The 144,179-nt window shown below is 42.2% G+C and overlaps 2 protein-coding genes across 5 annotated transcripts; one reads left to right on the top strand and one right to left on the bottom strand.

Moving 5' to 3' along the window:
* The first annotated feature begins 26,709 nt into the window (after window positions 1–26,709).
* On the top strand, window positions 26,710–61,670 carry ATP1B4 (ATPase Na+/K+ transporting family member beta 4). The gene is made up of 8 exons (XM_074277085.1): window positions 26,710–26,838; window positions 37,204–37,366; window positions 46,130–46,258; window positions 46,546–46,650; window positions 51,491–51,687; window positions 57,754–57,810; window positions 59,407–59,502; window positions 61,285–61,670. Exons 1-8 carry the CDS (start codon window positions 26,776–26,778, stop codon window positions 61,444–61,446), a joined length of 972 nt encoding a protein of 323 aa, XP_074133186.1. The 5' UTR covers window positions 26,710–26,775; the 3' UTR covers window positions 61,447–61,670.
* Window positions 61,671–82,739: 21,069 nt separating this feature from the next.
* On the bottom strand, window positions 82,740–115,167 carry LAMP2 (lysosomal associated membrane protein 2). Of its 4 annotated transcripts, XM_074278025.1 has the most exons (10): window positions 114,958–115,145; window positions 110,289–110,407; window positions 109,198–109,411; window positions 106,622–106,783; window positions 105,375–105,562; window positions 103,789–103,911; window positions 100,713–100,776; window positions 99,631–99,795; window positions 92,661–92,707; window positions 89,978–90,100 (listed from the first exon to the last, which is right to left on the bottom strand). In XM_074278025.1, exons 1-9 carry the CDS (start codon window positions 115,031–115,033, stop codon window positions 92,667–92,669), a joined length of 1,152 nt encoding a protein of 383 aa, XP_074134126.1. In that variant the 5' UTR covers window positions 115,034–115,145; the 3' UTR covers window positions 89,978–90,100; window positions 92,661–92,666. The 4 variants fall into 4 exon arrangements, with proteins under 4 accessions (XP_074134123.1, XP_074134124.1, XP_074134126.1 ...); XM_074278022.1 differs by lacking the exons at window positions 89,978–90,100; window positions 92,661–92,707 and adding an exon at window positions 82,740–85,388; XM_074278023.1 differs by lacking the exon at window positions 92,661–92,707 and having other exon boundaries at window positions 89,549–90,100; window positions 114,958–115,167.
* Window positions 115,168–144,179: the final 29,012 nt, after the last annotated feature.

Genomic DNA, 144,179 nt, shown 5'->3' with positions numbered 1-144,179 from the left:
ATTTTACACTGAGGCCCAAGGAGGGGAAAGGGACTTGCCCAGGACCACACAGCTAGTATTTGAGAAGATTTGAGTCCAGGTACCCCGGACTTCTAGGCCAGGGTTTCTCTGTCCTGTGTACCCCCTCTTGGCTTTGCAAAGGTAAGACATAAGTTGGTTTTGCCAAAATACTGTCTCCCCTATTTTACTGTTCTCTCTTTATTATGAGAGGGGACAAGATAAGGAGGGGTGATGCTATGTTGCACAAGTGAGTTGGGTGTAAGTGAGGAAGGATTGAGCAAAGTCACCTGCCTCACTTTCCCCTCAGGGAAGTCCCAGGACCAGACATAGATCAGGACAATCAGAGATGGCCCTCATATCTTCTTTTTTGTCTGTATAAAAATATTTATTATTATTATTATTATTTATATTATTATTTCATAAAAGGAGAAACTGAGGAACAGGGAGGCAAATTCTACATAATTATACAAACATGCACATATTCCTATTTCTAAGTGGGATCGACCTGTGAGACAACACAACGTCCTGATGAAAGCTGGCTTTGGAAACAGGAAGAGTTGCCCTGATTCTGACACATGCTGCCCGGATGACCCTGGGCAAAGCAAACAAAACTTTCCATCTTCTAGCCACCTCTCCAAGTCTATAGTTTACAGAGAAAGTCTTGATTTGCATAATTAAAGAGCTTTCCCCTCAATTTGTAACTTTGTAGAACGTTTAAATCAGAGATCCAATCTTCAACTTAGAAAAGAGCTAATCCAATTCCAATTGATCAATGATGGACAGAATCAGCTACACCCAGAGAAGGAACACTGGGAAATGAGTGTAAACTGTGAGCATTGTTTTTGCTTTGTTTTGTTTTTCTCCCCAGGTTATTTTTACCTTCTGAATCCAATTTTTCCTTTGCAACAACAACAATTCGGTTCTGCACATATATATTGTACCTAGGATATACTATAACATATTTAATATGTTTGGGAATGGCTGCCATCTAGGGGAGGGGGTGGAGGGAAGGAAGGGAAAAACTTGGAACAGAAGGGAGTACAAGGGATAATGTAAAAAATTACCTATGCATATGTACTGTCAAAAATGTTATAATTATAAAATTAATAAAAAAATTTAAAAAATAAATAAATAAGTAAATAAATCAGAGATCCAGATGCCGTCTTGTTATTTTTGCTGTTATTGAATCGTACCCCCATATATGTCATCCATTTTGCGCCCAAGGATTGAGAAACTGAGGCATTAAAAGGGGGTAGATCACTTGCTCAAAAGCATAAGACGAAGAAGTTCAGGGGACAGGTACTGTTCTTAGATCTTTTGGAACCAAATCCAGGAGGGAGGATAATGGTGATAATGCTAACAATATCAAGATTACCCCCCCATGTTTCCCCCCCTCCAATTCCCAATCCTATTGGTTTAAGGAATCAAAATGCTTTCCTTAGAACCCTCTTGGGAGGTAAGTAATTGTTGCAAATATTGGCCTTCCCATTATACAGACGAAGAAACCGATGTTCATTTTATATGAATGCGACTTAGTTACTAATGCAGTTAATTGCCTTGTCTACAGCAATTCTACCACTTGGACCAGAATCCAAAATGAAACCAAAGCTAGAGCCTTCCCTACCTGTCTCTGTCTCTGTCTCTGTGTGTCTCTGTTTCTCTCTGTCTCTCCCTCCCTCTGTTTCTTTCTCATTCTCTCCCTCCATCTCTCTCCTTCCCTCCCTCCTTCTGTCTTTCTCCCTTCCTCCCTTATTTTCTCTCCCTCCCTCCCTGTCTCTCTCTCTGTCTCCCTGTCTGTCTGTCTCTCTCTGTCTCTGCAGCTGAGGTTTAGTGACTTGCTTACTATCACATATGTAGCGAAGTATCTCAGGTCTGATTTGAATTCGGGTCCTCCTGATTTCAGGAGTTCCTATCCACTATACCATGTACTTACCCCTGGCCTCTTCTTCTAAACTTACCTTCCATTTACTTTGTGTGCATCTCGTATCTCTAGATGTTTTCATATTATCTCCTCTATCACACTGTGAGCACATGGAAAGCCTTTATTTTAATCTTCAACACTTACTTGGCACAATGCCTAGTACACAGTAGGTGCATAACAAATGCTTATTACTTAACCAATAACATACCAAGTCACTTCTCCAAGAAAGTCTTCATTCTAAACTTATCATAACGCCCAGCACTTAAATACTCATTGACCACCACAACAGATTGCTGAGGATATAAATGTCATTTTCTTGAAATGCAACCATAACCAGAAACCCTGTACTATACAATTTGCCTCTGTGAACAGCCCTCCCTCCTCTTAGCTTTATATTTAGGGAGCCTCAGAGTTAAGGGCCTTCCTAATCTGGCCAATGAGGGTGAGCCTCAGAGACAGGTACTTCATTATCTGTCCAATGGGGATAAGCGGCAGAGCTAGGTTCCTCCATATTTGACCAAAACTTCACTAATCTAGCCAATGAGAATGAGCCTCAGAGTTAGGGCCTTCCTTAACCTGCCAAAGGAAATGAGTGACAGAGTCAAGTCTTTCCTTATGTGACCTATGGGGATGAGCAAAAAAGCCAGGCCCTTCCTTTTTTGAACAATAAGAAAGAGCATCTGAGTTAGGTCCTTCCTAATCTGGCCAACTGGGATGAGTGTTGAAGTCATCTCCTAATGAGGTCAATAGGAATGGTTGACAGAGCTATGTTATCTGGTCAATAGAAACGTGCTGGGTTGAGGAACAGAATAAGGTCCTTCCTTATATGGCCAATGGGGGTCCTCATTAGAGCCAGATCCTTCCTTATCTGTAAAATGGGGATGAGTGTCACAGTCAGGGCCTTCATTATATGGCCAATCAGGATGAGTTGTAGAGCTAAGAGCTTCCCCTAATCTGGACAATGGGAATGAATGTCAAAACTAGGCCTTTACTACTTTGGCCAGTGGGGAGGAACATCAGAGCCAGGTCCTTGCTAATTGAGCCAATCAAGATGAAGGTCAGAATCAGATCCTGTATAAAGTGGCCAATGGCAATGAACATCAGGACAAGAGGTTTGATTTTTTTTTTTTTTTTAAATCTGGCCAATGGGAATGAATGTCAGAGTCAGGTCTTTCCTAATGTGGCCAATGGGGATGTATGAAAGAGCCAGGTCCTTCCTTATCTGGGCAATTGGGTTAAACATCAAAATCAGGTGCTTCCTTATATAGCCAATGGGCTTCCTCATTAGAACAGGTGGGTCCTTCATTATTTATCCAATGGAGATGAGTGTCAGAGTCTGATCCTTCCTATATAGCCAATACAGATGAGTTTTAGAACTGGGGCCTTCCTAATCTGACCAATGGGGGTGAATGTCAAAACAAGGCCTTTACTAATTTGGCCAATGTGGATGAGCAATGGAGCTAGTCTTTCCTAGTTTGACCAATGGGGATGAACTTCATAGTCAGATCCTTCCTAATCTGATTAATGGGAATGAATGTCAGAGTCAGGTCCTTTCTAATCAGACCAATGGGGATGAACTTCATAATAAGGTCCTTTTTAATCTGGCCAATGTTAATGAATGTCAGAGTGAGGTCCTCCCTACTATGGCCAATGGGAATGAATGTCAGAGTCAGGTCCTTTCTAATGTGGCTGATGGGAATGAATGTCAGAATCAGGTCTTTTTTATCTGTCCATTGGGAATGAGCAATGGACGCAGGTCCTTCCTAATCTGTGCAATGGGAATAAAAGTAAAAGTCATGTCCTTCATGACCTGTCAAATGGGGATGAATGTTAGAGTCAGGACCTTTCTAATGTGGCCAAGGGGAATGAACATCAGAACCAAGTCCTTTTTTGTCTGATCAATGGGAATGAGGGATGGAGCAAGGTCTTTCCTAATCTGACCAATGGGGATGAACTTCATAGTCAGGTTCTTTTGATTCTGACCAAGGGGAATAAATGTCAGAGTCCGGTCTTTCTACTACTGTGGCCAATGGAAAAGAACATTAGAACCAGTTTTTTTTTTTTTTTTGTTGTTGTTGTTTGTTTTTTTAAAATCTGGCCAATGGTGATTAGGGGAAACTGAGACCCAGGCAGGGAAAATGACTTGCTCAGAGTCATACAGCTGTGATAACTGGGCAAGATTTGAACATAATCTCACATTATGGCATACTACTTCTCTGTCTAATAGCTCCAGTGAGCAGGTTCCCTGGGTCCCCCATGGGGCTGTGTGTGTAGACAATGTGGGAATCTTGGTATCGCTTTGAGGCCTGAAAAATGTCTATACCTGAAGCTGTCCCTAGGCCAGCAGCAAGCCAAGCCTCATCCCCAGAGCCCGGAGCACCTATGTGGCCACAAGAGAACTGGCTAATGGGGGAAAGCTGGAAATTGGAACCCATTCTATGGCTCTGCTCAGCTCATGCTCGCTCTTTACACAAAAGGAACAGATACTTCCTGTTCTGGAAAGTTCTGGAAAGAACTTGGACAATTTCCAATTCCAAGCAGTTTTCCCCAGCCTTCTGGGCTGTGTGTGAGGCGTTCTGGAAGGCATCCTATCCTTGTAGGTAGTAGAGAACTGAATTCAAATCCTGCCACTAAAATTTACTAACTGTGTGACCAAGGGCAAGACACATCTCCTGTGGGCCTTGATCTTCTCATCTGTTAAAGGGGGATAATAATGTCTATGGTGACTCAACAGATATACAATGTGCCAGGCACTTTGCTAAGGGCTGAGGATACAGAGAAAAAGAAAAAGAAAGAAACATGCCTTGTCCTAAGGAGCTTACAATCCAGTGGCAGAGACAGGATGGTTCCAGGCCAAAAAGCCGGGGAGGGGAAGCATGAGCTGAGCAGAGCCATAGAGTGGGTTCCAATTTCCAGCTTTCCCCCATTAGCCACTTCTCTTGTGGCCACGTAGGTGCTCCGGGCTCTGGGGATGAGGCCTGGCTTGCTGCTGGCCTAGGGACAGTTTCAGGTGTAGGCCTTAGGGCGTGATGGAGAAGTCCAGCAAAATCCAGCTAAGGGCCCCTGCTGGGAAATGAGAACAATCCATCTCATTGTCATGGGGACCAAATTAAACTTTACAGCAATACATAATTGTCAGCTTTTTAAAAACTCAAAATCCACATGGATTTTGCGTTTAATTGGCTCCTGATAGAGGCAGGCCCCTCCATCTCAGTTTCCTCCTCTGTCTAATGAGGGGTTCCCCCTCCTCCTCCAGCTCCATCCTTCTCTGTTGACAATCAGCAGCTCCCTTGATGAATGATCCTTCAGGCCGATGGAGGCTGCTGTCAAAAAAATGAAAATGCCTTATAAATCACAGGCTCAGACATCTCCAGCTAGTAGGAACATTGGGAAGGATTTGGCCCAACCCTTCATTTTTCATCTGGGCTAACTGAGGCCCAGGGAGATGAAGTTAGGCCCAAGGGCACCTGGAAGACAGGACGGGACAGAAAATCAGAGGCCTAGATTTAGTCCAACTTGTTCATTTTGCAAAAGGGGGAAACTGAGGTCCACCGAAGTAGCCGGGGGTTAAATTTGAATACATGTTTTCCTGCCTCCAAGTCCCGTGCTCTTCCCTATCTGTTACTGGAGAAGTAGAAGGGGCTGGCTGAAGACTGAAGGCCCTTGTTAAGGGCTCAACAGCTAGCACTGAATCTTTCTGCACTTAGGTGACCTCCAGATAGCAAACACAGTCTGTTCCTAGGGCCAGCTCTTGCCCCCTGACATGAGTTAAGAGTCTGGTGTTACAAGGGTGGCTAGATGGTGTAATGGGTTGCTCAAGAGGCAGGAGGACCTGATTTCAAATTCCTCTTAGCTGTGTGATCCTGGGTAAGTCACTTACTACCAATTGCCTCACCAAAAAAAAAAAAAAAAAAAAAGAACCTGGCAAGGTATCAGTGACATATTGAGACTCGAGGAGGCCTTTTTTTTTTGTAGATATCCAACCACTATCTACACCAAAAACTGCAATGAAAGGTACCAGTTTACTAAACCCCAAACTGACAACTTTTCAGACTCAGTGAAATTATTCAAATTGTAATCCAACCCACAGATTTTATTTTTCATTATCTAAAAAATGGTGTGTCAGTGGAAGAAGACATTGCCTGAGTATTTGTTCCCCAACATCAGCTTGAGTATTTTCAAAGAGCTGAGGTTCTTTATTACACTTATTCACTGTCCTTCCCATACAAAGGAGTTTTCCAAACGGTAAGGTTCACTTTGGGGGGGGGGTAAGCAATAAAAAAGTGACTGGCCATTCCTGAACACTCTTTGTGCATAAATGTATCAGTTTGAAATATGAAAACAATGTTCAAATCAAATAAAGCAAAGAAAGGCCAAGGTGCTGAATTCATTGCAAGGGTGTGGGCTAAGCAGAAGGTATAAGGTAAAGGCCCAGGGCAGCCTGCAGGGGCCCTGAAGGTGGTAGGGAGTCTGTCCCGTAAGTTCCTCCCACCTCTTTTTGGGTCTCTCTCCATGGTTCCCTCCCTAGGCCCTTATAAGGCCTTCTCCAGGTCTCAGCTACAGAGGGAAAGTCCCCCTTTGTGGGGGGCACCTATGGTTGGCTGAGATTGTTACATGGATCTGCTGCCCCCACAGTGCTTCAGGGCCCCAGTCTGTGCCACTTCAGTGCACTAGTGGAGGCTCCCTTGGAGTTAAACACTGGTGGGCTGCTGGTCTCTCTGCTACCAGACCCGGTCTAGGACTTCCTTCTCTATGCACAAATGAAAGATGCTCTGGGCTGGGCCAGAGGGCAAGATGGCCTGGGATGCCAGATGGTGACATCTTGACTTAAGCCAGATACTTGAGGATCAGGACAACAGTCTCACTCCTTTCCCCCACTTCTAGATGCAGGTACCTAGCAAGTCCCTGAACAGAAGAATAGAGATAAGGATGACGCCCACTGTGGGCCATCTTCTCCCCCCCCCCCCCCCACTTTCTTGGAAGATAAAATGGTGGTTTGGAGTCAGAGAATCTGGGTTCAAATTCCGACTCCAACACTTATTACCCATGTGACCTTGGGCCTAACCTCATCTCCCTGGACCTCCGTTTACCTCAGCTGAAAAATGAAGGGTTGGGCCAAATCCTTCCCAATGTTCCTACTAGCTGGAGATGTCTGAGCCTGTGATTTATAAGGCATTTTCATTTTTTTGACAGCAGCCTCCATCGGCCTGAAGGATCATTCATCAAGGGAGCTGCTGATTGTCAACAGAGAAGGATGGAGCTGGAGGAGGAGGGGGGACCCCTCATTAGACAGAGGAGGAAACTGAGATGGAGGGCTTTGCCTCTATCAGGCTGTTGGACTTTATCAGAAGCCAATTAAACACAAAATCCAGGTGGATTTTCCTTCAGAAGAAAAGCTGACATTTTTATGTTGCCGTAAGGTTTACAGATGAATGTGTTTGGTCCCCAAAAAGTCCTGTGAGATAGGCTATATCGCAGACATTATTATACTAGTTTTCCCTGCCTCTTCCAGCTCTGGATCTCTTGGTTTATGATCCTCTGTGTGATCTTGGGCAAGTCCCTTATATTTTCTATCTATCAGTTTTTTTCCCATAAAAAATAAGAAACTCAGACTAGATAGCTCTAAAGTTCCTTCTGGTTCTAGAGCTTGGATGCTACATGCCTAGGAAAGTGCTGAAAATGACATTATTTTTATGCCCTCTAGAAACATCAGGACTATGTCACTTAGAGGGATGCTACTTGACAAACTAAATCACATCCATAGAGTTGAAGGGTTCCCGGCCCAATGGGGGGAATTTGGGGGCAGATTTCAGAGAGTCTGAGAAATTAGATGATATTTTGGTCTTCATTGACTTCTTAATGAAATATAGCATTTTCTCCCATTACTGAACAATATTTAATGCTGAGTTGACTTGCATCCAAAAGCAAAATGGGGTCCCCGACACCTGAAAGTTCAAGTCCCAACCCCATGGCCTAGACAATCTCTCCACAAGTGAAATCCCCAAACCTAAAAGAAGCAGCAGCTAAATGGGAGGCTGGCTTCCAGCTTCAACTTGGAGAATCAGATGAAGGACTTAGGATCAATCAATTAATTGTCCTGCATTTATTAAGCACTGACTGTCTGTCATAAACTGTGTTGAGCTCTAAGAATACAAACACAAGATGATATTTGAAAAGGAGGCAACATGAACACAAACAGGCAACACATATACAGAAATATATGTATATATATTTGCACAAATGCACACACACACACAAATGAATGCATGCAAGTACACTCAGAAAAAAGAAAACAAAATAAATCCAAGTCAGTCAGGCAGACAAGACACTAAGCAGTTCAGAGATAAGGAAAGAGTTCTTAGGAAGGTGATACTTCTTTGTTGTTGTCCATCTTTCCCTCTTGAAGAGGACCAATGACGTCAGAAGGGTGATATCTTGACTTGCAAATGACTTGGATTTAAGTGAGGCAGGCTGTGCAAAATTATCAGCTTCACTCTCTTCTCCAGTCATCTGAGACCAGTGGTAAGACATAAGTCAAGATGACTGGCAATGGCCCAGAATGCAGTGGCAGACTTTGGCCTTTTTTAAGGTAAGATCTTTCCCTGGTCTCAGTTTGAGCCAACACCCACTCAGGAATTAAGGCTAGGAGAAACTGGAACCTAAGTGGCTGCCCATCAATTGGAGAATGGTTGGGTAAATTATGGTATATGAATGTTATGGAATATTATTGTTCTGTAAGAAATGATCAGCAGGAGGATTTCAGAAAGGCCTGGAGAGACTCACATGAACTGATGCTGAGGGAAATGAGCAGGACCAGGAGATAGATCATTATACACTTCAACAACAGTACTGTATGATGATCAATTCTGATGGACGAGGCCCTCTCCAACAATGAGATGAACCAAATCCGTTCCAATAGAGCAGTAATGAACTGAACCAGCTGCACCCAGCGAAAGAACTCTGGGAGATGACTATGAACCCCTACATAGAATCCCCAATCCCTCTATTTTTGTCTGCTTACATTTTGGATTTCCTTCATAGGCTAATTGTATACTATTTCAAAGTCCGATTCTTCTTGTGCAGCAAAATAACTGTTTGGACATGTGTACATATATTGTATTTAACTTATACTTTAACATATTTAACATGTATTGGTCAACTTGCCATCTGGGAGGAGGGAGGAGGGGAAAATTGGCACAAAAGGTTTGGCAATTGTCAATGCTGAAAAATTACCCATGCCTATATCTGGTAAATAAAAAGCCATAATAAAAAAAAAGGAATTAAAGCTAGGTAAGAACTGAGGTAAAGATGGCTTCACAAAAGAATCATTGGGGAAGAGGAAGACCCTCAGTTTCTAGACAGGTTGGTGCTTGAGCTGCATCTTGAAGGAAAAGAAGGATTATATAAGGTAGAAATGAGGAGAGAGAGCATTCCAGGGATGAGGAACAGCCAGAACCAAAACATGGACATGGGAAATGGAAGAATAGGATGTGGGGTGGGGGGAAGGAGGAGGAAATTTGGAGCACGAGGTTTTGCAAGGATCAATGTTGAAAAATTATCCATGCATATGTTTTGAAAATTAAAAAGCTTCAATAAAAAAATAAACCTTCTAAGGGTTGTATGAACAACAACAACAAAAAGAATAGTATGTGAGGAACAGAAAGAAAACCAGTTTGGCTAGAATAACTAATAAGTGTTAGAAGTGGAATGATATAGGAGCTTAAATTTAGCACTGAGACCAACTAGTCTGATTCCCTTATTTCACAGAAGATGAAACTCACATTCCACTAGGGGAAGGGACTGGCCCAAGATCACCAGGTAGAAAGTAGCAGAGCTGGGGACTGAAATCCATGTTCTCAGAATGGCAAGCCACTTTTCCCCCACAGCCTGCTGACTCTGAACTCAAGAGTGGTTTTGTACTTATCCAAAGTAACAAGAAAGCCCAGAATCCCACAAAACAATTGCCGTTTTACTTTGCGGTATGCACAATGAACCTGTCTTCAAGGCCACTAGAATGAAAAGAATCACAACTTAAGAACTTTCATCATTGCCCAGAAAGAAGAAAGAGAGACACTGTGGTGTGAAAGTGCAGAAAGAAACAAGACAAGAGTTAACAGTTTCAACTAACATATAGATTTCTTCAAAACAGTTTGGAAAAATCAAGTTGTACATAAATGAATTGTGTAGTTTCACATTTAATTCTCTTTTCCTATTTGGAAAGTTTCTTTGGATGGTCATTAAATTCAAAATGAAAAAAAAATTAAAATTCTGTTAAGAACTTGACCGGTTTTTAACAAAGGGCTGTCACACACATATGTCCTGACTCAAATCAGATTGGAAGAGTTTAACAAAATAATAAAAATAGAATAAAACAGATAATGTAAATATATGCTTTTCTAAGTCAATACGCGTCTTATGGGTATCCTTACATATGGTTTAGTGGCCGCTGTTTCTATGTGATTTTGACACTGCTGGACTAAAGTCAAACCTCAATGAATGAATGAATGAATGAATGAATATTTCTTAAGAACATATTGAGTGTCCCCTGTTTCTATGTGATTTTGACACTGCTGGACTAAAGTCAAACCTCAATGAATGAATGAATAAACATTTCTTAAGTACATACTCTGGGCCAAGCAAGCACCATACACATAGGTATATGTGACTTGATCTTTGGGGATTCCAGTGCCAAAATGATGGTGGGCGAAAAGTGAAAAAGACACTGGGAAAAATCTTATTTTGGAGTTAAGGAACAAGATTGGCCAAAGGCTTGAAGAGTCCTACATGACATAAATACATATATTCTTCAGGAAGGGAGTTATAAGGTGCTGTGTTTGACTTCGTCTTAAGCAACAGGAAATGAATGGTCAGTGGCGTCAGAATCGTTTCGAGAGCCGGCTGTCCCTGAGCAATAAGATCGGGTATAGAAGCAAAGGTCAAAATGAAATCAGAATAAAGGCTGAAGATGAGAGAAGGCTGTGTGTACTTAAGATGGTGCCAACCTGGCCTATTCAAACAGCTTGTCGGCTTATCTCAGATGAGATGAAATCTCTCTGAGAACAACTGACACAGGGACAGAAGGGACGGGGTTAGACAACGGTTCATCCGAAAAAAGATGTGAGTGTTTGCATGGATTAGATTTCATTAGCTTACTAGAAGTCAATGGCATAACATGGCAACTGAGAAAGCTAATGAGAATCGTAGGCCCCATTAAGGGACACCTAGCTGCCAAGAATAAGAAGGTGATATTCCCACTGTACTCTGCTCTGGTTAGATCTCATTTGAAGTATTTTGTTCAGTTCTGAGTATCACATTTCGATAAGTTGGGGAGGATCCAAAAGATGGCAACTGGGATGGAGAAGGGTCTCGAATTCACGTCATCCGGGGATTAGTTAATGGACCTGAGGGGGATCTAGTCTGGAGGAAAAAGATGATTATCATCATCAACTATCTGAAAGATTGTTACATGGAAGAGGGAGTAGATTGATTCCGTTTGACCCCCGAAGGCCAAACTAGGAGCAAGGAGCAAAAGGAACAAAAAGGCAAGTTGAGGCATGATAGCAGAGAAAACTTCCTAAATGATTAGAGCTGTCCCAAAGCGGAAAGGGCCACTCTAGGAGCTAGTGATTGTCACCTCCTTGGAGGTCTTTAAGTAAAGGTTGGATGAGGCTTTGTCAGGTACATTATAAATAAAATTATTTTCCAAATATGGTTTAGACCATTTCCAATAGACTTGGGATGGAGAGAGCCTTCTGCATCCAGAGAAAGGACTAGTAGATAATCTTCCTGGCTGGGAACCAAGAATTCTGCTCTTTGCACCATTAACCTGATGCTAGACTGTGTGTGGAGAGCTCCGTTGTTTTCTGGGCTGGGCAGGGATCATTGCAGAGGCTGCCAAGGGGGCCCTCGGCTCCCGGATGCTTAGTAGCTTAATCTGCACACTCTCCCTCCCCAGAGTGCCCTCATGGAGTCCGGGGGCCCTGGGAGAATCCTGGATGGGGGTGGACAGACCTCCCGGACCCTCCACAAAGCCAGCGGCGAGGATCCCCGCCTTGTGTTTTTTTTTTTTTTTTAACTTGTGGCCAAAGGCCTGGGTTTCAATAGATGCTTAAATGCCCTCCTTGAGGGCAGATGCATTTTTAGCTTTGCAGCCCCAGTGCCTGGCACAGGCTGGTGCACTTAATAAATGCCTTTTGATTGATTGATTGTGGGCTTTTTACAAATGGCTCCCTTTGAGTCATACTCCCACCCAGGGCTTCGGAACTTGGCTTGTTTTGTCCACGACCAGGGTTTTCCCAGGGAGCCTCGGAACCCAGCTCATGTCTATCTCATCTTCAGAAATGGTACAATCAGCACGTAGAGTTGAAAGGGGCTTTGGAAGGCCATCTCGGTCACCCCCCCCTTTTATAAATTTTATAAATAAGGAAACTGAGACCTAGAGAGCTTAAGTGACTTGTCCAAAATAAATATGTTTGTAAAGGGCCCTCAACTCCCATGCAAGCATTCAGGCTAACAATGCATCAGATACAGAGTAGGCTTTATTTTACCTGACTCCCCCTCCCCCCCAAGAAAATGATAATACAAAATGCTAATAATTGATATTTATGTAGTGCCTTACATACATGATCTTATTTGCTTCTCACAATTCCGTGAGGTGTTACTACAGGTTTTATTATGATTGATCAGCTAGAGGGCCCGAGGCTCAAAGGTAAGGGACTTGTCCACAGTTACGTGGCTATTAAATGTCAAAGGCAGGATTCAAACGCAGGTTTCCTGATCCGAGTCCAGCACTCTATTTACTGGGCTACCTCTCAGGACAGCAAGAACCTGAACAAGCAAAATAATTCTCTCTCTCTCTCTCTCTCTCTCTCTCTCTCTCTCTCTCTCTCTCTCTCTCTCTCTCTCTCTCTCTCTCTCTCTCTCTCTCTCTCTCCCCAATGGGCATACAGCTTCCTCAGATCAGAGACTCTGTGTGCAAGAGAGAAAGAGACAGAGGCAGAGACAGAGAGAGAGACACACACAGAGAGACAGAGACAGAGACAGAGAGAGAGAGAGACAGAGAGAGAAAGACAGAGACAGAGACAGAGACAGAGAGAGAGAGAGACAGAGAGAGACAGAGAGAGAAACAGATAATTGGAGTCAGAAACAGAGACAGAAACACAGAGAGAGGCAGAGATAGACAAAATAGAGACAGAAAAAGAAACAGAGAGAGACAGAGACAGGGACAGAGACACAGAAAGAGACAAGACAGACACAGGGAGAGAGAGAGAGACAGAGAAGGAAAGAGGGACAGAGAGAGACAGAAAGAGAGACAGAATAAGAGAGAGAGAGAGAGAGACAGAGAGCTGAGAGTGCACTCACAGGAAGGGCTGGGTAAGGGGAGCTGCCAGGTGGCTGCTGCTGCTGCTGTTGTGGCCTTTCCCTGCCCCTTGTATAGGGCCCCCAGAGTTAGGCTTCACTCCCAGCGCCAGCAATCGAACCCCCGATGGAGAGGACCTTTTTCCCAGCCCCCACCCCGGCAGCTGTCTGTAGCTGTCATCCCCCCAGATTCAGTTTCCTCCTGGAAACCATGGATGTGCCCTGAACGGGTGAGCCAGCCTGGGCCAGTCCACATGTGCTCTAGGGCTGCACGGCCATGATCTTCCTGTGTGCAGACCAGGGCACCAGACAGGTGCAAGAGATTGAGGACCTAAGGAAAGCGGGCCTCACATGGAGCCCAAGAATCCCAGAAATCAATCAGCAGCTCCCCTAAGCTGGCTGGCCAGGGATGGGCCAAAGCCTAATGGCTGAAACTTTGGGATGATTCCCAGGATCCTCTGTCCAGTTCATGAAGGTTACCTTCAAGGCCATTTTGCTTGGGAACTGGATAAAGGCAGGGCCAGCCAGACCTATCTGAACCCCGCCTCTCTTCCCCCAAACACTTGGTGCTGTGCCCTGAAGGCCTCTGACAATTCTTGAAGGCCAGTTAGTTTGCTTCCTCTATTTTAGGACCCTAGATTTCTGGGTAGTGCAGTGTAATCATGGGTAGAGTACTAGCCTTGAAGTCGGGGTGACTTGTATTGGAATCCTGCTTCTGACACTATGTGATCCTCCCTTACAAGAGCCTCAGTTGCCTGGCTGAGAGCAGGAGGAGGCCCAGTTGGTAAGCTTGGGCAGCCACAGGCCAGAACGGAGATGTTGAGCGTGCTGAGGGCAAAGACGATCCTTGCTGCCTTCACTCGGTCAATAATCATCTCTGGTTAGGAGCAAAGATACCAAAAAGGTGCCTTCAACAAGTTCTAAGGGCCCCTGTGCCCCTTTTGAGTCCATAATTAGGATGCTCCTTTCCATTAAGCCATTATTGCCGTGAAGTTCCAGTTGAAACGAGAATAATAGTAATAATGATTCAGGGATGACTGGGTGATGTCATAATGCACAGAGTGCCGGGCGCAAAGTCTAGAAGATTCATCTTCCTAAGTTCAAAACTGACTTCAGTCACTTCCTAGCCGTGTGACCTTGGGCGAGTCATTTAACCCTGCTTGCCTCAGTTTCCTCATCTGTAAAATGAGACGGAGAAGGAAACGGCCAAACCCTCTAAGATCTCTGCCAGGAGAACCCCAAATGGGGTCAGGAAGAGCTGGTCACGACTAAAGATGAATGAACAAAAGCAATAATTCCTATTTACATGGTCCTTCCCATCCATCATCTCACTTGGCCCAACCGACAGCTCCGGGAGGTAGGCAGGCCGGGCCGCGTGACCTCCATTTCACAGATGAGGAAATGGAGTCTGGGTAATTGTTTTCTCTCCAGCTGTCCCCGTCCCCCAGAGTTTGTGCAGAGATGGATGGCTCCAGCCCCGGCTGGAAGAGAGCAGCATACAGATTGCGTTCTTGCGGTCTGCGGCCTCCTGGCCGGCCTCGGCTGCTCTGAGACACCGAGTCCCAGGCCTTACCCAGGATTACACCGGCACGGCGTACCGCCATAAATAATGTAAGCCGATGCCCTCTCCTTAGAGCCTAATGCAATTGAGAATGCTGTGTATAGTGGACTACCACTTAATTGGAAAGATGTACTGGGCCATTGGGGATGCTACAGTACATTTAGTACATTCATTCTAACTCCCTTCCAGAGCCCAGGAAGCGCACTGCGAACACTGAGGCGAAGAGAAGCCTTTCCCCTGGGCCCCGAAGGACAAGACATTCGGTGTGTCATCCTGGCTCTTCGATCGGGGCCCCGGCAAAGGGGTGAGGGGCTTGCACTGACTTAATAGAGCTGCACTGGAAGGTTTTGATTTAATCAGGGTGGGTGCTCCCTCTGCCAATACAGATCCCCGCTTTATGGGTAAGGAAACTGAGGCTCAGAGAGGTGAAACAGAAGGTCCTAGGATCCTAGTTCTAGAGATAGAAGGGACCTGAGAGGTCATTGAGTCCAACTTCCCTTCGTTTTACAGACGAGGAAACTGAGGCTCAGAGGGGGAAGTGACTTGGCCAAGGCCACCTAGCTGGTAAATACTAGAGCTGGTCTTGGAGTCAGGAGGACCCAAGTTCAAATCTGATCTCAGAAACTTGACACATAGCTGTGTGAGAGCAAGGAGCCCCGCTGAGAGGAAGAGGAGACCCAGGTGGAAAGGCTCAGTCAAGTTACTTAACCCCAGTCGCCTCATCAGAAAAAAAATCCTAGAGCTGGGAGTTGAACTCAGGTCTCAGCTTCCAATCCAGTTACGGGAACCATTATCAGGGGGAATAGTAAAGATAGGAATGGGTCAGTACCCTGGCTAAGGGAGAACACAGAGTCAATATCAATCAATCAATCAACAAGCATTTATTAAATGCCTACTATGTGCCAGCTGCAACTAAGAGTTGTCATGGGTTGCCATATTGGGGGCAATGCGTGGTGAGGGAAGGAGAATGGGAGGAGTGATTAATGAGGAGGAAGAGGAGAAGCTGCTGCCTTGCCAGGCTGGTAAGTATCAGATAATCTTGAGTGAGAATCAGCTGTCTACAGAGGGAACCTCTTAGATAGAAATGAATCCCCCAGAGCTCAAGTGCTAGAGTGCCCCCTTCAGGATGCTAAATCCTGGAAAGCTGGGACCCAGGAGCCCCCTGGGTGTTTCTCTTCTCCCTTCACATGTCTGGGGCCGCAGTTCTACTTCACATCTAGTGAGAATGGCTTTTGGTTGCAGGTCTAGAGTGTAACCCTGCCCCATCACCCTAGGATCTATCAAATGGACCAGGATGAACAGCATATTGTCCAGAGCAAAAACTTCCTAAACTGTAGGTTGTGACCTCCTGGGGTCATGTAACTGAATGTGGGGGTCACAAAACATTTAGCAACAGTAAAAGGTTTCCAAATGTTCTGCATCCTGAAGGATCAAAAATATTCCACTGAGATTTAATTTCTTTCTTTCTTCCTTTTTTTTTTCTGAAGCAATTGGGATTAAGTGACTTGCCCAGGGTCACACAGCTAGGAAGTGTTAAGTGTCTGAGACCAGATTTGAACTCAAGTCCTCCTGAATTCAAGGCTGGTGCTCTACCCCTCAAGATTTAATTCTTTATGTAGAAATAAACAAGCACATCTACCTAACTGGTATGTCTTTACTTACTTTGTCTTTCATAAATGATAAAGTTATATGTTTTTTAAAGAATTGTTTTAAAATAAATTGCTTTTCGATTTATTATCAGCAAATATTTGATTTGTACAGCCATTTTATAATATACCCAGAGTCACATAAAAAATTGCTCAGGAGAAAAGGGGTTGCAAGTTAAGAAGCCTAACTAGAGCAGGGGCTTCTCCCCAGTTTGGTATGCTGGGCTCCCTTGGGCAACAAAGAATTATAAGGAAGCAAAAATATGAATACAGTCATGTCTGAAAATGTCTGCCTCATTTCTGCTCAGCAGCAAGCTCTTGAGGTCAGTTTAGTCACTTTTTTTTTAATAGTACGAAATTGTTTTCCAGAACGATTGAATCGATTCACAGCTCCACTGACAATGTACCTGTCTTCCTACAACCCCTCCAACATTGATTATTCCCATCCTTTGTCATTTTTGTCAGTTTACTGAATGTGAAGTGAAATCTTAATGTTTTTTATTTCTAGTTCTTATAATTCCTCATGATAAATAGTTTGTAGTTCTTTTTAGAGCTCTTTGTTCATATCCTTTGACTACTTCTGCATTAGAGAAATACATGTCTTTTGATTTCTTATCTTTATGTTATTTCCCTGTTCCTAATTCCCTTTCATCTGAGCTATTTGATGTCTCCCCAGACATCTTTCTCTTCTTATGTTAGCTTCATTGCTTTTGTTCATGCAAAAACACAATCTAATTGAAATCATATTGCATTTTTAATGCACCCTGTTTGGTTGGAAATACTCCCTGTAGTCATAGTTATGAAAAGTATTACCTTCCATTTTCCTCTTTTTATATTCAACTTATATATCCATTTGGAACTTATTGTGATATATGGGATTATATCCTAGACTAAACCTATTCTTTGCCAAAAAATAGATAGCACTTTGTGAATCAGTCCAGTCATTTGGGAAAGGAATACGGAACCAGGCCCCAAAAGTTACTAATCTGTGTTTTGACACAAAGATAGTACTACTAGGCCCATATCCCAAAGATCAAATATGGAGGAAAAGGACCCGTATGTAGAAAAGTACTTTTTTTTTTTTTTGTGGTGACAAAGAACTGGAAACTAAGGGAGTGCTCATCAATTAAAGAATGGCTGAACAAACTATGGTTTATAACCATGACCGAATGCTACAGTGTTATTAGAAATGATAGTAGTTACAGTAAAACTTGCTCGAACTGATGTGGACTCAAGTTAGCAGAACCAGGAAAACAATTCATACAATAGCAAAAACATTGTAAAAATAAGCAACTTGGAAAGACTTAAGTATGACCTTGGATCATTGAAATGATTAAGAAGGATTCCAGAGGACCCATTTCCCAGCTAGACTCAGACTGAAGAATGAGGTATATGTTTTTAGGAGCCTGGCCAATGAGGGGAATTAGCTTTGTTTGACTAAGAAAAACAAAAATGGCTGACACTTGGCACTTAAAAATGTAAAAAGGGCTGTGTGTACTTTCTCTGACATATAGAGGAAATGTAGTAGTGTCCCCATTTTGCAGATGAAGAAACTGAGACCCATGTAACACGATCCGCATCAGCCACCAACCTGGCATAGGAGGGTTCGTGCAAGTCTTCTCAAATTTCTCTGTTATCATCTCTAATAGCACCATTTTGTTCTCTTACATTTATAAGCCATAATTTGTTCAGCCATTCTTTAATTGATGGCAGGACATAGAGGTCTTCTGACCTCCAATCTCCAGCTTTTCCCTTTTTAGTCTATGTTGCTTCTCTACAAAGCCATTGTACTAATGCTTCCCTCCTGGGGACTGTCCAGGCCCAGTTAGGCCAAGAATGAACCAGTTTCTTGCCTGTGTCTGCCCCTGGGCTCCTCACGGTTAAGGAAGGCCGGGGAGAGCGCTTTTAGGTTTTTAAAATCCAGTTTTACTCGGATCTTTCATTTTCATATCATAATCTTTTCTGGATATATTCTTCCCCTCGTGAGCCTTCCCTTGTGACAACAACAACACAGCGTTAAGTAAAACCGGTCTACGTAATAATTTCATCTGATTATGAGTGTTAAATTCTACAACCACGGTCCCCAGAGTCTCTTAAGAAATGAGGGACACACATTTCAGGAGGAGAGAATTCTGAGGGGGCAATCAGAGGCAGAACTGAACCCCCCCGCCCCCTATACTATAGAGCCTCTGGGAAAGACTGAGCTAATAAAGCACCTAATAAAACAATTTTTAATTTCTAATGAGTTTAAGTATACACAAATATAGGGCCCCTAGGTGGCGCTGCAGTGGATAGAGCGTCTGGCCTGGAATCAGGAAGGCTCTAGAGTTCAAATCTGGTCTCTGTGTGACCCTGAGCAAATCCTGAGCAAAAAATTTGCCCCCATTTCCTCATCTGTGAAATGAACCGAAGAAGGAAACTTTAGTATCTTTGCCAAAAAAAACCCAAATGGTGTCACCGAGAGTCGGCCATGACTGAAAAATGGCTGACAACAAAGTGGAAAGAGTGGAGAAGGAATCCAAGTGAGCCTTAGCTCTCTTCCTCCCCTCTAGCAAAAGTCTCAGAGCCTCCCTACCCCAAGCAAGGGGTTCACTCCCCTTCTTCTTTCCCTGGCTCTCTCGCCTCAGTGCCCTAAACAGGGGTGGAATCGTCCACATTTCTTCGGGGCCAGACATAGAAATACCTCTAGGCTCCATTTTGTTTAAGACAAGAGTTAGAGAAGGCAGAAAGAAATTGTTTTAAAAGGCTACATGGTTTGGGGCTGCAAGTGGGAAATGGGGGGAGGCAGGGATCAAACAGGATGGAAATTGAGCACAGGAAATTTAAAAAAAAGGGATAATAGAGTTGAAGTTGGCAAGAAGTTCAGGGGTCATTGAGTTCAGCCCCCTGAGTTTACAGATGAGGAAACTGAGGCTTGGCGAAGGGACATCTGGAAAATGTCACAGACAGCATCCGAACTGAAGTCTTCCTGATGGTCGGCCCAGGACCCAAGCCACTGTGCACTGCGTAAGGTGACCCTCGAGAATTGGGATTCACTAGCTACCTGACCAAAGGCACCAATGCCAGGCCCCTATTGGACAGGGAGAGGGTCACCGTCAACCTCCCGGCCTCTTCTCCCAAAGGAGCAAGGGCCTTCCCTGGGCAGGCCGGGGATGGTACATTAATCTCGTGAAGGGCTTCCCTCTGCAAGGACACAGCAGTCTGGACGCTGGCCCGCTGGCGAGAGAATCGAGCTGCCACAGTTGCCGGGTAGAAGCAGAGTGAGGTCCTCTGCTGCAGACCTCCTCTGCTGCCAAAGCCCTGCCAAGTCCCGTCATATCGGAAAGGCTTCAGAAGCAGGCTCAGCCGGGGGCCTTTGTGTGGGGCTCAGCCTGGCTCAGGTGCTTAATGAACCCTGCCCTGAGATGGGCCACAGGGGCTGCCCTCGTTGTCAGCAGAGGGGGCACCCAGGTTGCCCAACGCCATCAAGTGGCATTCATTGTCTACTTGGGGGAGTGTCAGACAATCATAATTCTGGAGGCTAGAGGACATGGCAAAGGCTGTCAGATCCAATACCAGCATTTTACAGAGGAGGAAACTGAGGCCCAGGGAAAGGCAGTGATGTGTCCAAGGTTACCCAGAGGATTTTGGATCTTGATCTGGAAGGAGCTTCAGAGGCCATTTGGTAGAACTCTCAGATTTTATAAAAAAGGCTCAGGGGACCTCCCTCCCTTTTCCCTCTCCTTCCCTTTTCTTCTCCCTTCTCTGTCTCTGTCTCTCTCTATCTCCCTGTCTGTCTCTCCTTTCTGTCTCTGTCTCTGTGAGTATCTGTCTCTTTGTCTCTGTGTCTCTCCTCTGTCTCTCCCTGTCTCTGTTTCTGTTTCTTCCTCTCTCTCCCTCCCCTTTCATCTCTGTCTCTCTCAGTGTATCTCTCTCTCTCTCTCTCTCTCTCTCTCTCTCTCTCTCTCTCTCTCTCTCTCTCTCTCTCTCTCTCTCTCTCTCCTTCCCTTCACCTCTTCTTCGTTTGTCTCTCTTTTCCTCTGCTCCCTTCTTTTCTCTTCTCCTTTCTCTTTTCTCTCCCTCTCCATATTTCTCATCTCTTCTCTAGATCCAGTCCCCAAGAGTTGGTTTTCTGTAGTTTACCCAAGGAAAAAAACCAGTAAGAGAAACTTCAAGAATTGGGCTACAAGGAATGAAAAGCAGGTCTCAGAGAATTCCCTCTAACCCATCAGGGCGGCTTCCACACTAGCTGGTCCCTCCACTTCCCTTCCAACTCCCTCTGGCTGATTCGAGGGCCAATATCATTCTTTCTCCAGCCTGGAGATGGGTATTTAAGGAAAAAACACAAGTCATGATTAGGACTCCAATTCTGGCAGGAAAACATCTTACCGGGACCTCTGGATTTGAAAGCCCTCTATAAGAGTAATTTGGAATTAAGCTCAAAGAGCTATCAAACTGTGCATCCCCTTTGACCCAGCAGTGTTGCTACTGGGTTTGTATCCCAAAGAGATCTTAAAGAAGGGAAAGGGACCCACATGTGCAATAATGTTTGTGGCAGCCCTCTTTGTGGTGGCCAGAAACTGGAAACTGAGTGGATGCCCATCAGTTGGGGAATGGCTGAATAAATTGTGGTATATGAATGTTATGGAACGTTATTATTCTGTAAGAAATGACCAGCAGGATGAATATAGAAAGGATTGGAGAGATGTACATGAACTGAAGCTGAGTGAAATGAGCAGAACTCGGAGATCGTTATACAGTTCAACAACAATACTGTATGAGGATGGATTCTGATGGACGTGGCCCCTTAAACAATGTGATAAACCAAATCAGTTTTAATTGTTCAGTGATGAAGAGAGCCATCTACACCCAGAGAGAGGACTATGGGAACTGAGTGTGGACCACACTATAGCATTTTCACTCTCTGTTGTTGTTTGCTTGCATTTTGTTTTCTTTCCCAGTTTTTTTTTCCTTCTTGATCCGAATTTTCTTGTGCAGCAAGATAACACTATAAATATGTATACATATATTGGATCTAACATATATTTCAACATATTTAACATGTATTGGATTACCTGCCATCTTGGGGAGGGGGTGGGGGGAAGGAGGGGAAAAGTTGGAACAGAAGGTTTTGTAATTGTCAGTGCTGAAAAATTACCATGAATATGTTTTGTAGGTAAAAAGCCTTAATAAAAAATGAGAAAAAAAATATGAACTTGTGGAGAACAGTGACTAGGTTTCCACCTTTCTTTGTGTTCCCAGGGCTTAGCACAGCACCTGGCACACCGCAAGGATTCAATAAATACTTGCTGACTGGCTTGGCTGGCGAGAGGCTGGCTACCTTTCTCCTGACATTTCAAGAATACCAATGGAGTACTTACAGACTCTCCTTGCCACCCACCCCCGGCTCTCTCCACATGAGCAGTCCATCTTTTTCAGTCAGATATTCCTCCGATAACATCCTTTTCTTCTTTGAAGTTCCTTATTTATAATGTGAAGCAGCCTGCTCTCGGGCACCCTGGGTCCTTCTTTTGTCCTCTGAGGAAAACTAATTTTCAGTTCTTTGGAGATTGTTCTGTTCCCTATCTTAGAACTCTATCACAACACTGGGAGAATACTGATGTTCAAAAGGCCTTCATTTCTAGAGGAAGTCTGGGGTTATTAAAGAAACATTGCTAGTCTGCTGTGCACTTCTGCCGCTTTAGCTCTAACTCTGGGGCCATTTGTGCTGGGCCCACTCTATTAATCAGTGAGTGATTATATAGGTACGTTATATATATACATACATATATATATATTCATATCTGTGCACGTATATAGTGAATGTATGTGTATCTATATACATAAATTTTTATGCATGTATATAGTGAACACATATACATATCTGTGTGTGTATATAGTGAAGTGTGTTGTATATATATATAATATATATATATACACAAACATATGTATCTGTGTATGTATATAGTGAATGTGTGTGTTTATATATACATATATATATACATTTGTATGTATATATAGTGAATGTGCATATATACATATCTGTGTGTATATAGTGAATGTGTGTGTTTATATATACATATTTGTATTTATATATAGTGAATATGCATATATATATATATATATATACAGAGATACATATCTCCATATCTCTGTATATAGTGAATGTGTTCATATATATACATATAGATCTGTGTGTATATAGTAAATGTGTGCATAGATACATTCACACATACATGGATACATATCTGTATGTATATATAGTGAATGTGCATGGGTATAGATACGTAGCTGTGGATTTCTCATGTATATATAGTGAATGTATGTGTATCTATATATACATATATTCGTATCTGTGTGTATAGTGAGTGTGTGTGTATACACATACTTAAATTCATTCATACAGACACATACACATAGAGAGATATACAAACACACACACACATACACACACACACACACACACACACACACCCCTATATTCACAAAACCAATCCAAACAATTCCTGCCTTCAAGGAGCTTATGTTCTAGTAGTCTAAATGTAACTGTCAACTAGGTGAAGGGGAGAGGGGAGGAGAGATGGCAGAGAAAATACTTGGAGTGTGGTAGTTTGATAATGTTCTAGAAGTTGTGTGATAGCCAAGTTCAAAGTAAAATAAAGATAACTGTATCAGATCTTAGGGTTCCAGGAGTAGAATTTGACAGGGCGTGGGGTAGAGAGTTTACGATATCTATTTAATTTAGGCTGAGTTAAGAAGTATAATACCCAGCAAAATCACACTGTACTCTGTACTAGTCAGATTCCATCTGGAGTATCAGGGTTAGTTCTGAGAGACATAACAGCATCTGGCTGCTCAACATCACCCCCCCAGCCATCCTCTCAACAGCTACCCCACTGAGGCTCTGAGGCCTTCTGGCTGGAGAAGCTGTCCCACCCCATTCTTCCATCCATTCCTCCATGCAGCCATCAGAGGAATTTTTCTAAAGTCCACATCACGTCTCCCACTTACTCAACAAACACCGGTGGCTCCCTACAGCCTGCAGGATCAAATACAAAATGCTCCGTTGGTCATTCAAAGCCCTCCATAAGTTGTGAACTGATACACCCATTCTGTGGAACAATTTGATTTTTCCTAGATTTTTAAATTTTATTTTATTAATTTTATAACTATACATTTTCTTGAGAGTATATATGCATGAGTAATTTTTTTATAACATTATCCCTTGTATTCATTTTTCCAAATTATCCCCTTCCTCCCTCTACTCCCTCCCTTAGATGACAGGCAATCCCATACATTTTACATATGTTACAGTATAACCTAGATACAATATATGTGTGTAAATCCACTTTTCTTGTTGCACGTTAAGTATTAGATTCCGAAGGTATAAGTAACCTGGGTAGATAGACAGGAGTGCTAATATTTTACATTCAATTCTGTGGAACAATTTGAAACGATGCCCAAAAGGATTATAAAACAGCACATCCTTTGATCCAGCAGTCTCACTACTAGATCTGTATCCCAAAGACAATATAAAAGAGGGGGGAAAAAGGAGTCCCACGTGCAAAAATGTTTGTTTTTGTGTGGTGGTTGGAACCGGCAACTGAATGGATTGGTCGGGAAGTGGCTGAATAAGTGATATAAATATAATGGAATATTATTGTTCTATAAGAAATGATGAGCAGGCTGATTTCAGAAAAGGCTGAAAACATTTACATGAACAGATGCTGAGTGAAGCGAGCAGAACCAGGAAAACACTGTATGCAGCAGCAACGAGATTGTGTGATGATCCACCATGATAGAGTTGGTTCTCAGCAATTCAGTGATCCGAGGCAAACCTAATACATGTTGAATGGAAAACGCCATCCGCATCCAGAGACCTGTGGAGACTGAATGTGGATCCTATTTTCTGTCATCTTTTAAAAACCATTTCTCGTGGTTTTCCCCTTTTGTTCAGCTTTTTCTCTCCCAATTTGACTCATGGAAATATGGAAAAAAATTGAATGTACTTGTATAACTTAAAAATAATAATATAATAAAATAAAAACAAAGCCCTCCATGCCCTCACCCAGCCCCCTTCTACATTATAATATTCTTATATGTTACTCCCAGTCTTCCATCCAGTGAGACTGCCCCGGCATTCCATCCATCTCTGTGCTCTAGGCATTTTCTCTAGCTGTCTCCCAGGCCGGGAACCCTCTCCCTCCTCCACTTTTGCTGCCTTTCCTGCTTTCCTTTAAGTCTCCATTAAAATGCTACCATCTCATGGAAGCTTTGTCCAACCCCTCTCAATTCTAGTGCCCTCCCTCTCTTAATTATTTTCTAGTTATCAGTGGACAGCTCATTTTGTCTATATGAATATATCTGCATATTGTCTCTCCCTTTGGATGGTAAGTTCCTTAAGGCCAGAGATTGCCTCTTTCTGTCTCTTTGGCAGGGCGCCAGAAGCTCAGCACATAGTAGGTGCTTCATCACTGTTGAGTGACTGAATGATTGTCCGGAATGGAAGATTCAGAGGGAAAAATGGGTTCAATTTTGGGAGCAAACTGCAATCTCAGGACTAGAGGTGAAGCTTTTCCGCTTCAGGATCTTGGAGGAACCTGGTGTAGCCAGGCAGCCGGGCAAAGAACAATGAACGAAGACTTTCATTGGTGCAGTGAGACGGGGAGCCACTCAATGCCCGCTGGGAGCAGGTAGTCTTCCTCTCTCAGATCTCCCCCCCCCCAACACTAACTGCTAACTGCTTGGGGGAAAGTGCTTTGGAGATTTGAAATCTATGTGGAAATGAAGCTTTTATTGTTCTCCTGTGGCCCAGCTGGGCCCGGGCCTTGATTTCCTTCGGGATTGGGGCCCTGACGTGACTAGGAGGAGAATGGGATTTATTTCAGTTTCTCAGGATGCAAAGTCATTGAAATCTGAGACACTTTTTAGCTACCCAAGGACCGGATTAGCAGGAGATAGAGAGCATGGGGGTCCCCAACTGGAATTGCTAGTTTCCAAATGCTGCCTCTGACAGGATCGTGGACAAGGCCTCAGTTTCCCTCTGCTGCAAAAGGAGGGGGCTGAGGGGCAAGTAGGTGGCGCAGTGGATAGAGCACCAGCCCTGAATTCAGGAGGACCCAAGTTCAAATCTGGTCTCAGACACTTCACACTTCTGTGTGACCCTGGGTAAGTCTCTTAACCCCAGCCTGAGGGGGGGGGAAAAAAAGGAGGGGACTGGGCTAGCTAGCCTCTGGCCTTCCCCCTCCCCCCCAGCTCTAGATTTCTGAGCCCATGGGCGACTTTGAGCAAGCTGAGACCCTTCCCAGCTCCCCTGGGAAATAAGGGGGTGGGGTCTGTTGCTGCCTCCCAGCTCTGGCCCCCTGAGCGGGGCGGCTCTCCTCCAGCAGCCTGTTCCCCTCAGCCCTAACGTGACCGGAATCCCAGTTTCCAAGGCGCTGCAGCCACCTGGCAACAGGGTCACGTGCTGTGCTCGCTCCAGGCCTGGGGTAAATGGGTCCCCAGCGGGCCCAGCGCTGGCTGCTGTTCTTGGCCGTTCCCCCGGTTTCTCTGTCCCGGATCCCACACAGGCTGTGGGAGATATATATGTCTGGGAAACTGACACTGCAGCAGTCCCAGCTTGTTCCCCGCCTCGGTGCGAAGGCGATAAATATAGACTCTGCGGCCGCTGCGGAGAGCTGGCCAGGATTGGGGTGGGGTGGGGGAGGGGAGGAGGGGGGCACTGATGGGGACAGGCTGCCTTAGAGCTGCGACCCCTGGGGCCCTTCTTCTTCTTGCCACGAAGGCACGTTCAAACACTTTGTGGTGGGATGGATGGGGAGGGGCCCCCCAATCCCCCTTAGAAATGTTCCGAGGTTGGGGGGGGCAGAGAGAATCCAGCCTGATAGATGATAGCAGCCCTGTGAGCAAAGCAGGTTATTCTTGGCCACCCCCACCCCCCCCAAGCGCTCCCCCAGCTCTCCCCCCTCCCCTTCTTCCTCAAGAGATGCAAAATCTAAAGATCCCCCTGGATCCAGTGGATTCCAGGAGGCAGGAATTGAGGGAGGGGGCTCCCCTGGCTCCCGTGGCCTGGAAGTTCCCTGCCTCTGTCTAAGTGCTGAGCTTGCTTTTCTCCCGAGGGCTTTCCCCCAGCACAGAGGGGGCCCAGTCAGGTAGCAAGGGAAATGTCAGCTTATTTCTGGGGAGGGCTCTTGCCAAGAGGGCTGGGCGCCACGGGGTGCCCGGTGTCTGCCGCAGCCAGTGCCGCCAGTCACCACCCAGCCTTCCGACGGCTCGCCCTCCCGGCCGGCCCCGCTTTCTCCCACCAAGCCATGGAAAGGAACTCCAAGCCTGCGGGGGCTGAGGACGTTGCTCTGAATCTGCCCACCAAGCCAGTGAGTCCCAGGGGGAGCTGGGAGCGATGTCCTGCTTGGACCTGGGGGAAGTGGGCTCTGGAGGGGTGGGGTGATGGAGAGTCCATTTCACGATCAACAGTGATCAAGCTCCTGTCTCTGGCCCCTCTCACCAGCCCCCAAATCACCACCGAGGGGCCTTGCTGCCAAGCTTGGGGGTGGGCGGGGGTAGGGCTGGCAATTAGTTCTTTCTTAGACTGGGGAGAAGTTAGGCCAGAGGCTGGTCAGATCACCTGAATCCAGGGCTACAGAAGAAAACAATGAGCAAACTCTACATTTGCCCAGAACTCACCCAAGGGGGGACCCCCTTTCCCCACCTGCTGCTCTCCTTATTCCCAAACTAATAATTTATAAAGTGGGGGAGGGCGCCAACATGTGTGTCCAGCTCCATGGGAAGTGCTCCCTCATGACGACGTTCTATACTCTTATAATAATTTCATCAAATGCATTGGAGGGGCTCAATTGATCATGGTTCCTTTAATCAATATCCCTGCCATACTCTCTCCTCCCTCGGTTAAAATCCCAGAAAATGAAACCGGAATGGGTTGGACACATTTATCCCCATTCCCAGTTCTGGATAGTTCTCCAGAGATCTGAAGAGGTTCAAATGGCACTTCTGATATTTGGGCTTTGGGGTCTAGAACCAAAATGGATGCTTCTACAGCTGAATCCCCATTCAGATTGGAGGGGGAAAGAGAAGGCAACGAAGGGGCCTCTTGGGTCAGCTTTGCTATTCCAGGAGCCCATGAGTCGACTGGCCTCGGCATGGTTAAATACGACCAATCCTAAGTTGTTGAATAACTTTTTTTTGTCAGTTATTCAGATTGATTATCACATTTTCAAATAACAAGAAGTTAGGAAAGACAATGACTATACTGTATGACAGTGCCGGCTATCCACCGAAATCTCGACTGGCTAGAGATTGTGTAATAAAATGAAATCGCTGGAGATAAATGTAAAGTTTTAAAATTTGGACTAAAAAAAAAAATCAACTTCCCAAATATAAGATGAGGGAGGGGTGGCCGAAAAGCAGTTCATCTGAAAACAATCTGGGGGATCTTAGTGGATCACAAACTCCATAAGAACCAAAAGTACGATGTGACAGCCAGGGAAACTAATCTTAGATTGTGTTAAGAGGCATAGTATCTGATACAGAGGAGGAGCTTGTCCTGTTGGATTTGTCCGGTGAGACTCGATCTGAAGAGCTGGATTTAGTTCTGGACATTGGGGCTTAAGAAGGACATGGATGAGCTAGAGAAAAGATCACTGTGGCAACTTTTCTTTGATAAGTCAGTCAAGGAAAATTTAAGGGCCTACCCTCTGTCAGGTACTATGCTAAGTACTCTGGAGACAAAAAGGCAAAAGACCATCCAGTTCCTGCTCTAAGAGATTTACTGTCTAATAGGATGAAAATAACCAGGTACCAAGATATATACAGGATAAGCAGGAGATAATCGACAGAGAAGGCAGCGGAATTAAGAGGAGATGGAAAAGGCTTCCTATAGAAGGTGGAACTTTAGCTGGAACTTGAAGGGAGCCAGGAGGGGGAGATGGGGTGGAAGAATGTTCTGGGCAAGAAGGAAAGCCAGTAAAAATTCCCAGACTCAAAAAATGGAGCGTTCTTTTCAATGTACTCAGGCCTGGGGATTAAAGGGAAATTTTGCACCAACATCTAAGCAGGGCAGTCTCTGGAACAGGGCAAAAAAGACCCCAATTCCCTAATCTCCATGTATAATCTGTGAAAGGCTTCCCTTCCAATGAGTTCATTCTTCCCACTCCAACCCCTGCCCCCACGTCATGGTCACAAATTCTAGAGCACAGAACCGTGCAAAACATGGCAGTGTGCTCAGTTTACACATCCAGCTTGTTCAGAAAAGTCATGCTAAGAAATGAATCCTCTTTCACGGCACTGGAGAATTTGCTCTTTAGAGGAGCCCTGTGGAAGATGGTTCTATTAAATAAAATATTCTTCCATAAAGCACATAAACACTCCCTCCTTCATCTTTAGCAGCCCATTGACAAGTATTTCTGGGCCTTCTCTATGCAGGGGATTAAGTTAGCACTGGAGGAAATCATTATTTGGGGAAGCTGGGTTTGCTTAAGCACCAGCCCATCTAGATGTGACATGGACTCTATCTCCCAGACACTACAGGCAAGGGTGGTGGGACTACCCTGTGATGCTCACTTCAATATGATTGAAGACAGTACACAGTGGATAGTACATAGCAGATCCCCATAAGCGTGGGGACGCTGACCAGTGACACAAAGGGTCAACCCTCCCTTAATCAAGACAGTTTTAAAAAAAATTAATTAAATTAATTTTTACAAAAATTTTATGCATGGGCAATTTTTCAGCATCGACAATTGCAAAACCTTCTGTTCCAATTTTTCCCCTCCTTTCCCCTCCCCCAGATGGTAGGTTGACCAATACATGTTAAATATGCTAAAGTATAAGTTAAATACAATATATATATATATATATATATATATATATATATATATATATATATATACATATATATATATATATACACACACCCACACACATGTCCAAACAGTCGTTTTGCTGTACAAAAAGAATCGGACTTTGAAATAATGTACAATTAGCCTGTGAAGGAAATCCGAAATGCAGGCGGACAAAAATAGAGGGATTGGGAATTCTATGTAGTGGTTCATAGTCATCTCCCAGAGTTCTTTCGCTGGGTGCAGCTGGTTCAGTTCATTACTGCTCTGTTGGAGATGATTTGGTTCCTCTCATTGTTTAAGGGGGCCACGTCCATCAGAATACATCCTCATACAGTATTGCTGTTGAAATATACAAGGATCTCCTGGTCCTGCTCATTTCCCTCAGCATCAGTTCCTGTAAGTCTCTCCAGGCCTTTCTGAAGTCATCCTGCTGGTCATTTCTTACAGAGCAATAATATTTCATAATATTCATATACCACAATTTATTCAGCCATGCTCCAATTGATGGGCGTTCATTCAGTTTCCAGTTTCTGGCCACTACAAAGAGGGCTGCCACCAACATTCTAATCAAGACAGTTTTGTAGGAAAACAGAAGGCAGGCGCCAACTCTTCTCAAGTAAGCTACTCCATCAGTCAATAAATAAGCATTTATTAAGCACCCACGTTCCAGGCCTTGTGCTAGGTGAAGAGCTTTAAATGGGGGATCATTTGCTGGATAACTCCAACCACCACTCTGTCTGACCATTCATCGCTCTCATGTATGCTATTTTCCCCTATTAAAATGCAAGCTTTTTGAAGGCCAGAGCTATCTTTCTTCCTTCTACTTGAAACCCCCGCACTTAGTATAATGTACGCCACATAATAAGTGCTTAACAAAGCCTTTTCATTCATTCATTCACAACAATCCCACAATTCTCTAGCAGGACCATTTCAAGTTGGGTAGAACCATCCAGAGCTGGGACTGGCAGAGCCTGCAAGAGCCCAGGGTGCTCTTTGTTTCACAATGAACCATTGGATACTGACCATCCCGCACGCGTAGCCATGAGTGACACAGTTTACTCCACTGTCAGCAAGTACAGTCAGTTCCACAGAGATTTTTGAGTTTTTAAGTATCTTCTCTGATAAAGAGGAAACAGTCTGACCTTTCAAGTGAGGCTCCCTCTACCTTCAAGTTAGAAAGAGCCCAATGGGATTGATAATGTTTGAGCCACACTTTCCATTCGTAATTCTAGTCCCCTGAGGAGGACAGATAAATATCATAGTGCCATTTGGCAGATGAGGAAACTGAGGCCCCCAAAAGAAATTTGTCTAAGATCTTACAGCCGACGAGTTGCAGAGTCCGGCCTTGAGTCCACCTGACCCTTAAGTCCATTCAGTCCCCTCCCGGTGGAATTCCCAAGGGAATCAATTTTCAGTTATGATCTCTAGTGAAACCAGTTCTGAGAGTCAACTGATGTTCCATGAGAGGGAGTGGCTCACAACTGGGAATAGGACTGCCTCCCTCCCCACCCCCACCCCCAGCAAGCTTCCAACCTAAAGAGAAGATGACTGTAGGATAAGAGTACAATTGGCCTAAAGTAGGGGAGAATGGAGGTGGTGGGAGTGGGCAAGGACCAGGGAAAAGGAAGGCTGCCTGTAAATAAAGGGATGGGTTAGGGTCCTGCCCTCTGCAAGGATTAGGGCTGAGAGGTCTCTAAGGGCCCTTGGAGACCTTCCAACAATTCAGAAGACTTGTGAGTCCCTCACTGTGGAGGCTTCAGCCATCAAAGTGGCTGTTCTTGGATAGAGGAGGCGCTGAGGAAATGTGAAGGAAGGAAAGAAGGAAGGAAGGAAGGAAGGAAGGAAGGAAGGAAGGAAGGAAGGAAGGAAGGAAGGAAGGAAGGAAGGAAGGAAGGAAGGAAGGAAGAAAAAGAGATAAAGGAGAGGAAGAAAGGGAGGAAAGAAGAGGAGGGAGGAAGGAAGAGAGGGGAAGAGAGGGAGAAAAAGGGAGAGGGAGAAGGGGAGAAAAGGAAGGGAAGAAGAAGGGAAGGGAGGGAGAAAGGAAAAGAGGAAGGGAGGAAGTGAGAGGGAAGAGGGAGGAAGGAGGAAAAGAGTAAAAGACAGAGAGAAGAAGCTGTTAGAGAAGAAAGGAGGGAAATGGGGTGGGAAGGAAGAAGCTGTATTTATGTGACAGCATCAGAGCCCCTCTCAGCCAGTCCAGCATCACTGCAGTGGCCCCTCAGAGGCCTCTCTTGCCTTCTGGCTTTTCAGTCATTGCTCCAGGGCCATGGATCCCTGTGCCCCCCCCCAGTCCCCAGAGTCAGGCTTCAGAGCTGAGCTCCTCCCCTCCACCACCCAGCCCCCTGCTGAGCCAAGAGGCCTTGCTGCTGGCTCAGGGTTCCCTCTGTTTCTCCGGGCATTGCTGCAAGACCAGTGGCCTCGCAGCCGGGTGCAGCAATGCAGTTGCTGTTGAGACCCAGCCAGCAGGGAGAGAGAAGGGAACCCGATCTCGTCTGCTGCCGAAGCAAGGAGGTCTTAGCAGATCCCCAGGGAGCAGAGAGCAAGCCACAAGGCCGACGGGCCCGAGGAGGGGCCCGGTGCCGCGGGGCTGGTGGCTGGGTTATTAACATGAGTGTTATTATTTTCATTATTATCATCACTGCTGGTGTCTCAGTGAGGAGAGAACTCTGTTCCTTCAATCAAGGAGAATAATGGAGCTCTTCCATGGGCCAGCCCCGTGGGAGAGCCAGAGCCGCAGACGGACACGTCTCAGCCGAGCTCTACCGCTCTTTGCTTGCAGTCTAGCTGGGGAGCCAAGCCAGTTGTGCACACACTTGGTCCATGGCATAGTGCACATTGAGGTGGTCCCGAATTCTGTCTGGACCCACCCCACAAAGCAGCAAGATGGGGCGGAAGAGTTTATAGGACAGGACCTAAAGCATTCTGGGGGAGGCCAGGGCAGCCAGAAAGTTTAGGAAGAGAAAGATCCCTAGCTGGGCCTCGGAATTGGGCCCAGATTCTGGCAAGAAGGATAGGAGAGGGCATTCCAGACTGGGGACCACAGCTAAACAAAGGCACAAAGCCTCTTGAGGGGATGCTGAACATCTGGCCTAATTCGAGGGGAGGGTTGTTTGGGTGTAATAATGGGAGATAAAAACACCCAAAGGGGAAGTTTAGGGTCAGCCAATTTGGAGCCTTGAATGTCAGGATCAGAACATTTCACTTTATCCTTTGGGCTAGGTATTCCTAACTTTTGTAATTGAATCCTTTAACTTCTGGGAGGCCTCCTCATCTTTGGGGGAATCCTCAACCCCCTCATGGAATCAGGTAAAGCCCGTGGAGCCTTCCTTCTTAGAATCACATTTTTTTTTTAACTTAGTAGTATTTTATTTTTTCAAATTACATGTAAAGGTATTTTTCGACACTCCCTTTTGTACGATTTTGTGTTCCAAATTAGTTTTTCTTTTTCCCTTTCTTCCCTCCTCCTTCTCCAAGATAGCAAACAATGTGATATAGGTTGTATGCGTACAATCATTTTAAACCTATTTCCATATGAGTCATGCTATGAAAGAAAAGGGGAAAACCACGAGAAAGAAAAAACAAATCGGAGAAAATCCTCTGCTTTGATCACATTCGGTCTCTATAGTTCCTTCTCTGGATGTGGATGGCACTTTCCATCCCAAGTCTACTGGCATTGCCTTGAATCATCTCATTATTGAAAAGAGCCAAGTCCATCACATGATCTTTTAAAAAAATAATTATAACTTTTTATCAACAGTACATATGCATGAGTAATTTTTTTTTACAACATTATCCCTTGCACTCCCTTCTGTTCCGACTTTTCCCTTCCCTCCCTCCACCCCCTCCCCTAGATGGCAGGCAGTCTTACACATGTTAACTATGTTATAGTGTATCCTAGATACAATATGTCCATCACACAATCTTGCTGTTACTGTGACAATGTTCTCCCGGTTCTGCTCACTTCACTCAGCATCGGTTCTTCTAAGTCTTTCCAGGCTTTTCTGAAATCATTCTGCTCATCATTTCTTCTAGAACAATAATATCCCATTACATTTATATATCATAACTTATTTGGTCATTTCCCAATGAATAGACAGAGTCGGATAGAACCTATTGGCTCTGAGTAGGTATCCACTTAATTTTAGAATCACATTTTTAAATATATAAAATATGGAGGATGTGATTACAAAGGAAACCAATCATATCAGATTGTCCAATCAGTAATGTCCTATTCTTCATGACACCATCTGGGGTTTTCTTGGCAAAGATACTGGAGTGATTTGTTATTTCTTTCCCCAGTGCATTTTACAGCTGAGGTAACTGAGGCAAACAGGATGAAGTGACTTGCCCAGGGTCACACAGCTAGAAAGTGTCTGAGGCTGGATTTGAATTCTGGTCTTCCTGGCTCCAACCCTTTGTTCTAGCCACTACAGCACCTCCTCGCTGCTGTCAATTATAGCAGAATAAAACTCATACATTTAGAGTTGAAAGTATAAACAGACTATAATTTAGAGCTAGAAGGAAATGTCAAGGTCATCTAGTCCCGACTCTTGAGCTAGAAGGCCCGTAGAGACCATACAACCCAGCTCTCTCGTTTTCCAGCAGAGGAAACCAAGGGCCAAAGAATGGAGGTTATTTATCCAAGGTCACAAAGGGATAACGAATCCAGAGCGGGAAGGTTCTAGAGGCCCTGGAATCCAAGCCACTCCTTTTACAGATGGGACAACTGAAGCTGATATGCGATAATGCATTAAGGTCATGAGGACCAGATCTTCTGAGTGGGGAAGGGGTGCGGAGAACGTCATGAAACCATCTCTTCGGAAGATCAATTTCGCAGTTTAGCATGGGAAGGATTGGAGAGGAGAGAAACAGAGGCGGGGAGGACAGTCAGCACTTATGATGATATTACAGGCAAGAGGTAGCATGGGCCTGGACCAGGCTGGTAGCTGTTAGTGGAGAAGGGGGACAAATACAGGAAATAACCCAGAAGGTACAAGGTTTGGCAAATGTTGGACATGGGGGCGAGTTTCCATTTAGTGCTCCATTAAAAAGGACTTGGTGGTGAGAAGGGTTGAGCTGAAGTCTCAGATAGAGCCTGGGTGGCCTGAGAGGCTAGTGGGAGCAGGCGCTAATAAGAAAGAGGAAGGAGAGCCAGTTTAGAGGTAAGGAAAAGGGGTCTGCTATAAATGTGCTGAGATGGAGACCGTTCTAGTCATCGGGATTCTGCCTTTTGGGGCAAGCCCAGGAACCAGACTGGGTTTTTTCTTTATTGCTTCAGTCAGCAAGGTCAGCTCTTGCTTAATTGCCCTGGTAGGAATCCAGAACAGTGGTCTGGAGAACTCCAAAGAGTGGATTATTCAAAAAACCATTTGAACTTGGCTTTGGGAAACCTACCCAGAGCCTGCTCATCTTTCCAGGGCTGGCTTGAGACCCTTCCCCTCCATAAAGTCTCCCTTGACTGTTCCAGCCCTTCCCTGAAATCTTGCAAAAGTCAGTCATTTGAAACAGCGAGCTAACGTTTCTTGGCTAATGCATCTGAACAGATCCCTTCACTTCTTTGGGATTCGGTTTCCTCAGCTATAAAATAAATGGGCTAGACTAGATGATTCCTTTGGTTCCTTCCAAGTCTATCTATATTGAGGAAGCTCTATGATATTGGGCAGGTCCCCTCTCCCCTCCCTGGGCCTCAATTTCCTCCTTTATCAAATGAGGGAATTAGACTAGATCTAGGTCTCTGAGGTCCTTTCGAGGTTCTAGATCTGGCATCCTAATTATTTCCTGACCATTTTCAGACTAGGGAGGTCTAGAAGGATCATAGAATTCTAGTGGTAGAAGGAATCGAGGAGACAAATTCTCCCAAGAAGGTGGATCCATGACACCCAGGGAAGTGGAGGGATTTACCAAGTCCTCCACAGCAGATTAAAGGAGGCCTCAAAGCCAGGCCTCCACCTCCTAGTTAGTGCAGAGATTGTGCTATTTCTGGTGGTAGGTACTATCTCTTGTGAGTTGATTGAAAAGCCTCAAGAAAACTTACTGCCTGCCATGTTTCCAATAGGAACATAATAGCAATTGGTTTGCTGTGAAGTCCTTCCAGTTGTGTCTGACTCTCTGTGATCCCTTTTGGGGTTTTCTTGGCAGAAGTACCAGAGTACTTGCCTATTCCTTCTTCAACTCATTTTATAGTTGAGGAAACTGAGGCAAACAGGGTGAAGTGACTTGTGTAGGGTTTCATAGCTAGTAAGTGTCTGAGGACAGATTTGAACTCAGATCTTCCTGATTCCAAGCTCAATACTTTATCCATTATACCACATCTGCCTAAGTTCAAATCCAGCCTCACACATTTACTAGCTGTATAACTCTGGACAAGGCACTTCACTCTCAAAATGAACTGGAGAAGGAAATAGCAAACTACTCCAATATATTTGCCAAGAAAACCCCAAATGGGGTCACCAAGAGGCGGATACAACTGAAAAACAACTGAACAAAAAAAGACACCCAAAAGAATGAATCTCTAACAGTGAAACTTCAGGCAGCAAAAATGTGACCTAATCAAACTTGCCCCAGTGATAGCACTATTAGGCAGATATCCCCAAAGAGATTAAAAAAAAGAATAAAAGGACTCATATAGATATAAATATAGATATAGATATGGATATGGATATAGATATAGATATATAGATATAAAATATTTTAAGCAGTTATTTTTTGTGGCAAAACTGGAAATTAAAGGGCGTGCCCAATTTGTGGAATGGTTGAATGAGTCATATGTGAATATAAATGGAAAACTATTGGTTTAGGAGAAACCCAGGAAGATTTGAATGAACCGATGCAGAGCAAAGTAAACAGAACCACAAGAACAATTTATCCAATAATATCGGAAAGACAAAAGCTTAGGGGGTGCCCAAGTTGTGGAATGGTTGACCAAGTCATATATAAATGGAAAACTGGAAATTAAAGGGCGTGCCCAATTTATGGAATGGTTGAATGAGTCATATGTGAATATAAATGGAAAACTATTGGTTTAGAAGAAACCCGGGAAGATTTGAAAGAACCGATGCAGAGCAAAGTAAACAGAACCACAAGAAGAATTTATCCAATAATAATATCGGAAAGACAATCAGCTTCAGAAACACTGATTATCACAATGCACAACCACCATTCCAGAAGGCCCATGGTGAAACATCTTGCCCATCTACTGATGGTGCAGTGATGGACACAATGCAGAGTTGTCAATGTGGCGATTTGTTTTGCAGATACAGATTTGCAATAGGAATCTTGTTTTTCTTTTTTTTTTTCTTTTTTTCCCCCCAACTGGAGGCATAAGTGGGAGGGAAAGAAAATAGATTTTTGGTCATCAAAAACATTTTGATTAGGTGCACTAAAAATAAGGGAAAATGGGGATATACTTCATCAATATATCAAAGCTCCAACTCTGACTGAACCCCTACTATTTTGAGAGTCTTCCCCTCTCAAGGCCTGCATTGGGTTGGCCCATTCTTTAGTCTAATTCATGAGACCCAAGGACTCAAGAGTTAAGTAGAACCAGGTCTAGCAGGAATAAATGTTGACACCAGTAGGCCTGGGAGTGGGGTAGAAATAGATGAGGTTGGAAACAGAGTTGGCTCCTCAATGAAAAGATTCCTGAATTTAAGTCAGAGGGGATAGTATGTGTGTTAGCCCCTCTCCAAAAACCCAAAACAACCCAGAAAGAGAGAAATCCTGCCTCTGGTAACACAGGGTTGGATTATGGGAAAATGGAACTTTGAAACGCAGCCAACTCTTGAGTGGTTTTCCATTTATTTTTGGCCAGTGGGATGGGCTGTTGGAAAGTTTTTTTTTTCTTTTTCCAAAAAAGGGGGTTGTGTTTTGTCTTTGTTCCAGGAGAATGAGAATGAAGGGAACCAGCTTCACTCAGAGGACCGGGACGAGGTGGAGGCCCAGGCCACTGCGCAGTGGAATTTGGCAGCCAAAATGCAGCAAGTGAAAAATTACCTGTGGGACCCCGAGAAGAGGGAGTTTTTGGGCCGGTCAGGCCAGAGCTGGAGTAAGTGGGAATCGTCTGCTTTGCTTTATGTCTTTGCACCCCTGCCGCTGGTTTGTGATCCCGGGATAGATGACTTGAATGTTTCCCGAGTAGAACCCGGGAGCCCCCCCTGGAAATGGCCGTGGGGACAAGGTCACCCCACTGGCGCTCCTCCGAGGGAATGGTGGTGGAAATGGCAGGGCCGTTGGCTTGTCTGCTGGGGCTTGGAAAACTTTTGATCATGAAGAAATCTGGGATAATCAAAGACTCTAGTCTTGGTAGTTAAAGTTGGAGGAGATCTGGCAAGGTCATTTAGTTCAACTACTTCATTTAAAGGAGGAGGAAACAGACCCAGAGAGAAAAGAGTTAATAGGATCTTAGCTCTGGAGCCTGGAAGAGGCTTCTGAGGTTACCTAGGCCAACCTTCTCACTTTACAGAGGAGGAAACTGAGGCCCAGGGAGGGAAGTGATTGTCCAAGGTCATACCTGGGATTCTAGATCTAGAGCCTGAGGGACCTCGGAAGCCAGCTAGCCTGATGCTCTCATTTACCAAAGAGGAAACTGGGACCCAGGGAGGCGAGGGGACTTGCCAGAGGCCCCAAAAGTGTTAAGTTGCTGAGCCAGAATTTGTACCTTTGACTCCCAATCCAGTGCTCTTTCCATTGTACCACGCTGGTTATAGAGCTAGTCAATCATAAGACCTGAATCCAAATCCAGGTCCTATAAAGAACTTGAAGGAATCTTCAAGGTCATCGAGCCCAATCCTCTCATTTTAAGAGGAGCGGTGGTGGGAAACTGAGGCTAAGGGGTCCTTAAGATCTCATAGGTAGAAAATGGCAGAGATGGGCAAGGTCTTCTAGCATCAGATTATTTTGTTCTACCATACCCTCTACCGTGTCTTGACCCCACCTGGACTTCTTTCCTGAAGAAAATCTGAATTCACAAAACTTTTCAATTGAACCCAACCATTTCAAGCCCCTACTACATAGAATGCGCTGGGCTAAGCCACCGGAGAGACGGACAAAAAGCAAAATGGTCACTACCCGCAAGCAATTTACACTCTTCTGGGGAATATGAGGGAGAAGTGAAATACAGGTGAGGTGATACACAGAGGCCTGAAATAGTAAGAACTGGAGAAAGGGCGAGGAAACAGGTGTGGCTTTCAGTAGGAGGCGCCATCCTGGTCGAGGCTAAAATGACAGTCAAGTTCTAGACCAGTGGAGTTCAGCAGGGATGAGTTCTAGATCAAGGAGATGGGCATTCTGAGTTCAAAAAACACTGTGTATTGGCCAGAAGGTAGAGTACGCAAAGGGAAAAGAAACGCTTAAGGAGGCTGGACACAGGAGGCTGGCAACTAGATGGCAGAGGGCCTTCAGACCACGCTGAGTTTGTATTTTCTCCTGTAGGGAACTAAGGAGCCAGAGGGAAAGGTCTTCCCAAACTGTTTCTGGTGGCTGCCTTAAGGCTGGATTAGGAAGGAGACTCAGTCTTCAACAAAAAAAAAAAAAAAAAAGAGATCCTCCACTGGGTTCCTTTAAAGCACCAGCTCCCCTAGGGCAGGAAAGTGTTTGTTTGCACATGATTGACTTTCTGACAGGTGAACTGGGGATAAAAACAGAGAAAATGACAGCTAGCCAGGCAAGAGGCCCCTGGCACCTGAAGGGCCCGCAGAAGGGGCAAGATAAATTAAGCATCCTGGGGAAAAACAGCCACCGTTTTAAGACAACAGCAAGACAGCAATTAGGTTTGTGAGACAACGGGAGGGCAGGAATTAAGTTTATGAAACCTAATTTGCACATTTTGTGCAAAGGATGACCCAACTTTAAATCAAACCACATGAAATAGAACTGAGTTTTGTAGCTAGATATCTCCTTTCTATGGAAGCTAGCCAGGAGGACTAGAACCTATGGGTTCCGGATGGGCAAGGCTGCTTATTCATCCTGGTGATCATTTAGCATGTTTGCCGTAACTTCTGGGTAGTTGGAGCAAATATGAGTAAGGCTGACCCCTGGGAGAGAAAGGTCTGGGCTCCAGTCCTGTCTCTGACTTGTACCGACTGTATGGCCATGGTCAAGTCATTTAACCTCTTAGTAGCCGCCAGACAATTCTCTAAAACGAGTTGTACAATGGGTGCTGACCTGCATAGGTGAAAATTTGGGAGTTCTCACGTCAATGAATCAGCCAAATTTGTACCCTCTCGTCTTATTCTTAACACAGACCCCTTACAAATCTATCCCCTTAAGAGAACAGAATTATTCCCATTCCCCTAAGAGAATAGAATTATTCCCATTCCCATAAGAGAATAGAATTATTCCCATTCTCTTAAGAGAATAGAATTATTCCCATTCACTAAGAGAATAGAATTATTCCCATTTCCCTAAGAGAATAGAATTATTCCCATTCCCCTAAGAGAATAGAATTATCCCCATTCTCTTAAGAGAATAGAATTATTCCCATTCACTAAGAGAATAGAATTATTCCCATTTCCCTAAGAGAATAGAATTATTCCCATTCCCCTAAGAGAATAGAATTATTCCCATTCACTAAGAGAATAGAATTATTCCCATTTCCCTAAGAGAATAGAATTATTCCCATTCACTAAGAGAATAGAATTATTCCCATTCCCCTAAGAGAATAGAATTATCCCCATTCTCTTAAGAGAATAGAATTATTCCCATTCACTAAGAGAACAGAATTATTCCCATTCCCCTAAGAGAATAGAATTATTCCCATTCCCCTAAGAGAATAGAATTATCCCCATTCTCTTAAGAGAATAGAATTATTCCCATTCCCTAAGAGAATAGAATTATTCCCATTCCCCTAAGAGAATAGAATTATTCCCATTCCCTAAGAGAATAGAATTATTCCCATTTCCCTAAGAGAATAGAATTATTCCCATTCCCCTAAGAGAATAGAATTATCCCCATTCTCTTAAGAGAATAGAATTATTCCCATTCCCTAAGAGAATAGAATTATTCCCATTTCCCTAAGAGAATAGAATTATTCCCATTCCCCTAAGAGAACAGAATGATTCCTCTCTCTTCACCTGCCAGTAGAAAAGCATCCAGCAGCCTGGGCTTGTTTGTTTGCTCCCCACGACACCCAAGGGGAGATCTGTCGAGCATTCCCCCAGAAGCGTGGGCCATTTGGCTCTGGGCCTTCTGGCAGCCGGTAGATGAACTCGCCTCGGAGAGAGCGACTTTAGGACCGAAGAGGAGGCAGGCGGAGATAGGTACTACCCCATCCTGAGTCTCAGAGGAGCTGATCTGGAAGCTCCCGGGTAGGGGAGAAGCAGAGGCAGAGCAATGACATTCTGGAGGTGGTGGGGCAGGGAGAAAGAGCAAGAGCTCTGGAGTTGGAGGCAGGACCTGAACCCAGCTCTCTGTGCCTCAAAGACCGGGTCTCCATGTCTTCTCTAGTCTGTTCCTATGACCTCATGCTACTGGTAACTTCCCCTGGGATGTGAGAGGAGAGATCACCCTCCTAAGAAAGAGGAGCCAGGAGGTGAGTGGCTGATGTCAGTCAGGATCCTACGGAGGTTGTGGTCAGCGTGGACTCGGCCACAGGCTCCACAAGGACAGGAGGGATCACGGATGTCCAGGAGTTGAGGCCGGAGTTAAGGGTAGACTAGTTATGGTGGACAGGCTCACTTCCCATGGCCAAACACCAAGCTCCGTGGCTTCTACTTGTCTATCTCTCCTATCTGGCCCCTCCTCTCGCTTTTTTGTCTCCTTCCCTAGTTGAGAACCTTATGCCCACCCTCCGGCCTCCACTCTCTCTCCCTCCTCCACTCTCTCTCCCTCCTAGCTGTCCTTCTAAATAATCTGATCGCCACTGATCTGCTCAAAATTCCTCAGCTGCTCCCCATTGCCTCTATGGTCCCATCTCCTTTCTGGCTTTCTGGTCTGACTCCAGCCTACTTCTCCAGCTGACAGCCAATGTAGACTCCTTGTTCCCTGTGGGCACCTCACGCTCCTGCCTCTGTTCATGCTGTGAACAAAGGACCTTCCTTTCCTCTTTTTGCTCCCTTGAGTTCCTGCCCATTTCAATTCTCCCCTTTAAAGTCCAAGTGAGATGTATACCCCGATTCCTTGCCACCTCCCCGGTAATGACCTTCCCCTTCCTCCTTGAACCTCACATAGCCCTCTGTGTCATCCTTATGCCTTGCCCTGTAATAATCCCTGTTTGTGTCGTTCAAAATGCACTTATTTAATAAACATTTATTAAGTGCTTACTGTATGCTAAGCACAGGAGATCTGAAGGCAAAAGCTTCTAGGAAGGAGCACTGAAGTTGAGCCTCAGAGATAAAGAGGGGAAGGCATAGGAGACAAAGGCCCAGAAAGCTGGGTACCGTATACCAAGAATGGTGAGAAGGCCGGTTTGGTGGGATCACGAACATGCCCATGAAAGGAAGTATTGTGTGGTGGGCCTGGGAAAGCAGGCTGGGGCGGATTGTGAAGGGTTAAAGCCAAACCAATGCCGAGGAGTTAGCAGTGGATCCTAGAGGCCACAGGGAGCCCCTGAAGCTTCTTGGGGAGAGTGTGACAAGATCAGACTACAGTTTGATGGCTCTGTAGAGAACAGAATGGAGTGATGAGAGATGAGGCAGGGAGACAGTTAGAAGGCTGCCAGGGTAGCCTGGGTGAGAGGGGAGGCGAGTGAGCCGCATGGTGGCTGTGTAAGTGGATGGCCAAGGGCAGGGATGGGGTGGAGAGACGGTGAGGAGGAGAACTGGCCAGATTTGTCGGATGGGAGAGGCGTGGGCTGCAACTCTGACCCATCCAAACTCCGTCTCTGTGCACAGTAGGCACATTAGAAATCTTAGGAAGCTGAGAGTGGAGCTGAAGGGATGCTGGCACTGAGGCCTGGGCCAAAGAACAGGACAGGTCCTTGATTGAACAAGAAGATGTCCCCTTCCTGCTCTGGGCCTGTCTGGAAATGTGGATCCTTTGCCAGGGATTGGGCAGTGGCAGGAGAGGGGTCAGGGGATGGGCAGTGGGTACAATGTGGGGCAGGAGATGAGCAGTGGGTAGGATATGGACCAGAGGCTGGGCAACGGCTAAAACGGGGCCAGCAGCTGGGCAGTGGGGAGGATGGGGGGCAGGGGACAGCACGGAACTGAGGATACCTTTGCCAGGGGATGGGCAGTGGGTACAATGGGGGGGCACGGTACGGCATGGAAATACGAATGTCTTTGCCAGGGGACAGGAAACAGCACGGAAATGCGGTTGCCTTTGCTAAGGGACAGGCAGGAGCTGGGTTGAGAGCCAGGGGACAGGAGTGGTCATGATGGCGAGGGGGGGGGCAGTGCGGCATTCTGTCCCTGCCAGATGATGGTATTCATCTTGAGCCACCGTCTTCTGGGAAGCCTGGCTGAGCCGAGGCCTCCCCTCACCCCAGGAGAGAAGGAGGCTGACCCAGAGGAATGATATAAACAGTGACTCACCCTGCTTAGCTTCATCCCCAGCCTCGGAAGCCTTTCCCAGAAGGACTGCAGATACACAGAGGGAGGCTGGGCGGGGGGGGGGAACAGCCCTCTGATGGGAGCCGGGAGCCGGAGGGACTGCACTGCCCTCCCTCTTCCTGCCCCCCACGGCCACCCCTCAGGTGGGTCTTCCGCCACCTCATCCCCCCCGGCATCCCGCTCTGGATCCGGCATCCTGGCGTCCCGTCTCTCCGTCCTGAGAGCTGACGGAGGAGTGTGGTGGGCGGCCCCCAAGCTAGGAGCATGTCCCAGTGCAGGTAAATAAAGGGCAGGACACCTTTAAAGAATTCAACTATTAAAAATAATAAAAAGAATTCAACTACTGTCAGCATAAGCACTGGAGCCTGCAATGGTTTGTCATCTGAACTCCAGTGGAGACGTTCTTGGCTACGAGGAAAAGAAATAGGAAGTTTGCATAGGGGACTGGGAAGAGCCCATGGGAGCCATGGCCACTATGCGGCCCTGAACGAAAGGGAGGGTGCCATGATGTAGCAGGAAGATGACCTGGTTTCCAACACTGCTTCTGACACTTACTACCCATGTGGCCTTGGATGAGCTATTTTGTTACTGATGGACTGAATGACTGACTTCCGCTCCCTGGGCCTCAGTTTCCCTCTCTGTAAAATGAGGAGGTTGGATTAGATAGCTTCTGAATCTCCTTTCAGCTTGGGATCTAGGATCATCATCTCTGATCCTTCGGGAAGGTAAAGGAGCAGGGAAAGCCGGCCTCCTCTAGCGCACTCCTGTACTGAGGCTTGGCTCTGCTTTTCAGTGGTTTGGGAGGAGGGTCTTTGGGACCGGAGGAGGGAAGAAGAGAACCCAGGTTCAGTAATCTCTCTCCTCCAGACAGTCCGAGGGAGCCTTCAGAGGGCTTAGGAGCACCAAGCTTTTATGGAGAGCCTACTGTGTGTCAGGATATAGAGACAATCCCTACTTCGAGTCCTCTGAGAGTGAAAGAACAGGAGTTCTCCAGAAACAACAGAGCTTCCCATCATTCCTTGCACCCTGAGCACAAGCTTTTCCATGGAGTCCCTGAGCAGCTAACTGCCCCTCACTCTTTTCTAGGGGCACACCCTATCACAGGACAGGGCAGCCAGGCCCAGGAGGCAGCTGGCTCTCCTTCTGTCAGGGACTCACCTGAATACAATCCCAGTCCAAGCATGGCTTTTATTTCTGTCTCGGGCTCCCTTTCCTACTCCAGCTCACTTGGTGACTCCATCAGCTCCCACGGGTTCAATTATCATCTCTCTGCAAATGACTCCCAGCATAATTTATGCAGCTTAGTCTGTCTCCTGAGCCCTAGGCCCCCATCACCAGCTGCCTAGAAGCAGTTCCAACTGGATAGCTCACAGAGATCTCTAACTCAACATGTCCAAAGCAGAACTCGGTCCCTTTCCCCCCAAGCCCTCCCCTTTCCCAAAGCTTTCGCCATGTTTCCAGGCACTCGAGCTCAAAACTTTGGATCCATCCCTAGCTCTTCCCAGGCCCTCGGCCCATGTGTCCAACCTCTTGCTAGGTCTTGTTGCTTAGGCCTCCACCACATCTGGAATATCTGTCTTTCCCTTCGCTCCCAGAGCCACCGCCTGAGTTCAAGCCCTCATCTCCTCTTGCCTGGACTCTTGCAATAGTGTCCTAGCTCTGATCCCATGAGGCCGCCATTCTCTTTCCTCTCTGGTCCGTCCCATCCACAGATGCTCAAGTGATATGCCCAGGTCTGTCCAGGGCACCGGCCTACTCAAAAACGTTATCTTCCTAGTCCTGCCAAGATTAAACACAAACTTCTCTGGCATTTAAAGTTCTCCACAGAGCACAGCGTCGTCTTTTCACCCTTTTTGTTGTTGCTTGCTTACTTTTTTTCCTTTCTAATTTTTTTCCTTTTTGATCTGATTTTTCTTGTACAGCAAGATAATTGTGGAAATATGTGTAGAAGAATTGTTCAACATGTTCAACATATTGGATTACTTGCTATCTAGAGGACAGGGTATGGGGAAGGGAGGGAGAAAAATTTGGAACACAAGGTTTTGCAAGGGGGAATGTTGAAAACTATCTTTGCATGGATTTGCAAAATAAAAAGCTATTATCAAAGAAAGAAAGAACAGAAGGAAGGAAGGAAAGAAGGAAGGAAGGAAGAGAGGGAGGGAGGGAAGAAAGGAGGAAAGGAGGGAGGGAGGCAGGGAGGGAGGGAGGGAGGGAGAGAGAGAGAGAGAGAGAGAGAGAGAGAGAGAGAGAGAGAGAGAGAGAGAGAGAGAGGAGAGAGAGAGAGAGAGAGAGAGAAGGAAGGAAGGAAGGAAGGAAGGAAGGAAGGAAGGAAGGAAGGAAGGAAGGAAGGAAGGAAGGAAGGAAGGAAGGAAGGAAGGAAGGAAGGAAGGAGGAAGGAGGGAAGGAAGGAAGGAAGGAAGGAAGGAAAGGGAAAGAAAAAGAAAAAAGAAAGAAAGAAAGAAAAAGAAGGAAGGAAAGAAAAGGGGAGGGGGGAGGAAGGAATAAAAGAAATAAAAAGCTATTATTTTTTAAAAAAAGAAAAAATAATTAAATGTTCACCACAGCTGACAGGAAACAGTCTGTCAAGAACACCTGGATTCAAACCCCACATCAGATGCTTAAAGTTGTATGACATTGAACAAGTCACTAAAATCGTCCTGGGCCTCAGTTATCTGTGAAATGATGGGGTGAATGTTCCTTCTCGCTCTAAATCTTGGTTCCAACGGCCCTACCTTCCTAGGCTTGTTTGCCCAGTTTGCCTTCATGCAGACCCCAGGCCAGCCACACTGGCTTCTTTGCTGTGTCTGAGTGTGGGTCTCTTGTCCCCATGCCTCTGCCAGGCTATCCCTCCTCCCCTCCAGAATCCATTCAGAGTCCAGCTCAAGCAGCCCCTCCTCCGTGAAGCCCACCCTGATCTGTCCCTCTGCCCTGCTTGAGTTTGTCCTGTTTCCCCTTGAAATCAGGGCTTGCTTCATTTGTATCCCTAGCACTGAGCACGGAGCTTGGCACGGAACAGGCACTTCAGAAAAGTGTTTTGCTTGAGTCATTGACTGATTGCAGAGGGAAAGGACGAAGGTGACCTTCAGTGAGGGCCCTGTTCCTGAATGGTCACAGATTACAAATGAATGGGATCTGCCAGAATGAGGTCTAAGCAGCCACTGGGGCGGGGGGAGGCAGAGTGGAGGGGGTCCATGAGTCCCCTCATCCCACAGTCCTAAGTGAACAGGGAAGGAGGCTCTTTTGATTTGGAAGCCTCGGGCTCAGGAGATGGAAATCTGGGGGAGGCCCTGACCTGCTTTTTCTTGTGGCTTCTCCCATAGGTCTGATTTTGGTCTTCTACCTTATCTTCTATGTCTTCCTGGCCGGGATGTTCGCTCTGTGCATGTACACCATGATGCTGACCATCAGTCCTTATATCCCAACCTACAGGGATCGAGTGAGTCCCCCTGGTGAGTGAGTCCCCAAGACCGATGCCAAGGCCATCCTGCGCCACTGTCTCAGGGCTGTCTGCGCCACTTGGCCAGCCTCGCTCGCTACCGGCTCTTCCCGGCAATGACTTAAGGATGCAATTATTAAGAGGGAATGTAAAATGGAACTTGGCAAATGGTGGTCCATTTCATTTTGATTGCCGGGGGCGGGGGAGGAAATGTTTTCATGGGAATTAAGATTCATCTTCAAAGGGGATGGGACCAAGCTTGGGCGAATCTAACCGAGGTTCATTTCCCCTGCTTGCCAGGAGTTATGATCAGGCCCTACACATACAGCTTTGTCTTCAACTTCAATGCATCTGAACGGAGCACATGGGTCTCTTATGTGGATAGTCTGCATCACTTCCTTCAGGGTAAGTCCATCCTCCAGAAGGGGAACATGGGAAAATTAAGGTATTTCTGAAAGTGGGAGCTCCTAGGGGAGATGCCCGGGTAGGTAGAGGGTTATCCTCTGAGGTCCCTTCCAGCTTATACCAAGTCTAGTTAGAAGAGATGGCAAGGCAACATTAATCATTTTTTTTTCCTGAGGCAATTGGGGTTAAATGACTTGCCTGACGTCACCCAACAAGGAAGTGTTAAGTGTCTGAGGCCAGATTTGAACTCGGGTCCTCCTGACTTCAGGGCTGGTGCTCTATCCATTGTACTACCCAGCTGCCCTAGGCAGCATTAATAATCATAAATATTTAGGATTTCATTTGAGTTTTGCAACAATCCAATGAGACTGGTTATATTCTCAAGGTCCCATTGGGCCTACTAATATTCCCTGTGGTACTTTACATCATGACCCACCTCTGCCTGACCTTACTGTGTACCTCTTATCCATGTTTTCCCAAAAGTTCACTCACCACACTGGGTCACCCAACATGGCGGAGGCCTTCCTCGATGTCTCCTGAGGATACCGATGAGCCATCTGAGCCATTAATAGTTGGCCATCTCTCACGTGTGACCGGAACGTCTTCATTTTTGTTCATCTATTTTCTTGCCAACATTCTTCACTCATGTTTTTATTTCCCAAAGTAGAACAGTGAGAAGAACCCTGGCACTGGAGGCAGAGGATCTGGGTTCAAGTCATATTGCTAATGCTTACTGCCTGGCAGACCTTGGAAAAGTCCCTTCCTTTCTCTGGGCCTCAATTTCCTTATCTGGAAAATGAGAATTTTGGATTAGATGGCTTTTAAGATCCTCTTTAGCTCTAGGCCTAGACCTGACCCCATATGTGACCTCAGCAGGGTCCTCAGTTTCCTTATCTGGAAAATGAGGCCATTGGATTGGATGACCTCTAAGGTCCCTGCCAACTCTATGCCCATGAGCCTCTCCTTCACCTTCTGAGTGATATGAATTTTCAATTTTGGGGGGCCCATTGTTTCATGTTTCACAGACATGCAACACCCAATAGGAAACTGGGATGAAAAGCTGGGCTTTGGTTTCTGGCATTATTATCCCATTTTAAAAATTAAGAAACCGAGACCAAGAAGGCAAAGTGAAATATCCATGATTACATGGCTAGTATCAGCAGTGGGATTTGAATCCAGGACTCTCCTGAGCAGTGTTTTGTTTTGTTTTGTTTTGTTTTACTGACACATTTTTGGGGGAAAAAAAGAGAGATCACTTCTCAGAGCTAGAGATTTCCCATGGAGAGAGACAATGTCTACTTCTTGGCATATCTGAGACCCCTGGCACAGGACTGGTGGAGCCCCTGATTTCAGCATTTTGCCCCTAAAAGTGCCAGCTGAAATTAGGCTTAGGATCATTGATTCCATCTCTCTGGCTTCTAGATGATCGACCATCAGTATTTCAGTTAAGCAAATAATGCAGTGGTACTACAGAGTCATCAATTTTCTTAATAGAGGGAGCTGGGTGGCTCAATGGAGGGAGCACTGAGCCTGGGTCTAAATCCTGCCTCAGACACTACTGACCATGGGCACGTTACTTAAATTCTGTCTCAGTTTCCTCATCTGAAAAATAGAGAGAGTAATAGCATTCAACTCCCAGAGTTGTGATGATCAAAGGAGATATTATTTGTCAAAAGTTTAGTAACATGTCTGGCACATAGTAGGTGCTTAATTAAATGCTGATTTCCTTCCTTCTTAACAAAAAAGTTCAGAGAACTATAGATCTTCAAAGCTGGGAAATCCCTGAGTACCACCCAGAAACTAAGATCTTTTCACCCCATTTCCCTATGGGGTCCCCAAGAAATTAAACAAGAGATGAAACAGTGGTCCCCAAGAAATTAAACAAGAAATGAAACAGTGGTCCCCAAGAAATTAAACAAGAAATGAAACAGTGGTCCCCAAGAAATTAAACAAGAGATGAAACAGTGGTCCCCAAGAAATTAAACAAAAGATGAAACAGTGGTCCCCAAGAAATTAAACAAGAGATGAAACAGTGGTCCCTAAGAAATTAAAAACTTGTACCACACAGAGGGTGAAGGAGAGCTGGCAGGGGCCTCCGAGGTCATTTAGTCCAACTCCCTCAAAGAGGAACCTTGGGGATGTTCCAATGACAGAAGATGCTGGGCTGCTCCAGGGGCAATACCATTTTTCATCCTTGTCATCATCACTATTATTCAATTTCAGCCACTGGCCAATCAGATAATAAGCCTGAGAGCTGAAATCAAAGAGGGAAAGGCAGTCAAATGAGTTTAATTGTCTTAAGAGGCACTGTGGTAGAAAAAGCACAGCGCTGGACTGAGCCAGGTCTAAGACTTGGCTTTGCGTGACCTTTGTGTACCCAAGGTCATAGGTTGCACTTGGGCAAGTTTCAGAGCCCGAACTCCTTTCTGAGTTTGATTTCTGAGTCTATACTATGAGAAACTCAGAGTAGAAGCAGCAAAGAACAATGGAAATACGTTGGCTAGGTTGACAGAGGCCTTGGGTTCAAATCCTGATATTTATTACTTGTGCATTTAATCACTCCACTCCTTTCCTCAGTTGTAAAATGACTAAAAATCCACAAAAAGTGGACTAAATGGCCTCTTCCACCTTGAGATGTGTGTCACATATAATGATTTAAGTACTGCATGTTGAGTCAAAAAGACTCATGTCTCCAACATTTAATAACCGTGGACAAGACACGTCTCTTCTCTGCCTCAGTTTCCTCAGCTGTAAAAGGAGTTCTTCTAGCTTGAGATTCATGACCCTATGTTCCTAAGTTACTAACCTCCCTGGGGCCTCAGTTTCTTCCTCTATAAAATAAGAGGATTGGACTAGATTGTCTTTGAGGACCTTCCCAGCTCTAGAGTCTAGGTCCTCTAACTTGATACTCTTTCCAACTCTAATATTTTATGAATTTCTTCCCTTTTTTTAAAAAAATTTCTTTGAAAAACTGTAAGCCGCAAGACAACTGTTTAGGAGAGGGGATTGCTAAAAGGAGCAGGTCTCAGAAACAGAAATATCTTGTAAGCAGAGGATCAGTTTCATTCCCATGAGGCCCTGGGGTTTTGCAATAAGGGTCAGACCCATGTCACAGTATTTTTAGTGGAAATACCTCAAGAGGAACAATAAGTATGTGACTTCAGCTTCTATTTCAAAAATTATTTATGTGAACACAGTTGTTTTTCTAAAAAAGACGGAGAAAAAAGCACCCTCGAACTGAATGTATCTTTGTTGTATTTTTTAAGCGCAGCTATAAACAGAAGCCAATTTCCATTTTCTGAAGGGGCCCTGTTAATCTCAAATCCAACAAGTAAATGAGCTAGCTCCAGAGGCAGGGCAGCCAGTCGTCAGCTTCAGTTCTGATCTAGTAGCAGCATGCGTCCTGACCAGAAGCGTGAAGGGCCTGACACTAACATGGAGGTGCTGAGCTGGTGATTGTCCGAGTGATGCTCAACATCTGGAGCAGTGATGCTGAAAAGGGGACCCGAGGGGCTGCTGATGCTCAGATATATAGCCGAGGGGTGTCTCCCATGTCGGGGAACCCGGTAACGGGCTCTGTTTTTTAGCTCCTACTCTGGATGTTGCAGATCCAGCCACCCTCCAGAGCAAGAGAAAGGCAATCTTAAGAGTCTTAGTCTGCTTATATTTAAAATGGAGGAGCAGGATCCTAGTAACACTAGTAACTATTATGAAGATGAACCCAATGGAGCTAAAAATATTAGGGTACATTGTAAAATGCCAATGGGAGAGGGAAAGCCATTTTGACCTAGGGATGACTGAAGTTCCAGTCCCATCTCTGACAAATACTGGACAAGTCCCTTAACTCTCAGTAGCCTAGGAATATCTCTAAGATAATAACTTACAGAGATGTCTGTCTGCCCTGGTAAAGGGCGTTTCCTCATTGGAAACCGATGAAATCAGGGCTGGTCTTATCCTGTTACTGTTGTTATTATCACCTTGACATAGTAGATAGTCAAACTCAAAATTAAGACCTGAATTCAGTCTCACCTCTCACAGATCCTGGTTATGTCTCTCTGGGCAGATCATTTAACCTCCCAGTACCCCAAGCAGCTCTCTCCTACTATAAATTGAAGAGAAGCTGGCTGTCTATATTGGCACAGGCAGTTTCTTCACCTGGGAGCTCCTCCCAGCCGTAAAATCACAGATCCAGTTCAGACAAACTCACACATATCGGTTCCGGATGGGGGTGGCAATAGGTTACCTCTTTATCCCCTATTGATATCTGAATTCTATTTATCATAGTCTCTATTATGTTATATAATTACATATTGATTTATACATCATAAATAAATACATAATCTACAATTATATATAACATACATATTATACATTGAATGCCGGTATTATTGTACTGTCATCTCACCTGCCTAGTCATGATTAATTTCTGTTTTCAAAAACCATTGATTGAACATCTGCTGTGTGAATCACCCCCTGGAAGCAGGATTACGCCAACCCTCTGGCCTGGGGGAGTGTTGAAGACGGCCGGGGTCATAGGCTCCCAGGTCTCGAGGTGGAAGGGGATGCAGAGGTCAGCTAGACAGGGACTCACAGTATCTCAGATGTGATTTGACCCCAAGATGTGCCAGTCCAGAGCTAACACTCTTTGCACCACATGGCACTACCTGTTGATTGATTGACTGATTGGGGGCGGTGATGGGAATCAGGAGAGGGAGTCGTTGGAGGGCGTTGAATGCATGACTGATGCTCACATAGTCCAAGATGGAAGGCTGCTTGAAAGGAGCCTGGAGGGAGGCCTTCCCATGGCGCCAGCCTCAATTTATCCTCCCTCTGACTACAGTGTACAATGACAGCATTCAAGATGAAAAAAATGTGAACTGCACTCCCGGGCAGTATTTTATCCAGGAGGGAGCAGAGGACAAAGAGAAGAAAGCCTGTCAGTTCAAACGCTCGTTTCTGGGGAACTGCTCGGGCCTCGATGATCCAACATTTGGCTATTCCACCGGGCAGCCTTGTGTCCTTTTGAAGATGAACCGGGTAAGCTCCACTTACAGCATGGTTCTTGCTGCTCACAGAGAAGCCCACTCCAGAGTCATCAGTGAAAAAAAGGGATCATCAAAGAAATGAGCATTATTATGATTAATCATAATAAATTACAGCATCAGTAAAGTAGCAGGATACAAAACGAATAGCAGGAAAAAAATGAGAAATTCTACACAAAATACGTTAAATATCTTGAGTTAACCTAGCAAGATATTATTTATAGATTAATTAATCTATAAATCTAATTTATAGATTAATTAATCTACAAATCTAATTTATAGATTAATTAATCTATAAATCTAATTTATAGATTAATCTATAAATCTAATTTATAGATTAATCTATAAATCTAATTTATAGATTATTATTTATAGATTTATACCGGGGGTCTCAAAAGTCTTAGTGCTATGTTGAACATATATTGCATTATTAGCCATCGGGAAGGAGGGAGCGGGGGGAGTGAGGGAAAAAAATTGGAACGTAAGGTTTTTCAAGGGTGAATGTTGAAAATTATCCACGCATATGTTTTGAAAATAAAAAGCTTTACTAAAAATATAATACTGGAAAAAAAAGTCTTAGTGCTGCTTGAAGCTATAGAGCTCTAATAGTGTTAAGTTATTTAACTTCACTAAGACTTTTGAGATGGCCTGTATAAAACTATAAAACATTCTTTACGGAAACAAAGACACATAACTGGGGCAGAAGTGTTCATGGTTGGAACATGTTAACTTATAGAAGAAAATGATAAAATTACCCAAAGTAATTTGCAGATTTATCACTCTGCCAATAAAGTTACTGAGGGAATGCTTTAAAGAACTAGAAATGGGAATTTTATTAGTTTGGAGGAATAAGAGGCTAGAATTTCAAGGGAAAATGAAAAAAAAAGTAAGATTTATAAAGGAAGTACTAGTTCAAAAATAGAAAAAAAATGGAACATACACCATTGAAAATGGTAGTACTGGGTTTCATAAATCCAAGAACGTAAATGACTCTTTACTTGAGAAGAAATGTTGGGAAAACTAGAAAGCACTTTGGCAGCCATTGGGTTTGTTGATTTTTACACTTTTATTTTTATTTACTTGTTAATTTGAACTTGAGAATAATAGACAAAAATGAGCATTTCCACGAACAGAATAGAAAGAGAAAGTTAAGCCATAAAATCGTGAATCCCTATTACATACAGCTTACATATTTAAAAAAGAATATAATAAATTCAACGTATAAGTTTTACTGCTATCCTGCTTGCCTCCTTTCTCTCTCTCTCTGAGACCCCTCAAACCTCCTTCTATTCTCTTCTGTGCTTCTTCTCCTTAAATACTACAAAGATTCCTTTTTCTTTCTTATATAGTTAAAAATTCTCCCCAATCTCCTCCAAATTAAAAAAAAAACTCATTAGTAACAAATAGGTATGGCCAAAACAAATCCTCACATTAACCATGTTTGAAAAGAGCTTTGAATTTTTCTGGCACTCATTGGGTAACATGTTTCATCATTGATCCTTAGAAGTGGTGGGGTTTTTTCAGCCATTTTTTAGTCATGTCATGACCCTTTTGGGGGGGTTTCTTGGCAAAGCTACTGGATTGGTTTGTCATTTCCTTCTCCAGCTCATTTTACAGATGAAGAAACTGAGGTAAGTAGAGTTAAGTGACTTGCACAGGGTCATACAATAATGTGTTGGTCATCAGTAATTGAGTTTAGACCGACACCTTATATCATACACAGCAATAAGTTTCCAATAAATATAGAACTGATTATGAAAGGTATCTAAACAAAATTAGATGAGAATGAAAGGAGTGCTTTCCATAATAATGGCTAGGGGGAAATTTCTTAACTAGATAAGGGATAGAGATGACCATAAAATACAAATTAGAAAACTGATTACATACCCCCCCCCAAAAAAAAAGCTTTTGCATGAACAAATAAGTATAGAAAGAATAATAAAAGAAATGGGAGGGAAACTTCACCAAATATCATTGATAAAAATATATCTGAGTTACATAGCTATATAAAAATATAACAGACCAAAAGTCATTCCCTGATGAAAAATTTTAAAGGCTATCCACAAATAATTCTCAAGAGAACTACAAATTATCAATAACCACATGAAAACAGGCTCCTAATTGTTAATGATAGGAGAAATATAAATCAAGATGACAATGAAAGTTTATCTCATACCTTGCAAATTGGCAAAAAAAAATGGGAACAATATATTTTGGAGGAACTATGGGGAGGCAAACATGTTAATAAACTGTTGTGGAGCTGACATTTGGTCAAACTCTTCCAGATAACAACAAAATAAGGGATTCAAATGTCTATACCCCTTGACCCAGCAATTCCCCTACTGAGTATACTCCCCAAGGAGGTCAAAGACATAAAGAAAGACAACATATGTACATAAAAATATTTATAGCAGCTTCTCCTTTTTTATATATTGTAAATATTCTCTATTTTATTTTAAAAATCATAATTATTATGCTGATGACTTTATTCTTTTTTAAATTCAATGGTATTTTCTTTTTCTGATTACATGTAAAGATAAGTTTTTAACATTAATTTTTGTAAGATTTTGACTTCCAGATTTTTTTCTCCCTCCCTCTCCCCTTCCCAAGCCAGCAATTAACCTATAGAAGCACTTTTTATGGCAACAAAGACCTGAAAGCGAAGGAGGTGGCCGGCCATTGAGGAAAGAGCTGAAGGAATTACTGTATCTGAATGTAGTGGAATATTATTTTTCCAGTAAAAATATTTGTTTAAATTGATGCAGAGTATAATAGGCAGAAATGGAGAATGATTTACAAAATGACTTCAATCGATGCAGATGAAAAGGACACTCAAAGGAATCTTCAGACATCAGAGAGATACAATGGAAGATTCCCGGAATGAAATGTTATAATGCATTGTCAGACACAATTACTCAATGGTGCAGTTTTGTTTACTTGAGGGAGTGTTTGATTTCAGGGGATGGGGAAGGGGAGGCAGTGAATTTCCAAAAATGACTGTAATGTAAAAAAAAGGAAGACACCAATAATGCTTTAAAAGGACAGGTATGGGCTTTATAAATCACTGCCAATGTTGTCCTTTAAAAGAAAACACCAAGTTTTGGTGCTGCTCAAAGTGGTCTTCGTTCAAATAGTTGTAGTCTTTGCAAATAGAGTGTTCCCAAAATCTCTCTACAGTTTCAAGTTATTAAAACATAAAATGGCGCTGAAACTTTTGGGATTGTTCTTTGGGTTTTCCTTTGTCTACTTTGTAAGACTTCATATAATTCTTTTCCTTCTACTAAAATAAGTCAACGATTTCATCAATTTAATTGGACTGATCTCCAAAGATACAGATTACAGTACCCTTTCTGTCCTGTACCACTCTTCTCAGTCTTCCCAAAAGCATATAAACATCCCACCCAACATATATATGATTATGCTCATAAAGGAGGCACATGGTAAAGGGAAAGGAGTATTGACTCTGAAGTCAAGAAAACATTTGATCCCATCTCTGATGCTTACTTGCTTTGGTGACCATGGGTTTTCCCTCCCTTTGCCTCCGTTTTTTCATCCGTAAAATGAAAGGGTTGGATTAGATAGCCTCCAAGAGCCCTTTTGGTTCTACAGCCTCTAATATATACGAATCAGAATTTGTTTGGCCACTCCCCAGTCACCAGGTAGCTCATTTGTTTCCAAATGCTTTGCTCAAGGAGGTTACCGATAACAAGAAAAGACCAATCTGTGCTATAAATATTTTTGCGGCAAGAAGCTGTTTCATTAATCACTCCACAAGCCTACTATGGGGCGGGCACTGTGCTAAGTGCTGGAGATACATGGGAGGATGATACTTGTAAGTCATGAGAACCAGGAAAGAGAAGTATCATGAAAACCTAAAGGAGAGTATGAAGGTCATCAACAGCGTCAAAGAGAGCTCAAGAAGGATGAAGGCCATTAAACTTGGCAGTTAAGAGATCACTGGTAACATTGGAGAGAGTAGTTTTGGCGGAATGATGAAATCGGAAACCCTGCTGCTGAATTAGTGAGAGGAGAGGAAGTCGAGGAACAAGTTGGATCTGGCCTTCTAAAAGAGTTTTAGGGATATGGTATGAAAACTCATGGGGATGGACAGAACAAGTAAGAATAGAAGATACCTGGCTGTGCTTGTGGGCAATGGAAGCAGCCAGGAGACATGAGATCATGGGTAATCTGCTAGAGAGGACAGGATGGAATGGAGTCACTTGTGTATGGAGAAGGACTTGCCTTGGCCAAGAGAAAGGCCATGTGAGACAGGAGTGAAGGAGGAGGTAATGGCAGAAGGCATCTGAATGGTGGGAGAGGAGGGAACCCTCCGAGAACATCCTCAATTCTTTCATGATATAGGAGGCAAGCTTCTCCACCGAGAGGTTGAAGAGAGGAAGGTTTGGGTAGCAAATTGTTTAGGGAGGTATTAAAAAAAAAAAGATTGCCTTGCTGCGATGAGGGTCTAGTTGAGATTATAAATCTGTAGGGAGTACACCCAGCACGGTTTCATGGTTTTCTCCCGGCGGTGAAGGCAGAAGATGATGGGAGTAATCCAAAAGTGGAGAAATCTTGGTGATAAGATGAAAGGGCAAGAGGCTTTCATGTTGTCCATAACCTCCTCAAAACATAAACTCATAAGTGGGACTCCTAGGTCAAAAGATAAGAACAAGTGCACGATAACTTGTCTTCCACCATTCCAAAATGTTTGCCAAAATAGCCATACCAACTGACAGCTCCACTAGCAGTGAATCAGTGCGCCTTTTTCCCTGTTTGATCATCAACCTAGAATCTGTCCATGTGTTACTCTTTTTATGTATTTGACGGGTAGAAATGATAACTCATAGTACTAGGAAAGCCAAAAAAGGGTGTCAGGGAGTACCGGAAGCAGAGTGAGGTAATAAACGGGTCTGCCAATGATCTGCCCAGGAGGGAGCTAGCTGACCAACTCAGGATCATAAAGACAATAGTTTGCAGACAGGTTTTGAACTTGTGTCTTTCTGATTCCAGGTCCAAGACACTTCTACCACATGCTGCCCGTGTGGATCACGAGAATAGTGGCTAGAACAGCAGCTGGCATTAATGTAACTCTATTTGGTTCTCATGCATGAAGTAACATCATTGTTCCCATTTCACAGATGAGAACCCTGAGCCCCAGAGAGATGAAGTAACTTGCCCAGTCACAAGGCTAGAAAGTGACAGAATACTTTAGTCTCCAGTCTACAGAGCTTCCTATTCTACCCCAGCTGCTGGATGATAAAAATGTACCAGGACAGATGGGGGGCAATGTGAAGGTTAACCTCTCTTTTAACCATTCCCCCCAAAGTTCTTTAACCCCAAGTATTCCTGCTATTGGTCGGCTTCATGTACGATCATTAGGAAGGGGAGAACAGGGAGCAGGAAAACAGGCAGAGAGTTCACAGCAGTTTCCACTCCTAGAAACATCACCATGGTGACACTGATAGAGCCACTTAAGCTAAAGGAGAAAATAATTTTCCCCAAGTACCCTCCTTCCTTCTCTTTTTGTTTCCCTTCCTCCCTGCCTTTCTTCGTTCCCTTTTCATCTCTTTCTTCCTTTCTCTTCCTCTTCTTCTCTCCCTACCTCCTTCCTTCCTTTCCTTTTCTTTCTTTCTTTTCCTTCTTCTCCCTTCCTTTATTTTATCTCCCTTTCTTTCTTACTTTCTTCCTTGTTCTTCTCTTTTCTTCTTTTTATTTTCTGTTTTCCTCTCTCCTTTTCTGCCTTCCTTTCTTCCTCCCTCCCTCCCTTCCTCTTTCCCTTCCTTCCTTCCTTTCCTTCCTTCTTCCCTTCCTCCCTTCCTTCCTTCAGATATACTTTGGATGGAGGATCTCTCCTCAGTTCTTAGCTTGTTCTATGTATATTATAGTTAATTATGTGCCTGTCTTGAGACAAAAATTCCTTGAGGACAGGGACTATAGTTTATTTAATCTTCATATCTATCCCAACACCAATGATCTTATATACAGTAGGTGCTCAATAAATGCCCATGAAATTGAAATCCATTAAACTAAAGCTGGTTGTTGTTGTTTTCCCTTTAAATAGATTGTAGGCTTTCATCCTGGCAATGGAGAACCTGTGAAGGTCAACTGCCATGTTCAGGTAATGTTTCTGTTTGATTCAACTTTGGTCCCAGAAAGCTTTGTGGGAAAGAAAGGTCACCCTCATATATTACTGCAGACCTCAGTCATGGTGTGTCCCCATTAGCAGTCCCTAGACTCAACACTTTAGGGCTTAAAATATAACAAGAAACTCACAAATGCGGGCTGGGGATGGGGGTGGTAAATGCCACTGAGACATGGGATACACTCTGGAACAAAATGAAGGAAATTAAATCTGTTTTAGAATGATTAGTTATTGGCCACATTAAACATTTGGAATATACCATCGTTTCACAGTTAGCATTTTAGAAAGAGAAGCACAACATGATATGGTGGATAGACAGCTGGCTTTGTAGCCAGGAGGACCATGGATACCCACTGGCTGGAGGATCGCAGACATGCCCCTTAACCTCAGTACTCCAGGCAACTGAGATTGAACAACTACTGATTAGGGATCCGTCTGCATTAGTAGGGTGAGTTCCCTTGCCAGGAACTCACTCTACTGGGGTCCTCCAACTTTTTGCACCCTTCAAAATTCTTGAGGATCTTTCCCCGGAGTTTTGTTTATGTGTATTCTAGTTATCAATATTTATGGTATTCAAAATTAAAATGTCTTAGTATGATTATGAAAATGGTTTTGATCTTGTAAACCTTGTGAGTCTCCAAGATCCTCAGAGGTCCCTGGACCACAGTTAGAGGCCCACTCCACTCTGCCATTTTGTTGAAAAGGGTTCACATTTGGCAAGGAATTGTCAATGAAGGGGATACTCAGTAAGGGAAGAGTGACTGAACAAATTTTGGTAAATAATTGTGGTGGGATACCATCGCGCTGTAAGAAATGATGAAAGGGGCGGTTTCAGAGAATCCTGAGAAGATTTATACGGACTGATACAAAGTGAAGTGAGCAGAACTGGGAGAACTATAAAAATATGATAATAGCATTATTATTATCATGACAAACAACTTTGAAAGACTCAAGGACTCAGAGCAAAACGATGACCCAATATGACTCCAAAGGACTTATGATCTAAAATGTTATCCCCCTCCAAAAAGAGAACTGATGGATTCAGAGCGCAGAGCAAAGTATATTTTTCCCTTTTTAAATGTTTTCTTGTTTTTTTGGGGGGAGAACATGGCTGATATAGACATGTTTTACATGAATTCATACATATCATGAATAGCATATTTCTTACCTTTCAATGAAGAAGAAAAGGATGAAGGAAGAGAGGATTTGGTAGTAAAAATAAAAAATAAAAATTTGAAGAAAAAAAGGGAGGCTCATAGAACAAAAGAAATAGATAGGGCAATAGACTTGGAACCAAGAACACCTGGGTTTAAATCCTTTCTAGGGCACTAACTTCACAGGAAAATAACTGGCCTCCATTTCCTCATCTGAGATCCCTTCTAGCTCTAGTTGATCTAGGATCCTTTGGGAGAACTTGGGCAAATAGATTCCCCTCTCCATAACTCAAGTTTCCTCAGCTATAAAATGAAGGTACTGGACTAGATAGCCCTCTGAGGTCCCTCCAACTTTAGGGCTGGGAGCCTCTTAGCCACCATTCATAAGCCAGGGTCCTTCTTGTTTTCCTCTCTCCAGAAAGGCAACAAGAGTGATCTCAAATCCATGGACTTCTATCCAGAGACTGGCACGTTTGACTTGAGTTACTACCCCTACTATGGCAAGCTCACTCACGTAAGTACCAGTACCAGCACTCGTCCTTGAGAAGCTAACTGCCCAAAGAGCCAGGCTCTTATCACTGATGTCTCTGGGGAAAGCAGAAGGGTCCCATAACCCGGGACCCCCACTGAGAGCCTTTTTCCTTATTTCTCTTCCTCCACCCCATCTTTTTTAGTTTTTAAAAATATGATCAATGGGGGCAGCTAGGTAGAACAGTGGATAGAGCGCCAGCCCTGAAGTCAGGAGGACTAGAGTTCAAATCTGGTCCAGACACTTAACGCTGCCTAGCTGTGTGACCCTGGACAAGTCACTTAACCCCAATTGCCTTTGCAGAAAACAAAACAAACTATGATCATTGGAGGATTTTGTTTTGCTTAACTATGTTTTGTAACAAGGGTTTTGCTTTTCTTTTTTTCTTACTTGGAGGGAGGGTAGAGATCAGAGAGTAAAAAAAGGGGATCTTTCTTGCCCAGGAAGGGGCAGGGAGGATGAGGGAGACATGGGTGTGTTTGTTGGCAAGAATAGAAGATATGGACTGAAGATCAGAACCAGGATTCTTAGTAACACGGTAAGACTGGGTAGAACCCTCTCAGGAAGAAAAAAATTGAGGTCCCGAAAGAATCTTGTATGGCCCTGCTTTGATAGATGGGAAACCAATCGAGTCAAGAAGCATCTACTCAGCGCTTACCATTTGCAGAAAAAAAGTTTGTAGTCCATTGGGGATTCAGCATGTACATGGGTGAATGTAGACGGGCCCAATGCACAGCAAGGAAAGATGGTCAGGTAGTTAAAGGTGCTTTAGGGGAGGAGGGCAATAGCAGTTGGGGACAGGAGAGGAGAAGGAGTTTGATAGAGGTAGTGTTTGAGCCTTCTGGTCATAGAGGCAGGGAGGAAGGCTTGGATAACCGTTATATGAATCAATCAAGATTCATTTATTTAGTGCCTACTATGGGCTCAGGCAAGAGCAGCTAGATGGAGCACCAGGCTGGGAATCTTCCTGAGTTCAAATCCAACCTCAGACATGTACTAACTGCATGACTGTGGGTAAGTCATTTACCCTGATCTGCCTCAGTTTCCTCATCTGCAAAGTGAATTGGAGAAGGAGATGGCCAACCACCCCAGTATCTCTGCCGAGAAAATCTCAGATGCTGAACAACAACCGGATGCCATGTGCCAAGCACCATGTCACGCAGGAGGACAGTAGGCAGCTGAGGGCAGGGGGAGGACCACGGAGGAGCAGAATGAGGTTTCTGGATCTTAAGAGAGAATCCAGGACTGGGAGGTTCCCTCAGGCTTGGTCATACCAAGGCCCAGTTTGAGAGACTGTGATGCTATACTTTCATTCCTTGGGTTTCAGTTAGAAGAAAGACAGGGCAGAAAAGGAGTAAAGTGAGGGAAGTTGTACCAGAGGCCTCAGATCTCTTTTAGCTGTAGATCTAGGGCCCCGCCTTAGACAAGTTCCTCCCTTGCCCTGGCCTCAGTTTCCTCCTGTATAAAATAAAGGGGCTGGACTAGATGGCCTCTGAGGGCCCTTCACACTTTGCAGCTAGGATGGATACTATGGTATTATTTCCCTGCCTCAGTAAGTGGAGCCTTTAGATTGTTGTCCAGTGCTCCCTTAGGCCTATTTTGCCCATCCAGATTGTTGTCTGGTGCTCCCTTAGTCCAATTTTGCCCATCTTTCGGGCCCTCGCCGATCCCCACCTGGGCGGGTGCCGGGGACTGGGCCGAGTGCACCATTAGCCTGCTGCTCCCCCTTCTTTCGAATTCACTCTTAAATTCTCCTCCTGCCTGCAGGTCAACTACACGTCCCCGCTGGTGGCTGTGCACTTTACTGAAGTTAAGAAGAATCGGGCCGTGGGTGTCGAATGCCAGCTGAAGGGCAAAAACATCCAGAACAACATCACCAACGACCGGTTCGTGGGCCGGGTGCTCTTCACGCTGAATATCGGCGGGTAGCTCCTCGGGCTTGGCTTCCCGCCCCCTGCTGCCGTCCCCGGGACGGTTCTCTCACATGTCACTCATAGCCACCCACCTCTCTCTCTGAAGCTAGGAGGACACGGTCACGTATCATTTAGGACAACAAATGCTACCCTTAGGTTTGGAAAGGTCACTCTGGTGACCCCTGAATGGACTTCCATTTCCCTTCTTCCACTTAATAAAGCAAGAACCACTTGTGCTAATAGTGATCACACCATAGCGTCATCACCAGCCTGTGTCAAACCCAGGGTCCCCTTGGAGAAAGCTTTCTCTCTTAACTCTGAAACCATGAGGAGGTAGCCTGGGAAGCGGGAACAGGCCGGATCTGTAATCCGAGGCTGTCTCTGTCACTCAGAGCCCCAGGGAGGGCCCAGGGAGGAGGGGGGTCATTGGAGCTGCTAGAAAAGAGGCAGCGTGCCATGGAGCTTGGAAGCTCTGGAGTTGAATCCTACCTCAAACACTTCTATCAGCTGAGTGACCCTGAGCAAGTCCTTTTCCCTGCCCGCACCTCTGTTTCCTTTTCTGTAAAACGAGAGAGTTGAACTAGAGGGCTTCTGAGGAATTTTCAAGCTCTAGAGCTTTCAGCCCACATCATTGAGCCTCTATGCCTTAGTTTCCTCCTTTATAACCCGAAGAGGTTGAAGTAGATGCTACCTGAAGTCCCTTCTGGCTCTCAAATCTAAGGTTCCCATGATCTCTGGGGGCCGTTTCAGCTCTGCTAAGTTCTGGGGCCCTTTGTTCTGGAAGGGGAGGCTTGGGACAGGAGGTTAAACCAGGAAGTTGCTGACAGCTAGCACTCAAATTCCCACGCTCGTGGGATTTGGACCTTCAAGCTTCTTGGTCCATTAAGCATCTCCATGAGGTGGACGCGAAGGTCTTGGCTGAAGCAAAGCTCACTGGGTAATCAGGGGCTGCTAGTGATGGCTGACCGGCGAGCCAACCAATTTCTGCTTCTACCCACAGCCATTCAAAACTTTTCCCATTTGGCTCCCAGCATCCTTGACTTAGAGACTGGTAGGGGGATGGTACTCAGAGTGCCAATGGAAGGGGGACCTTCTAGCTGGACAGAAGGGCCATCCGGAAACTATTTGGGGCTAGGAGCTGAGCCCTCCACAGGGACTTCCATAGGAAGGGCTTCCCTCAGCCAACAGGCCCAGGGCTGGCTGGGAGGGGTGGGGAAGGGGGATGGTCTGGTGGGCTCACAAACTCCCAGCTTCCCCCCCCGGCCCAGGAACTGAAATCAGGCCACAGCAGCTGGCCCGTGGCTCTGGCCAACTCATGCTGATCCCAGGGCCCATTCTCCCTCTCGGGGATTATCGAGGCAGATCGGGGCTGCTTCTCCCCTTTCCTTCCACCACCTGCCATTTCAATGCCTCGGGCTGCCCCCGCCAGGTGGTGGGCCTATCGGAGGAACAGCAGCCACAGCCACAGACAGGCAGAGCACATCCTAGGGAGCAGCTGGGGCTGGGAGAAAGAACAAAGCCCGGGGGTCCTGTGTGGATTGGAATTAGCCACGCTGCTCTAGCTCCTGTTGCCCCCTAGCATGAATGTATTGATAAGCAAAAATGAGGTAGAGGAGTTTGGAAATTGGGGAAATGGGGAAAGGAAGGGAGGAGAATGGGAAAGGGGGAGATGGGGAAAGGGAGGGCCAAGTGGGTTTCTGCCTTAGCGTTTTAGCACAAATAATAATAATCTAGAATAAATAAATTATGGATAATAGATAATATCGTCTTCTCCTTTGCAAGAATAGTTCAAGTTCCTCCTAGTCTTTAGGAAATATTGTAATAGCTCTTTGAGAGAAGTAGAATGGAGATGACTGTTCCCATTTTACAGATGAAGAAAGTGAGGTTAGAAGAGTAGAAGGGATTTGTTTGATGCCATATGAGGAAATGAGCCAAGGTTTTAAAACAAGGCCTTCTGACTCCATTTCTTTTCATCCTGCCACGTTGGAAACACAGAAGCCACCAGTGCAAAGCCATGCGTTCCCACAGTCCCTTTCTGCCCCAGTTAAGGCCTCAGCTCACATCAGACAGGACTTGGGCCGGCTGTAGAAGGATCTCACGCTCATGTACACTCATGGAAAGGGAAGAGATGGATTGACTCAAATTCCCAGCGGCCAGCTTCCCAGCAGGACCCTTCCCACTCCCCATTCCCTAATTTAAAAGGCGTCAACCCTGCAGGACCATATAGTACAAGAACCTGGTAACCCGCCTCCACAGAGACTAAAATATTCTACACCTAAAGACTGACTCAAGCAATTCGACAGTTACAAAATGATAGAGGGCTGACTGTGTGCCTGGGATGCTGGGAAACCCAAAGATAAAACAAAACAGCTCCTGTCCTTGGGAGCTTACATTCTATCAGAGGAATATAACACAGCTAAGTAAATACAGATTTTATACTGTGTATATATATATATATATATATATATTGCTGAGGCAATTGGGGTTAAGTGACTTGCCCAGGGTCACACAGCTAGGAAGTGTTAAGTGTCTGAGATCAAATTTGAACTCGGGTCCTCATGACTTCAGGGCTGGTGCTCTATCCACTGCACCACCTAGCTGCCCCTATACAAAATATTTTCAAGGGGACAGAATACAGATAATGGAGTAGGTGGTGAATAAGAGGAAATCAGGAAAGGCCCCCTGGAGGAGGTGGCATTTAAGACACACCAAAAAGAAAATTCGGGACTCTGGGTCACAGAATCACTGAATGTTAAACTCTGAAGGGACCTGGGAAGCCAGCAAGACCAACCTGTCTGTCTGGTCCCAGAACCAGATCCCAATGACCCCAACAAACAGTCATCCATCTTTGCTTGAGACCCTCCAAATATTGGGCCTAATTCACCATTCCTCCCAGAACGAGCTCTGCCATTTGGGGACCTCCGCAATCAGACCTAAATCAGCCCCTAGACTTCCTACCCGTTGCTTCTGGTCCTGCCCTCTGGGCCAAGTGGAACAAGGCTTATCTGTCTTCCGTGTGATAGCTGGGACTCGTTTGTCCTGATTCCAGCCTCCAGATCATGTGGTTCATTCAATGTGAGTCTCTAAAATATGTCCACATACACACGGGACACGGTTTGCCTGGAAAAAATCAAGGGCAAGTAAGAAACCTGTGTCTACATGTTGAGAACTAAGCTTGCATCGCAGGAGACAGAAGAAACCCCAGTGAACCCAGGAATCATTCTCTCTCTTTCCTTGTTTCTTTAAGATGTTAGAGATAACTACTGTTCCAACAACAACAACAACCAAAAAAACTGTCACCCAAAGATGGAGATAGCTAGGTGGCTCAATGGATGGAGTACTGGCCATGAAGTCAGGAGGACCTGAGTTCAAATTGGCCTCAGACACTTGGCCTTTACTAGTTGTGTGATCCTGGCCAAGTCACTTAACCTCAATTGCCTCATACACACAAAAAGAATAAATCAAATCCAGCATCAGACACTAGCAGTGTGACCCTTGCCATATTACTGTAACCCTTGTTTGCCTAGAAGGCAACCAGCTGGCTTAGTAGATAGAGAACTGGGTTACCTAGAGTCAGGAAGATCTTGGTTCAAACCAACCTAAGACACTTAACAACCATGTGACCCTGGGAAAGTCACTTAACTCTGTGTGCCTTAATCCATTGGAGAAACAAGTGGCAAACCACTTTGCCAAGAAAACCCCATGGATACGAATGAATGCGTGCAATGGATGAATACCTACAAAAATATAGACTACCCACATTAAGAGAAGGGGAAATCAATTACTTAAATAGTCCCATTTTATGATTATAGTAATCTAGTATTTGATAAACCCAAAGACTCCAGCTTCTGGGATAAGAATTCACTATATGACAAAGACTGCTGGGAAAATTGGAAAGTAGGATGGCAGAAACTAGGCATTGACCCAAACCTAACACTGTATTCCAAGATAAGGTCAAAATGGGTTCATGATTTAGACATAGTGATATCATAAGCAAATTAGAAGAGCATAGGATAGTTTACTTCTCAGATTTGTGGAGGAGGAAGGAATTTGCGGCCAAAGAAGAGCTAGAGATCATTATTGATCACAAAGTAGAAAATTTTGATTGTGTTAAGTTAAACAAGTTTTTGTACAAACAAAACCAATGCAGCCAAGATTGGAAGATTCAGTAAACTGGGAAAACATTTTATAGCCAAAAGTTTTGATAAAGGCCTCATTTCTAAAATATATAGAAAATTGACTCAAATTTATAATAATTCAAGCCATTCTCCAATTGATAAATGGTCAAAGGATATGAACAGACAATTGAAACTATTTCTAGTCATATGAAAGAGTGTTCCAAATCACTAATGATCAGAGAAATGCAAATTAAGACAACTCTGAGATACAGCACTACACACCTGTCAGATTGGCTAAGATGACAGGAAAAGATGATGAATGTTGGAGGGGATGTGAGAAAACTGGGACACTGATACATTGTTGGTGGAACTGTGAATACATCCGGCCATTCTAGAGAGCAATTTGGAACTATGTTCAAAAAGTTATCAAACTGAGCATACCCTTTGACCCAGCAGTGCTACTACTGGGCTTATATCCCAAGGAGATCTTAAAAGAGGGAAAGGGACCTGTATGTGCCAAAATGTTTGTGGCAGCCCTTTTTGTAGTGGCCAAAAACTGGAAACTACGTGGATGCCCATCAATTGAAGAATGGTTGGGTAAATTACAGTATATGAAGGTTATGGAATATTATTGTTCTGTAAGAAATGATCAGCAGGATGAATACAGAGAGGCCTGGGGAGACTTACATGAACTGATGCTGAGTGAAATGAGCAGAACCAGGAGATCATTATATTTTCAACAACAATACCATATGATGACCAATTCTGATGGACGTGACTCTCTTCAACAATGAGATGAACCTAACCAATTCCAATTGTCTTGTGATAGAGAGAGCCATGTACACCCGGAGAGAGAAATGGGGAACTGAGGGTGGTTCACGACACAGCATTTTCAGCTTTTTGTTATTGTTTGCTTGCACTTTGTTTTCTTTCTCATTTTCCAGGTTGGATTTGATTTTTTCTTGTGCAGCATGATAATTGTGGAAATATGTGTAGAAGAACTGCACATGCTTAACAGATAATGGATCACTTGCCATCTAGGGGAGAGGATATGGAGGAATGGAGAGAAAAAATTTGAAGCATAAGGTTTTGCAAGGGTGAACGTTGAAAACTATCTATGTGCGTGTTTTGAAAATAAAAAGCTTTAATAAAAAAAAGAAGGGAGCCACGTCTGTCAGCATTGGTCATCGTATAGTCTTGCTGTTGCTGTGTACAATGGAGCATAAGACTCCTCTTATTCATTTATTCATTCCAATAAATTTATCTACCTCCCCCCAAAAAAAGTCCCATTTTAGAAAAAGAAATTGAACAAGTTATTAATCAACTCCTGAAAAAAAACCTCATTTATACTAGGATCTGTGGAGTCACGAAGAGTCAGAAGCAACTGAACAACAAGGCCCAAAGATTCCCAATATCCACTCCACATCTGCTTTTCTTCAAGCATCATTATGGGTAAAATCCTCCCCTTTCTCCCTCTCTCCCTCCCTTTCTCTGTGTGTGTGTGTGTCTGTCTGTCTGTCTCTGAGTCTCTGAGTCTCTGTCTCTGTCTCTTTCTCTCTCTCATTGGGGTAAGTGACTTGCCCAGGGTCACACAGCTGGGAGGTATTAACGTATCTGAGGCCAGATCTAAACTCAGGTCCTCCTGACTCCAGGGCTGGTGCTTTGTACACTGCAGCGCCACCTAGCTGCCCCCTAGGATTATAAATTTAAAGGTGGAAGGTCTCTCAGAGGCAAAGGCCAGCTTTTCCAGCTGTGGAAACTGAGGCTGATGGAGGGAAAATGACCAGGTTATAACGGGAACATCTGAGTCTGGCTGAAGCCCAAATCCTCTGAGTCCAGAGTCAGAGCTTTTCCCTCCGTACCAAGAGGAGCTTAATAAAAACTTTCCGATTGACTGGTTTTTAAAAAATAAAATTCTATCCATAAAGCTAACACTGTCTGCAACCCCAGCACACGGGAGAGGAGACAGGAACTGTTTGCCGACTGCTCTGCCCTCCTGTTGGAACTCTGTCAGAGAGTCATTTGAGATATCCTTTGTGATAAGTCTGTGGTCAATTCAGTGTGGAAATAAACTGGGCCCCACTTGTCGGATGTCGCTTAATGAAATCACCCACCATGTCCAAACCGGAGCCAAACGGGAGATAGGTTTGCAGAATAGAATTCATTTAAATTCCATGTTCCCTTAGATCTCCCTGCTGGGCTAACCGTAATCATAAGAAATATTTTAAAAAAAATTTCCAGCCTCTCTCCCTTCCCCCCATCACCCCCATAACATTGGAGGGACCATTTCCCATTGCTGTGACTCTGATGGGCCTCAGTTTCCACAGGTGTAAAGGGGTGGAAGGATGTTGCGCCAGATGATCTCTGAGATCCCCTCCAGCTCCAGATCTGGGAGCCTGTGAGAGGATGGGGCTAGACTGGATGGGTTCTAAGGAGCTTTCCAGCTCTAGATCAAATGAGAGAATATTTGTAAAGCACTTACTTATCAGGCACATAGTAGGCACTTAATAAATGCTTCTTCCCATCCTCCTCCCTTTGCTATCTCATAGGATCCTAGTTCTAGAGCCAGAAGGGCCTTCCGAGGCCCTCTAGTAGGACAGTATCCCTTTTCTATTTTACAGAGGGGGAAACTGAGGTACAGGGGGGAGAAAAACTTGCCTAAGATTATATATCTGGGGCAGGATTTAAATCTTGGGGCTTTTAACTTTAGAGGTAGTGATGTGGACCTGGAAGGGGAGCTTTTCAGTCCGCTTGGTTTAAATCTCCCAGTTTACAGTTGGGGAAACTGAGGACTGGATTTGAAGTGCTGTGGCCACTGGAGAGAGGGGAGTTCCTAATTCACACCCGGTGACATCCAGTTCAGTCGGCCTTCCCCTGCATCCCATTGGCTCTTCGTGCTCTTCAATGAAGTCCTTTGTCTGAGCAGCCCGGATGTAGAGCCAGTGAGGGCCGGGGCGTGGGGCGGCCAAGGCAGCTGTTTGTGCTCATGGTCCGGAGCAGTTGTTTCAGAAATGGGATCCTGGCTCTTCAGCGGCCATGCCGGTCCAGCCATCGGGAGGGCCTCTGGGAGCCCTCTTGGCAGCAGGACTCGGAACTGACCCATAAGACTTGTGTGTCAGAGGGCCCTAGGCCATGGACTGCTGGATGTGACTACCCCTCCCCCCCTCCCCTCAAGCCCAGAAGGCCCCAGAAGGGGACCCCATTCTTGTCGGGTCTCAGCCTGCTGGCTTGGAGCCTAGGTTCCAGCACTCGTCCCTGGGACATCGAGGCAGGTTAGAGCCCACAAGCTCTAAACTTAGGAAGCCAACTTTCTTTCTTCTTCTTTTTTAAAAAAATAATTAATTAATTAATTATTACAAAAATGTTATGCATAGGTAATTTTCCAGCATTGACAATTGCAACACCTTTTGTTTCAACTTTTCCCCTCCTTCCCCTCATCCCCTCCCCCAGATGGCAGGTTGACCAATACATGTTACATATGTTAAAGTATAAGTTAAATACAATATATTTATACATGTCCCAACAGTTAGTTTGAGGAAACCAACTTTCTATCAGGAAGCTGTTAACCACAATAAATGGAAAGGAAAGTGACCCAGGCGACTTCCTCCTCGGCTTTATTAGTCACTGAAGTCCAGGGTGGGCTCTTGTGTGGAAAACCTAGTGGTTAGCGTCTTGGGGGGGGGGAGAGAAGGAGGGAGGCTATGGGGTTTAGGCAGGGGGAGGCGAAAGTGAAAATGACTCAGTGGCTAAGAATTTTCCCTATGGGCCTGCTCTGGGCCAGGCACTAGCAGGCAATTCTTACAGGCTTTGTTTGCAAAACCGAACCCAGTCTGGCTGGATCGTGCCCTCCCCTCCCCCACCCAGGCTCCATCCTTGTCCTGCCCTGCCCCCTACTGGCTGAGTCTTTCCTTGTGCCTGCGGGGCCTCCCGAGGGCCTGGCCCTCCCTCTGCCTCGCAGCAGCTGGCCCTGCCTCCATCCCTTCCCAGCCTTCCATTCTTTCCGGCCTAGACCTCTCTCTTTGTAGTAGAATGGCTCGTTTCCATGGCATTTTCCCCTCTCCCTCCCCCTTCCCATAAACTCCAGCAGGCGATTGGCCAGTGATTTCATTGCTTCAGGGAAGTCCCAGAAGAGGAAATTCCTTCTGCTAAGGCAGAGCTCCACCCTCTCAGCATTTCTAGACAAAATGGCGAGCTCCCAGGATTGCTGGGAGGATGAAACGTGCCCAACACTTTGCGACCCCTAAAGCGCTTTGGGATACAGTATGACATAGCCTGGAACACTCACGTGGCCATGGGAATGATAACACTCAGTAATAATAGTAGCAAGATAGTCTTAGCCAGGGATTCCTCACCTGGGCTTCTGGGACCCAGCAGGACTCTGGGAACCAGAGTAAGGAACCCTTCAGCCTTTATGCTCATGAATCTTTGGTTTTCTTTCCCAACTTTGCTTTTTTATTTTATTCATTTATTCATTTACAAATAAGACTCCAAAAAGGCGGGATGGCCTGAGGCCGCCAGGACACAAACAGTAAGGTCAAGGCCCCCCCCCTTTCTCTCCTCTCAGCCCTTAAGACAATTACTGATGTTGGGGCATGCGCCCCTCTACTGAAAGGAGGCTTGGAGATGGCCACCCAGCCCCCCTCAAGTGCCCCTTCCTGCCGCCGCCCCTCAGGAAAGGCAGAAAGGAGAATCCAGGCATTTCCACAACTGGGGGGGGCTCTGCTCAGGGACAGGACCACAGTTGTACTACTGACCTTGAATGGCTCCAAAGACTCCTAAACGCGATGGACTCTATCTTCTTTTGGAAAGTTTTTATTTCATTTCTATCAATGAGATATTTCCTTTCCCTGCCATCCCTAACATTCATGTAGCACTTGCTAAGTGCCAGACACTCACAAATATCTGATCCTCGGGACAACCCTGCAAGGCAGGTGCTGTTGATAGCCCCATTTTGCAGACGAGGAAACTGAGGCAAACAGAAGTCAAGTGATTTGCCCTAGGTCAGACTAGGCCTCATTTAAACTCAGGTGTTCCTAATTCTAGGTCCAGCGTTCTAGCCACTGTACCACCTGGAGTCCTCCTTAATTGAGAAGGGGAAAAAATAAGGAGGATGGGGAAGTAAAAAAGATACCTTATCAAGCAAAACAAATCTCTATAGTGGCCATGTCTCGGAATGCAGGTTTCATTCTGCATCTTGCTTGAGACCATTAACTCTGTCAGAAGGAACTCAATTTTCCTTTTGATGTGGTAGCCACTAAATGCATGGTTTAAGTTTTACTTTTCCACTTAGGTTTTGATGTCCTAAGAGCAGCCTACCATATCTTTTATATTCTATTTGCCACCCACTCAGAAATGTCTTACAAGGAATAATAATCATAACAAAGTTACTTTTATATAAGTGTGACTATATCTATCTATGTGTACGTATAGACTTCCCCAATTACATGTTAAAATAACTTCTAAACGTTTAAAAAAAGTTTTGGATTCCAAATTCTATCCCTCCCTCCTTCCCTCCTCTCCCCTCCCTGAGATGGTAAGCAATCCTTTTTAAAGGATAGAAATCCTTTATAAATAAGCAATCATGTAAAACATTTCCCTAGTAGTCATTTTGTACAAGAAGGTATATAAGAAAGACAAAGAGAGAGAAAGAAAGAGGGAGGGAGGGAAGGAAGGAAGGAAGAAGGAAAGAGAAAGAAAGAAAGAAAGAAAGAAAGAAAGAAAGAAAGAAAGAAAGAAAGAAAGAAAGAAAGAAAGAAAGAAAGAAAGAAAGAAAGAAAGAAAGAAAGAAAGAAAGAAAGAAAGAAAGAAAGAAAGAAAGAAGGAAAGAAGGAAAGAAGGAAAGAAGGAAGGAAAGAGAAAGAAGGAAAGAAAGAAGGAAAGAAGGAAAGAGAAAGAAGGAAAGAGAAAGAAAGAAGGAAGGAAAGAAGGAAAGAAGGAAAGAAGGAAAGAAGGAAGGAAAGAGAAAGAAGGAAAGAAAGAAGGAAAGAAGGAAAGAGAAAGAAGGAAAGAGAAAGAGAGAAGGAAGGAAAGAGAAAGAGAGAAGGAAGGAAAGAGAAAAGGAAGGAAAGAGAAAGAGAGAAGGAAGGAAAGAGAAAGAGAGAAGGAAGGAAAGAGAAAGAGAGAAGGAAGGAAAGAGAAAGAAAGAAGGAAAGAGGAAGGAAGGAAGGAAGGAAGGAAGGAAGGAAGGAAGGAAGGAAGGAAGGAAGGAAGGAAGGAAGGAAGGAAGGAAGGAAGGAAGGAAGGAAGGAAGGAAGGAAAGAAGTGTTGAGGGCGGTAGCCCCTTGATATTCCTTGTTTGATCTCCAACTCCATTTGGGACTTGGACTTTGATGTGGTCAAACTAGTTTGGGCTATCTGAGCTGGTTGGAGTTTTACAGCCCCCCATTCTAATCTGCTCAAACAGACCAATTGTCACAGCAGGGGAAGAGACTTCTGTCTCTACTCAGAAGATAACAAGAGAATCCTTATCTTATTTACATCACTCTCAGGAACCTCCTTACATCACTGCATCTGAATGATTGTGCTCTTGTATAAAAGAGAGAACTCAAAAATCTACTCTTTGCAAAATGGGCCTTGTACCATGCAGCCATTTTGCCCACCGGCTCTCTGGTGTTTCCATTCTAAACAATAAAGACTATGTTTCCATACAGCATTAAGTAGCAAATTCCTTTGCTGCCGAACCCACCCTTGGTTACTTTGGGGAAGGAAGGAGAGAGAGAAAAGGAACTGACCCATCTCGGTTTAGACCTCAGTTTAGACCTCATCATTTACTCCTCATCAAGAAGGAAGGAAGGATCAGTTCACAGCTCCACCAACAGTGCATTAGTGTCCCACATTTCCACATTCCCTGCAACATTCATCATTTTTCTTTGTTATCATATTAGCCATTATCTGCTATATAGGTGTGAGGTGGTACCTGAGAGTTGTGTTAATTTGCATTTCTCTAATCAATAGTGATATAGAGGATTTTTTTTTCATAAGACCACAGATATGTTTGATTTTGATTTCTCTAATCAATACTAATTTAGAGGATTTTTTTTTCATATGACTATAGATATCTTTGATTTCTTTGTCTGAAAATTGACTGTCCATATACTTTGACCATTTATCAATTGGGGAATGCCTGTATAAACTTGACTCTATATATTTGAGAAATGAGTCCTTAACAAAGACATTTGCTGTAAAAATTGTTTCCCAGTTGGCCTTTCCTCTTAATTTTTGTTGTATTAGTTTTGTTTTGTGCAAAAAAATTTAATTGCATATAATCAGAATGATCTGTTTTACAATTTGTAATGCTATCTGTATTTTCCATGGTCCTAAATTCTTCCTTTATCCATAGATCTGACAAATAAAGTATTCCATGCTCTTCTAATTTGCTTATAGTATCACCTTTTATAAATTATGTACCCATTTTGAGCTTATCCTGGTAAAACAGTGTGAGATATACCTAGTTTTTGCCATCCTGTTTTCCAGTTTTCCTAGCAGTTTTTGTTCCCAAAGCTTGGATCTTTGGGTTTACCATTTACTAGATTACTACAGTCATTTACTATAATCTAATGCAGGGATTCTCAAACTACGGCCCCCTGGGGCCAGATGTGGTCCACTGAGGACGTTTATGCGGCCTGCCTGGTTATGGCAAATGGGCTGAGGGGCACAGAGTGTGAGCTTTTGTTTTTCCTATAGTCCGGCCCTCCCACAGTCTGAGGGACAGGGAACTGGCCCCCTAGTTAAAAAGTTTGAGGACCACTGAATGGGGTACCTAATCTATTCCATGGTTCTGCCATTCCATTTCTTAACCAGCACCAGATTGTTTTGATAGTTACCACTTTGTAATACAGTCTGAAATTTGGTACAGCTAGACTATAGAGGAGAGGAGGAGAAGGAAGAGGAGAAGAGGGGAGGGGAAAGGAGGGGAAGGGAGGGGAGAGAAAAGGAGGGGAGGAGGGGGGAGAGAAAAGGGAGAAGAAGGGAGGGGAGAGGAGGAGAAGAAAATGGGGAAAGGGGAGGAGAGGAGAAAGAAGAGGGGAGTGGAAGGGGGGAAGGGAGGAGAGAAGAGTGGAGGAGAGGGGAGAAAAAGGGAGGGGAAGGGAAGGGAAAGTAGAGAAAAGAAAAACTTTCTAACAGTTTGAACTGTTTGAAAGTGGAATGGATTGCTCCAGGAGGTTGGGGGGCCACTGCTGCCAACATTTTACTCTCAAGATCTGGCTTTTAATTAGGTTAAACAACTTTCCTGGACCCTGCTGGGGAAGTGGGGTTTGGGGTTCCCTATCTTTTAATGACACAGACAGAGACAGAGAAGAGAAAGAGAAGGAAGAAGAGAGATAAGACAGTGAAGATGGAGAGGGAAGGAGGGGAGAGAGACAGAAACACAAAGAGGAAATTACATACAGAGGGAGGAATAAAGAGTTTGAAAGAGAGAGAGAGAGAGAGAGAGAGAGAGAGAGAGAGAGAGAGAGAGAGAGAGAGAGAGAGAGAGAGAGAGAGACAGAGAGACAGAGAGACAGAGAGACAGAGAGACAGAGAGAGAGAGAGACACAGAGACATAGAGAAAGTTGGGGGAAGAGAGGGAAAGAGAAAGAGGGATGGAGAGGAATAGACAGACAGGAGACACAGAATGAGGACAGAGAAGGAAGGGAGAAACAGAGGCAGAGACTGAAAGACAATGAGAGCACTCTGACCTTAGAATTAAGAAGACCTGGGTTCCAGACCTGCATTTGACACCATTTATATCATCTCTTCTCCAGATGACTGACTGAGGCCCGCTTTTTCCCAGCGATCCTCTCATTTCCACGGTGGGATTTATTGTGCATTCTATACTTTGAGTCTGCAATGTTTGTGCAAATGCTTCCATTTTTCTCCGAATTCCCCTTTTTGTTCCATCTCTTGTGATGCAATAACAATTGACTGCCTTTGCATCCCACGGTATTTTTCTAGCCATTCTCATTTGATGGGCATCATGTGGTGTTTTCTGTTAAGCCTGTCTCTTATTATTCTATCTTCCTTTATGATAACATGATTACTAAGTGCTATTATAATAAAGTGAGTAGTTAGTGCTATTAAAAGGCCGGATCCATGCAAGAAATGAAAGGAAAGTAATGAGAAACTCAGGGTAGAAAATTGGTCCTTATAACAAGGGCCCACCCCCTTCACAGTCCTTAGTGAAGCTCAGGAGACACATGAACAGAATTATAAAGCAAGCGTCCAGCCTCCTGTGCTGCATAGAGGAGCCCCAGAGTGGCCCTTGGAGACCCCCAGGCCTCTCCTTCCCCTACTGCTCCATTACAGTTCTCTCCTTTTCCCTCTACTGTCGAACTTCACGGATGAGTCAACTTGCTCCTTTCACTTCCTACCACTGAGTCACTCGTTGACGCCTTGGGTTTGGCTTCTAGTACTGTTACTCCGTGCAAATGGCTCAGAGGACTTTGTAAAAAGCACCCCCTAGTTCCCCAATCCAATGGTGGGCACCTCCTCCTTGGGCAAAGTCTCCTCTGTGATTTAGATGACTCCAACTCATTCTCCCCCTTCCTTTCTCATTCCACCTATTAAATGGTGACATCGCTCGAGATTGTAACTTGTCCTTTTATTTCTCTGTGCTCTACTCCAGTGATTTCCCCAGTCTTGTCCTAGCTCTTTCCCTGAGGGAGGCCATTAACTCCTATCACAATCATAGCTATAGTGGATAGCTTCTCTACATGTATAATGACCTCTCTGGAAAATTCAAATTCAGCTCTTCCCAATGCCTGCTGGGCCTCTACAAAGCCAAATCACTTTTTCTCCTTCCCCAAACTACCTTCCTCTCTGACTTCTCCATTGTTATTTTTTTTGGGGGGAGTACCATCATTCATTGAGCAGAGAAGAGAAGAGAGGTAGGGAGAGAAGGGGAGGAGAGAGGAGGGAGGGGACAGGAGCACCTTTGAGTCCTCTTCTCTCTCACCCAATCAGTTGGTTGAGCCCTCCTTTCCATTCTGACTCTAATCAACCTAGTTGATTCTCACTTGGACTATTTACTGCAATGGAACCTAGATCTAGAACTGGAAGAAACTTTAAAAGCCATTGAGTCCATTTCCCTCATTTTACAGATGAGGAAACAGATATGTTCCTCATCATTGGACGAACGATTTGTCCAATGGCCAGCAAGTGTCTGAGGAAGGATTTGAACTCAGGTAGTACTGGGAATCTTTCTGAGTTCAAAAGTGGCATCTGACACCTACCAGCTGTGGGAACTTGAGCAAGTCACTTGATCCAGTTTTCCTCAGTTTCCTCATCTGTAAAATGAGCTGGAGAAGGAAATGGCAAACCACTCCAGTATCTCTGCCAGGAAAACTCCAAATGCAGTGACAGAGAATTGGACACAATTGAAAACTACTAAACAACAATGACTTCTGGACTCTCAGTACAGTTCCACTATGAACATCCACTAGGCCAATGGTGGGGAACATTTTATCTGCCAAGGGCTATTTGGATATTTAGAACATCATTCGCAGGCCATACAAAATTCTCAATTTATAGAATTCAAGCAGGGGAAGGTTGTCACATCAGCTTTCACTCATCATCACCTGCAGTGGCCTAGTAAATGCAGCCCATAGGTCATATAAGGCCCATGGGCAGACGTTCCCCACCCCTGCACTACACCATGCCATGGCTCAATACCTTTCTGACGGGCCCCTTTTTCTTTAGGATCCCTCCCTTGCAACCCATCCAGATTGATAACCCATTAAGTCCCTACTCTGATAAAAATAAAAACTCCGTGAGTGCCCCAATGTGTACCATGCTTGGTTTTAAACCAGGTGGTTCAGGGCTCTCTCTCCATGCTCTAGCAGATGTGGCCAAACTTTTGACCACTTTTGAACCCTGAAACTGCATTCTGTGCAATCCCATCTCTTCCTCTTTGCTTGTTATTTGCTCTGCCTGGGTTTCCCTCCTCTGTCCTGTCAAAATATCAAAGGTCAGCTCCTAAAATGACTGACCTCCTTCCCCAACATGAGTGATCTCTCCATCCTCTGCATCCTCGTGACTCTTTGAGTCTGTCTGTCTCTTTGGTACTTATAAATATCCTATTTCAAAGCACTTTAAAAGTCCTATAATTAGACATAGAGATTTAACTCTTACACAAGCAAAACAGCTTGAGGATATATGGATGGTTCTAAAGGTGTGGATACCGTGACTTCAGGAACTTCAAAGATGTTGGTGAATGTGTACCGAGAACACCTTAGAAATGCCCCAGACCTTGGAGGGAGGCTCTGGACGTTGGAGCTGGAGCACTGAGTTCTATGGATATGCTTCACTTAAAGACAGGGAGATCAGCATAGGCCTAAGGAGGAGGCTGCTTAATTTCTTAAACCACCAACACTAGATGCTCCACAACTATCCTGGGTAGACCTGTATGAAGTGATGCAGAGTGCAGTTAACAGAAACAGAACAATTTTGGGAATAATAACGCTGCAAAGAAAAACGATTTGTAAAGACTTAACGCTGGTCAATGTGATGACCAAGCATGCTTCCAGAGAACAAATGATGAAACACGCCAGTGATAGAGAGATAGATAATGGACTCAAAGGACATGAAAAACAGACATTTTCAGCCTTGACTTATGTGGAGATCTGTTACGTTTGACCACACATATTTGCTATGAGGGTTTTTTCTCCCTTTTCCCCCACTGGAAGGGCAGAGATGGGAGAGAGAACAACTAGTGATAGGACTGCCAACAGAAAGAAAAGAGGGTCATTTACACATTAAAAATACATCAAAAAGAAGAAATTCAGAAGGACATAGGCGAGCACGACAACTTTGAAAGTTCTATGCTGAATTTATTATATATTTTAAGAGAAAATCTCGCTGTAAAATCTTTTTATATTTTACAATGTGAAAATGCTAATTTGATTTGGTATTCATCAAGTTCAATATAATTTTTGAATAATCCTAGTAAAATAAGAAAAATGTTTTAAATGATTCTGGGTTCAGAACAGTCTGAGGGACAGGATGGTCCTGATTTAAGATCTAAAAATATGACAAGCTTGTTAAAATGGTGACTTGCTATTTAAAAAAAAAAAAAAAGACCTTAGTTAACAAGTGGTCTGTGTGAAGCATAATATAAAGGGATATGAAGACCATATAAACAGCAGACACCATGGTATAGGAAAGAGAGTACCAGACTTAGAGACAGGAAGCCCTGGGTTCAAATCTTGCCTTTGATACTTACTAGGTGTGTGCACTTCAGCAAGTCACTCACTCTGAGTTTCCTCATCTTTAAAATGAGAGAGTTGGATCCTATTGATGAGGTCCTGAATGGTGTTTTGGACAAGAGAAACTAAAGAATTGATCCCCAGGGGCAGGCAGGCAGGTAGGAGGCTCTGATAACTGAGATTAGTTTAGTTCCATGGTTCTACCTTCTGGAGATTATCTAATCAGAAATTCAAGTTATGTCAAGTCCCTGAGGCTAAATTTTCCTTATAAAACAACAGGGCCCATGGCTTTTTTTAATGCCTTTCATTGGGTCAGTCCACCATAGCACTCCCCTTCCTGGTATCTTTCCTCCTCCCCCATGCCATGTGGTCTCTCCTCTAACTCCACTCTGCTTCCCAACCCCACTTCTCCTTATAGCTAACCCTTTTAGGGTGATAAATTTCTGTCAGGATTTAGCCTGCCAGCTAAGGGCTCACCCCAACTTCATGAAGTGCTCCCTTTCTCCTGGATAATTGGGAGTTCCATTGAGGAACTGGTCTTCCATACACTCTCCATTCATTCTATTTCATATTTACCATTCCCTGTGTCTCTTGTATCCCTTCATTTTGTCTGTAAGCCATTCCCCAAGATAAATCTACCTTTTGTCAAAGAGAAAGACACTGTGAGTTCTTCACATAGCCAAACTTTTGGCGTCGCCATCTGGTGCCAAACCCCACATCATAGATCACATCCCCATCAACTCTAAGTTTTCTTCTGACTCTAAATCTATGCTTCTATTAAAATGAGTGTGGAACTGCACGGTTTTAACATGGGGAACTGGGTACTTAGAGTTCTCTCCTCAGAACTTTTTCTTTTGAGGAAAGGAAATGCTTTCACATCACTCACTTTCCAATGATATCCCTGTCCTGCTCTGCCCCAGTGGAACCCTTCTCTTCTCTGTAACAAAGAAGCACAATTAAACAAAGCAATTTAATATCTATCATGTGTAATAATGTATGCCTCATTCAGCATCTGTAGCCCACCACCTCTCTTCCAAAAAGCATGTGATATGAGATACTGTACCATCTTTTCAAAAATACATCTCTCACCACAAATACAATGTTTCCTAAGATTTCTTCCATTCCTTTTATGCATTTGAAACAAGCATGCTCAAAATGCTCTTACACACACACACACACACACACACACACACACACACACACACACACACAGAGTGGTAGCAGACAAAAGCACAAAAATGTTAAAGATGTCCAGATTTTGTTAATTTTCTTTTACATTTTGATTGATAAGATTTTACAAAAATGAATGATGAAAGCTACCTTTATAAGTATTTGGAAAAATAAAATAGTACCAGATAAATTTTTTATTGATCTCTTTCATTTCTATATAATATTTGTTTCTAAACATATCCTTCTCCCCTCCTCTGCCTACCAAGCTAGCTACCAAGAAAGCATCAAAAAATGCAGGTAAGCAACCCAACCAATACACAAATATACCTCTCACCCCTCCCGCCACACACACCTTTTAATGGAGGAAGAAAAGTACATTTTCTCATTTTCTTTCCAGAATCACACTTGTTTATTATAATTACAGTGTTCAGTTTTTAAAAAATTCTTTCCCTTGAGACTGTGGTTTTCCAGGTACAGCTCATTTCCTTTTACTTCAGTTATGTAAGTTTTCCCATATTTCTCTGAATTCTTCCTGGTACCATTACATTCATATTAGTCAACAAACATTTATTAAGTGCTTATTATGTTTTTTCCCCATTCCTAACCAAAGATATCTCCTAACCAAAGGACACCTTTGTTTCCAAGGTGTTTACTACCAGAAAAAAAGTGGTGCTATGAGTATTTGGGGGCATATGGGGCCTTTCTTTCTGTCTTTGACATTGGTCTACCAATGGCATCTCTGGATCAAAGAGTACAGACATTGTAGTCTTTTTAAAAGCATAATTCCAATTTGCTTTCTTCACAACTCCACCAACAATGTATATTTTCCAGCAGCCCTTCCAACACTGACCGTTACCATCTTCTGTCATCCTTGACAATTTTCAGGGTGGGGGGCAACATCTCAGTTGTTTTTATTTGCATTCCTTTTATTTTTAGAGATTTGGGGCAATTTTTCAAATGTTGTTAATAGTTTACAATTTTTCCTTTGAGAACTTTTTAATTCACATTCTTTGACTATGGGGTACCCCCAGATTTCTATATACAGAAACTTAAAAATAATCTTAGCATCTAAATCACCACTGTAATAATGAGAAAATGCCAAACATCAAAGTAAACTTATTAAAAAAAAAAGCATGTGCACATCACTAGCCAATGATTATTAAAAAATACAACCTTTCTCCAAGTCAGAGGACCATATTATTAATCACCCCATGCTACAGTAACCTTAATGTGCTTGTTTGATGTTGGCTTCTTAAGCAGCCCCAGCCCTGCAAAGTATCCTTTGGACTCTTAAAAGAAGCCAGGCAGGAACTTCAAGTTGGGTAAGAATATGACAGGCCAGGGTTTGGGCTCTGCAGTGTGGTATGTAGGTGATTACAATCCAGGGCAGAAAAAGTTCCACTGAGTCCCAGTTGAGTGCAATGGATGTTCTCTCTCTCTCTCTTTCTTTCTTTCTTTCTTTCTTTCTTTCTTTCTTTCTTTCTTTCTTTCTTTCTTTCTTTCTTTCTTTCTTTCATATAAAAGTTATTCAAGTCTCTTATAATTTCACGTGGCTTCCTAGAATGAAATGTTGCTATTCTACAAGAATATGAACAATTGCTCTTTAGTGACACTCCAAAATATGAAAACCATGAATGGACTTCCAACTGAAAATTCTTCTTCTCTACATATGTAGTGATTTGGATAACCTGGTTACTTCATGTGACATGTATGCCTTTGTATATAAAGATTTTGTGGTGAGATTACAACTACAATAAAATAAACCCTCTTCATGTCCCCCCAACCTTTCTCGGGACAGAATGAATTGAAACAATGCCATTCATGAGCATCCACGAAGACTGTTATTCTCTGAAACCCATTGGTCAAGAAGAGCTGATGTAAGTAAGGTCTTGGTTTGCGTTTCTATTTCTAGATTGCATGCCTGGTATTTCCATGGCAATGTAGGCCCCTTGGCCTGGACTAAGGTTCTGAAATGTTTCTTTCTAAAGATAAACCATGGATCAGAGTTGTTCAGGGAGGCTCCATGGATCCACTTGGCTGAGACTAAAATCAACACGTGAGATAAATCCAAAATGACCCAATGGGATGAACCCTATAATTGCTCAAGAAAAACATGGAGCTCGAATCCTTTGTTCTAGAGCCACAAATAGTCAACCAAAGTAGCTTTGGCTAAATTTAGCAGATATCCACATCTATCCAAATATTTCAATAGCAGCCGAGGCTAGCCATCCCCCCAAACTAAAATCTGACTGCAAAACCAATTAGATGTCAAAGACTCTATAGCGTTCTGATCTGGTGTTATGTCGCTGGCATCAAAGTAAACCAAGTGAACAGAGCTGAACGCTTTTCAAACTTGGCCTGGAGGTAGAAAAGGCCTCAAGTTTCCATCCTGTTCTGGTTTAGTCCTGCTCGGTGAGCTATGACAAGAGAAAGCTATACTATCTGCTAATTTCTTTCTAAAATGAAGCTGAGAGACACAACACAGTTTCTAAATAAAATTCAATGTTTTAGGATATATTTATGATAATTTTCTGAGTATAACTTTTTTCTCTTTTTTTTAACGTAGGTTTTAATCATCAAGATAAAATCTTGGCCCAAGGGAAGAGATGAGGAAATGTATCTCCTTTCTTTCATTGGGGAAGTGGGGGATTATGGGTGTAGTCTTTTGCATACTCTATTAGAACTTTGTCACTATATCAGATGGTTTTATTTAACTATTTTTTCTTTATTATAAGGGAAGGCTCACTGCATGGTTTTGGGATAAGGGGTAAGGGGAGGGGTGGGCAATATATCCTCAAATGATTGTGTTATAAAAACAAAAACCCCATCATTTCTCTCCTTTCATGGGAGAAATGGAGGACTCTGAGGCCGGAATCTGGCATGTAACAGCAAAAACAATGATGAATTACAAGAGACACTGGATTTGGTGGGGGGAGGAAGGGGAGGTCTTCTAGAAACCAGTGTGGTCTAAAAAACCCAAGACATCAATACAACTTTTTAAAAGCATCAACACATTTTTCAAAGAAAAATATATGACATTCATTTTTAGAATTCTGACTTTTACATTCTTTCCCTCCCGTTAAAAAGAAAAACAACATGAGCCCCGGCATCCAAAAACATGTTTTAAATTAAAATTTTATCAAGGTCAAAAGATGATTTGATTAATCTTGTTTCTAGGTCACCTGTGTCATGTATATTTGCTGAAACAGTGCTATTATGTTGACCCAAACTCTTAGAACCTTCAACACCTTGAACATTTCCAAAAGGAGGCTTCCAAGGGGAAAAATTCTTTATATCCATACACCGGCAAGAGGGATGCTGAAATGGGTGAGCCATAGCTAGAGTGCTCTAAGGAAGATATAATTAAACAAGCTAATGTTCTGTCCTAAATTGGGAAATAGGCCTTTAAAGCCAAGCAAAGGAGCACAGAAAGATGCCTGAGAAACTCTACGATCTTTAGAAGGGGAAGAAATTGTCTCATAACCTCAATAGTTGACAAATGTTTTTAGAACTGATTAATGGTGGAAGCAAAAGGGTGACCATATTATTGTGCTGAGATGTAGCTTTGGACTTAAATAAAGGTAATATTCAATTCTGTTTTTAAACCAAGAGAAAACCCAATGAAGTCATCTTTGGGGCTTTTTTGGGTCCTGAATTAGCCCACAGAAAGGTATCGTGGTTAAAACAAACATCCTCTTCGTGATACCACTAGACATGGAAAGCAGTCCCATTAGCACTAATTTAGACCTGGCAGGGTTCTTTGAAGGTCATGCAGTCCAACTCCATCATTTTACAGAATGGGAAACTGAGGCCCAGAGAGATGAAACAACCCAATGTGGTGTAATTCAATTCAACATTTATTAAGCACCTACAGTGTGCCGGGTACTATTCTAAAGCACTGGAGATACAAAGACAAAAAAACAAGCAGCCCCTGCCCCCCAAGGAGCGTACATTCTACTGGGAAGAGATAAACATGTTCAGAGGTAAATACGAAGTACATACAAAGTAATTTTAGGAAGAGGAGAATACTAATAACTGGGGGGCATCAGGAAAGGCCTCAGGTGGCACCTGAGTTGTGCTCAGGAGGAAGCTTGGGATTCCAAGAGGTGAAGGGGAGGAGGGAGTGCATTCTAGACATGGGAGACAGCAGATGCAAAGGCTTGGAGGTGGGAAATGAAACCTTACGCAAGTGTCACTAGAATGGAGAATACACTTAAAAAAGCATCCAAAGCTCTACAAATTTGCACATGGTTGGGGATTTATGGGAGGATACAGACAAGAGCTGCACATTCCAAGAAGTGAAAGGGATGTGTTCTATACAATAGCAGAAGTGAGACCACAGGCCCATCGTGATGATTAAGGCGAGGGAAACATAAGGATAATGTGACACTCCATCGGTAAAGCAAATATGAGGCTGGGAGTACCTTACCCCCAGTACCAAATGGGCTTGGCGTAGGGATATCTATCAAGTGAAACAAATTTCCAGGACATTCAGATCCTAAAGGAGGACAATCTAGAGTGCATGTCATCCCTAGGACTAGCACTAGCTGCTTAGAAAAAAGAAACCAAACCCCATGCAAACCAACAAAAAAGTCCTCGATGAAACAACTATTTAATCATAAAGAATTATAAACACGCAAGCCGCTGTATAAATTGAGAGAAGGGGACTTAGCTTTCTGAGTTAGTTGGGGTTCCAGGGAAACAAACTGCCTCCTTACAAAACATAATACTTAAAACACTGAAAAAGATCATTGTTTATTCATTATTCTACCTAGGGGTCAAAATGTGAGAGAATCAATTTGTTCTATATTTGTAGGGCATAATTTTCCTTCTTAGAGAAGGTAATCATCAATCAATATAATGTTTACTTAAAAATAATAATAACAAACAGCTAGCAGATCATAGTAAGAAAGAAAACAGCCGGGCTTTTGTTATCAGTCATAAAATAGTGGTCAAGATCCCATTAATGGAAAAATAACAATGATCTTCTTGGGGGTATGGTGGGAATCATTGCCATGACCTAAATTTAAAGTCCGAAATCTGAGAAATTGCCAAGATTTCTTTCTGCAGTAATTTTCAATAACAACATTCCTGCTCATTATGGAGAGGGAAATGTTGAAGTGTGTTGGGAAAAGTAGCAAGATTCAAGTAGATCCGCGAAATGTTCCCTTTAAGGGATCCTCAGATACAGTCCCCCCATTTTGCATATAGGGAAACTGAGACTTAGAAAAGTGAAATGATTTGCTTCAAATCCACACGACTAGTATCTGAGGTGGGATTTGAATCCACTTCCTTTAACTCCAAATCCAGTCCTCTTTATACCATCCCACACTGGCTCATTTCCTCTCAGTGGGCTTAAGTATCCCCATTGGTAAAATGAAAAGGTTGGACTCTATGACCTTTGGAGGTTCCTCCCATCATTAACAATCTGATCCATTCGAATGTAATTTTCTAGACTGATTTGCTTGCCTTTCTGTGCATCACTAGCCTAGCACCATTGCCTGGCATATAGTAAGTGCTTAATAAAGGCCCGTTGAATGGGAACACAAGGTTTTTCAAGGGTCAGTGTGGAAAATATTATCCTCACATATGCTTTGGAAAAAAAAAACTTCAATAAAAAAGGCCTGTTGAGAAATTGACTGACTTAAGAGCTTAAATCTGCATTGAAGCCCCTGGATCAATTTTGGGAGATGGTGCCAGCTTTTGATGACTCCAAGCTTCTCCCCAAAATGAAACCCCATCTTCTTAATACCGATTCACTATGATAGTAAAGCATGTCATCCATCGTTTCCAAGGAATCAGAATTGAGGGTCAGCCAAAAGGGAATGGAGAGACAGACACAAAGTGGGGATAAATGGGTCACGGCACATTGTGAACGATGAGTGACATGCACAAAGCTGTGTAAAAGAGGAAATGAAAGAGATGGAGGATTGGAAAGGGAGGTGGGCTGAGTATCCAGCAAGAACGAGGGATAAGGGATAGTGTTGCCTAATGGCGAGAACCAGGAGGCCCTCAGCCCGTTGGGCGGACTCCCTCGAGATTGGCCGAGGGACCCGGACAAGAGTCATGCACGGATGGTTTGGGCTGTGCGATACTGGAGAATACATCCAGCCACAAGATCCATAAGAGACAATGTTTTAAAGGAGCAAATCTTTCCTTCAGTAATTACGTTTCAGCTTGGACGGAAAGAACCCATCTGGTTTTAGAAGGCTCGCTCATACGAAAGCTGGCTAGTAAACTCACAGGCGGGAAGAAATTTTGACTCAAGAACAACAACTAGCGCACCATGTAGCAAACATGTTACTTTGGTTGGTTAGAAATGAAAGCCAATGAAGGATGAAGTGATTACACAGACTGATAGCCAGTGTGACTTTTCCTTCTTCCAATTATATAGGAGATAAAGACAAGAATTATAAGGAAGCCAAGGGCCACACCCACTGCGATTGGGATAAGAAAGTTCAGGTCAGAGTCAGCAAAGCATTCTTGGGCTGTTGAAAAAGAACAAACAGAAAGTAGGGAAAGGATATTAGTAAAGAACCTAAGGATTTTAGCAATTAAGCCAGGAGCAAATACACTGAGATTAATCTTTAACAACCTTGCCACTTTTTCCTTTTCCTCAAATCTGGTCTTTCCATTCCTTCCGTTCATGTGCCGTCTCTTACAAAACAAAGAAACAAACAAACAAAACCCTGGTCTCTAAAAGGTTGCTTTTGTCCCCACTTCCCATACTCGTCCCTTTTTGCCCCACTCCCCCAAGACCACTCAAACCCAGAAACACAACCCGACCGGCTCCACTAGGAGGAAAGGACCATTTCAAGTGGATGTGCAAACAAAAGCTTTGCTTAGCTCACTGCTGGCCAGCGCCCGTTTCCTCCGTTAGACACAGGAGAACAGACTCATCACCTACACTCCGCTTCCTTACCCACCATGGCCCCCACCAAAATACAACACAGGCGCAACACGAGGGTTCCCAAAAAAAGAGTTCCTGTAAGAGAGTAACTTGGAAAAGACAAAACAGATTTATTCATGCAGGTATTAACACTCTGACCAGTTTGGACCAGGTGGGTAGGTACCAAGTGGCTGTAAGCAGCCATGTTGAATTGTTAACTTGGCCGATTTCACACTCCCTCAATGGGGCGCTGAAGACCCTCCACAGTCTGACCCAATTTTGCCTTCGGGGTCTTATTTTCTGCCGCTTCCTTTCTTGCATTTTAGGTTTTAGCCAAGCTCAGCAGTGTGATGTGATGGAGGCAACACAGATTTGGAGTCAGGGAGATCTGAGTTCGAATCCGGCCTCAGACCATCTCCAGCTGTGTGAACCCTAGTAAGTCACTTAACCAACTTCTCTGTACCTCAGTTTCCTCACCTGTGAATGTGAAGCTAGCCTCTGAAATCCGTTAACATTCTAGATTTAGAATTCTATGACTACCGGTCATTGTCTTGAATTTGTCCTGTCCTGTCTCCTACCTTCTCTCCATCGTCAGATGCTGAAATTTTTTTTCTTCAAGGCCTAGCCCAGGGGATACCTCCTCCATGAAGTCTGCCTTACTTCCTATCAGCTACAAATGAGACCTTCCTATTTTTTTTTTTCCTTTCTTCTAAAGCGCTTTGGTATAATGGACAGCATGCTCAATGTGGAATCAGGAAGATCTGAGTTCCAAAGCCTGCCTTAGAAATTGAAGAGCTGTGTGACTATGATAAATTACTTAACCTCCCTGTGTATCAGTTTCCTTATCTGTAAAAGAGGGATAATAATAGTGCCTACTTCACAGTGTTGTGAGGATAATAAATGTAATTTGCAAACTTTAAAACATGATAATTATTACAATACACCTATTTTGAGTTTAAATCCTTGAGGGCTATGTGATGTTTTTCATTTTTGCATGGCTGATACAGGGCACAGATCTTATGTGTAGTAACCACTTGATATTACAGGATACATAGATACTTTCCATAATAAAAGTCTTTGGCATGCCGTATGTCCTTCTTAAATCAAGCCAAAAAAAGCACCTAAAGGGCATTATGGGAAAACAATGTCCTATGAGAGACAAGGCCAGTTGCTCCAAGTGGGCCCCAGTGTGCGATTATTACACAAGGCCACCATACACTGTAGCACTTTGTAGTAACTACTGCACCCGCAGAAAGAACAATGGGCCCAATTTTATCATATAAAAGGTGAAACTAGTGGGTCATCTTCTCTGAGTGATTCTTAACTGTAACCGTCCCCTTCAGCCCCCATGCTCCCCCAATACAGGCCAGGTGTGGTCGAACAAGCTGGCAGCCCATTCTACTTTTGGGCAGCCACAATGGTGAGTAAACTTGCCCCTATACAAAGCCTCGATGGGCCTCTTTGCAAAGTCCTCTTCTCTGCTCCCATGTCTTAACTTTTGTGATTCTTAATAGGGCCCAGCACTGAGAAGACACTTTACTAATATCTTCTTGAGGAACATGAGTCCTAAGCTGCCATGTCACAGAGGATATATGGGAGGGTTGGGAGGGAGATTGAATAACCTCTGTTGCTCCATCTCATTCATCAGAGGGCTGGACCAGATGGCCCCTAAGGTCCCTGGAAGGGACTTAGGCCCTAGGCCAAGAGTCATTAACATGGTACTGTGAACTTTTTTTTTTTTTAACTTGATAATCATATTTCAATATAACAGATTTCCTTTGCTAAAATCATTAAAAATAGAAATGTTTATTGAATTGAACTGGATTTTTCCCAAATACCAATAATATAACTATGGAAAAAAAACAAAAAACAAAAACAGGGACACATAAGGTGGTTTATACTTGGGCAATAAATTTGCCATTTTTCCCTTGCTCCTTGCTATTTTAAACTCATAGACCACACCTGCATTTTAATTAGAAAGGCAGCTGCTAAGGGACTCTGGGTTGCAGTGTGAATCTCAATAAATTATTAAAAGGAATTATAGCACTGCCTGCCCTTCACTGAGGAAAACCAAATGAGATGCTGAAGCAACAACCAATTAGTAAAATACTAAACAATTCTTGACTGCTAATATTTTGAAAGAAAACTAAAATAAATAAAAGGTCAAAATATCTACGATCTTCTGAAAACAGGTCAGTATCTTTCCACTAACTGAATTAAAATAATAATAAAATAGTAAGGCAACTTTGAATCTGTCTCTTCCCAACTCAATGAACTGTTGCTTGTCATACATTTACTCTCTTCGAAAGAGAAAATTCATAGACCAAGCCTGGTCCCCCCCCCCTTTTTTTTTTTACAGAGGAAGAAGTCAAATCTGGAAGGAAAGAGGTCAATCTGTACAGTGGGCCAAATTTCCAGTGCTGTTCCCTAATTCTATGGCCTCATAACACTGTGCTGCTGCCTCTTGCATTCAGGGAAGGACACTTAGGGAGTAAAGGACATTTCCCAGCCCACTTTAGCAGCAGGAGCTACACCCTGGTAACAGGCCATCCTGCATAAGCAACTTTAAGCAACTAGAGTATGGCTGCTGGATTTGGGGACAGCAGGGACAGGCTCTCCCTTCAAAAGCTGCTTGGTGCCCAAAGAGAATAAGCAATCTTGAACAAATTTGAATCACCTAAAGATCACCCAAGTAAATGGAAAGAAATACAATTGTCACATAACGTGAGGGCTAGAAGAGACCTCCCTAGCCATCTCAGGCAATCCTCCCAACTAGCTGACAAGTCCGCTACATCCCCCCACCCCCCTCCAAGACAACCCATTCCACTTTTGGACAACCCTATTAGGATTAGCCCTATTGTGTGCCCTGACACAAGGTCTAATTTTTACTCTTTGCAGCTTCCTCTCCCTGCTCTAAGCAGCAAACCTATTATTCCCTCTTGCCCATGATGGCCTTTCAAATTCTCAAAGCCAGTTCTCGTCACTTCCGTAGGCTAAATCTTTCCAATTCCTTCATCTGATCCTTATGGAACACAGGCCCAAGGCCTTCCATCATTCCCCAGCCCCAGTTGAATACAAAACTCCAGTTGTTATCTAAATCGTACCCAGTGGGCCCTATTGCCTGTCTTAAGTTCGCCTCCCAGCACTGACCAAGCCAAGGCAAAAACTCCAAGGAAGAAACCCACTATTGCTAAAATGTGTTTTGTGCTTCCAGTTTATAGTACCGAAAGGGTGAATGAGGGTGTCCTAGAGAAGCCAGCTCATTAAGAGAGGCCCTTCTCATATCCTGGTAGACCTCCTGGGTGGGATTTTGTCTGGGTAAGACATTAAGCTACTTTCATCCTTACTAGAGGATCTTCTTGTGGACATTTCTTTAAGGTCCTGAGGTTTCCAAAACTTGTACCTTTCAGTTGAGGCAGAGAGTGATTCAACTGCCCTCATTTTTAGAGGGGAAATGAGGCTCAAAGACTTTCAGAGGTCACTTAACTAGTAAAAAAAAAAACCCAAAACAGAATCCCCCATCCAAGTTTGGTATTCCCCTCCACCTCCACTTCCTCATAGCTGTCTTTGTTAAATAAAGGCAGCCAGCATAATGGTCCTGTGTCCTTATGAGTGCCAGCTGGTCTTAGGACCACCATCTCTTATTTACTCAGTGGAAAATCAAAGGTTGATCGTATCTGCTGGGCACCTGGGCTGCATTATCTGCTGGGCACTTGGGCTGCATCATCAATATTTATTGTAATGAATGATATACAGAAGGCATTGCAATGAAGCTTTAATCACAAGAACTCAGACATCAATACATGAAAACACTGGCAGAGAAACAAACAAATCCATCATGTCATTTATGCACAAGTACATATTTCATTCAAACGGTGCCCATGGTCTTAATAGTTTAAGGCACTTGAACTTCTGATCAGAGCTTGGCTAACATTACAAAAGTGTCAATGTAGACAAGCTGTCAAACCTAAGTTTCTAAGGCCAGTGAAAGAACAATTCTAACTCGCAGTTTTACCATCAGTACAACTTTCTTTAAAAACATTCCCTTTTAAAATACTGGCTCTATCATTTCTCTCTAAAAACAGTCGGAACTACTAATCATGTAAGAAAACATTTTCTTCTGATTATGTGGCAAGCATGCCGCTAAATTGGGACAGGGTCAATTCAGGTGCTAAAATCGCTCATATCCGGTACCCTGACGCTTTTGGCCAATACTATAAGCCAAGAGCACCAGGATAACTAATATTCCCAAAGACGCTCCCACAGCTATGGGTACAACGAAGTAGTCATCATCTGCACGGCATTCTTCTGCTAAATATAGAAAAAGGGCAAATTTGAGAGAAAAAAATAACTGAAAACCAATCAAAAGCAAGACTGAAGGAAAAGTTGTCAAATCATGTCAGAATATTCCATTTCTTTAATCTTAATTAACTTTAATTTTAAAAATAGTTTTTATTGCTTTTTGTTTGGGTGGGGGTGTTTGTGCTCCCCCGTCTTTTAAACAAGTTTAAATATGGGCCCCTGTTCTGCCCCTACTTTTTTTTTGGTACACAACAAAGACATTACAACCATACTGGCCACTTGTCCAAAATTCCTAGTTCCCCTTCCTGTTTCTTTCTTATTATAGATCTTTTATTGATTATAGATACTTTATCAATAGCTTTTATCATCTGTTCTTGGGCTTGTTTTTCAGATCAGCTATATCTCATTTACCTAACCTCATTCTGGAATGAACGGTTTCAACATAAGTGAATTCTTCCAGATAATTAAGTGAAACGTAGCCTAAACAACATCTGTTCTTCTAAAAATTGTATTCGTTTTGGGTTGAAAACTTTCTACAATGCATTTATACTTTTCTCTGCCTTATTAAAGGAAAAACTGAGAGGTGATCTATTATGGGGAACATCAATATTATCCTGAGTTGTGGGATACAATGTAGGAACCTATAGCTTCCACTGAGGTCTAGAGGGCTGTTCCTGCCTTCTTTCCTATTAGGTCCGTCAACAGTCAGTTTTCCCTACCCTCAGTTTGTTTCTAACAACCCTTTCACCCACTTCTAATCTGCTCTCATCCTGGAAATTAAATAACAAAGTCTGATAGAATTGTGAATAAAACTAGAGGCAATGGGTTGAATTAAAGCATCATCTGCATGAACTTGAAGACTGCCTTCCTTCTCGTTTATGTCCAGATAAACTAAGGATACCAGATCAGTGAACATCAGTTCTCCACTCCTTCCCTTCCCTAAATTCTCACTCAGCTGCTTGTTACCATCTCTCTTGCTCTCCCATCATAAAGCACCAGACCTGAATTGTGGCACAAATTGAATTCTTTTTTGCTTTGTTGGCAAAATTAGGTGATGAACTGGAATCTGGTTCATATTTGTTTTCCTCCAAAATTAGATATTTTACTCATAATGGCAACTAACTTAACAAATATTACCAATTTAGTTTTCATCAATAAATAATCAATAAAAAAATCAATAAATGAGCAAGGTAGATCAAAAAGGCAATTCAAGCCAAAAAAGCTTTAAGAAAGAACTTTATGGCCTACTTCAAAGTGGTCTCAATTAGAAGAAAAAACTTAAAAAACTTTTAAGTTCTAGTAGCTCTTGAGTTAGGGGAAAATACTTCATTAGAACCAAATATTTTATTGAACATAATTCAAATTGACTTTTGCAGTTCTAGAAGCAATGGAAAGGCTATTATTTTAAGAAAAGCACAATCGAAATTAAGGTAAATTTCATTCTGAAAGTGTGTTGATGACCCACCATTTGGTGAGGGCTTAACATCACCTAATGCTGAAAAGATAAAAAAAATTATTTGGGGATTAATTTTAAAATCAGAAAAGCAGTATAGAGTTCTCCATTTCCAAAAGGACAAAGTTATAGGACAAAATTGAATAAAATGTTACAAAAAAAAGGCCCAACAGAATAAATGGGCAAGATAGAGGATCTTTGCAGCTGAGATTCAAGGACAAGTTTTAACTAGATTCTTGAAACTTAGTCCTAAAATGATAGACCATTAAAGAATGTTTCAAATCAAGTTGCAACATGATTTCTGTGAATGGAATATGTCTGTTATTCAACTAGGAAGAAGGGACCGTTCTGTTCTGAATTTGTTACTAAGTCCCCAAATCCCCAGAAACCAACTGCATGCCCATCTGTGATACCGAGCTCTCCTTGAGAAACTAGCATTATGAGTTACATTTTTTGGTATGATAACTTCAAGTCTCAACATTATCAGCCTTTCTCAGGATATCTTGTCCTATTTCTTCAACTGGAAAAAAAAATAACCAATACCAGCTCAGTTCTATCCTGGTACCTAAGAAGAAAACTGCATTTTATTAATGGATGGTGTGACAAAGTGGCCTTCTTGGAGAAAAAATGGAGACAAAATATGGGAATAATGAATCATAAAACAGTAAGAGATCGAAGATTCGGCCTTTTCCTGTTGTATCATGTTAGAAGACAAAGAGTGAGTCACTATATAGTTTAACTTAGTTAGGGGTATAGGATGCTTAAGTGTTTGGTTTATAGCTACTCATTTTTTTCAGGCATGTTCAACTCTTTGTGACATCATTTAGGGTTTTTTTTTTGGCAAAGATATTGGAGTGGTTTGCCATTTCCTTCTCCAGCTCATTTTAGAGATGAGGAAACTGAGGTAAACAGTGAGTGACTTGGCTCACACAGCTAGTAAATATTTTGAGGGCAGATTTGAACTCAGGAAGATGATGCTCTCCACTGGGCCACCTAGCCACCTCTTGGATGGTTCATGAATTAATTCGAGAATTAATGATAATTAAGCATATCAGAAAATGAAAGGAAAATCAAAGACTCATAGCTTGAAAGGGAATCAAAAAAAAGATCATTTACCATTATCTAGTCCAGTCTCTCATTCTGCAGAAGGGAAAATTGAGGATCTGAAAAGGGTAAGTGATTTATACAAAGTCAAGCAACTGGTTGGTACAGTCAGAAATCACAGTGATCAACTCTTCACAAAAGGCATGGTTATAGCAAAATGGAAAAATTAAATCAAGTGGGTTATTGAGAAAGTATCTCCAGTGATCAAATGATATCTTGAGGTAGTAATTTTCTCATCTCAAAATTAGAGGGTTTCATTATTTTAAAAAGAACAGAGAAGTGAATTATAATTATAGAAGTAATACAGAAATGAAAATTACTTGAGAATGTTCATGGTCCTGAACTACCCTGGACTTTTGAACAAGTGGTTCTCCCTCAACATTACTCCTTCAACATTAAAGACCCATGATCAACCTTAGAAGTCTATGTTATAAACCTGGAAGATCTACCTTTGGTCTAATCAGTATACAAGCTCTAATTACTGGAAGAAAAACCCAGTCTGCAGTCTGTCCAGTTGTCAACCAACACAACTAACTTTTTCTTGAAAGAGCCTTTAGCTTTTCTGAAACCTAAAAAGTGGGATAAAGAATTGCAGAACAATACCAGCACCATCTGGATTTTCCAAGCTTCACAAGATCACAGGCTCAGAGATCTGGAATCAGAGGTTTAGAACTGAAAGGAACCTTTGAGACCATCCAGTCCAACTGAAGCCCAGAGTGTGATCTGCACACAGCTAGGAAATGACACAGCCAAGATTTGAACTTGGCACCTTTGACTCTAATCAAACAGTATTCCCATTGCACTATACTGTTTCTTCCTAACTTGCAAAAAATTCAGTGACAAAAAGCCAGGTACCCCTCGCCCCCTAATACCTGCCTCGCCACCAACAAACTCTCCCTGCTCTGTAACTTTATCCATTGGTATAAGAAACGTAGAAATTCCCTTCACCTGGCAATTCCCCTATAATATGATGTAAGCGTGAAAGGGGGATTGGAAGGTGGGAAGGAAGTGGGAGCTACAGAGAGAATAATTTGTCCTTATTTCTACCCAGAGAGTGTCCAAATATCTCCTTTAGAAATAAAATTACAAAAATTCCCAGGAAAAAGAAAGAAAGAGAGAGAGAGAGAGAGAGAGAGAGAGAGAGAAGGGAGGAGGAGGGAGGAAGGGAGGAAGGGAGGAAGGGAGGAAGGAAGGAAGAAAATTACCCATGTGAGAAATCTTGGCTTGGACCATTTTTTTAAAAAAATGTGACCAAGTTTCTTTAACAGAGAAAAAAACTTATTTTGCTTTATTTTTCAAAGCAATTTGTGGGTTAAATTGACAGTGGTTCAAGCAATTTTAAGCAGAAACACATGAGAAAATATTTATATAGATCTGTTTTTCCTCTCGTAAACTCTCTTTTAACTACTGGAAAGTTACCAGGAAGGTATTTACTATCTTCAAATTTGGGATTTAGTTCAACCCTGTGGTATGAATGAGATATACACAAGGTGCAAAGGATACACAGCTACACCAAATAACAACTGAAATAGCTATATATAAACCAATCCACATTAAAGAAGAGAGTCAATGAAATTGCAAGTCAGCCCTTCTACAGAACAGTGGTAATTAGAGGTATTTTTAAAATCCAAGGCAGACATATAATCTGGAGAGCTAAATCTTAGTTCAAATGTGTTGAGTGCCATGCCTTGTTCTTGTGCTTCCAATTTAGAAAAGCTTCAGTTTGGAATCGAAGGCCCAAAGCCTTTTGTGAATTATCTGGCCTCTCGAAAGACTTTCTAGATTTCTCTTCGTGCTCAACAACGATGAAAGCAGTAATCCACAACCTTTGCTACCACGATTATAATTCATCTTTAGGAAACATTTGAACACCACCATGCTGAGGCTCTGTCCAGCCCTCAACTAAGTACCAACTGAATGAAAGCACTAACGAACCAAAGGCCAAGGATGTATGGAAAAATAACCATCACTTACTTCAATGGGCTTGTTAGAGCTAGCTAGACTGAGTATACTATACACCTGAGTAATAACTTCATCTCAATCTCTTTCTCACTCTCTCCCAATCCTTTCTTAATCTCCAAATCTCTCCATTTCTCCCACTCCCTCTCTCCATAGACAGAATGTCCCAAAAGTCTCTGTACTGTTTTCAGTGTTTGCAGTGACTTTGGGGACACTTTGTGTGTGTGTGTGCGTGTATGTGTGTGTATTTAAATAGTGCAGTCAAGATTTATGGCATTTAAGTAGCCAATCATATCATTTACAACGATTTGATTGCAAACAAATAAAAATAAACATCTCCATTATAATAATAGTTTACCATCATCATCAGAATATGTCCCTCCCTCTCCCCTCACCCTCAAAAAATACAAGGATAAAAGATGCTCTATTTTGGCCACCAGCTCGTGTGCTCTCTGCCCACTCATGAAGCCCCAAGGTTTTGCTCTACCCCAAATCATTTTTCATGAGGTGCCGCCCATGGATGGATAACTGACGCATCTCACCACAAGGCCCACAAATGGGCCCTGCCATCAGAAATAACCACAATGCAAATTCTAATTAGCACAGAACCATTTCAATGTTAGGAGTGGGGAGGCAGTCAGGCAGCAAGTCATGCTGGTTCACAAACAGAGAAGAGAGCATCTTTTGGGATGGGTGCTGCTCCAAAAGGGCAGTGACATTCAGATCCCCCACCGGACACTATTCAACACGAATAAAAGGTAAGTGCACTTCATCATCCAGATACCAAGCTAGTTAATCAAATGGGTATTCCCTTTTTTCAACCCAATCAATACCAGCAAAAATGCTACAATAGCCCCCCCCCAAAAAAAAACCCCCACCTTCCATTAGTTTTATGATTGTAGATAGAAGCAGTCTACAGAGAGTAGGCTAATAATACTATGACAAACAGCACATGAGTTAGAGAACTTGGAAATGAGACCGAAAAGGACTCAGTTGTAATCCTGTGCTTTCAATGCTATCCAATTGTTTGTTTAAAACCTAAGTGAAGCCACAGTAAGAAAGCGAGAAGCAGGAGGGGGAAGTAACCATTGTTCCTCTGGTTTTTACAGCTACCACCCAAAAAACACGTTCAAAATTCTATAAAGGGAAGCGAGCAGCCCCTGCTAAGACTGAGATATTGTTCGGCACCGGACAAATCCATTTGTGGGTATTTCCAAGATCAAGATGTACAGAATTAGCAAGGGCTGTGTTAAGTTTATCTTCCAAACAGATCATCATAAAAACACAGAAGAAGCAAGTACAAATTTCAGTGGAGAAGGGAAGGGGATAAAATGCCCTGGTTTGTCATGTGTAGGTAATTCCTTTCATTATTAAACATTTTCCTTAACTCTACTTATAATAGTAGAACGCTCAAAAAATAACAAGAGCCCCAAAATGGACTCTTTAATCTATTTGATTATGAATATCTTTTTTCTTTTCTTTCTCTCTCTCTCTCTCTCTTTTTTTTTTTTTTGATTGAAAAATGGAGACTTGATGAGTTTACTTCTTATTTGGGAAAGGAAAGCCACATGACCATGCATTTTATTTTGCTTTTTTTTTTTTTTTTTATTGTTGTTTGTTTTGTTGCTGCAGTTTGTTTCAATTCCGTTTCCCCACCCACACCCCAACCTCCCCCCCCAAGTTCTGGATCGCAGCTAAAGAGATTTCAATTGAATGGTGTTTAATTTTGGAACTTGCACTTGCTTCGTCATACTGTAAACAGTGATTCCGTTTACAAGGTCTGATATCCAGCATAGCTTTTTCTTCTGCCAATTATGTAAGCAACCACTATAATGAGAATCAAGCCTGCAAGCCCGGCACCAACTACAACTGGGATTAGAATGCTGTCATCGTCCAGTGAGCACTCCTGGGCTGTAGATAGAAAAAGTTTGCAACAAACAGTAAATACAAGCAAAATCCTTGATTTGTCCACAACTGATTATATTGAGCTTTAAAAATTATTTTGCTTAGTGTTCAAAAAGCAAGTTGTTTTAAACAACCAACTTTCTGAACCCGCTCAAAGCCCCAGAGAATTGGCGATGACCCCAAGCAGCGAGGTGGCAGACACTGGCCCAAGACTCACCCCTCGAGGCCATCTGCTCCTTTTTAAAGAAGCTGTTGCTTGATTGGAAGTGCAAGGGGACCACAGAACCAGAATGGAAACTTAATGGGAGGGTGAATGGCTACTGGGCCGAGTGACTTTTCCTTGGGGTTGGGCGACTTGGGAATTCCATTCCAGGTAAAGAATGTGGTCTTCCCTGGGACTCCCAGCTCACAGATAGGAGCCACATCCCCTGGGCTGTTTACTTGGAAACAATCAGAAATGTTGGATCAGAGCAGCCTATGCTGCCCAGGTTTCATCCTCCCCACAGAAATAAGCAACTGAGGGATAGACCACAAATACCCAAGAGTCAAAAAGATGGCCTGTTTCATCTCACTCCCACTCACAGTTTGCGATTACTCTGGCTCCACAGGCTACTGAAGCAAGAGCTAGAAGGGACTTAAGAAGCCATTTAGTTCAATCTTTCTATGTTATGGGTGAGGACACTTGGACAAGAAGTGACTTGTCCAAGATCACAAAAATATAGCAGGAAGGGACCTCAGAGGGCAGCTGGTCCAATTGCCTCATTTTGCAGAGGAGGAAACTGAGGCTCAGGGGAAGAGAAGTGATTTACTGAAGATGACACAGGTAGTAAGGAACAGAGCTGAGATTCACATCCAGGTTTTCTGCCTGCAAATCTAGGACTCTGTTCTACCATATACTACACTGTTCCTTCTTCTGTGACCAATCCATAATTCCCCATCTGACATCTCAATTTCTCTATCTTGCCCTATTTAGCTAAGCATACCTGGCTTTTTGGCACCTGAGGACAACAGTTGTTTTTTTTTCACAAATAGATTACTCTATCATGTTAGCAAACTTTACCAGCTTGTATATATATTCTGGATAAATATTCTTTAAAAAAAATTTTTTTTTTGGTTGAGGCAATTGGGGTTAAGTGACATTCCCTAGTAAGTGTTAAATGCCTGAGGCAGGATTTGAACTCAGGTCTTCCTGACTCTTGGGTCATGTAGCTCCCCTAGTTGGATATCCTTAAATATTTGTACACGTAACGCCAGAGTTCCAAATGAGAAGAAAACATAGTTCATCTCAATTACAAATAACTGAGGAATAAACACACTTGAATAGACTCTTCAATCCTCAACGGAAATCTGAGACCAAAAACAAGGTTAATAACATAAGACATCAGAAAAAAAGATAGGCAAACTAAAGTTCTCAAAGAATCCAAATCATTGAAGGATTGACAGGGGGGGAAATTAATTTCAGAAATAAACATGTGGGTTGCGGTGATGTGAAAAGCTTCATTTTCACAGAATGAAATCAAATTCAGAATTGAACCTCACTACAGAATCAATGAGATGCTTCATAAAGCATGGCTAGTTTTATTTACAATATTTACAATAAGGCTTATGGGGTGTATTTCACTATGAAAATTCTGTATGCAGAAGATGGGAATAACTGATATGGTCCATTTATCCCTGGCTGCGAAACAAAATTAAATAGTCAGAAAGAAAGGGCATATTAGTGAAAGAAATATCTGCATGATTTAGAATTTGCAATAATGAATAATTCTGCAGTGCCATTAATGTTGCTCTTTTTCTAAACATCTAAAAAGCTGGCATTGCTTTTAGGATCAGTATATGTAAAGTATGCCGGGGACACTCCCCAAAGCCCATCTGTGTACAGGTACACAGCATTTCGAATCCTCTGCTCTGGTCAAATTAATCCGTATTTTTTCCCCTTTTGTTCTGATTTTTCTTTCACAACATGATTTAAAATGATTGTACGGGTATAACTTATATCAGTTTGCTGCCTTGAGGGGAGGAAGGAGGTAAGTAGAGAAAAAAATCTGAAACTCAAAATCTTACAGAAATTAACATTGGAATAATCTTTTCATGTTTTTAGTTGTTGTTTGCTTTTTTCCTTTCATTTTTCCCCTTTTTTGATCTGATTTTTCTTGTGCAGCATGCTGTCTAGGGGAAGTGGGGAGGGAGGGAGAAAAATAAGGAACACAAGGTTTTGCAAAGATGAATGTTAAAAACTATCTTTGCATGGATTTTGAAAATAAAAAGCTCTTATTAAAAGAAAACAAAACGAAACAAAAATGAAACAAAAAAGAGAAATGATTAGTAAGTCTTGTTTGGAATGCTGAAGAACACAGTCATCCTTCTCATTTGTAACAATAGCTGATCTCCCCTCTACATCCCCTTATACTTAGAGTTTTCTATTTAAATATTCCAAACAGAAACTGTCTGTATCTAGTTTAAAAAATTAATGTTGGAAACTATCTTTGTGTGTTTTTGGAAAAGTAAAATCCTATTGAGGAAAAAAAAAGATAATCCAAATTTACCACATTTTCCAAAGGCCTCCAGGCAATGAAAAAAAATAAAATCAAAAAATGGATTTTTCAATAATACAAATATTATAGGGTTGAAAGGAGATGGTGGCCTTAGCTATCATGTTCCTGCCATGTTCTAAAACTTGTCCTCTAAAAAAGACAAGGGATGTTCTAGCCCAGGGATCGCCAAAGCATGGACTATGGCTAAATGTAGCCTATTGAATGTTTAGTTTTTACATTTTGAAATACAATAAAGCTTTATTTTAAAATGCAAAAACTATTTTTAGCTCACAGGCCCTGCCAAAAATTTGCCGACCTTTGCTCTAGCCTATTAACTAGGTTCACTAAAGCTGCCCTCACTTTTTTCATACATTTTGTTCTTCATATTTGGCTCTTTTTGAATTCGTGTAACAGACCGACCAACTTAAGTCTGAGCAAAGCGAGTGCAAACTTGAGCCTCGTCTGCAGATCGGCCTGTGCACAGGAATGCCAGCAGCCCAGAAAAGTGTCTATTTTCCCTATTGGGCTGTTGGGTTCAGGACTTCCATAGAAGAAAGTTTTAATAAAATCTGCTTTATTCTTACCTGTAGCATACTTTCCTTTAACCACATTGAAAGGCTGGACTCTTACATCAAAAGTATTTATCTGAAATGTGTCTGAAACTTCGATGACATCCTCCTTCTTGCACATGTAAGAGCTTCCTAATGGGGCATCCCAGCAGGTAAGGTTGTTATTCCCAGCAACGAAACCTTTAAAGAAAGACAAAGATCTGTTACTTCTTTAAATGTCAAATTAGAGCTTGCCCAAGGTCTTAAGATTCTCTGTTAAGGATGCTAGCTTGGGACACGCAAACTTTTCATAATTTTATTATTTGTAATAGCAATTGGGTTAACTAAATAGCTTTAATATTCTCCTTAGACTCTTAGAATCATAGATTTGGAGCTGGAAGGGGTCTTAAAAGCCATTTTATTCCCCTAAATTCTATAGAGGGGGAACCTGAAGCCCAGGGAAGGGAAGGGATTTACCCAAGATCAGATGTGGGATCACAGAGCTAGAGACAGAAGGAATCTCAGGGACTGTCTAGTTTGATCCCTTCATTTTACTGAAGGGGAAATTCAGACCCAGAAAAGTTAAATGCCTTGCCTAAGACGGGCCCTCCGATTTGAAGTCTGCTGCCCTTTTCTGTTAGGAGCAAACTCTGGGTCTCACATCCTTCCAGGGGAACTGCACAGTCAGCCCCTAACACTTGTCATTCCACCACTCTCAATCTTTAGCCTTCTCTACAATCCAAATTAACCTGAGTCTTTTAAACTATATGATGAGATAATATTTATTTAAAAAATGCTTAGCATGATTCCTGGCACATAGTAGGTACTATAGAAATGCTTATTCCCTTCTTCTTCCCTTTCCCTCTTTTGAAAGGACTCAACACTCTACTTATGTCAGAGTTCCATCAATAAACTTTAATTAAGTAAGCTTCCAAATTTTAGCTGTGACCTCATTTCCAACAATAAACTAGCTTTTGGTCTCATGGAAAACACTAAAGGAACTCTAAGTAGTTAAGTATTGGCTAAAAATAGATAACTCAAGGTCAAGTGACTCTCACTTATTCTGTCCCCCTGTCTCACCCTCCCCTCCTCAGGTTGGGAGGACCCATTTGGCTTACCAGAACCTTTTGCAACAGGCAAGCTGATATTCACCCCTTTCAGATAGAACCGGTTTTCATCTCTCTGTTTGAAGAAAGCTTTCAGTTAAACAACATGCAGGATCACCTCACAACTGTCTACAGAAACATTAAACGTCCAGAGGGAAAAAGGCAGGCTGAGGCCCAAGATAGCAGAGCAGATGAAAGTGGGTCGAGATCAATATTGTTGAAGGAAAATAGAACCGGACATGGATAGCAATGTGCGATGAGATGGATGAGATGGCGATGGAGCAGATGGAGTGGAGGTCCCGCCCCCCAACATGAGATCCTGAAACCAGGAGAGCAATGGGATATAGAGACAGGGCCTGGGCCTGGGATTTCATTGGTTTAAGAAACTGCCAGCTGAAGAAACACCTCCCATCAGTGCATGATGGAACCTTCTCTGCAGTCTAGACCAGATTAGGGAACTTGCTCAGGGTAACACAATTGGTATGTATCAGAGGTAAGACTTGAACCTGGGTCTTTTCTATCTACTACACCATGCTCTCTCTCCTAGAAGACTTCAAAAGAAATACCAAATCCTGTTCCTCTGTTTTCCTTCTTCCTCACCACATTTTCAATCACATGGCCTTTAGTCACTTAGGGTTCCCCAGATGATTCAAATTAGCATTATGGGCTAAATAAATAGAATTAAAAATCCAACAATGACAAAAACAACATCCATCATTCTTTCCTTTATGGAGCTAAATGAGTAAAGCCTTCTAAAGGTGGTATAGACCACAATTAGGTCTTAAGGCACCAATAACAGAGGATTTTAAAAATCTTTTTTCATTATTCAAAGGATTTTATTTAATAGAAAGATTTAAGCATCAGGAGGTTGTTTTTTTTTTTAACTTTTTTTATACCAAAATGAAATTAAATTTCCTTTTCCTAGGACAGTCAGTTCTGATTGTTGTAAGAAGCCGTGTGTACTTGAAACATAGAGCAACATTGGACAAATCAAGCAAAAATGCACTAAAAAAATCTTCACAATAAATCCCTACCACTGTCCTGTTATCAAGACCAAAGAATATAACTTTTGTCCTTCATCAGAGTACAAATCTATGTATCATTAAAAACAAACATACAAAAAAGCAAAACTATAAACATGGTAGGAAAACAATATGTAAAAGTAAGTTTAAACATATTTAATCTACTTTTTTTTAATATATCATAATATAAAGGAAAATAATATATCATAATATAAAGGAAAAGAATATATCATAATATAAAGGAAAATAAATCTAGAGCTATCCTATATAAACTTAAAGTAGTTAATATGGCCAGGGCTCCCAACAATAAGTATAACAAGTCATTTTGAACATCACTGTGTAATCAAAGACAGGCCAAATAACAGGGACAAATTTCATTAAAGGGAGAAAATGTACAGTTTAATCCAATTGATTCCTCTCTAACTTAACAGTTAATCTATAATGAGTCTCCAGACTAGTTTACAAATGAACATCATCCTAAGGGAGAGGTGGGGCTACAGACCAGAGCAAATGTACTCCAATAAAGAACCAATTTGCGGGTGGAGGATGGGTCACCATCTGTGACTTCTGGAACATCTGATGTGGGCTTTGGCCTTTCAAAGAACAATCTCACTTTTGATCCTAACATCATTACGGCCCATGGTGGCGATTTTCCTCCCTATGCACTAACTTCATGGGCCACAGTCATAGTTCTGAAGGGCTTTAGGCTAGCCACCCTGGTCTTTAGTTAGCCACTGAGGTTTAGAGTCTTAGAGCCTGAGTCAGTGAGAGGTTAAGACTTGCCCACAGTCATGCTCGTATGTGTGGGAGACAGGACTAGAAACCCATGTGGGTTCTTCCTCATTCCAAGCCCAGCACTACAGTAGGTTAGCTCTAAAAAAAGGGGAAATCGTGGTCTTAATTCAATGAAATAACCCCTAACTTGAAAACTGTTCTTCTATATTGATGGTTCTTAAATGAGCTCTATTTACAGGGCACTCTAATAAGGGGCAAGACTCCCACTTGGCATCAGACTACTGAAATTCATGGGAATTCTAGAATATGTGCTAGAAGGGACTTTCAAAGTCACTGAGTCCAACTCCCTCATTTTACAGATGAGGAGACAGAGGTACAGAGAGACTAAGTCACTTAAATCAGCACTAAGACTTTGAGAATACCCTGAATATATGGTTACCAACCAACCAAAACTAAAGGCCAGGGCAACCAGCCTACAGCTTTCAGAACTATGAGTGTGGGCCGTGAAATTAGCGCACAGGGAGGAAAATTGCCACCATGGGCCGTATTGACGTTAGGATCAAAAATGAGATGTTCTTTAAAAGGCCTGAAATATTTCTGGAGAGCCATAATGGAGTTCCAACTAAAAATATTAAAAACACATGTTCTTCACAAAGAAAAAATCCATGCAGAGAATTTGGGGGACTTCTGGATCCTCTCCTTTACCAAGGAGCTTACCTTTAGCATTAAGGCTACTGTAAGCATTCCTATAAGAGACCAGCTCACAGATTCCTTAAAGACCCCCACAGGCCACATTTTGGGAAGAATTGGAAAAGAAGGGTCCCCTCAAAGGTTTCTTCCTCTCTTGGTTCTTGACGGCTATGCCAGTGCAATATAAGCTCTGGAAGGCCTAGATAGACTCTGTCGTCCCAGAGAGCCTCCTCACCAGAGTAGCCACAAGGGGACAAATCCTTTGGCCATAGCAGTTTTCAAGGATGGTCTACTAAGTTACAATCTGCACCAGGGACTGATAGATAGGGAATCTTGAAGCATAAAGCACCAGAGCTCTCAGATAAAGGGAAAGTTGTTACTTGGGCCAACCTAATTCTCCAGGAGAAAGAGTAACATTTTGATAGGAAGTAAGCTCCTCGAGGGCAGGGACTGTTTTGCTTTTGTCTCTGTGTCTCGGCACTTACTACCAGCTTGTTGATTGAGCTGTTTCCCCCAAGGAGAAGGTAAGTTCTGAGGACAGGAACTGTTTTAACTAATAAAGTTCTTAGCACACAGCAGGCTCTTAATCCACCCTGGTCGAATAATTGGAAATGGGAGATTAACATAAAAGTGTTACTCACTATGGCAAAGAGAAATTCAAGAGAGTCGATGTCGCTGTTATTCAACCACAACATGGCAGATTCCTTAAGACACAGGCCGTGATAATCCGTGGTATTGGGGTTAATGTTGAAAACCGAAGTAACCTTTAGGGAAAGAAAGAAGGTACTAAGGCCTTATACAATCTTTGGGGCTCACCAAAATAACATTTGCCTGGATTCTGCCAATTAGAGATCATTATATTTTAATATAATTCATTTCTTTGGTAATTCTATGTATCTTACTTTAGTCATTGAAAAGCCTTATTCTTACTATAACATATTTAACATGTATGGGAATGCCTGCCATCTAGGGGAGAGGATGGAGGGAAGGAGGGGAAAATTCGGAACAGAAGGGAGTGCAAGCAATAATGTTGTAAAAAATTACCTGTGCATATGTACTGTCAAAAAATGTTATAATTTAAAAAAAAAAGATAAAAAAATTTTTTTAATTAAAAAAGAAAAGAAAAGCCTTATTCTGAGAAGAGGTTCACAGACCTCACCAAACTGCCCAAAGAGTCTAAGACAAAAAGACTCCAAACAATAAGAATCCTTGTTTTAATTAAATTTAAATTTTCTTAAAGATTGTTTGGAGCCCGTGAGCCACAATTCTTTTATATCCTGGTCAAGGAAGAATGTGTTCAGCAACAAAAAAGAAGCTGCTTCAATTAAAAAGCTAAGGGAATATGCCCTTTTTTTTTCTGGAGTACAAGAGCATCTGACTTGCTTTTGACACCAAGCCCTAGGAATAAGATTCATTAGCTGGGACTCCTGCAGTTCTGGACAGCTTCTGGACAGCTAGGAGAATGATGCATCGGAGCAGAGCTCACCAATCTATGCTTGTTATTCTCCATGTCAAGCACTGGCTAATCTAGAGATCAATGCTTTGAATAAAAACCTAAGATCAGACATTAACTGCCTGGAAGGAAGGAGCAACTATTAATACTCTGAGTTGGTGATGCAGAATTGCAGCAACTAAGCCATTTTTAAAACTAAGAAGAATTCCTATGACACAAAAGATGAAGGTACATCGGGCGTTATAGTTTTCAAGTTGCATTAACCCTTCTTCATGACAAATGGGAACTGAGCCAATAAAAGCTAAAAGACAAATACCAGGGAGCCTTCTGAAGTCCACATGATTCCAGAGTTAATTTGTCAGAGGTCGAAGGCTTAAAAAAAAAAAAAAAAAAAAAAAGCTTTTTTTTTTTGTTGGTGAACACTTCCTTCCTTGACTATGATGTAAACGTAGATTTCTGAATTGTGGCTCACAGGCCCAAAACAATCTTTAAGAAAATCTAGATTTAATTAAAACAAGGACCCATGGAGCAGCTAGGTGGCAAAGTGAGTAGAGCATAGCCCTGACATCAGGAGGACCTGAGTTCAAATGTGATCTCAGACACTTAACACTTCCTAGCTGTGTGACCCTGGATAAGTCAATTAACTTCAATTGTCTCAGCAAAAAACCCCCCAAAAAAACAAAACAAACAAACAAGCAAATAAACAAACAAAAAAAAACCCCAAGGGCCCATCAGGAAGGAGAGAGGAAGGGAAACAAGAGGAGACAATTGTACCTTATCTTTGGTGATGTTCAGGCGAAGCCCCATGGTGGCCAAGAGACAGACGGCACTCCCATTGTTAACAGAATAGGTCCCAGGAAAAGGTTTTTCTTGTGGGATAGGTTTGGAAGTAGGAACAGGCACAGTAGTAGGGGTAGTTATCGAAAGAGGTGTCATGATTTCATCGTCATCACAGACGTACTCTAAAGGGGGAAAAAATTAAGATGACTTCATTGTGATATTTTCCTAACCTTGAAAGTCAGGAAAAAAGAAAACATTTCTTCTCTAAAGAGTCCAAGTAACTCCTAGGATCCTAGTTGTGGAGCAGATGTCCTCAATCCCCTCATTTTACAGATAAGAAAAATGGAGGCAGGAATAAAGTGACTTGTCTAAGTTCACACATTATACAAGATCTAGCTCTAGAGGGAAACTCAAAGGTCATCTAATCTTACAGAGGACAAAAGTAGGGGCCAGGGAGGAAGAGGGACCAGCGGAAGATCACACAAGGTATCAAATGGCACAGCCAGAATTTAAATCTACAACTATTGGGAAATGTCATAAATTACCAAGTCAATGATAAAAACATCTATGTGGGACAATGCATAGAGCACCATCCTTGGAATCAGAAGGACCTTCATTCAAATCTAGCTTCAGACACTTACCAGCTGTGTGACCCTGGACAAGTCACTTAACTCCAAATGCTCCCCCCAAACCAAACCAAACCAAACACACAAACCAAAAAAAACGGAGTGGAATTTACAAAGTGGAGCTCGAGGAAGCCTTAGAGTGCGCTGAAGGGCCAACAGTTCTACTGCAGTATCTGCTGGAATCCTTAGCTAGAAGTAATGACATTTTTATTAAGTCCATCACAAACTCTAGAGTTTTTAGAGTCATGAGCATCATGATAATGCCTATTGATGGAAAAACTTTAAGCGCTGAAGATAACAGGAGAAGGAGAAGGACTGGGAACCCAGAACTCCCAGGCGAGCAAACTCCCTTTACCAATGCAGATCAGCTCCTTCTCTCCAACTTGTAGTCACAGAAAGATGCTTGGAGCACCGAGACATTAACTGGCTCACCCAAAATTACCCAGCCTGGATTTGTCAGAAGTGGGACGTGGAGCCAGGTATTGCTGGCTTGGAGACCAGCTCTCCATCTCCTAGGCTCCCTAGGGTTAGAACATTTCTTAAGGTTTTCTTATAATGAATCTAATTAAAGTCTTAAGTTTCAGAGTATCGCCCGATGTGCTTTCGGCATCTTACCTTGTGGGTCGGATGTGTTGTTCTGGATAAAAGCCCGCACAAAGATATCCCAGTACTTGTGGGTGACATTTCCCTCTTTTACTGCAATTTCACTATGACACCGGAAGATATCACCCAATGGAATCTCAAGAGTGTGGATTTCAAAAAAGGTGCGAAATATTCCTACAAAAGAAGATAAATTAGTTTGAACAGTGGTCTTCTCCCATGTAAAAAACAAAACAAAACAATATATTGCCAGAATTCTGAAGTATCATATCCCTATAACTTATAAAGGATCTGCATTTTATTAGGATGCCTTCAGAATCTATTAACACCTGTTAACAAGAACAAATACTCAAATCATGAAGAAAACCCCAAAATGAATGTGGATGAAGCTATGAATTTGCTTGAAAAAAATCTGTTTATCATATATTGGACCACTTGCCAGCTAGGAGAGGGGTGGCAGAAAAGGGGGGGGGGAAGGATTGGAACACAAGGTTTTGCGAGGGTTAATGTTAATAAATATTAAATAAATTAAAGGTTTTTATTTTTTAAAACATAGGCACAGATAATGTGCCTATGTTTTTAAAATAAAAAGCTTTAATAAAAAAAGAAAAAAATCTATTTATTAACTTTATCAACTGAAAACTAACATTTAGATAGTGCTTTACAGTTACCTTTTAAAAAAATTTACACATTATATATTATATTATACACATATGTATTTCATATAGATCATATTTTATTTTTTCCCTTAGCTACATGTTAAAAGGATTTTTCACATTTTTTAAAGTTTTGAGATCCTCCCTTTCCTCCTTGAGACAGCAAACAATCCAATATAGTCTATACATGTTTACTGCTTATTTTAATCCAACTTGGCAACAATCTGATGAGGAAGATAATGGGGATTATCTCCATTTTACAGATGAGAAAATGGAGGCAGAGATAAATTTAGTGACAACTCACAGTCATAAAGCTACTAAGCTTCTTCCCCCCCCCCAAAAAAAAAAACAAATCCAGAGCTCTATTACTCTAAGTAGTAACCTGATAGGCTTCTCTTGTGTCTATCAGCTAAAATGAATGTTGGAAACTATCTTTATGTCTATTTGGAAAAATAAAACACTATTGAGGAAAAAAAAACAATAATAAACACTCTTGTAGACCCAGAAGGTCAAAGGGAGCCAGAGCAAAAAGATTTTCAATGTCTAGTTTGCTATCCCCTTCCAAACTTTATACTTAGAGCACTTACTTCTATCTCTCAAGAAGTACAGCTCTGCAGACTAGAGGCAACTATGAATTATTCATTAGCAAGTCTAAATAAAAAGGCTGCTTCCAGATGGCCCTTATGGAGAACAAAATGAAGCGTTTGCTATGTCTGAGAAAAACAAAAATATTGCCCCTAAAACATGGGAGAGCAAATCATGAGATCCAAGCTCTAGAGCCAGAAGGGACCTCATAGGCCACCATTTTACACAGGCAGATACTGGGGCCCAGGGAGATAAAGGACTTGCCTAAAGTCACACAAGTCATAAGCATTTGCATTTAGCTCTAATGAGTCTAATAACAATGTTTTTTTTCCCCATTGTACCACCATGCTTCAGGGGAGCTAGGTGGTGCAGCAGTGGATAGAGTCATGAGGGCCTGAGTTCAAATTTGACCTCAAATACTTACTAGCTGTGTGACACTGGCTAAGTCATTTCACCCTGTTTGTCTCAGTTCCTCATCCGCAAAATGAGCAGGAGTAGGAAATGGCAAATGATTACAGTATCTTTGCCAAGAAAACTCCAAAAAGGAGTAGGGAAGAGTCAGCCGAACTAAAAAACAACTAAACTTACAGCCTCATTCCCTTCCACTTAGAAGGGGTTTCAGTTCACATACAAACTAAATTTATTAATGCTATCATTACATCCTGCACACATATCTGGTTGAAATGTGGGCCACAGCTGAAGTCTCAAACAGTCACAGTTTTAAAATACCAGGAATCTCTTCTAGTTCTAGGATTAAGTCATTCCAAATTGAACAGCTTCTTTAATGAGCCACAAATGCTAAGTCTTTCTCGGTTAATTTTGGCTCAACAGGGTTTCCAACAGCCAAAGAGGGTGAGGGTGGGGTCTGGTCATGTGATTGGCCATCAATGGATGCCTAAAGTTTTGTTATTTTTTCTTAGTGATAATACACTTAATTTTTTATTATTTTTTAATTATAGTTTTTTTATTTTCAAAATATATACAAGGATAATTTTTGACATCCACCCCTATAAAACCCTGTGTTTTAATTTTTTCCCCTCCCTTCCCCCTTCCAGTGGGCAAATGATCCAATATATGTTAAAGATGTGCAATTCCTCTATACATGTTTCCACAATTATCATGCTGCACAAGAAAAATCAGATCAAAAAGGGAAAAATGAGAAAGAAAAAAAAAGCAAGCAAACAACAACAAAAGGAGTGAAAATACTATGTTGTGATCCACACTCAGGATGCGCAAAGTTTTGAATAAAAAAAAAAGTGGCTGAAATAGTCCAAGAAGTCACTGATCACTTCCCCCAACTTACCTGATTCTTCTCAAAACAACAAAACTCTAAATGCCCAAATTGCTTACCTTTCTCTTTAGCATCGGGAAAAATGTCGTTATCACTGGTATTATAGTAAAAGGAGATGGAGTCAATGAAATAAGTGTCTTTCTCTCTGGTAAAGTTGGCATTCCAAAAGAAACCGTTTCCAAAGCGGACTTGAATTTGGGAGACATTGTTAACAATACCGCAATCACTTCCACTGTATGATACATTTCTGGGAATCTGAATTGTTACGTTGTTCTAAAAGAAAAAGTAGAAAAGGATAAGGGAAGGAGAGAAATGAAATATGAACATACATAAAAGCATTAAGTATTAAGACTCTTTCCCTAGCCTGTTATGTTAAAAAAAAAAAAGGGGGGGGGGCAGAGGTGGGGCTCAGGTGCTTCCATATTTTTCACTCCTCTGGGGAAATCACAAAACTGATTATGGGTCAAGATCAGCAAATGCTGTTTAGCAGACAGCTCTGTCTTTGTCCTCCTCTTCCCCCCTCCCACCCAGACTGCAAGTTGGTAGAGAGGTTCAGAGAGGCCCCACCACCCAGCAGAAAGATGAAGATAGATCCCTCAATGAAGTTTGAGCACTATTTCTGACACCCACTGGCTGTGTGACTCTTAGTAAATCAGCCCTTCTCCCCACCAGTCCCCCCAACAAGTCTCTAATGCTCTAAGTTGGAGAGCAAGTATTAATCTGGACTGGTAAATTACAATAAAAGCAAAGGGCTAATTTAAAAAAATATGGGGAGAGGGAGAAAAATAACCCTTAACTAACAAGTAAGGAAAAAAGAGAAACCAAGAATGGAGGAGGAAGATGAGCTAAGGGGAAACATTTAAATGAAGAGCATTCATCAAAGTATTAAGTCATTAAAAATGAGTGCTTATTCTTCATCATTTTTCCTTAATCGATTCTGAGAAACCCAAACAATTTATGAGCTCAGAGAAATAAAATTCATAAAACCACAAAAATTAAATGCTTTCAAGCACACACAGAAAAACACAGACTAAGTGGTAAGTTAATCAACTTAGGAGCCTTTTCAGAGGAGGCAGGGCTACACAAACACAAAATCAGGCCCAAATGATAGCAACAGAAATTCCCATTCATTTGCCAAATGTTTACTTACGAGACCATGGTTTACAGTTTCATATTTTATTGTGAAATTCATCTGCCATTCTGCATGCAGGCAAATGGTATCCTGAGAGTTGTTCACAGTAACATCCAATGCATCATTCTCAAGAGTTCCTGGAGTTAAAAAAAATCCACAACAATTTACAAAATGAGACCGTGACTAAAAAAGATGCATTTGTAAATATAAACCCCAAGTGATGCTTGCAACTCAGTTTCCTCACTTGGAAATCCCCTATACCAGTGAAATCACAAGTCCAGTTCCTATTACCTGCCCCCTAAATTATTACAGACTCCTTAACTGACCTCTCTCCCAGCATCTCCCTACTCCAAATTATCCTGGCAGATTTTCTTAAAGTACTTTTTTAAAATTATTTCCTTTCTTAAACACTTTCAGTGGCCCCATGTCTCTCTGCTGGACCTTGAAGACCCTCCTTAATCTGTCCCCACCTGTCCTATCCTTCCAAGTACCAACACTTTTAATAAAGCTGGCCTCCTCAACATCCCCTGACCAAGTGATGTTCATGTGTACCTCCACACCATTCCTCCTGTGGCTCTTTCTCACTAGGCAAAAGGGTGGTCTCAGCTTTGTCCCAGAAGCCTTTACTGAGTAAATTGCACTTAGATTCGTTATACACCATAATATGCTGTCACGATCAGACATTATTTCAACTTAGTTTCCCTAAAGAGACCATCAACTGTTCAAGTATAGAAGCCATCTCTCTTATTTATGGTGTAGCCTTTGGGCAGAGTATCAGTATAAAATTAAGCAAGAACAAGGTCTTTGAATACCTCTTCAAGGATTTTATCACAGTGACAAAAATGTCGATCCCTATCTTTATCTGAAAGCGGCAAATTAAAGTGGACAGTTAGTTCCGTGTTTCAGTCAAATCTCTAGTGAGATGATTCTCAATATATCATTGTTTGCCCCTAGGACTCCCTGTTCTCCAGAAAGTTAATCCATAGATGCACACATTTTTGGTCAATAACTTTTGTTATTATTTTCCCTCCATTTGCCAACACAGTCCTCCCAGAGAGCCATCTCTTATAACAAAAGAGGGAAAAGAAAAGCAATTCAGTGAAACGTATTTTATGATACTCTATATGTAGTATTCCCTACCTATTGTCCCCCACTTCTGCAAAGAAGCCAAGGGAAATGACAGCCCTTTGGGGGGGGCAACCTTGGTCATTATCCACTGTACATTTCAAAATTATAGACATATCCTGGGACGGCAACAAAGCTAAAGTTTGGAATAACAGCTCTAAGGGATCCCAAAGCAACACGCTTTCAAATCAGGGGTTCTCAAATTTATTTCCCCTTCAAACCCCAGTATTTATTTGAAAGTAAATGATTTTGTAAAGTAAATTAGCCCCCACTTTTTTTTAAAGCATTTCTAACCTTTAGCTCCATCCCCATTAAGAATTCCTTAAATCCAACATCCCATCTCTATACCCCGGGACAGCAAACAAACCAAAACTCATACAATGATTCTGACATTGCCCTTGTTGGTATCATTTCCTAGATAGAAAAAAAGAAGAGTGGACAAAGCTGAAAAAATAGCAAAGAGAATACAGGGGATTATTTTTTTTTCAGGGAGTAGTTTTTGAAAACATTATAATATGAATTTCTCAGAAGATATCTTTGAAAAATATAGTCCTGGCATGTAGACATATATTGTATTTAATTTATACTTTAACATATGTAACATGTATTGGTCAATCTACCGTCTGGGGGGGGGGGAAGGAGGGGGAAAATTGGAACAAAAGGCTTGGCAATTGTCAGTGCTGGAAAATTACCCATGCATATATCTTATAAATAAAAAAAAAACTATAATAATTTTTAAAAATTAAAAAAATATATAGTCCTGGGGCAATTAGATGGTACAGTGGATAGAGTACTGGCTCTGAAGTCAAAAGGCTCTAAGTTCAAATCCAGCCTCAGATACTTAAAGCTTACTAGCTGTGTGACCCTAGGCAAGTCATTTAAGCCCAATTGCCTTGTAAAAAAATAAAAAATAAAAAACTAAGTCCTTCATAGTTTCTAGATGCAGTGGTCCTCAAACTTTTAAACAGGGGACCAGTTCACTGTCCCTCAGACTGTTGGGGGCCGGACTATAGTAAAAACAAAAGCTCACACTCTGTCTGTGCCCTCAGCCCATTTGCCATAACACAGCGGGCTGCATCATCGGCCTCAGTGGGCCACCTCTGACCCGCCGGCCATAGTTTGAGAACCCCTGTATCTAGAACTTATAGGAAAAAATAGAAATACAGGCAGAACAAACTCCTCTCTAGCATGACTCTACTGGATTATTCTGATTTACTACATGGTACCTCCTTCCCCAACGCCAACTTTGCTGCTAACAATTATTCTTTTCACATTAAGGATTCTCCCTCCAAGCTGACATTAACTTTGATTAATGACGAGAAATCATAAAGGTTCTTTGACTCTACTGCCATGTGGTTCCCCATCCAATTAATCTTTTTCCATGAAAAGAGAGTTTCCCCATGAGACAATTAACTAGTAGCCTTTCACTCACTGTCAAGAAGGGACTCATACCCCAGAGGCTGCCCCATTTGTTAGCAATATGATTAAAAATGGCAAAACTTAAACTTTTTTTTTTTCAATTAAATGTTTGTTCATTCTGGGAAACAATGGAAGAAAGAAAAAAATACCACGGGGAGAAGTGTCCATTTGGCCAACCTCCAGAGCCATCGCATTCAAGATAGCCTTGACTCCAAGCAATCACTTCATATCAGAACAACTTGTAATGACTTGAACATAACAATGATAGGAAGGCTTTGCCCATTTCTGAAGCTCCAGGAAGCAAGGTCTAGATGTATAATCTATTGTAATGTTACAAAGTTGATCCACAAGAGGCGGAGGCGAGGGAACAGAATAACCATATTATAAGGAATTCACAGGGAGTGGGGGGGGGCTAGCTTGATTAAAAGAACACATATCTAAAGACACAATCTTGACAAAAAGTTAATTATCTTGGGCTGATTTACAGTCACTTTGTTTCATTGTTCTCTTTCTTACAGTTCACATATTTGAATGCCTCTTGCTGAAGCACGAATGATTCATCATCAACAACAACAACCAAAAAAAAAGCCTATAAAAAAAAAAAAGAAAACCTCACAAACACCCAACATGAGAGGATCAAATGTCTATTCAACGAATGTCGTCGTGACAAATGCTTGGCTTTTGTCAGATCTCACAAATGACATGAGGATCTATCACAGCACAGTCTATGCAGTCAATAATCCCTGTCACTATAGATCCTGATGAAACAAATGTGACAACCCCAAGACTCGACTTGACGCGAGGATGCGCCTCAACAAGTTGGCTTTAGAGAAATTTGTACCATTTAGCACTTCCATGGAAGTCCTCAATTCCAAACCCATAATTCAAAGCTCATCTGTGCAACGCAGTTTAAATGTCACAGAACTCGTGTGCTCCATCCTAAGGCTTACAGGAGAATTTAGAAAAGGGGGGCGGGGAGGGAGAAGGAATAGGGACCTGGGAGGGGGGCAAATGGGGAGAGAGATTAGCAGGTTGGATGGCAAGATTCACTCTTGTACCATAAAGTACACAGAGGGTATTTACAATCCATTGGCAAGATCCTGCAACCTTCATTTAAAAACCAGCCTCCATCCTCCTTTCTGTGAGGTTACTGAGCTAAATCAGTGACAGAACTCTGGGATGCTTTCCTTATAAAACAAACCTAGGAGGTAATAATAGAATGAGGGGGAAGGGGACAAGGCTGAAAAGGAACACACTGAGGAGCCAGGTAGCAGAAACAACTCCTAAACTCAAGCCCCCCCCCTGAGTCAAGGGTGGGGGGGCTCTCACTACACACTCAAGGAAAGCAGTGCCTGGGGAGGTGTCCCCCAGGTGAAAAAATTCATCTTCACCCTAAGACACACTGAGCTTCAGGATCTGGGTTCAAAGTGGGGCTAGGGTTGGGGTCTCCCTATCATTTCCCCACCAGGTTGACCCCCTAACCTTTACTCTGGTCACTCCTGATCCCCTATGCCACCTAAGTCATCCTTTAGTCCCTGACACTCCCTCCCATTCCCATTTTGATCACTCCTCTGCTCCCCCCTAGGACAGTCTAAAACCCCCAGCCCCCATCGTTCTCCTAGCTTACCACTCAGCTACACTGCTGGTCCACCTTCCCCACCCCCCCACACTCCACAGTCATTTTGGTCATTCGTCTCCCCCCCACACACCCCCGCACCTTCCTTTCCATTCCCATCCAGGTTACTAAGATCTCATCGCTCTGCCCCCCCCCCACTCTGATCACTCTTTGGCCCCCCAACAACTCCCCAACCTATGTAGATCACTCCTTAGCCACCCCCAAGCCGCGAGATTACTCTTTCACCACAGCCCCTCCCCTCCCCTCTCATCTTAGTCACTCGTTGGTCCCCACGCACCTCTCCCCGCTCCATTCCCATGTTGGTCACCCCTCGGTCGCCGGCCTCCCTCACCCACGAGCTCCAAGGGGCCAGGCCACTCCCCCACCCCGGACTCCCTCCGGTCCCGGCTTCAGCCCCCCTCCCCGAGCACTGCTGTCGCTGTCGCACAAGGGGCGATCCGGCCTTGGCCTCGGACCCGGAGCCAGAGTAAGAGCTGCGTCCGCCCCCCCTCAACAGCGCTTACTCACCCAATAACAGGCAGAGGAAAGCGAAGGCCGAACCCCGAGTGAGGAGGGGGAGAGCGAGACGCCAGTCGCGCGACATGGTCCTAGCTCAAGGTAGACTACCGAGGCAACCAAAGTCCCGGCAGAGTCAGATGGCAGACACCCGGCAGGTTCGAGACGCGGCAGCGGAGAGATGAGACGCGGACGCTTCGACCCCGGGTCTTATGATGAAGCGGGGCGGGAGTTCTACAGACAGCCAATCATCAGGCAGATCGGCGCTTGTGGGCGGATATTAGGGCGGGGCTGAGGGTGGCGGGGAAGGGGATTGGCTGAGGATGGGCTGGGCTATTGAGGGGAGGGGCGGGACGAACTGGAGAGAGGCGGGGCTGCGGGGGCGGGGCGGGCCTGGAGAGCGCCCTCCGGTGCCTAGAAACGCTACGGGCGGTTGAGCTGCTGGTTTGTTACGCCAGTGAGGGGGCGGGGGAGGGGCGAGGAAGAGGAAGACCCGGGAGAAAGGCTGGAGGGGGGGGGGGGGGAGGCAGGGGGAATGATAGAAGAATTGATTAATTTCCCGGCTCCCCCCCCCCTTCGTGTCCCGCGCCTGGTCTAGTGCCGGGGACCTGATGGCCCCTTAATAAATGCGTGTGATGAATGACTAATTATGGGGCGCAAGAAGGGGGTTACCTTAGTCTAGTCAGTTACACAAAGCCAAGCCCGCTAGCCATCATCTGCAGGTCTTATCGCTCTGTTTCCCCTCTTGCTCCAGTCCATTTAAACTAGTCGTTTCCCTTCAAAGGCCTCCTCCCAGCAGCCCCCAAAACGCTTAGAGTATAGTGAAAAGAGCCATGGGCTGCAGATGTGGAACACCTGGGAGTCTGTTACACGTTGGCCAAGGCACTTCCCCCACCGTGGGCCTCAGTTTCCTTATAACGAAGAGACTGGACCAAATGGCTTCCAGCTCCAGATCCAGGGTCCTAGATGTGCCCTCGGGCCATCTAAGATGATGGCCCAACTCTAAGGAGCCTTCCAGTTCTAGGTTAAATGAGGAAAAAAAAAATTTGTAAAGCACTAAGCACAGTTCCAGGCACACAGTAGGCACTTAATAAGTGTTTCTTCCCTCCCCCAGACCCTTACAGTAAACTTGGCCAGTTGCCATGTCTTTTTTTTTTTTTTTTTAATTGATGGGTTTGGTTATTTTTTAAATATACAGTCATTTTCCCACGTATTCCTCCTGCCAGCTCTGCATTGAAGCCTCCCTTGCAACAAAGAAAAGCAGTTAAACAAAACTCACAAAGTAACCACAAACTTGTGCAATGTCCTACATCCTCTCTGGAGAAATAGCTTTCATCTCCTGTTCCTTTGAACCAAGATTGTTCAGTTACTCATCTAGGAATCAAAGATTTAGACCCATTAAGACCTCAGAGAGCATCTATTCCAGTCCCATTTTACAAATGAGCAAACTGAGGCCAGAAAAAAGTGGCTCAGCTCCACTTACATAAATAGTAAGCATCTGAGGGGAGATTTGAACCCAGATTCTGTGTTTATCAAAGTCTTTTCCATGAAACCTTCCCTAATTTACAGATGTGCTGCTCAGCACGCCCCATCCCACGGCACTTCGTTCCTTCTCTCATGGGCCACGACTGCATTATTGTGTAGTATCCTTAGTTGGGTTTATATTTTAGCACCACTAATGGACTGTGACCCCCTCCAGGGAAAGGATCATATCATTTATCTCTATATCCTCTTCAGTGTCCAGTAGCATGCCCTGCGCTTGATGCAAGCTCAATAAATGTTTGCTGACTGAGGGAATCAATCAATAAAATCCACTGGTAAGAGTTTAATACATGGAAAAACATCTCAGCTTTGTCCACATTCAATTATTAACTGTGTCTTAGCAAAGTCAAGTCAACAAGTGTTTATTTTTAGGCTTGGGATGTTTTTGGTTTGTTTTCTTTTTCTTTTTTTTTGTCAAAAGTGTGAGAGAAAAATCAGAACAAAAGGGGAAAACTATGACAAAGAGGGGGAAAAAAGGTTAAAGCAGTCTGCTTCCATCCCCATTTAGTCTCCATATTCATACAGAAGGCATTTTCCAGCCAAAGATCAGTGGGATTGCCTTGGATCACTGAATTGCTGAGAAGACCCAAGTGTATCGTAGTTGACCATCACACAATCTTGCCGTAGCTGCGTACAGTGTGTTCCCGGTTCTGCTCCATTCACTCGGTATCAGTTCATGTAAATCTTTCCAGGCTTTTGCTAAAATCAAGCTTTTTTAAATAGAATAATTGTATTCCATACCTTTCATATACCCTAACTTCTCCAGCCATTCTCCAACTGAAGGGCATCCATTCATTTATCAACAAGTGTTTATTAAGCACCTACTATGTGCCAAGCTCCCTGCTAAGTACTGGGGGATACAAAGAAAGGGAAAAGACAGTTCCTGTTCTGGGAAAGCTCAAAGTCTAATGGGGGATGTGCAAACAGCTGTTTACAAACAAGCTACAGAAAGGATTAATCAGAGGTAATGCTTAAGTAGCAGCTACATGATGCTGTAATAGATTGGGGGTAGATGAGGGTGAGAGGGGGGACCTGAAGTAGGGAAGAACCTGAGTTCAAATCCTGTCTCAGACACATCCTAACCATGTGACCATTTTCAAGACCTTTACCTCTTGTCTGCCTTAGTTTCCTCAACTATAAATGGTGGAACTACCTTCCAGGGTTGCTGTGAGAATCAAATGAGATAATAATTATAAAATGTTTAGTATTGTTATATGATGATCAATTCTGATGGACGTGGCCATTTTCAACAATGAGATGAACCACATCAGCTCCAACAGAGCAGTAATGAACTGAACCAGCTACACCCAGAGAAAGGACTCTGGGAGATGACTATGAACCACTACATAGAATTTCCAGTTCCTCTAATTTTGTCCTCCTGCATTTTTTATTTCCTTCACAGGCTAAATGTACACTATTTCAAAGTCCGATTCTTTTTGTACAGCAAAATAACTGTTTGGACATGTATGCATATATTGTATTTAATTTATACTCTACATATTTAACTTGTATTGGTCAACCTGCCATGGGTGGGGGGAAGGAGGGGAAAAATTGGAACAAATGGTTTGGCAATTGTCAGTGTTGTAAAATTACCCATGCATATATCTGGTAAATAAAAACTATTAAAATTAAAAATAAAAAAGAATTTAAAAATGTTTAATATTGTGCCCAGCACATTATAAGTGCTACATGGATGTTACTTATTAGTAGTAGTATTATTATGATTTCAGAAGAAGGTGGGATTCTTACAGATGGTGAAATTTTTAGGGAAGCTGAGAAACAGAGATGGGGGGGGGAGAATCTTTCAGGCACAAAGGACAACCAGAGAGAATGGACAGAATCCAGAAATCAAGTGTTGCATGCAAGAGATAGCAAGGAGGTCAGAAACAAAAAGGCCATAAGGGGAAGAAAAATTGAAACAAGTAAGATTAGGAGGGGAGAGATTAGGAAGGAAGGGAGGAAGAAGGGACAGGATGGAAAGAGATAGGAACAGGATGGAAAGAGATAGGGACAGAACAGAAAGAGATAGGAACAGGACAGAAAGAGATAGAAACAGGTTATGAAAAACTTTGTTAATCAAATCTGAAGATTATAAGGAGTCACTGGGGTGAGTGGAGAGAAGTGAGACCTCTCCAAAGATTAAGTTGTCAGCTGAGATGAATTGTGGTGGGGAGGGACTTGAGGCAGGGAGAAGAATCAACAGTTATTGAACTGGTTCAAGTGTTAGGTGATGAGTATTTTTGTTGCTGTCAAGTCATTGTTAAGTTATATTTCACTTATGCTTGATTCTCTATGACCCCATCTTGACAGAAATACAGGAGTGTTTTGCTATTTCCTTCTGCAGGTCATTTGACAGATGAGAAAACCGAGGCAAACAGGATGAAGTGACTTTCCTAGGGTCACCCAGCTAGTAAGCTTTTGAAGCCAGATTTGAACTAAAAGATGAGTTTTCCTGATTTCAGGCTCAGTGCTCTATCCATTGCTGTGCTACCTGAGTGGCACTTTCCTATTAAGTGGAATCTATTATTAATTCTAGCCAGAGAGTGGCTAGACCATCAGACTTAGAAGGGATCTCAGAGACCATTGGTCCCAAAGTCTCATTTTATGAAAGAAATAACTGAGGGGCAGAAGGGAAAAAAATGTAGCCAGCCTGAGTGCCATTGAGGGAACACATTTGAATTGAGATCTTCCTGACTCTGGGTCCATTATTCTATCCACTAAAGATTAATGGGTTCATGATTTGGACATAAAGGGCGATACTACAGGCAAATTAGGAGAGCAAGGGATAGTTTTTTCTGTCAGATCTTTGGAGAAGGGAGGAATTTATGACCAAACAAGAAGGAGAAAACATTATGAAATGCAAAATGGATCATTTTAATTACATTGAATTAAAAAGGTTTTACACAAAACAAAACCAATGTAGCCAAGATTTTAAGGGAAACAGAAAGCTGGGAAAATTTTTTTTTACAGTCAGTGTTTTTGATAAAGGTCTCATTTCTCAAATATATAGAGAACTAACTCAGATTTATAAGAATCCAGGTCATCCTCTAATTGATAAATGGTCAAAGGATACGAACAGACAAATTTCGGATAAAGAAATTAAAGCTATCTAGAATTATATAAAAATGCTTTAAATCACTATTGATTAAAGAAATGCAAATTTAAGGATTCTTCCAGTTCTAAACCTATGACTTTATGATCTCTAGGCTGCCTTTGAGCTAAAATATTCTGGGATTCTTTGGGTGCTATGATTAAAAGAATAAAGGACATAAGTATTTAAGCATCTACTATGTGCCAAGTGCTGTGCAAAGCATTTTACAAACGTTATCTCATTTTATCCTTTTAATAGCCATGTGAGGTGGGTTGCTTTCATTATCCCCATTTTACAGATGAGGAAAGTGAGGGAGACAAAGACTTGCCTGGAGTCACCTAGCTGATATATGAGTCACTTAGGTCTTCCTGACTCTAGGCACAGTCCTCTATCCACTATGCCATCTAGAGGCCTTTAGAATAAAGAGATCCAAGTCTAGATTGTTGCCATCATTTCCTTGGCCTGAAATTGGACTCAGAAAAGTTTGGATTTTAAATAGAAAAGGAAGAGAAAACAAAACAAATCAGAATATTTTTATGTGCCCAGCAAAAACATGAGGGAATATTTAAAATATATATGAATAAATGACCATTTTAATAAAGGATATATAGTAACAGAAGAAATTATATTAGTGAGTGATGCTCTTTTCTTTGCTTCCTTGTAGGGTGTCCTTTTGTTCTCTGCTGGGCAATTTAAAAAATTTATTCTACTTTCCCCCTTTCATCCCCTCATTTTTCCCAAGCAGTCTATAGTTAAGCAAGGATATATTTATATAGACACATACATATACATATACATTCACACCCACCCACAGACACACTCATATATACACACACACACACACACATATATATATATATATATATATACACACATACATAGAGCTACATGCACACATATCTATCTATATATGCACACACACACACACACACACACACACACATATATATATATATATATATATATATATATATATATATATATACATATATATATATACACACATACATTTACCCATATGTAAACCTGCATCTAAAACAATATTAATATGGCTGACATATTGTGTAGATTTCACTCTTGATTTGACTTTGACTTTGTCTAAGCTCAATGATTACTAGCTGTATTTTGTTCTATCAAATTCTACTCCTGATCCTTGTTGTAGTGTTTGTTAAAAGTCTTCTTTCCTTTCCTTGCTAATTCTGCTTTAATTCTGCTGGATAACCTCCTTGCTATTATTTAACCTCTCCCTCCCCTCCCCCCCCAGCTGTGGATCCCTCCCTTGTCTTCTTCCCCCACTCTTTGTCTCTCCCTCTATCCATCCTTCATTTCTTTATAGATTTTAGAGGGCGCTATACTCTTTATGGTATATAGTAGTATTGCCTATTTAACTCATTCCCAATATGACTAGGTTTTTAGTTCTATGATCCCTTCTACCCCCTGTAATGCCTATTCTTCCCATGAACCTCATTTGTATAAAATGACTACTATTTTTACCTTTTTCTAGGCAGTTTTCAGGTCCTATTCAATCTTTCTTTTGAGCTACCCAATTGCTGATGTCAGTCTTAAACATATGGTATATCTTTTCATGTAAAATCATAACAATTTGTCCACCTTAAATTCCTTGAAATTGATCTTTGATATTTAGCTCTTATATGTTAAATTTTCTATTGAGTTTCAGTTTGGTTGAAAGTCCTGAAAATCTGCAAGTTCATTGGATTTCCATTTCTTTCCCCATTCAATACTATGGATAACTTTGCTGGATATGATATTTTTGGCTGCAGGCCTAGTTCTTTTGATTGTCAGTATATATAATTCCAGGGCTTTTAGTGGTTACTGATAAGTTATGTACAATTCTAATTGTAGCTCCAGCATATTTGAATTTTTTTTCTTTTCTTGCAAAATTTTCTCTTTGATCTGGGGATTTGAAATTTGGCAATAATATTCCTACGTGTTTTCCACAAAGGATCTCTTTGAGGTGGTGATTGTTGGCTTTTTGTTTTCATAATGCAGAGGCATTTGAAAGACTGTGGAGAATGAGGGAGGCCCTACTGAAGAAAAGCAGAGTTGTTTTAGTTAAAAAAAAAAAAAGAAGTAGAATCTGCAAACTAGAGGCTGATGAGCTTGATTCAGCTCCTAGCAAAAGTCTATGATATATTGTTAAAGAGATGGTAATTAAGCTTCTAAAAGATGAAGCGGTGATCATATAGAGTTATACTTACATGTCCAACTTGTGATACAATATATGTGTCTCCCCTTGGCACAGAGGTGAGGGATGCATTGTGTGACTGCAGGAGGATAATTGCAGGTTTTAACTAAGCATGTTGAGCTTTATATTGATTTCTATTCAAAGTACCACAGAATTTGAGAGTTGAGGGACCTCAGTGTCCAACCCATTTATTAAAGGAACCTTGACTGTGTTGTGGCCCAGCTTCCATAGGTGGTCCATCCCACTCATGGGCAGCTCTCCCTGTTAAGAGACATCCAGCCTATGTTAACATCCCTGTATCTTCTGCCCCTTGATCCTGGTTCTAACCTCTAGGACCAAAGGGAACAAGGCAGGATGACTTGATGGATCTTCAGATACTTGAAGACTGCTCTCCCGTTTTCCTTCAGTTTTCTTTTCTCTAGGTTGAGTGGCCCCCATTCCTTCAATCAATTATCATAGAACACCATTTCAGGCACCCTCCTCTGGACACTCTCTAGTTTTTCAGTGTCCTTAAATTTTAGAGCCCAGAACTAGACAAAATGGAATGGTCCTTATACTATGCCTTTTCCTTGTATGAGAATATCAACAACATTATATATGGGCAGGTGTTGGGGCAGCTAATTGGTGCAGTGGACAGAGCACCAGCCCTGAAATCAGGAGGATCTGAATTCAAATCTGATCTCAGATACTTAACACTTCCTAGCTGTGTGACCCTGATATCTCCACAGTCACATCTATCATGGAGTATAATTTTGATATACACATTGGATACCCATTGGGGAGAGCCTTCAAGGTCAACCAAATCTAATCCTTAAAAAAATGCAATAAATGTGATAAACCCAGCTGAATCTTACATTTCCCACAACATCAGACATTTGGATGAGGTAGAAGTAGGGGTCTTCTACAGAAATTAAACTTCAAACATCTGTTCTCTTTCCATGATTCCTTAAAGAATATTCTCAATATACACACAGACTATTCCCTTAAAGTTGTCTAAGGATGAGAAAGCAGGCATCTGGGTCAGTAAGCGCTGATGTCTCCTCAGTGGTCCAGAAACCACCTCAGCCAGCACACATTTAATCTCCCTGCCAAGCAGAGACACACGGCAGCCAAGCACAACACCAGTTTAGACTAACAGTTGATTGTCAAAATATTATAGAGGAGGATGCTAAAAGATTCTGACAAGCATACTTTAAGGAGTTGTGAAGAGTATTTTGCAAACTTTAAACTGCTATAAAAATGTGAGTTATCATCATTGTCTCCCATCATCCATTTGTTTCTCTAATTCCTACCCATGCTTTAAGGGCTAATTCCTCCTTGGCAACACTCCCTTCTCCAATCACTGAGGGCATTATCTTAGGGCCTCTCTTAATATACTTGCACATTTTGCCTTGTGGTATAATTCTGTGCGTACATAGCTTATTTCCCCTACTATACAATGAACTCCCAGAGGACAAGGACCATAATCATTGTCAACTTTTTATCTCCTAAAACACATAAACAACGGGCTCGAACAGTGTCCTTCAGTCATCTCAGTCGTGTCCAACTTAACAGCCCTTTTGTTGTTTTTGTTATTGTCATCTATCCTTCATTCTCAAAGGGGATCGTGACATCAGAGAGATGATGTTATGACCTGCCAGTGGATTGAACTGAAGGGAGGGAGGGTTGAGCAAGTTCACCTGCCTCACTCTCCCCTCCAGAGCCAGCTGGGAGATAGATAGAAATCAGGACAACTGGAGATGGCCCTGTGACCTCAACCTTTTTAAGCTGAGCTCTTTAACAGGTCTCAGTTTGACTGCATGTGATTAGATGCTCAGTCAATGCTCACTGAATGGTATGGGCTTCTTTCCGTCCCACCCTAGAAAATATTTCCCGGTCGCTTCGTCCAGATCCATGAAAGAAGCACCCCCAAATTATCTGAGCACCTACAGCCCTTCCACCGGTACCATCAAACGAATCTCTGAAAACCAGGCAGAGAATGAAGTAAATCAACCAGATTAACTAAAGTAGAGTGTGTTCCTTCTTGTCATGGTGCACAGCCCAAGCATGAGTACTGGGACCTCAGCAGCATACACATCCTATTCTAAACACAATCAATGTTCCATAAATTATCTTTACCTAAGTCACTCTGTTCTCAGTACTTCATGGTGCAGCACTGCCTCGTGGAAAAAACCCATTTGATAAATGTGCTTATCTTAATAGTTCAGTAACTAAACTCCGGATGGTATCCCAAATGGGCTGTTTCTTCCATGAAAATTTATATAAAAGTTACTTTTAGAAAATAACAGTAACAACAATCCCTACCGACTCCCTCGGGCAGTGTGGGAAGGATGGTGGAGGTTAAATGGGTCAATTGGACTTGTAGTCAAGGGACCTGTATTTGAAGTCTAGGGCTGCCATTTACTAGGACTGTGTTCCTGGGCAAGTTACAGAATCATAGATTCTCTGTAAGAGTCCTCAGAAGCTGTCAAGTCCAACTCACACCTGAGCAAGCATTCCAGCTTCCCCACTGAGCAGTTATCCGGGCTCTAGCTATCTGGCCTTGGCTTTCATGCCCTTCTCTAATGTCTTTCAAGGTTTACTCCAAAAGCTTTGCCTGTCAGGCCTCTCCTGATTAGCTCAGACCCTATCAGTTCCAACTTCTCCACACACAATTCAGGGTTTGATTATAGAATGCTACAAATCCTTGAAATTTGTAATTCAGGTTTTGATTATAGATTGCTACAATCCTTGAGATTTCTAATTCAGGGTTTGATTATAGATTGCTACAAATCCTTGAGATTTATAATTCAGGGTTTGATTATAGATTGCTAAAATCCTTGAGATTTATAATTCAGGGTTTGATTATAGATTGCTAAAATCCTTGAGATTTGTAATTCAGGGTTTGATTATAGATTGCTAAAATCCTTGAAATTTGTAATTCAGAGTTTGATTATAGATTGCTACAAATCCTTGAGGTTTACAATTCAGGGTTTGATTATAGATTGCTACAAATCCTTGAGATTTATAATTCAGGGTTTGATTATAGATTGCTAAAATCCTTGAGATTTATAATTCAGGGTTTGATTATAGATTGCTACAATCCTTGAGATTTATAATTCAGGGTTTGATTATAGATTGCTACAATCCTTGAGATTTGTAATTCAGGGTTTGATTATAGATTGCTAAAATCCTTGAAATTTGTAATTCAGGGTTTGATTATAGATTGCTACAAATCCTTGAGGTTTACAATTCAGGGTTTGATTATAGATTGCTAAAATCCTTGAGATTTATAATTCAGGGTTTGATTATAGATTGCTAAAATCCTTGAGATTTGTAATTCAGGGTTTGATTATAGATTGCTACAATCCTTGAGATTTATAATTCAGGGTTTGATTATAGATTGCTACAATCCTTGAGATTTATAATTCAGGGTTTGATTATAGATTGCTAAAATCCTTGAGATTTGTAATTCAGGGTTTGATTATAGATTGCTAAAATCCTTGAAATTTGTAATTCAGGGTTTGATTATAGATTGCTAAAATCCTTGAGATTTGTAATTCAGGGTTTGATTATAGATTGCTACAAATCCTTGAGGTTTACAATTCAGGGTTTGATTATAGATTTCCCTTCTCTAATGTCTTTCAAGGTTTACTCCAAAAGCTTTGCCTGTCAAGCCTCTCCTGATTAGCTCAGACCCTATCTGTTTCCAACTTCTCCACACACAATTCAGGGATTGATTATAGATTGCTGCAAATCCTTTAATTTACAATTTGGGATTTGATTATAGGTTGCTACAAATAACTCCCCAACTGAACTGTAACCTCCTGGAAGGCAAGGAATGCCTATGTCTTTAAATTCTTTTTTTTTTTTTTCAGTTTTTATTTTTTATTTTTATTATAGCTTTTTATTTACAAAACATATCATTGGGTAATTTTTCAACACTGACCCTTGCAAAAACCTTCTGTTCCAACTTTTTCCCCTCCTTCCCCCACCCTCTCCCCTAGATGGCAGGTAGTCCAATACATGTTAAATATGTTCAAGTATATGTTAAATACAATCTATGTATACATATTTATACAGTTATTGCATGAGAGAAAGAGGATCTAGAAAGAAAGTAAAAAAAAACAGAGAGAAAACAAAAATGCAAGCAAACAATAACAGAAAGAGTGGAAATGCTATGTTGTGGTCCACATTCATTTCCCATAGATCTCTGGGTGTAGCTGATTCTCTTCGTTACTGAACAACTGGAACTGGTTTGAATCATCTCATTATTGAAGAGAGCCACATCTGTCAGAATTGATCATCATACTGCATTGTTGTTGCCCTGTATAATGATCTCCTGGTCTTGCTCATTTCACTCAGCATCAGTTGATGTAAGTCTCTCCAGGCCTTTCTGAAATCATCCTATTGGTCATTTCTTACAGAACAATAATATTCCATAATATTCATATACCACAATTTACCCAACCATTCTCCAATTTATGGGCATGGATGCAGTTTCAAGTTTTTGGCCACCACAAAGAATTTTTTCACATGTGGGTCTCTTTCCCTTTTTTTAAGCTCTCTTTGGAATATAAGCCCAGCAGAAACACTGCTGGGTCAAAGGATATGCACGATTTGATAACTTTTTGGGCATAGTTCCAAATCACTCTCCAGAATGGCTGGATCCATTCACAACTCCACCAACAATGCATCAGTGTCCCAGTTTTCCCACAGCCCCTCCAACATTCATCATTATTTCTTCCTGTCATCTTAGCCAATCTGACAGGTGTGTAGTGGTATCTCAGAGTTGTCTTCATTTGCATTTCTCTGATCAATAGTGATTTGGAGCACCTTTTCATAGGATGTCTTTAAATTCCTTAAAGCATTTAGTAGATTTTGGATTTAAACCTGAAAAGTCTTACCCCCTCATTCAATTTAAGGAAACTGAAACCCAAAGAGATTATGTAAACTACCCAAGATCACACAGTCAGTAATTGACAGACCTAGATTTGTAATCAGCTCCTTAGACTCCCTAGTCAATGCTTTTTTTAAAAAGCTGGGCTTGTGATTTCATCAGTGTAGGAAACACCTGTTGGAGAATGTCTTCGGCCAGCACAGATTAGTACTTGCTCCAAAAGTGCTAAGATCAAAGTTGTTATTAAACTTTATTTTTGTCATGGATCTCTCTGGCAATCTGACAAAACCTATGGCACTCCTCAAAATAATGTAATTGAAGGAAAAGCTAAATTTCCATGAGAGGTTAATGGGGAAGGGAAGGGAACAAACATTTATTAAGCACCTACTATGTGTCAGGAGGAAGCTAGATAACTCAGTGGGTGGAGTGCTGCTTCTGGAAGACCTGAATTCAAGTTCAAATCCAGACTTAGACACTTATTAGCTGTGTAACTGTAGTCAAGTTCCTTAACCTCTATTTCCTTTAATCCACTGGAGAAGGAAATGGCAAACAACTCCAGTACCTTTGCCAAGAAAACCTGATACAAGATCATGAAAAGTTAAACACAAAGGAACAACAAGAATGTGTCAGGCACTGTGCTAAGTGCTTTATAGTTATCTCACCTCACAACTACTCTGGGAAGTGGGCTATTATTATCCTTATTTTACAGATGAGGCAGACAGAGAAGTTAAGTGACTTGCTCAGGATCACACAGCTAGCAAGTATCTGGATTTGCACTTAGCTCTTCCTGATTCCAGGTCCTGACTATAGTACTGTAGTCTAGCTGTCTCTAGTTAGTAGAAATATAGAGAATTTTTCCCTTTACCCCTAAGGTAAGAAACCCTATATTAATGAGTTACTTAAAGCAATGGTAGGTTAGGTGATTTGTCCAGAGTCATACAGCCAAGGTTATGTCTCTCTCCAATGTTGCTGGGTTTTAAAAAAAAATTGTATTTAGAGGGATCTATAAATATCAAAGACTTAAAATCTAAGGCTAGAAAGGAAATTAGAAATCTTTAACTCAATCCTTTTTTTTTTTTTTTTTTTTTTGGGATAATCAGGATTAAGGGGCAAGTGACTTGCCCAGAATCACTCAGCTAGTATGTGTTTGAGGCTCTTTTTCTTGAGTTGATTCCTTAGTTTGTCAGCTTGGATTTTCTTTGAAAATTCCAGGATCTAAAGTGTCTATTTTTTTTATCGTTGCCCCTGAAAGTTCTGAACTGCTTCCCTTTCCAGAAGAAACAAACCCAATTTTGGTAAATTCATTCAACCAACCAGCTTTGTGGCATTTTTGGAAGATCATGAAGTGAAAGATGAGTAGATTAAGTGATGAAGACAGGACAGCCACCATAAGGCTGGTCAAAGGTAGAATGACTCTCTTCCAGTCCTTGTTGGCCCTTATATTCCTTATTGTAATTACAGCATTACAGCACACTGAGCATGTGTGAACTAGAGAACCATTGCATCACCATGCTAAGTACTGAGTATACATGGGAACTAGAGAACCATCATCTCATCAATCACACTGAGTTAACATCTTATTTCAAGTATACTTCTCCGGCTCTCTACACCTTCCCCGGCTCTCTATCCACTGAGCCACCTCTGAGAAGGAAGCCTCTCTTAATGCAGCCTAAGATCACAAAGCTCTTCTTTGTCACAAAGCCCTGAGGAAGTACAGTAATCCTTTCTCAGGTGAACTGCTGACTAATTAGGCTTCCTCCATCCCACACTTGTGAAACTGAATATTTGAACTGAAGTGTCGGACTTTATATTTCTCTGTATTGCATGGCATCTCACTAGATCCTGCCCTGTTCTCTGGCCTGCCAAGATCTACAATTTTCAGGATTCCTCCATCTAAATCATTGATAAAAATGTGAAACAATGCAGGATCCAGCATAGATCTCAGGGCATTCTACTAGAGCCCTCCTTCCAAGGTGATGTTGACCTATTAACAAATGACTATTCTTTGAATTAGCCCATTCAGGCAATTGTGAACCCATTTTTTCACCTAACTCAAATCCTTCCATCTTTTCTTCATGTATAGAAAGAGACTCTATGAATTGCTTTGCTCAAATCCAGGTAAACTGTTCCTAATTATGCCCTTGATCCTAGTAAACTTATTGTCTCTCTAAAAAATTAAAGTCAGCTTGCCCTTGCTAAATAAATCTATCTTTGGTGACGCTGTGCTGGCTGTTCAAATCCCCCTACTTCACATACTACATCTTGGAAAAGCAGTCCCCAAATTTCCCCAGGATTGGAAGTCAAGCTCACAGGCCTATAATTTGCATAGTCTATTCTCTTCCCTTTCTTTGGTCCAGTTTCAGGATAGCATTGGTGCTTTTTTTGGATTCAACACTTTGCCTGATATTTACCATGACTCTACAAATGACCCAACCACCCTGCTTTCCAGTTCTTTCTGGACTCAAGAAAGTCCTTCCTTTGAATCAGGCGACTTCAGCTGAAAGGAGATGGCCTGTAACCACATCCCCTGAGGCAACTGGCTTTGAAGTCCTCAGAGTTCTGCAACAGACTCATCTAGCCAGTGATAAAGAGCTAAAAAAGGCTACTGTGAGAGGTGGAAGCACAAACCACTTCTTTCTTTTTTTTTTGTAATTTAAGTTAATTAATTTATTTTTTTAACAGTACATATGCATCGTTAATTTTTTTTACAACATTATCCCTTGCACTTATTTCTGTTCCAAGTTTTTCCCCTCCTTCCCTCCACCCCCTCCCCTAGGTGACAGGCATTCCCATACATATTAACTATCTTGTAGTATATCCTAGGTACAATATATATGTGCATAACTGAATTTTGTTGTTGTTTTTGCACAGAAAGAATTGGATTCAGAAGGTAAAAATAACCTGGGAAGAGAAACAAAAATGTAAACAGTTTACACTCATTTCTCAGTGTTCCTTCTCTGGGTGTAGCTGATTCTGTCCATCAGTTGGATCTGAATTAGATCTTTTCTTTGTTGAAGATATTCACGTCCATCAGAATACATCCTCATACAGTATTGTTGTTGAAGTGTATAATGATCTCCTGGTTTTGCCCATTTCACTCAGCATCAGTTGATGTAAGTCTCTTCCAGCCTTTTTGTATTCATCCTGCTGGTCATTTCTTAGCACAAACCATTTCTATGCCATCCCACCTGAAGCCCAGTCAGCCTCCTCATCCCCCTACTACCTAGGAAGGGGAGACCTGAGAAATGATTTTCACTTTTTAGGCCCGGAAAGGGCCTCCAGGTCACTTCCTGGCTATTTCCAAACTCTGCCATTATCTTCATAACTCCTTTTCCCTTTTCATCCTTTACTTTAAGCCATCATAGTATAAGCTTCTTGAGGGCAGGCACTGCCTTGCTTGATTATTTTTGTCTACACAGCCCTTTTCCAGCAGCACCCCCTTGAAAGCACGTGAAGAGCCAGGGTTTTGTGTGTGTGTGTGTGTGCGTGTGTGTGTGCGTGTGTGTGTGCGTGTGTGCACATGCTACATGTCTTTCTATCTTTTAATAACAGTGTAACATTAATGTTTCCACCCGGTCCTTTACATAAAGGCAGTAGGTTTTTCAGGCAGAGGAAACTAACCAAATTACAAAAAGTTTCTCCTATGTGACGGTAGTGGAGCTGAATCTAGAAAGGAAACCAGGCCTCTAAGAGGATGAGATGAGGAGAGAACAAAATGTGTATAGAAGTGGGAGCCTTTGTGAGCACTTACAGGAGGGTAGAGCTTTTGGTTTGGAGTTTCTGGTCAGAGGGGAGAGCTGAAGTGAAGCTAGAGACACCATTTCCTCACACACATACACCCATGATTAGAGCTGCTTACACTAATACCTCTTATTTTTAAAAATTATTATTTAAATAAAACAAATTTAAAAATTATTTTTAAAATTATTTTTAAATTTTTTAAATGCTAAGAAGAAAGACCCTCACCATAGAAACTTACTATGGGAATAGGGAACACTGGGTTCATCTTTAGAGGAGGACATTGAAGTAGAAAAAAAGCATCTACTCCAAACAATAATGTGAAATGGCTCCCTGCCCAGGGAGAATTTATAGAAGAACTCCAAAAAAATTTAGAAATCAAATGAGAAACAGTGAGGAGAAACTAAAAAAAAACCAAACCATCCAAAAAACCCAAGAAGATTGTGAAAAAAGTTAACCCCTCTAGAAATGGAGATACAGAATCTCAAAGAAGTGGGAGACTTAATGTCACATATGGAGACCAGCAAGTAGACATGTTTGGCTGGAACATAAAGTGTGTGAGAAATGTTGTAAAATACCTGGGCAGATAGACTAGAGGCCCAATGTGAAGGGCTTTACATGCCAAAAAGAGATGGTATTTTAACCCAGTAATCAGTGTGAAGTGTGTGATAGTCATGGGTCATAGTCTGAAAGAAATCAAAGAGATTCACTTATGGCCACAAAAGAGTTTATTTACACCCTGGTTGACTCTCTAAAGAGAGGCGAGCAATGTAAAGTAGTTTGGGGAGAATCTTATATATCTAAAATTTGGGGCTTAGCTAGCAGATTAACAGCCTACAAGGTTGTAAATTATAAAAGATAAGGAAGGAGCCAGAATGTCTTTTCATCTAGGTGAGGAGACAGGCTGTCTTTTAGAAAGGTCAATCAGACAAGAAGGAATTTTTTGGCAAAGGAGAAATAAGGAAAAACAGATAAGAGATTTTATTGTTCCACATTCCTTATGTAGGAATGCAGTTTTGAGTAGAACCCCAGATCTGCCATCATCTTCTCCCTTTTTGTCTTTTGGGGAGAGGAAATTCTGGGGACAAGGATTGGGGACCCATCAGTAGGGTACCATTGAAGTTTTTGACTTGTCCTTACTGGATCTGTTTCCCAAAGAGATCATAAAAGAGGGGAAGAGATCCACATGTGCAAAAATGTCTGTAGCGGCCTTTTTGTAGTGGCAAGGAACTGGAAACTGAGTGGATGCCCATCAGTTGGAGAATGGCTGAATAAGTTGTGATACATGAATGTGATGAAATATTATTGTTCTATAGGAAATGACCAGCAGGATGATTTCAGAGAAGCCTGGAGAGACTTACAGGAACTGATGCTGAGTGAAGTGAGCAGAACCAGTAGAACATTGTACATAGTAACCACAAAATTATATGATGACCAATTATGATGGACTTGGTTCTTTTCAGCCATGTGGTGATTCAAGACAATTTCATTAGACTTGGGATGGAAAATTCCATCCTCATCTAGAAAGAGAACAATGAAGACTGAATGTAGGTCTAAACATTGTATTTTCACCTTTGTTTGCTTTTTCTTTCTTGTGTTTTTTCTCTTTTGGCCTGATTTTTCTTGTACAACACAACAACTATGTTTTATTGTACAACATGACAAATATATTTAAAAGGATTATACATGTTCAAATTGTATCAGATTGTTTGCTGTCTTAGGGAAGGAGGAAATAAAGAAAGGAAGAAAAAATTTGGAACACAAAATCTTACCAAAAAATGTTGAAAACTATCTTTACATGCATTTGGAAAAATGAAGTAGTGAGTTCCCCTTCAGCAGGCTTCAAACCAATAGCAGAGATGATCACTTGTCTGGTATCTTGTAAACTCTGGTTTTTTGAGCCTAAATGCAAAACTTTGCATTTAACATTATTAAATTATGTCGTGGGCAGTTAGATGATGCTGTGGGGGCAGGCCTGAAACCAGGAAGACTCATCTTCCTGAGTACAAATCTGGCCTCTGATACTTACTAGCTGTGTGACTGTGGGCAAGTCATTTCACCCTATTTGTTTCCTCATCTGTAAAATGAGCTGAAGAAGGAAATAGCATCTTTGCCAAGAAAACCCCCAAAAGGATCACAGAATCAGACATGAGTGAAATGAGTGAACAACAAATGACATTGTGGTTTATAGATGCATCATTCTAAATTGCTGACATGTATTTGGATGCTAACTTTAATAGCTTGTGTCACCTACAAAACCGATGCCCACTGGACCTGTGATTTCACTGGCAGGGAAACCCCTTCTACTCACTAAACTATTTAAATTGAAATGTCACTTATTTAATCAATTCCACAATAAAATAAAGTCATCTACCACTAACATATAAATCCAATGCTTATGCTTGTACAAAAATGTTTTCTCGAGTGATACATTTGTGCAATCTCTGCACAGTCACCCTAGTGGACAGTGACTCTCATGCTGTGTGACCATAGGAAACCACTACTCCTCTCCATTTCAGTTTTCTCATCTGTAAAATGGGAATCATCCTACCTATAGTAAGTACCTTATAGGATAGATATAAAGAGCAAATAAGGAAATATATGTAACTCATTTGACAAATCTTAACATGCATCCATTATTATTACGAACCTCAGTTCTACTTTTCTGCTTTTTATGATTTTATATAGATCTTTTTAATATTTCCATGGAGGTTTCATATTTGTTATTTTTAATAGCAATATGACAGTCCACTGAAGAATTAACTCACTACTGGCTGCCAATAGACTCTAAGTACAAACTGAAGCAGATTTTTTCACTTTCTTGCTCTTGGTTTTGTGTGTGTGTGTGTGTGTGTGTGTGTGTGTGTGTGTGTGTGTGTGTAAGTATTACTTTCCTTTGCAACACAGCTAATACGGAAATGTGTTTTGCGTGACTTCACATGTACATCTATCCCTCCCATATAACGACTTTACCCATCACAGTTTTGAAATATTGTGGGTCAGTATAAGAAATTAAATGGAAAATTGGGGGGAGTTTTGTGGAAGCCACAGATGACACTAAAGGCTAGCAGACGATACAGAATGCATGACCAAATACGTAACCCAGATTTTTTACTAAGAGAGTATAAATACTCCATAAAATAAAAAGAAAACAATTCAGACTTCTTCGATATAAAGGGAGGGCCAATAAATTTTCCAGATTGAGGGGCTGCTGTGCCCATAACTCCCACAATGTGGAAGAATTAACTGCATAATCAATATAATATTACTTGAAGATTATGTGATGATCAACTATAGTGGACTTCTCAACAATACAATGAACCAATATAATTCCCATTGAATTGGGATGGAAAACTTCATCTGCATCCAAAGAGAGAACTGTGGAGTCTGAATGGAGATCAAAGCACAGGATGTGCACTTTGTTGTTGTTATTATTTTGTTGTTATTATTTGTTTGCTTTTCCCTTTCTTGTGTTTTTTTCTCCTTTTGATCTTATTTTTGGGCAGCATGACAACCATGGAAATCAGTTTAGAAGAATTGCATGTCTTTAATTGGATTGCTTGCTGTCTTGGGAAGAGGCGAGGGGGAAAGAGAGGAAGAAAGACTTGGAATACAAAGTTTTTTAAAGGTGAATGTTGAAAACTATCTTTGCATGTATCTGGAAAAATAAAACACTATTAAAAACTGAAAATTGACTGCAGGATGTAGAGAATAGAAAATCCTATTGTGCATATTACTGACTATAGAAATTGTTTTGATTAACAAAATGTCTCCTCTCCATATGTGATAAAATGCTACAAGGCTCCTTGAAAGATCTAACAAGAAAGAACCCTCTAATATCAGGAGACTTAAGTCAGCTAGAGTTACGCTCCCAAAAAGTGGCTGCCGATGTCCTGAAGGAGATCCAGCATAGACTCTACAGTCCGACTTGCAGAGGGAGTCGAGGAATAAGTGTTCTCCAGATGATACTTGAATTTACAGATGACGTTGGGCTGTGTATCTCAAGTGCCAGGCCACTGCACAAGATTGGAAATGAGAGCTATAATCATTCAAAAGAATTTGTCTTAAGTATCTACTCAAGAAAAAACGAAGTCCCATTCCCTACAACAAAGGTCCATATTTAAGTAAAAATATTCTTGCAGTATGGGTCATATGGCCACAAGGCATGGAACGCCACACAGTCTAAAGAAATGGAAAGAAAGCTGATGATGGTATAATGCAGAGGCCACTGGCCCTGTGGTACGAGAACCTGGGTTCAATTGCCACTTCTGATGCTTACTATTTGTACGGCCTTGACCAAATACCCGCTCTTCCAAGGATCTCAGTTTCCCTCTCTGTCAAATGGAGGTAACCTTTAGTATCCCTTACAACTCTAAATCTATGGTCCAGTGGTCCTAATTAAAACTGAATATCTTATTTAACCTATTTCAGATTGCTTATTGAGTAGGGAGGGAAGAGAGGGAGGAAGAAAAATTTGGAACACAAAGTCTTACAAAAATAAATGTTGAAAACTATTTTTACATGTATTTGGAAAAATAAAATTCTATTGAGAAAGTAAAAAAAAAAACCAACTTGAAAATCATCCAAAAAGGAATGGTGGGTTTCAAAAAATTGTCCACATGGAATTTCAAAGGAGAAACAGAGTAAAGAATATCTCCTTAGAAAGCACAAATAAAAAAATAAAAAATAGGCTGGTCATGTGGCAAGACTAGGCACCAAACAGGCCATGTGTTCCAACAGCATATTCTCAGTTTCAAGAGATAAGGAGGCAGGCTTCCAGTCTGGGATAGATCCCCTGTGAAGAGCCTATAGAAGAATTTGGGCCCAAGTATCTCTGGGTGGATGGCAGGGGATAATGCTTCAACCGAGGAAATTCTCACCTTGATGAGATTACTGTGAATGAATGTGTATACAGATTACAGTTAGGGAATGCTTAGAATTTTAGGTGTGGGATCAAGAAGACCTGAGTTCATATGCCCAAAGGGCTATCAAACTGTGCATACCCTTTGATCCAGCAGTGTTACTACTGGGCTTATATCCCAAAGAAATACAAAAGAGGGGAAAGGGCTCCACATGTGCAAAAATGTTTGTGACAGCCCTTTTTGTAGTAGCTAGAAACTGGAAACTGAGTGGATGCCCATTCATTGGAGAATGGCTGAATAAATTGTGGTATATGAATATTATGGAATATTATTGTTCTATAAGAAACGAGCAGCAGGAGGATTTCAGAGAGAGATACTTAGGTGAACTGATGTTGAGTGAAGTGAGCAGAACCAGGCGATCACTGGACATGGTAACAACAAAATTATGTTATGATCAACTGTGATGGACTTGGCTCTTTTTAACAATGAGGTGATTCAGGCCATTTCCAATAGACTTGTGATAGAGAGCCATCTGCATCCAGAGAGAGAACTATGGAGACTGAAAATGGATCTCAACATAGCATTTTCACCTTTTTGTTGTTGTTTGCTTACTTGTTGTTTTTTTTTTTCTTTCTCCTGTTTTTTTTTTCCTTTTGATTTAATTTTTCTTGTACAACATGATATGCATGGAAATATGTTTTAAAAACTGCACATATTTAACCCATATCAGATTACTTTCTGTCTTGGGGAGGGGGAAGATAAGGGAGGGAGGGAGAAAAATTTTGAAACACCAAGTTTTACAAAAATAAATGTTGAAAATTATCTATACATGTATTTGGAAAAATAAAATACATTAAAAAAAGAAGACCTAAATTCACATCCAGCCCTAGACAATTATTGGCTGTGTGACCTTGGGCAAGTCATCTAACCTCTGTCTGCCTCAGTTTCTGTAACTAAATAGGGATAAAGATGGTATCTACTTCCTAGGCTTGTTTTGAGGACCAAATGAAACAAATCTGTCAAGCACTTAAATTAGTTCCAGGCACATATTAAACACTACATAATTGCTAGTTAATATTATTATTCTAAATCTCTGTCCCATGCTAGCTGTGTGAACCTGGGCAAGTGTCTTAAACTCTTGCTGCCCCAAGATAATTGTCTAAGACTAATCTATAGAAAAAGATGCCAGTTTTCATTGGTAGAGAGAGATCCTTATAGCAATGAATCACAAGTCTGATCCCTCCAGATAAACACATATGTATGTATATGAATATATATGTCACTAAATAAATATGTACATATATGCATTATACACCCACATTAAAATATGCCTTTTTTTTTAAACTACAAGGGATGGCATGGTATAATGAACAGATAATTGACCTCAGTATCAGAAAGCTCTGGGTTCAAATTCTTCCTCAGAAAGGAAGTGTCTAACACTGGGCAAATAACTTGACTTCCTAGTGCCCCAGACTATTGTGGAAGACTGCAGAGATCCCAAGGTCTTAGTGATGTTTTAAAGCTTTTGGGACTCTCTGATATAAATGATCTGTGTTGAGCAATGAAATATCAGACCTCCAGGCCATGTGTTCTTGAGTAGGCTTTGGGATGGAAAGGAAGTCTGGGAGCAAGACATTAAACTCCTTGAGAAAGGAGACCATCAAGATGATCTGCATCTGGTCATTGGTGTGGACCTTGAAGACCATGATGGCAGAAGGGGGAAGAGTCTGGAAATAGAGGTGGGAAGCAAAGAGAAGGGCTTGGTCCTCCTCCTAATTGACTCAGTGTGGGAGCAGGGGGCACAGGAAGACCAAGCAGACATAGATAAAGGGTCCAGGGATGCATTGCTTCTAATGGAAGAACCAGGTCTATGACTCCATGCATTTTTGTGTCCCAATGGTATAATTGGCTTCTCTGAGTGAGCCTTTGCAGGCCAACTAGGGGTCACTTGCCCTGTCTTTTGGATGACCCAAAGTTGTGGGAGGCTGGGGCTCCTTGCCAGAGCCATTAGCTATGCTATGTGGACCGGGCCACCGGCTTGTGATTGTGTTTAGCCAAGTGTTCCCTGTGAACATCCCATCCTGTTCTAGTTCTGCTTTGGTCTCTTGAAGATAATCTTCTTCTGGGGACAGAGATTGTTTGAAGAGATGAAATGCCGCCGCACAGTAGGGAGAGGCATATGCCCGTAGGTGCCTCCCACCTCCAAGGTCCATAGCTCAATACAAGGTCTATAACTCAGAATAGAAATAAAAACAATATGTCCGCCCCCCCCACCTCTCTCACACACACACACACACACACACACACACACACACACACGCTTAGCTGTCCTTGGGTTACTTTCCACATGTGGAGTGCTTCTGTTCTTCACTTTAACTAGCCTTGAATGAAGGTAAGATGCAGCTGTCTTTGGCCCAATGATGTAATGATTTTATAACTACCACCAGGAAGGCCACATCTCCCACAGGTCATGGCCATCCCTCGCCCACACCCAGATCCACCCAAAGCACTGTGGGTATGAGAGTGCACATACTGCAGCACCATTAATGCCTTTACACTTTAGGAGGGCTAAGTTGGAGAGAAGGAGAGAGGTGATTTCTGGACCCCTGCTTGTCAGCCTCTATTTTGGACTTTGTAGGGTCTTAAGCGGTGCGGCAGCAAGGAGTCCACCTGTTCTTTCGATATCTCAATGGCTAACTAGCTGCTTTTGACCATACTGTTAGTTGAGATAACAAAGACAGAGTGGGCCTGGCTTCCTTAGTTGACTATTTATCACATGTGAAAGCAGCTGCTTCACATGACCTTGCAGGTGGTAGTTACCACATAACTTGAAAGCCTAAAACAAGGCCTCTTCAGGAATACGTGAGTCAAGTAAAAGTTGGTTTTTTAATTTTTATTTTCCCCAATTCCATGGAGAAACAACATTTTTTTAATTAGTTAAGCATGTACATTCATTTTTTTTACATATTTCCTTATGAATCATATTGGGAGAGAAAAATCAGAACAAAAGGGGAAAACCATGAGAAGAAGAAAAAGAAAAAAAAATTGAACATAGGGTGTGTTCATTTATATTCAGTCTCCATAGTTATCTCTCTATATTTGGATGGCATTTTCCATCCAAAGTTTATGGGGATTACCTCGGATCACTGAATTGCTTGAGAAGCAGCAAGTCCGTCATAGTTAATCATTGCACAGTCTTGCTGTTGCTGTGTACAAAGTTTTCCTGGTTCTGCTTGTTTCATTCAGCATTAATTTGTGTAAATTTTTCCAAACCTTTCCAAAATCAGCCTATTCCTAAGGAAATCATAAAGGAGGGAAAGGGACCCACATGTGTAAAAATGTTGGTAGCAGCAATTTCGTGGGAGTAAAGAATCGGAGAATGAGTAGATGCCCATCACTTGAGGAATGGCTGAATAAGTTGTGGTATATGAAGGTAGTAGGATATTATTATAGTTCTATAAAAAATGATGAACAAGCTGATTTTAGAAAGGCCTGGAAAGATTTATGTGACTTGATGCTGAGTGAAACAAGCAGAACCAGGAATACATGGTACACAGTAACAGCAAGATTGTGTCATAATCAACTATGGAAGACTTGGTTCTTCTCGATGATTCAGTAACCCAAGGCAATCCCAATAAACTTTGGATAGAGAACACCATCTGCATCCAGAAAGAGAATTATGGAGATTAAATGCAAATCAACACATGCTATGTTCACTTCTTTTTTCTGTTTTTTTTCTCTCCTCTGTGATTTTTTCTTTTTGTTCTGATTTAGTTCTCCTAACATGATTCATAAAGAAATGTGTATTGAAGTTATACATATATAAACAAAAAAATAAAACAATAAAGAAAAGAAAAAAAATAAAATCAGCCTGTTCATAATTTCTACAGAACAATAATATTATGTGACTGTAATATACCACAATTTATTTAACCATTCCTCAACTGATGGGCATCTACTCATTTTGCAATTCTTTGCCAACACAAAAAGAGCTGCTACAAACATTTTTGCACATAGGGGTCCTTTCCCCTCCTTTATGATTTCCCTGGGATACAGACCCAATACTGACACTGCTAGATCAACGAATATGCACACAGTTATCATGATAACTTTTTGGGCATAGTTCCAAATTGCTCTCCAGAATGGTTGGAGAGTTTACAACTCCACCAGCAGTGCATTAGTGTCCCGGTTTTCCCATATCCCCTCCAACATTCATCATCTTTTCCTGTTATCTTAGTCAATCTGAGAGATGTGTAGTGGTACCTCAAAGTTGTCTTAATTTGTATTTCTCTGATCAATAGTGATTTAGAGCATTTTTATATGACTATAGATGACTTTAATTATATGACTATAGATGGCTTTAATTTCTTAATTCTTTAATTTCTTCTAATTCTTCTAATTCTAATTTCTTTTAATTTCTTCATCTGAAAATTGTTCATATCCCTTGAACATTCATCATGAGAATGATTTGTATTCTTATAAAATGGACTCAATTCTTTATGTATTTTAGAAATGAAGTCTTTCATTTGAAAGCCTGGCTTCAAATGAAGCCTGGCTGTAAAAATTTTTCCCCATCTTTGTATTTCCCGTCTAATTTTGGCTGCATTGGTGTTATTTATGCAAAACCTTTTAACTTTCATATAATCAAAGTTTTCCATTTTCTATTTCATGATATTCTCTATTTCTCCTTTGATCATAAATTCCTTCCTTCTCCAAAGATCTGATAGGTAAGCTATCCCTTGCTCTCCTAATTTGCTTATAGTATCACCCTTTACACTTAAATCATGTACCCATTTTGACTGCATTTTGGTATGGGGTGTGAGATGTATTTATTTCTATGCCAAATTTTTGACATGCTATTTTCCAGTTTTCCCAGAAATTTTTGTAAAATAATGAGTACTTATCCCAGAAGCTGGAGTTTGGGGTTTTATCAAACACTAGATTACTATAGTCACTGATTATTGTGTCATGTGTATCTAATCTATTTCACTGATCCATCACCCTATTTCTTAATGAGTACCATATAGTTTTGATGACTTCTGCTTTATAGTAGAGTTTGGTCTGATACTGACAGGTCATTGTTCTTTGTATTTTTTTTCATATTAATTCCCTTCATATTTTTTATCTTTTGTTCTTCCAGATGAATTTTGTTATTTTTTTTAACTTTATAAAATAATTTTTGGCAGTTCGATTGGTATGGCACTGAACAAGTGGACTAATTTAGGTAGAATTGTCATTTTTATTATGTTAATTTAGCCTATCCATGAGCAATTGATATTTTTCCAATTGTTTAGATAGGACTCAATTTGTGTGAAAAGTGTTTTGTAATTGTGTTCATATGGTTCCTGGGTTTGTCTTGGCAGGTAAACACCCAAATATTTTATTTTGTCTACAGTTATTTTAAATGGAATTTATTTCTTGCTACTGGGCTTCGTTAGTAACATATAGAAATGCTGACGATTTGTGTGGGTTTATTTTATATCCTACAATTTTGCTAAAGCTGTGAATTGTTTTAAGTAGGTTTTTGGATGACTGTCTAGGATTCTCTAAGTATACCATCACATCATCTGCAAAGAGTGATAATTTTATTTCCTCCTTGCCTATTTTAATTCCTTTAATTCCCTTTTTCTTTTCTTAATGCTGGAGCCAACATTTCTAGTACAATATTGAATAAAAGTGGTGATAATGGGTATCCTTGTTTTACCCCAGTCTTATTGGGAATGCATTTAGCTTCTCCCCATTATAAATAATGCTTGCTGATGGTTTTAGATAAATGCTGCTTATCATTTTAAGGAAAAGTCCATGCTCTCTAGTGTTTTTAATAGAAATGGCTGCTGTACTTTGACAAAAGGTTTTTCTGCATCTCTTGAAATAATCATATGATTTCTGTTAGTTTGATTATTGATATGGTTACTTATGCCAATAGTATTGAACCAACCCTGAATTCCTAGTATAAATCTTACTTGGTCAAATCTTGTTGAAAAGTTATTGTAATCTTTGCTGATATTTTATTTAAGAGTTTTGCATCAATATATTCATTAGGAAAATTGGCTCACAATTTTCATTCTGTTTTAGCTCTTCCTGGTTTAGATATCAGCACCATGTTTGCAACAGTAACGAGGTGCTTCAAGTTGACCCAGGTGCGGAACAAAATTAGGTGCCTGTCACTGGCCATAGTGGCATTTCAGGCCTAAAAATACACCTCTGGAAGGTTTCCAGCGAACTCTGTCCAGAGAATTAGGGATATATTGTACCTGCCAGCACAAAGTCGGACCACTCCTCAACTCTACCTCTAAGCCATAAAATTAGCATAATAGTGACATGAAGCACCTGGTTTCTCTATCTTTTCCCTATAAATTTATCTTCCTGCTCTTGGCTCTTTGCAAACTTCTTTTGGAACTTAGCCCACTGTTAACAGGGTCAATAAATTGTTGCCCCCTAACTTGGAGACAAGTTGAATGAGGGAGTTCTTTCACCATACCTGTAATACCGACCCAGGGACCCCAACATTGTTGGAGTGTCTTCCACGTCAACTCTATGATTCTAAAGAAATAATAATATTGCAATAATATATATTATAATAATAATATAAAGAAATAATAATAATAAAAATAATGTAGCCCTCTTCTAGAATTTCAAGGTCCGGCATTTGGCAGAGTAATTAGACTCATTCTGTTTGGTTCCAGAAGTTAGAACTAGGAATAAGGGGCAGATATTCTTAGAAGGGCCTGGAGCATGGTGAAGAGAAGATTGGCTATTAATCTAAGTACAGATCTCTCCTCTAACATTTATGACTTTGAGCCATCATTTAATTTCTTCAAATCTTCAAGGGAAGAGAGAATTTATGGGGAAAATGAATTCACTTGGAAATGTCTATGACACCTTCCAAAAGACAGTTGGAGATCATTGGGCTGGAGGTCAGGAGAGAGGTTAGGGCTAGATAAATAAATCTGAGAATCATCTACATGGAGATATTCATTGCATCTATGGGAGCTGATGAGATCACCAAATAAAACAGAGCAGAGGAGGGCCTGTTGCTTTGGGAAACACCCATGATTACTGGGAATGACCTGGATAAAGTACTAGGCAAGGAGACGGGGAAGAAACACTCACTGAGGAGGGCCAGAAGAGGGCAGTGTCCTTTAAATTCAGAAAGGTAAGAACATCAGGGAAAAGAGGGCACTCAACTGTGTTCAAGACTGACAAGATGGCAATAAGAAAACATCATTAGATTGAACAGTTAAGAGATCACTAGTCTGTTGCAGACAGCAATATCGTTTGACGAGTAACTGTGAATGACAACAATTCGGAGTCACATGAATATTGAAATCAATCACAAAGTTACTATGAAGAAAGATGCTATCCACCCAGCAAGATGCATGGATGTGTTACAGGATTTCACATGTAAATCTGTATCAAATGTAGGCCTTCTCTGCAGGGAGGGAGGGCAGGAGACAGCTAAGACCTCAACACGCCACTGAAGAAATACAAAGAAAAATTCTCACAGGAGATGGCAGTGGTGGGGAAGGAGGGACAGAGAGACAGAGAAAGAGAGAGAGGGAGAGAGAGGGAAGAAGGAAGGGAAGGAGAAAGAGAAAGCAACAGAGGGGGAAAAGAGGCAGAGACACAGACACAGAGACAGAGAAAGAGAGATCCACTAGGGACTTTGGAGAAAGCATGTTTCTTATTGAATGGAGCTAGGGAACCATGGTTAAGAAAGGGAAAAAGAAGTAGACAACCATTTCTAGGAGTTTGGCTGAGAGCAGGAAGAAAGGGATAGGATGATAGCTAGCAGGGATGGCAGGTAACAGGCAAGCAGCCTACAGAGAGAGGTTAGGACTAGTAAGAGAGCGATGGAGGTGGCAATATGCTGAAGAGGAAAGGATGGAAGGGACACATTTGTACAAGGAAAGGGGTAAGCCTTGGCAAGGAAAATGGCCACCTCTTCATGGGAGACAGGGGTGAAGGAGGACATGGGGGTGGAAGGCATCTCAGGGATAGGCGATAAGAAAGAAGACAGAAGATGGTATTCTCAGAAAGTGAGCTCCATTTTTTTCAATGAAGTACGAAGTCATGTCCTCAAGGTTGGAGGGGGGAGGAACAGGGGAGAAAGGGGGGAGAGCCATAAAGAGGTCTGAGGAGGAATGAAAGGTTTGGAACAGCCACTGTGGTGAATGGGGGAATAAACTGGAGGGCCCAAATGAGATTACGTAACATACATAAGCACTTGTGTGGCCTTTTCCAGCTCTGTTCAGCCTCCTGTGAATAGCAGCAAAATGGTAAATGGCCAGAGCAATCCAAGGTAGGGCTTTGGAAAGGGAAAGGCCAAGGGACCCCAGTTTTTAGGACAATGGAGAGTTGAACTGGTTCACCAAGGGGTCAAGATAAGGAAGCGAGGAGAGTTTAGTCAGTATACTGGGTGATAGTCTCACAAAGAACTGAGGAATGAAGGATCTGAAGTCACAGAGAGAATGAGGAGCAGGGTTGAGGACTAGAGGGCAGGAGAAGTGGAATGATAGAAAGTTGGGATCAGACAAAAGAATTTCAGAGCTTATAAGGAAGCAGAACGCTCGTGCTGACGGCGACACTCAAAGGTATGAACATCTCTGTGTATTGCTACAATAGGAGAACATCATCCTGGGAAATGAGGAAATTGAGGAACTGGAAAGGTAGGGTATGGAGAGAATATCACCATGAATGTTGAAGGCCCCTGGCTGTTATCTGGTGCCGTGGAGAGAGCACTGGGCCTAGAGTACTTTTTCTGTTTCTGTCTACTTTAGTTTCCTCATCTGGAAAATTATTATGGAGATTTACAATTCTATAGTTGCATTACACATTTTTTTTGTTTTACTTTTTATACAGAAATGTTTGTTTTATTTGGTTTTAGTTAAGTTTAAATTTTTAAAGAATAATAAA

Source organism: Sminthopsis crassicaudata, chromosome X, assembly GCF_048593235.1.
Source record: "Sminthopsis crassicaudata isolate SCR6 chromosome X, ASM4859323v1, whole genome shotgun sequence".
NCBI classification, from domain to species: domain Eukaryota; kingdom Metazoa; phylum Chordata; class Mammalia; order Dasyuromorphia; family Dasyuridae; genus Sminthopsis; species Sminthopsis crassicaudata.
Note: the sequence above shows the minus strand (reverse complement) of the source record. Positions and strands in the feature narration are given on the sequence as shown.

What these genes read in the sequence shown, in the direction of transcription:
- ATP1B4 (XM_074277085.1), top strand. Translation starts at nt 26,776, where the DNA reads ATGGAAAGGAACTCCAAGCCTGCGGGGGCTGAGGACGTTGCTCTGAAT. An exon ending in GGATCGAGTGAGTCCCCCTG is followed by an intron (nt 46,259 to 46,545) that starts GTGAGTGAGTCC and finishes CCTGCTTGCCAG; the next exon opens with GAGTTATGATCAGGCCCTAC. An exon ending in AGGTCAACTGCCATGTTCAG is followed by an intron (nt 57,811 to 59,406) that starts GTAATGTTTCTG and finishes TCCTCTCTCCAG; the next exon opens with AAAGGCAACAAGAGTGATCT.
- LAMP2 (XM_074278022.1), bottom strand. Translation starts at nt 115,033, where the DNA reads ATGTCGCGCGACTGGCGTCTCGCTCTCCCCCTCCTCACTCGGGGTTCG. An exon ending in TGAACATCACCAAAGATAAG is followed by an intron (nt 103,912 to 105,374) that starts GTACAATTGTCT and finishes CTTTCCCTAAAG; the next exon opens with GTTACTTCGGTTTTCAACAT. An exon ending in TTGAATTTCTCTTTGCCATA is followed by an intron (nt 100,777 to 103,788) that starts GTGAGTAACACT and finishes TTCTTCAAACAG; the next exon opens with AGAGATGAAAACCGGTTCTA.